General features: G+C 40.6%; 3 protein-coding genes and 1 pseudogene across 8 annotated transcripts in view; 1 reads left to right on the top strand and 3 right to left on the bottom strand.

Moving 5' to 3' along the window:
• The window catches only part of LOC139459795 (uncharacterized), a 24,751-nt gene extending 3,508 nt beyond the window's left edge, over positions 1 to 21,243 (bottom strand). The window contains exons 1-10 of one of the 3 annotated variants that reach the window (XM_071241469.1): positions 21,141 to 21,243; positions 15,310 to 15,415; positions 11,776 to 11,877; positions 9,980 to 10,034; positions 8,622 to 8,784; positions 8,040 to 8,183; positions 7,556 to 7,706; positions 5,629 to 5,784; positions 4,035 to 4,246; positions 2,630 to 2,759 (exon numbers count right to left, since the gene is read on the bottom strand). In XM_071241469.1, the coding sequence (XP_071097570.1) occupies positions 2,630 to 2,759; positions 4,035 to 4,246; positions 5,629 to 5,784; positions 7,556 to 7,706; positions 8,040 to 8,183; positions 8,622 to 8,784; positions 9,980 to 10,034; positions 11,776 to 11,877; positions 15,310 to 15,412 (1,216 nt within the window). In that variant the 5' untranslated portion in view covers positions 15,413 to 15,415; positions 21,141 to 21,243. The remainder of the gene's footprint in view (positions 1 to 2,629; positions 2,760 to 4,034; positions 4,247 to 5,628; positions 5,785 to 7,555; positions 7,707 to 8,039; positions 8,184 to 8,621; positions 8,785 to 9,979; positions 10,035 to 11,775; positions 11,878 to 15,309; positions 15,416 to 21,140) is intronic. The other 2 variants (XM_071241479.1, XM_071241487.1) reach the window with 2 other exon arrangements.
• A 10,251-nt stretch (positions 21,244 to 31,494) lies between these two features.
• Positions 31,495 to 39,076, top strand: LOC139454211 (uncharacterized; annotated as a pseudogene).
• Positions 38,335 to 114,716, bottom strand: LOC139472744 (titin homolog). Of its 4 annotated transcripts, none has more exons than XM_071255215.1 (33): positions 114,517 to 114,716; positions 98,013 to 98,118; positions 94,461 to 94,562; positions 92,392 to 92,446; positions 91,127 to 91,289; positions 90,545 to 90,688; positions 90,061 to 90,211; positions 88,407 to 88,562; positions 86,548 to 86,759; positions 85,278 to 85,407; positions 84,454 to 84,539; positions 81,304 to 81,412; positions 80,024 to 80,112; positions 77,339 to 77,468; positions 75,924 to 76,012; positions 73,459 to 73,588; positions 72,635 to 72,720; positions 66,301 to 66,375; positions 65,431 to 65,505; positions 64,563 to 64,637; positions 63,695 to 63,769; positions 62,825 to 62,899; positions 61,957 to 62,031; positions 61,087 to 61,161; positions 60,217 to 60,291; positions 59,351 to 59,425; positions 58,487 to 58,561; positions 45,891 to 45,961; positions 45,151 to 45,372; positions 44,640 to 44,883; positions 42,185 to 42,348; positions 41,766 to 42,001; positions 38,335 to 40,317 (listed from the first exon to the last, which is right to left on the bottom strand). In XM_071255215.1, exons 2-33 carry the CDS (start codon positions 98,113 to 98,115, stop codon positions 40,073 to 40,075), a joined length of 3,867 nt encoding a protein of 1,288 aa, XP_071111316.1. In that variant the 5' UTR covers positions 98,116 to 98,118; positions 114,517 to 114,716; the 3' UTR covers positions 38,335 to 40,072. The 4 variants fall into 4 exon arrangements, with proteins under 4 accessions (XP_071111316.1, XP_071111323.1, XP_071111334.1 ...); XM_071255222.1 differs by having other exon boundaries at positions 98,013 to 98,106; XM_071255228.1 differs by lacking the exon at positions 38,335 to 40,317 and having other exon boundaries at positions 41,845 to 41,961.
• On the bottom strand, positions 98,939 to 99,418 carry LOC139454201 (uncharacterized). Its single transcript, XM_071235776.1, has one exon. It carries the CDS (start codon positions 99,416 to 99,418, stop codon positions 98,939 to 98,941), a length of 480 nt encoding a protein of 159 aa, XP_071091877.1.
• Positions 114,717 to 144,179: the final 29,463 nt, after the last annotated feature.

Below are 144,179 nucleotides of genomic sequence, written 5' to 3'. Positions count from 1 at the left end.
GCAAATGATGATTTGAGTGCAGAAACTTGGGGAGTTGCTGATGGTCTCATGTATTGTTTTCAGATGAACAGTATTCACTCAGGACTTTCTGGATATGATTGGCATTTTGGGGTGAGTCTGTAATGAGTGAGTGAGTGAGTTGGATTTAATGCCGTTTTTAATAGTATTCCAGATATATCCGACATGTCAGCTTAATGTGGGAGGAAAACCTGAAGTGATGCAGTCTCAGACGTTTACCACTTTGGTGAAACCCACGAACATGGGTATGGTGCTGACAAACCTAGAAACATACCAGGATTCAAACCCGCGATCATAGGTTACTGGCGTGCCCAAGAGAATCGCAGCGCCTTAGACGACAAGGCCACCCATGCCCCCGAGTCTGTAATGATGCATGGATCACTAGGACTGCTAGAACGCCACTGCATACTGTCCGTGGAAGGGTCACTGGACAGTACTACTGAGACAACACACTGGCGCCAATAGTTGTGCCGTACAACAGCTATGTAGTTCCCTACTTTCTCACCTACAACAGCTATGTAGTTCTCTACTTTCTCACAACAGCTATGTAGTTCTCTACTTTCTCACCTACAACAGCTATGTAGTTCCCTACTTTCTCACCCACAACAGCTATGAAGTTCCCTACTTTCTCGTCTACAACAGCTATGTAGTTCCCTACTTTCTCGTCTACAACAGCTATGTAGTTCCCTACTTTCTCGTCTACAACAGCTATGTAGTTCTCTACTTTCTCACCCACAACAGCTATGTAGTTCCCTACTTTCTCACCCACAACAGCTATGAAGTTCCCTACTTTCTCACCCACAACAGCTATGAAGTTCCCTACTTTCTCACCCACAACAGCTATGTAATTCCCTACTTTCTCACCTACAACAGCTATGTAGTTCCCTACTTTCTCACCTACAACAGCTATGTAGTTCCCTACTTTCTCACCTACAACAGCTATGTAGTTCCCTACTTTCTCACCTACAACAGTTGGGTCGTTCCCTACTTTCTCACCTACAACAGATATGTAGTTCCCTACTTTCTCACCTACAACAGCTATGTAGTTCCCTACTTTCTCACCTACAACAGCTATGTAGTTCCCTACTTTCTCACAACAGCTATGTAGTTCCCTACTTTCTCACCTACAACAGCTATGAAGTTCTCTACTTTCTCACCTACAACAGCTAAGTAGTTCCCTACTTTTTAACCTACAACAGTTGGGTCGTCCCCTACTTTCTCACCTACAACAGATATGTAGTTCCCTACTTTCTCGCCTACAACAGCTATGTAGTTCCCTACTTTTTAACCTACAACAGCTATGTAGTTCCCTACTTTCTCACCCACAACAGCTATGTAGTTCCCTACTTTCTCACAACAGCTATGTAGTGCCCTACTTTCTCACCTACAACAGTTGGGTCGTTCCCTACTTTCTCACCTACAACAGCTATGTAGTTCCCTACTTTCTCACCCACAACAGCTATGTAGTTCCCTACTTTCTCACCTACAACAGCTATGTAGTTCCCTACTTTTTAACCTACAACAGTTGGGTCGTTCCCTACTTTCTCACCCACAACAGCTATGTAGTTCCCTACTTTCTCGTCTACAACAGCTATGTAGTTCCCTACTTTCTCACCTACAACAACTATGTAGTTCCCTACTTTATCACCTACAACAGCTATGTAGTTCCCTACTTTCTCACCTACAACAGCTATGTAGTTCTCTACTTTCTCACCTACAACAACTATGTAGTTCCCTACTTTCTCACCTACAACAGCTATGTAGTTCCCTACTTTCTCACCTACAACAGCTATGTAGTTCCCTACTTTATCACCTACAACAACTATGTAGTTCCCTACTTTCTCACCTACAACAGCTATGTAGTTCCCTACTTTCTCACCTACAACAACTATGTAGTTCCCTACTTTATCACCTACAACAGCTATGTAGTTCCCTACTTTCTCACCTACAACAGCTATGTAGTTCCCTACTTTCTCACCTACAACAGATATGTAGTTCCCTACTTTCTCACCTACAACAGCTATGTAGTTCCCTACTTTCTCACCTACAACAGCTATGTAGTTCCCTACTTTCTCACCTACAACAGCTATGTAGTTCCCTACTTTCTCACCTACAACAGCTATGAAGTTCCCTACTTTCTCACCTACAACAGCTAAGTAGTTCCCTACTTTTTAACCTACAACAGTTGGGTCGTTCCCTACTTTCTCACCTACAACAGATATGTAGTTCCCTACTTTCTCACCTACAACAGTTGGGTCGTTCCCTACTTTCTCGCCTACAACAGCTATGAAGTTCCCTACTTTCTCACCTACAACAGCTATGTAGTTCCCTACTTTTTAACCTACAACAGTTGGGTCGTTCCCTACTTTCTCACCTACAATAGATATGTAGTTCCCTACTTTCTCACCTACAACAGCTATGTAGTTCCCTACTTTCTCACCCACAACAGCTATGAAGTTCCCTACTTTATCACCTACAACAACTATGTAGTTCCCTACTTTCTCGTCTACAACAGCTATGTAGTTCCCTACTTTCTCACAACAGCTATGTAGTTCCCTACTTTCTCACCTACAACAGGTGTGTCGTTCCCTACTGGTCCCTCCCATCTTACCTGTGCTCTTCATCTTTGTCTCTATGTCCTTTATGGCATCATCCATGTTTTTCTTACTCTCAGCGACACTCAATAATGCATCTATCAGCTGAAACATCTCTTCTTTATCATCTGCAGCTAATGTTGCAATCTGAAAAAAATAATAATAATGTAACAGGACACACAACAAGCTATGGTAGTAAATAGATATGTTACCATTTAAAATCACATGGCAATACAATCATATTGCTAATAATAAAACAATCTTCCAGAGCTTTAGTTCCCATTTATTTTCACACAACTGTTTGGGTGGCCATTCGGGTTAAAAAATACGAAGTGGAAAGAAAAGACAAAAGTATACATTAATGGTCAAATGTTACAAATAAAGAATGAATGTTACAAATAAAGGTCATTGTTCACTAACAAATAATGAATACAAAATACAAAACAATACCAAAGAACAACTCGCAAACAAAAGACGTCATATGTAAAGAAAGAACAATGTGCACGAAAGAACGTCAGTGCACAAAAAGTACACTAAACTGCTAAAGGACATAGTTGACAATAAAGAATGCCAGATGGCACTGCAATTTGTAAAATATTCCGAGTATAATCGGCTTGTTCCGCCGTGTATATGATGAATGCATGAAGAAGTGCTCAATGTATTACGTCATTCCTCATTTTACAAATTGCAGCACCATCTGACATTCTTTATTGTAATACGCTCCTTGCCATTTAAAAAAATTTAAATGAATGCGCTAATTAAAACCATGGTGAGGTGGTGCGTGTGTGTGTTGCAGGGAGTGCGCACCTAAGTCGACAAGGATGGCAATAACAGTTACAACCTAGAACTACATTGTAATAGGCTTTTAGAAATGTCAGCACTAGATTTCTATGGATTAGGTGTCTCCAACCCGAAGTTGTTTTCTCTTCCAATTCCGAGGAGAAGCCTGTGTTGTCGTTGGAGGCGTCCATCCAAACTGTAGGACCTAGTTGCGGCAGCTGGCGCCTTCCTTTCCTCTTTCTCGACAGTGATGTAGGTGTCATGGTTATTACTTCCCTTGGTGTATGTATGTGTGTATATATATATATATATATATATATGTGGCCACTGCTCAGCCATTTCTGTTTAAAATACACAGTTACGCTCTTCAGTTCCTGCACTATTTAATTTTGGCTCTAAAAATCTTCTGTGAAATTACCAGACTGAAGAAGCTGTACTGTGAGTTTCTCCTGTGACTCCATCATACATGGATGCCATGGCGGCCATATTGCAACTGGATTCAAACCTCTTGAAATTCAGGGGTCATCAAAGGCGGTAACAAGTGTGTGAAGTTTCGGCAGCATTGTTGCTGTGGTTTCTGAAGGAATTATGTATTTTATAAACCAATGTTAAATACTGTAGGCAACCAGATACAATACTTACAAGCTCACTTTGCCCATAACTGTCTTTCATGTCCTTGGCACTTTCAAACTCGTCTCCGACATAGATGGCGCTGAAGAGACGGATGATCTGGTAGATGTCGTCTTGTTCCCCTCGCAGGTCATAAGATTCCCCACGCAGGGGATTAGCCTTCCCAAAGTCCAGCACCTTCAGGGACAGCTTTTGGTCAGTCTCCTGCACCATAACGTTTCCTCCTGTCACAACACAGCCAGCTAACTGTTAGCACCAGTGGTCCCCTTACTGTCTTTTACCTATACATCATAAGCTGTTAGCACCAGTGGTACCTGCAAGTGGTGTCTACATTTGACGGATTTGGTACAAGGAAACCCTTTGAGGATTCGAACATGGACGCAGTGTTACTTGGAGCCCATCATTCCTGCTTTGCATCTATATTTTATATATTTTTATTATATTAATATACTAATACAGTATCAGGGATGTGGCAGGTTTTCTGAAAAAGAGAGGAAAGGTCTAGGGGGGGTCAGAAATCTTTTAAACATTTAATTGTATTTGAAGCATTTTCGTGCAGTTTGGACAACATTCACACCAAGAAATGTAGTAAGTCAATGGCAAAAGTCAATGTCAAGTAAACAAAGATGGTGGATGCAGTAAAATTTCGAAGCTGAGTCAGTACTTTAAATAAATGAGTATACTTGACATTTTGATACAACATACTGCAAATTTCCTCTCTCTTTGATCCCCTAAGACAGAACCCAAAACGTGCCTCTCTGCCAGGGAGCGCAATCCACCACGTTCGCTGCTCAAGAGTCACCTGCTGGAGAGTTATCCCAGAAATAATTATGGATTTGATATGGGAGTAAATAACTTTGACACTTTACAAAATATCTCTTGGTATTACAGATATGCCAGAGAAGTTGGTTTAACCCCAGGGTAAAGGTATATAAAAGGTACAGCGTGTCAGCTTGTTTTGGGAGAATAGCTTAAAATCACACATGTTGTAGACGTTTACCACTTTAGCAACACCTACAAGAGCCTGGAATTCAAAACCCCGGATCCTTTCATGACTAAGGGACGCAACCCTGAATATCAATTTGCTATTGACTAAAGCATGTTATTCTGTTATTCTATTTGGAAAATTCTCGATTCTGATTGGTCAATCAATGGTATCAAATCACAATAAAACCCCTCTGATTGAAAGAGATGATTTGACGGTCCTATCAATATTTTCAGAATAGTACTGCTTTTACAGTCATTGTCAGAATGCTTATTCCAATAATTATATATAAAGGCTACAAAATGCAAAGTTGCAGTTACTACAATATTTAGAGGATGTAATGCATTTCGTGCAGATAAACACAAAGATAATGTACCGGTACTTCAAGTTTTTAGGATAATAGAGTGCATGCTTTACTACATACGACTGAGACACAATATTTTTCAGTTCCAAATCCAGTGTACGCAGTTAGATCTACAGGTAACCCAGCTCTACACTGGCAACACAGTATGTTTATCTCCTCATTAATAGAAGAACTTTACTGTGTAATCAGGGACCCTCATTCAATAACATTCCACGTCCAGATGTCCCCACGGACTGTATGTCACATGATGCTCCTACCATGCAGATCTCGATGTGTCCAGTTCTTGCCGTGGATGAGACTGACAGCAGACAGAAGTCCATGACAGATGTAGAGCGAGAAGGGACGGACTAGACTTGGCTCTTTCTCTCGTATCTTCTGCATATGACTGTCAATAACATCTCGAAGGGTTATAGCTGAAGGAACAGATGAACACTGTAAACATTGGTCGTAACTGGAATTGTGTTAATTTGTATTGCAGAAACACTTAAAAAAAGGCTTATGTGAAGGCTTAAGGTCATTGCTTGATCAAAAATCAAAATATGGGAGAAAACGTACTTTGCTTACCACATTCTTACTGTACATCAAATGTCATAATGATACATGCAGAAATGGCTGAGTGATTAAAATCAGAATCCTGTGAGCAGTTTTTAGAGACATTGTAGATGGGATCCTTCACAAAGCTTCATTAGCCTTGTAGTTTAAGAGCAGATGTCAAAAAATGGATGGACAGACAGATGACAGACACGTCACGTTCAGTCAGATGAGCTAATAATTCAATTACAGCAAGACTAAGAACATGCAATGATGAGTATGTAACTTCAACCCTGCTACTGACACTGCACGAGGGAAAATTGAAAAGTTTGAGTCCTCCCATAGACTCAAAATAATCTACTTTAGTCCAGCTTTGTTATCCATGCCCTAAGGAAGTCTTCATCTTGGTCCCCTAAAAAGGCCTTAGTACCAGCAATCACTTCATCATCACTGGTAAAATTAAACAATATTCAAAGAATAACTTCCTCTATAAATTCAGTGTCAGATATCTTGTATTTTGGCCATCATCAAAGTTTCATAAAAATTTCAGATTATCAACAGAAGTCCTCTCCACTGTCACATAGCCATAGTCAGTTCTGATATTAATAGTATCTCCCTTCCTGAACCTCTCAACATGCACAGACTGGAAGTCTTCACATTTTGCCTGTGTCACTGTGTGTGCGACTGTCAACATCAAGACAAATTCTGAGTTGTCATAGCACATAACTTGGTATGTTTTACATTGTAATCAATTTAGATCTTCAATGTTTATAAGAGGTCTAGATGAAACTCCAGGGTATGGACTCCACAACTAGTAACATACATTGTGCAAGGGATGCGCAGGAGACACTCCACGGGGGCACAGATGGCAAAGTTGTCTGAGACGCTGCAATTCAATGTTCAGAGTTACGTCCCTTGGGCATGCCAGAAACCAATGATCAGGGGTTTCGAATCCCTGTTCACCCCGGCTATGTTGCTAGGTTTGTCAGCACCATACCTGTGCTCGTGGGTTTCACAAAAGTGGAAAATGTCCAAGACCTGCATCACATTGGGCTTTCCTCCCACATTAAGCTGACACACTGTGACTTGACTGGAATACTGTTCAAAGTGGCATTGAACCCAACTCACTAATACACTCCATTATAACATTTAAGGTATTTTGCCCCTGTGCGTAAACCATACAGCCAGGATGTATACCGGAAATCTAGCGTAAAAAAACAGAATGAAATTTTGGGTTGAAAATGTAAAACCTCGAGCAAGGCTTAGCACAAACACATGTTGAAACATTACAGAAAGCAATATCAATGTGGCCACCAACTTTCTGATGAGTGAGTGAGTGAGTGAGTTGGGTTTAACGCCGCTTTTAACAGTATTCCAGTTATATCACGGCGTGTCAGCTTAATGTAGGAGGAAAGCCCGAAGTGATGCAGGTCTCAGACGTTTACCACTTCGGTGAAACCCACGAGCACGGGTATGGTGCTGACAAACCTAGAAACATAATCGGGGCGAACCGGGATTCGAACCCACAATCATAGGTTTCTGGCGTGCCCAAGGGACGCAACTCTGCACAGCGAATCGCGGCGCCTTAGACGACTGGGCCACCCGTGCCCCCAACTTTCTGATGTACCCTTGGCTGATGAGCTTTAGTCCTACCTCTATCCAGCTTTTCCATGTGGAAGAAGATCTCATTATCTTGCAGGTAGAAACAGTACAGAGCTGGACATAGGGCTTCTCCGTCCATTGTCAGCTCCCCTAGATCCACCCATGCCCGAACCTCTTCAGTGCGGAAGTCGGAAATCATCACCTGCGGAAGATGGATGTATTGTAACACTTGAAAAAATGTTTCAACCAGTGTGTTATATCCGCCAGTTCGTTATGAGCGTGTTCGTTGTGAACGTAGTTTACTGTATATCAGTTCTGCTGTCTCACATCTCTTTGTGTCTTTTTCGTTTAATTTCTGTTGTGTATTTGTGAGACAGTATTGTCAAATGTTGGAGACCTTTGCTTCCATGTACATCCGCATAGGCAGAACATATGACACTACTTATTGCTGGTTTTATTTCAACATTCAGAACGAAATAATACTGATGCTCAGTTTCCTGAACTTGCTCTTTACAAAAGGAAGATGTTAACTTACCGTTTTCTGAGCATGCTCGGTGCCGGTCTTGTTGTCCTTGACAACCACTATATCTCCAGCAGTGGCTCCCTTACCAAGGATGTCCTTCAGTTGTTTGGTGAACTCATGACCTTCACGGTATTTACCAGTTGAGCTGAGTTTGGTCTGAAGTACAATGAATACTGAATCACATCCATTGCTCCCAGTGAATTGTGTCACACATCATCGTCAGCAATACCACAGATATCACAGGCAGGCCAACTCTTGATGTGTGGTCACTTGGTCTCAAAATTACCAGCCCGCATTAATGTTGGCACTCTCTGGGGGTCACCACCTCAGCAGCCAGCCATTGTGGCCACCTGATCACCATAACAACCAGTAAACTCATAAACAGAGACAAGTAACGGGATCGGGTGGTTAGGCTCGCTGACTTGGTTGATGCATGTCATCGTATACCAATTGCATGGATTGATGCTCAGGCTATTCATCACTCGATTGTCTGGTCCAGACTTGATTATTTACAGACCGCCACCATATAGCTGGAATATTGCTGAGTGCGTTAAGCAACAAACAACCAAATCATGCTGTAAACAATGCTCATACCTTTGTCTGATCAAAGTCCACACCTTTCGGGGCCCTGTTGGTCTTGATGAAGTCTATCAGTTGTAAGCACACTGTCACCTGATTCTGGCGATCTTTGTCAGTCTTGGCTACATGTATCACATTGCTTCTTGACTTGTCCACATAGCTCAGAAGGGGAACATTTCTGTAAGGTAAAACAATCAGGACACTACTCCTGCATATTTTTCACAGACTCAGAAGTTGATATTTCATAACTGTTTTTCTCATTAATCCACACACTACAAACTCAATGTATATCAGCCTGACTTGTTTGATGTTTAATGCCACAGTCTGTCACATACAGAGGTCCAGATAATAGTCATAATTAATCGGGTTATTATGCCAACAGTCAAAATTAATTGGGTTATGATGACAATAGGCCAAGTCACAGAGGTCAGGACCATGCTCTCTCTTAGTCGCCTCTTATGACACGTAATTGAATGAGTCAGTTGGGTTTAAGGCCGCTTTAAAAGTTTTCCAGTGACATCACTGCGTGTCAGCTTAATGTAGGAAAACAACCTGAAGTGTTGCAGGTCTAAGATGTTTACCACTATTGTGAAATGCAAAAGCACGGCTATGGTGCTGACAAACCTAGAAACATTATTAGGCCAAACCATGGATTCAAACCCACAATAATAGGTTTGCAGCGCCTTAGACCACTGGACCCCAGACAAGTTCTTGAGGGCGTGGGACCATAATGAATAACATGAACAGTTCACGGAGTAGCTGAGAAACATTATTCATATGTTATTTGGTTTCCATTCAAAGAAAATCCAAGTAGTTATACAATGAAATATTGAACTGAAAGAACATTGATAACCCAGCATTGTAACCATGGTAGACCTGGTCATAGCCATGATTTACACAAGTAGTCAGTAGCGGAATAATCACTTCAAGTGTTACATGGCTAAGAATATAGGTCCCCACAACCTAACCTTGTCATTAGAGGTGAGTAAATCAATCATATGGTCCGACTTGGTTGATTGCATGTATTCGTATCTCAGTTCGATGCTCTGGATGTCAATCACTAGATTGTCTAGTCCAGACTCGATTATTTACAGATGGACATTATATAGCCAGATAGCTGGAATATTTCTGAGTGTGTCATTAAACAACAAGCAAAGCACTTAAAGTTGACATCTTCTGAACAAAGGGAGAAAACTGATGACAGATTATTACAACAAAAACTATAAACCTGAATCTGGATTATCTCCCTTTGACCATAACCTTTTTTTTCAAAACCAACACAACCAAGATAGAAAAGATTCAAGGAATTATATTTTAACTCCACAAGTCATATTTTCATGAACATTGATGACGATTTAACCATAATATCCTACCGTGTGTCTTTGTAGACCACTTGCACCTGTCCAATTTCATCTTTAATAAGACGGGCTGAAACAGAGATGTTGACAGTGGGTTGATATCAGGGTCACCATACAACTTGTGCACACTAATTACAAGACTTGTTCATGTATACAGCCATTATTTACATGATTAATGTCACCCTGTGCATTCTGAGTGGGCGAGTTTGGTTTAACGCAACATTGAACAGTATTCAGATGTATATCAGAGTGTGTCAGCTTGTTGTGGGAGGAAAGCCCGAAGTGATGCAGGTCTTAAACGTTTACCACATTCAACAACTCTGCAGTGGGGAAATAATGATTTCTTGCATTTTTATCAAAATCATTTGGCTGGAAAAAAATCACCAGTTCGCAATAATAGTCAAATGTTACGCATAAAGTATTAAGTGTTACTAATTAAGATCAAAATACAACCCTCAGTTAAAAGACGCCATATGAAGAAAAGAACAATGTTTACAAAAGAACATATATACATGTAAAATACTTGATAAATTGCTTGATCAACTTGTGGAAACAAACCAACAACACTTGAGGCGGAACTTGGCAAGGAACACTGCCTAAATCTAGCGCCCAAATTCCTGATTTACAGTTCATAAATGTCTGAAGGGTAAAGATGGTAAAAAAATCATTTAAAAAGCTGACATCTGATGTCCAAGCATCCTTCATTAAGACTTGATGGTCAAATGCTCAGGGTTCGCCTGATGTAACCTTCGCCTGATGTAGCCAAAGGTCTTCAGGTCTCAGGTTGTTACACAGGGTGGTGCCATATGGGAGTAGAACATTTGTTAATGTGATTGGGCTTTCCTCCCACATCAAGCTGACAGGCAGTGACATACACAGATACTGTTTAAAGTTGAGTGACACCAAACTTACACACACACAAAATGCTCTGTCATCACTGCACAGTAACCCTGTCGTGTGATATCAGGTTACCTCCCTTCTTTTACAGTGCAGGGGACCTATTGTACTACCTTGGGGCAACCAGTCAACAGGCTGAGGTGAAACTAAATGCAATTTTCAATCCTGTTCTGACACTGAAATAAACGCTCTGACACTGGGCAGAGTTGAAGAAGCATATGGAATATTTTTAGGGTTGATGAAGGTTTGTGTGAATATGTGTGAATATGTGTGCCTATTTCTGTTACTTCTGTCAGCTGCAAGCATCTTCCTGAGGCAAGTGAATCAACTGATTATATACAGTCCAGTTCCCACCCTTGCCAAACTAGGCTGGAATTATGGAGTTAGATTTTGGCTTGACTAACAAGTCTTATGCATGGTCCAATCAAAATCGTGCATAGAAATTGCAATCAAGTTCGTAAACTGTCGTGCAGATTTCGGTCAATTGCAGGATTTGCAAAGCATGTGCACCACCAACTTGGTGTCAACAGATATTTTCCAAATCTTCTCATGTTTTTAATCAAGGTGCTCACGTGATTTGATGCACTTCGCGATGAAAGATCCGTTTTATCACAATATAGATCTTGATTATTGATCAGATCATCTTGACTGGGCGGTGTGATACGAAGGGTGGAATCTGATCAGGAAAGGCATAGAAGGGACATAACTCTGGTGGCGGTAGAATGGAGCCCAGGAATTCCAGCCTAGTTTGGCACTTTTAAAGTCAGTTAACTCTCTTGCCTTGGGAAGATGAGCTGCAACATGTAAACACGAGGCATAGAAAACATCTACAAATGTCTTCACACCTGAAAGGTGTACAAGCTGGAAGGTGTCCCACCTGCAACTGTTTTGAGATGGTCTAAGATCACACCCACCTTCTCCAGACGCTAGTACTTCGAGCATCGAGTCCAGGTTATGTTGGGTCTGAGGGGACAGCTTATCTATGGGGGATGGTCCTGTCTTGGCGTCAGCCTCATCTGAAGCAACAGCACGGAGACATGCAACATCCAAATGTGACAATCTGGGTGGGTGCGCGTGCATGTATAACTGTGTGGTCTAAGGCATCAGAAAATCCCTGTGCAGAGTTGTTTCCCTTTGTTGTGCAGGATCCCATGACCATGTGTTCAAATCCCATATTAACTACGGTTATGGCACTTGGTTTGTCAGAATAACACTGAGTTAATGGTAGAAATCTAACACCTGCATCAAGTTAAGCTCTAGATCTCCATTAAATTGACACAATATGTTAAAATCGAAATTCTGTTCAGAGCAGCATTAAACACATCTCACTCTTCATTTATTTTCAAACCATGCCAAAGTAGATAACTTCTGTCATAGTCGCTGCATCAGCTGAAACACACTACCTGACACACTACCCGACACACTACTGACTAGATTCGGCATTTCTAGGTTCAATCAGTCAAGTGTTACCACACTTTATTCCTATCCTGCATGTGATTTCAAAACTTTACACACTAATTTTAAACGAGACAAATGGTGCATCATGAGTCACGTATCTATGACGACATATGTGATGCGTTCATGAGCGTTGGTTCGCACCACATACTGGTATGTTCATTTGTGCATCGAGCTAAATCTAATATCTGTTAAATATGAGTAATTCTTCATTTATTAACCAACATGTATGGTATTCGTGTTTCTTTTAGTGGTATACATTCATTCAAGTTGTACAAAGTTGACATATTGTGCAAATCGCAGTAGCTAGCTTCCCACTCATCAAAAACTATGGGTGACTTCTGGGGCCACAATAGCTAAAACACTACTGTGATACTAACCACAGCTAACTGTAATACAGTTTTGTTTGTGTGTTGTTTAACGCCACCCTCAGCAATATTTTAGCTTTATGACAGCGGTCTGCAAATAATCGAGGCTGGACCAGACAATCCAGTGATCAATGCCATGAGCATCGAACCACCCAATTGGTATACGATGACATGCATCAACCAAATCAGCGAGTCTGACCACACGATCCTGTTAGTCACCTCTTTCCACAAGCATAGTCGCCTTTTACGGCAAAAATGGGTTGTTGAAGACCTATTCTATCCCAGATCTTCACGGAGCTGGAATACAGGTATTGGTGCAGTTGTAAAACAATAGTAAGAAGACAGTCTTCCCCCAATGCAGACTTCCTGACCAAAAATTTATATATTAATAAAATAATAACAAAGCCTCACATTTCCTGGAGTGCCATGGAACATTGTCAAGCTCCTTCCCAGCGCGTGACAACTTTGTTACACACTCGGTAACATCGCTGCCACCAGTGTGGGCATGGCCATTACACGAATCTTGAAATTTGCCCTCTAACCCCAAATGTAGTAACGTTTATACTTTTGTTTATGTCTTTGGGAATGCCATCACAGTTAAAATGTTTACGACTGACCATATTTCCCAGATCAATTTACCCTTTTGTTTGTTGAATCAGATTTGTTCTAGATTGCACACAAACAAAAAATCAACAAACATCTCCCTTACATTCTTACTATACTATACCAGTTACATAATAGTTGTAATGAAACAGAAATTCAAACTGACAAACAAAGAAAATAATTTAGCAGGGGTAAGAGTATTCTGTGTCATGGCAGTCACCCCTGTTTGTAAACATAACGGTCAGTTGGTTGCAAGTTCAACTCTAAGCATGGTTGTAGCCACCTATCACAGTGGGGAGATTTGACTGGTGGTAGTGAATAATATGGAGAGCTCTGTGAATGGGATGTCGCTGTGAAGAGCTTGGGAACATAGTGAATAAAGGGAGGTAACTCTGATAATAGTTTGATATTACCAAAGCTCCATATAATCTGCATATTTCCATTAAACATGGAGAATAAATCACTATTATCCACTTAATCTTGTGTTACAAATATGCAGGAAAAATGTAAAACACTAATTGTATGACAATACTGTGCATACTCAGCTTATGAGCTGTAGGATCCCTACAGATATTCATTTACTGATTAAATGGACGCATCACATACACTTGAACTCTATAGCAGTGAATAAAGCACAAAATGTCAAAAGCATTAAGCAGAATTATTTATTATTATGATCATGGGTTTAAAAATACTAAATAATCTGGACCCATGGACGTAAACTAATTCTGAATACCCAATGAAAATTATCACTACCTGTTGCGCAGTGGAACTAAATATTTTTGAGCGTGGTTTAACTTAAATGAAAACTAATCTAAATTACTTACCTTTTATAAATGAAGAAGGAACTAAGCGTAATAACCTATTAATAAACTATTGAAGATCTATAAGGAACTAAACGTGATTAGCTGTTAACGAATGAAAACTTCAAATGAAAGAAACTGAATATCTAAGACTATTGCTAATTCTAACTGTCTGCTTATGTGTTGGTTACCTCTGCGGGAGTCTAACACTGTCTAACACTAACTAACACTCTCTAACCAACTCTTTAACCAACTAAATGACTACCGCCTTATATTTGTTCACAACCCTCACATTTCACGTGCAGTCCCAGCCATAAGTTGGTGTGTTCATGCGATGCGATCTTTATGCATCGGGTGCGTTTATTTAAAACTAACATGTCTTCAGAACCATTTATGACTGCACGTGAAGCATGATCTATAGGCTCCGGGTGCGTTTTGGAGCACACTTCTGATGAACAAACATGTCTTTAGAACACTACCCAATGTGAATGATAACATGTGAATAAATACTCAATGGCTGAACTGTCATCTGGTGCCCTGTATTACAATAAGATTGAGTGAGTTGGACCTTTACACCAGCATGATCAGGGCACTGGACACAAAGAACCACCTTCACACACCGCTGGGTTTCAAACTGGTTCAACTTATTTATCCCTTAATGATATATCCAAATTTCATCCTTGTATCCATAGTGGGTTCCTCAAAGACTTTTCCACCTTGAAATTGGCCAGACGGACGGAGCCCAAACCTATACTGAAAACGCATGATCAACTTTTCAAGCATCTGGCAAGATGTGTTTTGTGCTCAAGCGCATCTCAAAACACATCAATGAAATTTGAACCGGGTTATACGCCTCAATACAAAGAACAACCTAATTTGATTTTTGTTGCCATTTTGCCAAATCTTACAAAAAAATTACTATGATTTGAAAGTGTCTCAGTATATGTTCCCTGTCCCACTTCGTGATGGGGGACAATCTACTACAACGCACTAGCTAGTGTTTTATTCACTAGGCTACCCCATACCCTCAGTCCGTGATCCTTGACTACATACACATGACACAGTGCAATGTCACTCAGTGAGATCAATACACACAACCTAACCACAGAGGTGTGCAGTTGTGTCTCTACTGCTTCCCTGCATATAGATCTGTACACCTTGTTTTTAATACACTGTTTTTTATCTAGAAGTGGTTTAGCATCGTTTGATCTCAATTTACCTTCTGGTTGCGCAATCAATGGAATATCTTTAGGTCTGCTTCCGTTGTCCTTTGCCATGTTGTTGGGGGGGCTGCTATCTGTCACCACCGAGCACTGAAACATCCGCTGTTAGTCATTAGATAAGTGACTTAGTTCTGGGAGAGCGGCTGAGCCACTTATGTAACACAACTTTAGCCCTTCTGGTTAACTGGCTTAAAGACACAACTCTCTCACCATATAGAGGTTAAGTATTCAAAGCTGCTGGTCAAGGGTGTGTTTGGTATGATTACCATGGCTCATGAAGAGGAGAGATCTTAAAATATAAGAAAAGCCCATTGACTTGCTTATGTTCATATTTTGAAAACAACACTTTAGACGTAGGTACCACAACTTATCACTTACCAGTGAGTGAGTGAGTGAGTGAGTGAGTGAGTGAGTGAGTGAGTATTGTATTTATGCCACTTTGAGCAATATTCCAGCAATATCGCGGCGGGGGACACCAGAAATGGGCTTCACACATTGTACCCATCTTCGGCGTGACGAGCAAACGCTTTAGCCAGTAGGCTACCCGACCACCCCTGGTGCATAAGTGGGTGGGTGTTTTTTCCTTTTGATCTGCATAGGTGGTGTCTTGCGCCACTGTTTGCAATTTGATAGGTATCAGGGCTGAGATGGGACAGGTAACTACTGAGTAGGACCCAGGTACCCACAGGACTACCCAGACCCTTGGTTGGTCACGTGATGTATTGTTTGATGGTAAAATTTATCTTGAATTTCATGGCTATACTACAAGTCACTGTGTTCGCATTTCTTTCGGACTATGCACACATTCCTTCTGACTTTCATACGTTTCATATTGTTAAAGCTTCAGTCCAATTCAGCGCATGCTTGACCAGATGTTTCTATATGTGTATCTAATTGCATTTTGCTAGGGCTATGGTCAAACTAGTCCCAATTGGACATTTTGTACCCATGTCTTAGCCCCAGAGCGGGTACCCGGGTAGTAGATTTGGACTTGTTCCAGCCCTATTAGGTACATCAGGGTCGTTGCACAAGCTCTGTGCCTGGAACAGATAAGCCAGAGATGAGTGATGCATGCAATGATCTGCTGCCAGGGACGATGACACGCAGTCAGGATATACTGTATTTCCTTGAGACCTGTGTCCTTCTCATCCCTCTTGTCCAACTCATATCTCTCTTGTCCTATTCACATATATCCTGTTCTATTCACACCTCCCCTATCCTATTCACATCTCCCCTGTCCTATTCACATGTCTCTTGTCCTATTCACATATATCCTGTCCTATTCACATCTCCCCTATCCAATTCACATATATCCTGTCCTTTTCACACCTCTCCTGTCCTATTCACACCTCTCTTGTCCTATTCACATCTCTCTTGTCCTTTTCACACCTCTCCTGTCCTATTCACATCTCTCTTGTCCTATTCACACCTCTCTTGTCCTTTTCACACCTCTCCTGTCCTATTCACATCTCTCTTGTCCTATTCACATCTCTCTTGTCCTTTTCACACCTCTCTTGTCCTATTCACACCTCTCTTGTCCTATTCACACCTCTCTTGTCCTATTCACACCTCTCTTGTCCTATTCACATCTCTCTTGTCCTTTTCACACCTCTCTTGTCCTATTCACATCTCTCTTGTCCTTTTCACACCTCTCTTGTCCTATTCACACCTCTCTTGTCCTATTCACATCTCTCTTGTCCTATTCACACCTCTCTTGTCCTATTCACACCTCTCTTGTCCTATTCACACCTCTCTTGTCCTTTTCACATCTCTCTTGTCCTATTCACACCTCTCTTGTCCTATTCATATCTCTATTGTCCCATGCTCCTCTCCTGTCCTATTCACACAACTCCTATCCTATTCACACATATCCAGTCATGTTCACATCAAATCCAGTCATGTTCACATCATATCCTGTCATGTTCACATCACATCCAGTCATGTTCACATCAAATCCAGTCATGTTCACATCATATCCAGTCATGTTCACATCATATCCAGTCATGTTCACATCACATCCAGTCATGTTCACATCTTATCCAGTCATGTTCACATCTTATCCAGTCATGTTCACATCAAATCCAGTCATGTTCACATCATATCCAGTCATGTTCACATCATATCCAGTCATGTTCACATCTTATCCAGTCATGTTCACGTCATATCCAGTCATGTTCACATCTTATCCAGTCATGTTCACCTCATATCCAGTAGAGTCTGGGTTGGAGATAATGATAACTAGGATGTCTTTGACATTGTGAAATCATTTAGAAAATACACAACCATTCAAATAATTGTTCATTACCTTGTAAAATGTAACAAAGGATGATAAGGCTTTACTATATCAGTAACTAAAGAAATTCCCATGTGAAGTACACAGTGACTACAGCCGTGGTACAACTGCTCTCACCAGGACACTGACCGTGAGCACTGATAGTCCAACTGATAGTACACATCACAAGGTCAACGTTTGATTTGATTTGTTTCTTGTTAAACGCCTCACTCAGCTATATTCCAGCTATATGACAGTGGTCTGTAAATAATCAAATCTGGACCAGACAATCCAGTGATTGACATCATGAGCATCGATCCACGCAATTGGTTGGTCGGTTGGTTTGTTTTTTAACGCCGCACTCAGCAATATTCCAGCTATATGGCGGCGGTCTATAAATAATCGAGTCTGGACCAGACAATCCAGTGATTATTATCATGAGCATTGATCCACGCAATTGGGATCAATGACATGCATCAACCAAGTCAGCGAGCCTGACTACCCGATCCCGTTAGTAGCCTTTTACGACAAGCATAGTCAGCTTTTACGGCAAGCATGGGTTGCTGAAGACCTATTCTACCCCGGAATCTTCACGTAACACGAAAAGAAAGAACAATGTGTACGAAAGAACGTCAGTGCGCACGAAAGGACATCAAACTGCTAAAGCATGTTGACAATAAAGAACGCCAGTTGGCGCTACAATTTGTAAAACATTCGGTGTTTAATCGACTTGTTCCGCTGTGTACCGGGTATATGAATTGTGAAGATCCCGGTTAGAATCTTGGTCTGTAAAACAATTCGAGTCTGGACCAGACAATCCAGTGATTGATATCATGAGTATCGATCCACGCAATTGGGATCGATGACATGCCTCAAGCAAGTCAGCGAGCCTGACAACCCGATCCCCTTAGTTGCCTCTTACGACAATCCACGCAATTGGGGTACAATGACATGAATGAACCAAGTCAGTGAGCCTGACCACCCAATCCTGTTAGTCGCCTCTTACAACAAGCATAGTCTTTCACGGCAAGCATGGGTTGCTGAAGACCCCAGATCTTCACGGGTCTATAAGGCCAACAGCAGCAAGTTTAAGGATATTGTTTACTTTGTGGTTCGATCTGAGACTTAAGTCACTAAATGATCATTATTGATTCTAACTCCCCAACAACAATATGTTTAGTCTGTTTGCATGCCTTAAAAGGAGCATCTACATATTTTATATTTGAAACAATTCAATCTCAAATCGGCAAATGATTTCTTACAATATCCATAGAAACAGACATAAAATGTCTGGCAAATGTCGCATCTCAGACCAATCCTGCATTGCAAAACAAACTTGCAGATAATAAAATGTTTTCACACTCTGATCACATGACTCTGTTGGTGCTCATAGTCACAGTTAGGATAGGTCATTATACAGCTGCTCCCTATAATAACACTGAAATCTACTGAAAAGTATGGTACTTACTTAAATAAGGAATTTAACATGCCCTTTCCGACATATGCGTACTTCGCACACCGGCCCGTCAGGCTATTTGGTGTTTGGTCGAAAAGGGTATGTCCGAAAAGGTGAGGCAACCTTTGTGGGGCTTTTTAGGGTTGCTTACTTAATTTGGAGAACAAATTTAGAATTTTGAAATATGCCATGCAAAAGGTGGAGTGGGGAACTTAAAGGAGTTTGTGTGTTTTTATAGGTTTAGAATTTTAGGGTTTATTTGCAGTTTGTTTGTTGTACTTTTATTTTCAACTGCAGCCAAGTAGGCCTGTTTTGATAGATATATGCCTAGTGCTTTAAAGGTTTGTAAGTCAATTAGGGGGTTTAGTACCGCTGCTAGTGTCATTTGATTGTTGCAATTTAGTGTGGATTGGACTGTTGTTCTGTGTTGCTGGTAATATAGTATTACGTGTTAGGCGTTACTTTTAAGTTGCAGTGTGGGCATTTACCGGTTTGGTGTTTTTTAATTTGGTGTAGGTGGGAGTTTAACTTAGTGTGGCCTGTTTGTAGTTTAGTTATTACTCTGTCAATTTTTTTTTGTAGAAAATTATGTTAAGAGCTAGTAGTTCTTAAAACTTTTAGGCTCATACTGGTATATGCTATCACAACTGGGTTTTCATTAGTTAAGAAACTATTTCCCAAAGGTTATCCATTCCAAACATGAACAACAACCTTCAACTCTGTTCAAGGCAAAGAGCAGACAAGTCTGATAGGGAAGTCCAGTCAGCCTTGTCAAGTGACATTATCTTATCTAACCACATGACGATTTGTAGCAGTGACATGACTGCCATCATACAGCTGGAATACTGCTGAGTGCGGTGTTAAACAACAAACAACAACATCTGGGCAATGGTCCACCAAGCACTAAGATGATTACAACTCCCCATTCATTGGCAACACTGCCCTTACTATATATTATTACAATTATAAGCACTGCCACTTACAAATATATTGGGACTTGACTCTACCCCATTCTCACTCACTCGAGGCAATACACGAGTGAAGAGTCTATACATAGCCACGAATATGCAAAGATTACTAGCAACTTATGGGTGAAAAGGTTCGATTGAAAGATAAGCATGATAAGAAAGGTCAAAATATCAGCATAATATCACATGACATAATTTTGTAAGTAAGGTGAGTTGAAAAGGGGTTTATGGTCGCATTGACGATTATTGCACCAGTAAGGTGATATGCATACACATGTGTGTGTGTGTGTGCATGTGTGCGTGTGTCTCTGCTTGTACTAGTCAAAATTATTGTTGGTTTTAAAGTGCTAGCCCACTGAGATACCATACCACAATTTAGAACATGGATACCTTACTCAGACAGAGAATAACATTCCCAATTCATGTTATTATACATGTGGTAGTTACAACCACCATGTCTCTCTGATAACACAACCACTATTTATAAAGAAGAGGCTGTAATGCCTTGTTATTATTACTGCATTGAATGCATGCACAGTTTAAATATCTAGATGCTTGACAAAATGTGACTTATCAAAACTTCGTCACCATTACCGATGCTACCCACAAAGATACCTACATTTCCTTATTATCTCGAAAACTGTATTTCATTTTGTTGATCAATGTGACCATACGCCCTTATTACTACCCATAAAAGTGACTAATGCGCTTACGAATGGCGCAGCAGAGGTCGCGAACTAGTCTAGATTTCTGCTATTCATCCCGGTACTCACTGGGAAAAAACAATAACAAAGGCAACAACCAGTCCCGGGGAATTCAGTTAGATCAGTGCCCCTTTAAGTGTCAAACGCCAAGGATGTTTTTGTTCCATATTAGATCTATGGAGAACGTAAATACGTGACATAGGCCCTATGTTATTGATGTGGCGTATGATATAAAAAGTTTCTTTGGACTATTGACAATTAGCCGAACATGGACCTAAATTTCTGTCATGTCTCTTCATCGACTGACATTATCTGTCTCGACACTCACTGGAACATCGGTCTTTCTTTGTTTACTTTTCGTTCCTCGTGCGACTTTTGACATAGAACACCTAATGACAGTAATATAACATCATATTTCTAAACATACATCACCATACCTTATAGCTGCTGCGGTGAGATCTTGCTTGCTTCGTTGCGTAACAATTAAAGTGCGAAGCGCCTTTCAGCGTTAGGTTCCCAAGAAATCATCATCAACCGCCATTTTGTCTATCACGTGACACCTCCTTCCGCAGCGCACATGTTAGCATAGGGTATTAGATTCAAAACGTTACCAGCCTTGTTCGCTTTATGGGGTTTTCAAGAAAGTTGTAATACCCCATTAAAACAGCAAAATTAGTCAGTCGCTAAAGCATTGAAATATGACTCATAGCTTCTTATAATATGCGATATCCCTAAATAAGATTATTTATTTTTGAGATAGCCCCCCTTTCAATGAAACGACTGTTTCCTCAGGAAAAGTATTCGCCCGGTTGAATCAGATGTACACAGCTTTGCAAATGCTTTCTTTGCATGTGCTACATGATTTCATAAGTAGTTAACACACAGGGGCTGATCCAGGATTTTTTTTTAAAGGGGTAGGGTCCACTTGAGCTATTTGTAAATTTGGGGGCCGAAAACCCTACCCTAAAAATCATAAACACGACAAATAAATCATTATTTAATTTGGCTTAGAAACCAAATCAACATGTTATCGTGGCAGGCAATGTATTATGTGTCTTATGTCCAGTGTGTTTTAGGTGCAAGTATAATGTCCAGTATGCATAGAAAGGGGCTGCGCACCCATACCCCCAGCCAGTGTTTGTGAGCTGTGTACAGACTAACACAAACACTGTCAGACTAGACCACGCTGGTGTTTGTGAGCTGTATACAGACTAACACAAACACTGTCAGACAAGACCACGCTGGTGTTTGTGAGCTGTGTACAGACTAACACAAACACTGTCAGACAAGACCACGCTGGTGTTTGTGAGCTGTGTACAGACTAACACTAACACGGTCAGACAAGACCACGCTGGTGTTTGTGAGCTGTGTACAGACTAACACAAACACTGTCAGACAAGACCACGCTGGTGTTTGTGAGCTGTGTACAGACTAACACAAACACTGTCAGACTAGACCACGCTTGTGTTTGTAAGCTGTGTAAAGACTAACACAAATACGGTCAGACAAGACCACGGTTGGTGTTTGTGAGCTGTGTACGAACTGACACAAACACTATCAGACAAGACCACGCTGGTGTTTGTGAGCTGTGTACAGACTAACACAAACACTGTCAGACAAGACCACGCTGGTGTTTGTGAGCTGTGTACAGACTAACACAAACACTGTCAGACAAGACCACGCTGGTGTTTGTAAGCTGTGTAAAGACTAACACAAACACTGTCAGACAAGACCACGCTGGTGTTTGTAAGCTGTGTAAAGACTAACACAAATACGGTCAGACAAGACCACGGTTGGTGTTTGTGAGCTGTGTAGGAACTAACACAAACACTGTCAGACAAGACCACGCTGGTGTTTGTGAGCTGTGTACAGACTAACACAAACACTGTCAGACAAGACCATGCTGGTGTTTGTGAGCTGTGTACAGACTAACACAAACACTGTCAGACTAGACCACGCTGGTGTTTGTAAGCTGTGTACAGACTAACACAAAAACTGTCAGACAAGACCACGCTGGTGTTTGTGAGCTGTGTACAGACTAACACAAACACTGTCAGACAAGACCACGCTGGTGTTTGTAAGCTGTGTAAAGACTAACACAAATACGGTCAGACAAGACCACGATGGTGTTTGTGAGCTGTGTACGAACTAACACAAACACTGTCAGACTAGACCACGCTGGTGTTTGTAAGCTGTGTAAAGACTAACACAAATACGGTCAGACAAGACCACGGTTGGTGTTTGTGAGCTGTGTACGAACTAACACAAACAGTGTCAGACTAGACCACGGTGGGTGTTTGTTAGACTAACATTTAGTCTCTGAAATCTTATATTACACAATATCCATCTTGACTCTAAAAAACCCAACAAATTCCCTATGCTGATTTCAGATTTTTTTTGTGGAATAGAGCTAGCTTGAACTGGCTAGACTTGCTTTTGTATGCATTTCTAGAGTTCTTTTTTTCATAAAATAAATATATTCCACGGTCATGGTGCAGGACTAGGTGTTTGTGAGCTGTGTACAGACTAACACAAACACTGTCAGACAAGACCATGCTGGTGTGTGTGAAGCTTGTACGAAATAACACTAACACTGTCAGACAAGAACATTCACGTATTTGTTTGTGAAGCTGTATAGAAGACAATGGGGTGGGGTGTGTGAAAATATCTCAATAGAACGGAATCCAGTCGTGTCTTTGTTCATGTTTACTGTTACAAGGAATTTAGCATATCTTTTGTCTGCAAAAGAAACATTTTAATCACGCAGCGGCAACAAAAGAGCAAGGTGCCAAGTGACAGATTGTACATGTGAGATGTACGTAATTAGTCTATAGGAAAGATGTATTACAGTATTGCACGGGCTTTTATAGTGTTTGGTCTAATGAGATAGCTCTTATAACAATGTGCAGTTCCTGTTCTTTATTAAACAAGTGACATTTAAACAGATAACGAACTACATATCTGATAGCAGCATTACTCGCGGGGGCGCAGCGACCTGATTGGAAACGAGCGCACACAGACTTCGCAACATGATAATATGGGCGGCCATTCGGTTAAAAAAACCCACAAAGTTGAAATTAAGAACAAAAGTACGCAATAATAGTCAAATGTTACGAATAAAGTATTAAATGTTACTAATAGAGTTCAAAATACAAAACAAACAGACGCCGGTTAACAATACAAATTTGAAATAAAGGTCAAATGTATGCAATATAACAGTCAGATGTTACGAAAAGACGTCATACGATTGGTTGGTTGGTTTGTTGTTTAACGCCGCACTCAGCAATATTCCAGCTATATGACGGCTGTCTGTAAATAATCGAGCCTTGACCAGACAATCCTGTGATTAATATCATGAGCATCAACCAAGTCAGCGAGCCTGACCACCCGATCCCGTTAGTCGCCCTTTACGACAAGCATAGTCACCTTTTACGGCAAGCATGGGTTGCTGAAGACCTATTCTACCCCGGAATCTTCACGTCATACGAAAAGAAAGAACAATGTGTACGAAAGAACGTCAGTGCGCACGAAAGGACATTAAACTGCTAAAGCACGTTGACAATAAAGAACTCCAGTTGGCGCTACAATTTGTAAAACATTCCGTGTTTAATCGACTTGTTCCGCTATGAATATAACCTGTGAAGATCCGGGGTAGAATAGGTCATCAGCAACCCATACTTGCCGTAAAAAGCGACTAACGGCTGACTTGGTTGATGCTTGTCATCGATCCCAATTGCGTGGACCGATGCTTATGATGTCAATCACTGGATTCTTTGATCCAGACTCGATTATTTACAGACCGCCGCCATATAGCTGGAATATTGCTGAGTGCGGCGTAAAACAACAACCCAACCAACTATTATGTGTCAGGGTCGCGTGGCTTAGACCTAGCGCTATCCAGCACTGTAAGCGAAAGTCAGCAACTCTTGGGGGTGTGCTTAGCAGTGCTGGGAGGCAAAATACAAATGGCGGCCCAAAACACAGTTTCGCACGGTAGAACAATGTCTTATCGTGCAATAAACCACACTTAGTTCTTCATTGTTCTTTGTCATTTATCGGGTAGCTATCTTATATTTCACGATAACACTTTGTTCTATCATGACGCTCGCAACTCGATGACGTCATATATTGGACGACGTTGTTTTTGAGAGGGAATTAAGCGTCCAGTAAGCTGTTCCCAAACAAAGTAGCTGGACTTCGCAGATTAAAACGCGGTGGCCAATCGATCGCATCCAAAAGTGGGACGGATATGACAATACGTATTAGGAGAAAGGCTACAGATAATCGACGCGAGGATTGGGAGAATATGCGGGAAATACCACCTGTTCGTAAAATGGACTTGTCCAACATTTCCGCGGTCTCTTTCTATTGAGGGAGTCATTATTAAAATTTGGGTAACTATTTGTATTTTGTTTGTTTGTTTGTTTGTTGTTTAACGCCGCACTCAGCAATATTCCAGGTATATGACGGCGGTCTGTAAATAATCGAGTCTGAACCAGACAATCAACATTGTGTCAATTGTCTTTTGTAGATTATGAATGGTCTGTAAGTTTGACGACCTTTCATTGATTGGCATAACGCGTTTTTCAATAACGTGTTTGCATGATTAAGAAATAAATGACGAGTGGGAGTTGTTTATCGTACAATAAAACACTGCAGGGAGAATAAACCATGAGGGGCGCAGAGAGTTTTATTCTCCCTGCAGTGTTTTATTTAGGAGATAAATATTTCGTTTTGTAAGATTTGCGTGATGTTATGCTGAATGGATGTACGGAAATTTCATTTGAACACGACGCCGTAAGGCGGAGTGTTCAAATCAAAAATTTCCGTACATCCATTCAGCATAACATCACGCAAATCTTACAAAACGAAATATTTATCGACATTGTAACATGAACGTTAATTAAATCGATATTTAGGAGGAACTAATTTACTGAGCGCATGACACAACAAAACTGTCGTTAGCAATACGTCTCCTCGTGTTCACCTTCGAAAAGATGCATGATATGGGGTGCCGCGAAACCGATCAATGGTTTCGAGGTACTCCAATAATGAGGGTCCATTTTACGAAAGGGGTGGTCACATGTTCAAGGTCATTTCTCAGAAAATAAACAAACAACAGGAAATATCACAAATTCAATTCTTTATCACAGTTCCTCATCTTACTTGTAATTTGTAGTTATGCGTATCTATGAAATACAAATAATCAAAATTAGAAAAGACGTACATACTGTTTGGCCCCTGTACAAGATAGTGTCAACTCACCTGAAACTGAGGTGGTGACAAGAGACGTGAAACATGTGCGAAATTTCAGACATGCAGCTTAGCTGGGATTGAAAAAGTTGTTTACTGTTACAGTGGAATAACATATGTGAGAGAGGCCGTGGAAATTAGCAGAAGAATTAACCTGGAAATTATTCACGGGAGCAGTGGACAGTGGCAGGATATTTGTATCTTTGACAGGTACCAAATTACGTTCGTTAGCGAGCTGCTGCTGTCCCTGAAAAATGTTCGAATAATGTCGTTTTTGAGACGAGCTCGAGTCAATGGAATACGACTTCAACGATTCATCGGTTTTGTGGCCGGTAATTCTGCAAATCTCGCGATTTTCAATACCTGCGTTTGACAGCAAAGTGGCGGCAGTTTGCAGTGTGAAATTCCCGGTCTTTGATAATGTTTATGCTGCGCTCAAATGGCGGTCCCCTGATGTGCCTGTGTATGGCAGCACGCAACCCAACAAAACTCGATTTTGAGTAAAGGTCTCCTTCAGCATTTCTGACTTCGGCATAAAAGAACCCCAGTCTCTCATTCAGTTGAAAAACAGGAAGCTCTTCGAACGTGGGTTCAAAACCTCGGAAACCAAGCCATTCTGGAAGTGAAAAGATTGCCTTGTTCAGGGTACAAATGTGACGGTAAGTGGGAGTAATTCGTTATTATTACGGTGTCGTGTTTAAATGAAATTTCCGTATATCCATTTAGTATAACATATCTCAAATCTTACAAAACGAAATATTTAATTTATGTTAAGATTTTGGTCAATCTCGTTATATTATTGCCAATTTTTGCGATGACACATTGGTCACGCTTTACATTGCTATTATGGCAATGGTGTAAGGGAGGTAACTCTCGCTGATGTTGATCGAATCTGTGTAGGACATTTTGGTATGTGTTTATGTATTCTTTTATGTTTCAATGGCTTACGTCGAAATATTTTAACTCCCAGTAGATTTGGAGAGGTTCCCATCCACGATGTCCTGTACTGCTTTAAAATCAAGGGACGCGAAGCGGTGACTGGACGCTTGAACTTTGGGCTCTACGGAAACGCTGGCTGTATTTCCTAGTTCAGGGGCCATCTCAGAACGGTTTTCAGCTTCAACAGCTTTTTGTGGGTTATAATAAGAACAAAATTAGGTGGGTGTATGAAAGTCATTATAGAGTTGCAATAAATGTTTTTTACTCTGTTAAAAATTGATTTTGTTTTGTTTTTTCCTTTGGCCAAACCCAAGAAAATTACATTATTTATGATTATGATTTTGTAATTAATGGAAAAAGGTAAATTTCATTTACCTTCAAATTCTTGTATTATCTCAGAAAATGTCTCGTCGCCCCATTCACTCAATATTTCATCGAAATCTCCGATGTGGAAGTCAGGGTAAATTTCCATCTGTTCCTCCATGTTGATGATTTCAAAAATAGTTCCATTAATTAATGTATACATACACGGTGATGAGACCCCAAAAATTCAGCGATGTTATGCTCATTCGACAACACTTTTTAACCAATCAGATCAGAGAACATACCTACATTTATGTTACAATGTACGATAAACAACGACCACGAGTCGTTTATATCTTATATGCAATATCAGCATTATATACAGCCTCTTTAAGGAAGTTGATAAAATGTATACAAGCTTAAGAGGCGACAAACGGGATCGGGTGGTCAGGCTCGCTGACATGGTTAATGTATGTCATCGATCCCAATTGCGTGCATCAATGCTCCTATCAAATATATCAACACGAGTTGATAAAAGTGGAAAAATTCCGAGGCTTGCCGAGGATTTTTGCCACTTTTATTAACGAGTGTTGATATATTTGATATCAAAAGACACTCGGGTGAGATTTTATTTATCATCCAACATAATTCTTTCAACTTTTTCAATTTGTAGACAGTAATTAGCAGTGTCTTCAGTGTAAAAAGTACTGCAAACTGCTTCAGTAGCAGAGCAGTTAGTGATGTCATTTGATTGTGACGTCATTGTAACCAGTGACGTCACAATGGTCTGCAAAGCATTGTGATGTAATTTCATTGCAGCGATATCTCCTGTGGGAGCCAGTTTTGGATGATAAAACCTGGTCCAGTTATGTATAGTGTGTGGATAATTATCAAGTACGGATAAGATCTATGGATGAACAACTTATTTATTACAATTAAGAGCGACGTTTATTCTAACACCGTGATCACTTGCTTGATAACGGTGTAAGAACCTACACCGAAACGTCGCTCTTAGTTGTAATAAAGAAGTTGTTCATCCATAAATCTTATCCTTACTTAGTACTCCAACTTCTAAATGCCTATCAAAGAAATGGATAACTATCGTTTGTAGCTACCGTTTTGGATATGTTTCGCAATCACTACATATCTTTATACAGCTGATTCCTATGCATGTAGGGTATACACAATATATAATTGTTTTACCTTTAATCTTATAGTTGGCTAACAACTGACAAAGAGGCCAGTTTATTAATGGCGATCCAACAGCGACAGTACTCACTTACAATATATGTACGTTAATTGAACCCTGCATTGCACCAAGGATCTCGTGTGTGACCTCTCTCAGGACACGACACCATTGTATGCGACATCCTGGTGTGGAGTTTCAAATGTACTGTTGGGTCATTTAGAAAGAAGAATGGAATGAAGTTCCACGTCACTGGTGTTAAATCTATATCTATTCTATCATGTTTATAGGCGGATCCAGAAGAGGGGCCAGAAACCGAGTGTTTTTTATATGTCTGGTATTCGAATGACTGCGCAAGACACTTAATTTGCAGTTGAATTATATGTATATCACTGTGATCTGTATAGTCTTGGGTGGCGTCGTTTCTATATAATTCAACTTTCTGTCGAATGCCACAAGACTCTACTAACGCCCACAGGCTTAAACTCAACCATTGTACATTATCAATAATATGGGACATTCTTTTCTAATTGTTTTTAAATCAAGATGTCTTTAAGAAATTACAGCATAAATAAACCTGATAAGCACATAAATCGTAAAGAATGAACATGATATACGCCTTGAGATTTTGAAATTTAAGAATTGATTCCAGAAAATCCTCCTCCATCGAAAGCATCAACATTTCTCTTTTAATTCAAATTCACCTCTATATCTGTCAGAGTGAGTGAGTGGGTGAGTGAGTGAGTGAGCTGAGAATTTCAGCTAAATCACTGTGTGTCAGCTTGGAATGGCGCAGGGTGTATACAGGCGTTTACTTCTTTTCTGAAACCCACGAGCATTGGTACCGTGTTGATGGAAGAGCCATACTCGGGGGGGGGGGGGGGGGGGACTCGGGACCCGAATACAGTGATACAGACAATAAATTTCTTTTATAAGGCCATAGCCTAAATATATGGACATGCCATTGATACAGTTACACTGACGTCACATTTCTATAACTGTAGCCCATGAAGCCCGATTTTATACTTCTTGATTATATACAGTTCAATATTTGCATAAATGTCTGAAGAATGAGGGTAACGGTAGTGTGCTAATTTTACACGACACGTCCGTCCATTTGAACCGATGAATTGTCTGTTCAATGATACCTATAAACAAAGACTTAGCACAATCCATAGGGACATTGGGTGAGTGAAATGTCACGGAAACTTACGGCCCCCGGGCGATTTCCCATTTACATTTTGTCAAAATGGTCACGGCTGAAATATTACGGATGTAGTTTTTATTTTTGTCAAAGAGAGGATATAGGATACACATATATTGTACCCCGGTGTTACTGGTTTTCGGACGCTTTAGAAACACTCGTAGTTTTCTCGCTAATCACATGAACAACTGTTAAACATCTCATTCACTTATAAAAGACAACTTTGTCTTAAAAACAAGCCATCATCTGAGTATTTACAGTGCCTGTGTGACGCGACACTACTCGTTCAGCGCGAGTAATCGCGATAAACATGTCCGTCCGAAAACGTATGATGTCCGAAAACCTATGATCCGACAATATGTCCTAAAAGAGCGAATAAAAAGTAACATATTTCTTTAAAATAAACCCAACCTATCCACCAGTTCCAATGAATCAGCTGGCCCCTATAGGACTGTTTCGTCTTCAAGATGTTTGACAAACAGAAACATTATGGAAGCTCAACATGCAGTGATCTGATATGACGACTGCTGTTGTCATTCTACATGCTCGTTTCCCTATGTCTTGATTTGGTGGTGAGTGAGTGAGTGAGGTTTTAGGCCGCTTTTAGCACTATTCCAGCAAAATCACGGCGGGGGACACACCAGAAATGGGCTTCACACATTGTACCCATGTCGGGAATCGAACCCGGGTCTTCGGCGTGACGAGCGAACGCTTTAATCACTGGGCTATCCGACCGCCCCTGATGGAAAATGAAGAATCTTCTTACGAGGATAACAGGAAATTTCTGTGTTTTCAGTATTGACACTTTTGGATTTAGATCGAATTATATTGTTTACATACAGTAAACCAATATAAAAATACAAACAACGTAAAATGTTGCTGTGGTCCTAAAGAGCTGTAAAAATTGTGTAGACTTATCCGCTGAAGAATAATGTTAAATCGGTTCATATGGAAGTAGAGGCATAATGTTATGATAACTTCGGTATGATAAAATCCTTTAATGGATAACACCGAAAGAACTTCCCAATATCCTTTGTTTAAATCTACCTGAACAAACATCAAAATAATTTAAAATGGGGAAATAAAAAAACAAGTATGATACCATTCAACTTAAAGCTAAACGCCAGCATTTACCAGAGAAACACATGCATGCGCGGACAACTAAGTTGATTCAGCCCATGAAACCCTGACTGAACGGCAGTTGTCTGGAGGTACTGTCTGCGCTATCGATCACGTGTGTCGGCCGAATGATTAATTGTCGCGGGTGACACCGACACATAACTCCATCTTGGCCGCCAGGTACTCTGTGGCCATTTGTTGAAATCAATAATTAGAAAACATTTCAAGTTCATGTTACACAAGGATATTATGGGCGCTTCGCTGAATAGGACACTGCATAAAGCTCACCTGATCTGGTCAAATCTCTCTAACTGTCTGTCTGTCTGTCTCTTTTTGTTAACAACATATTATTTATTTAACAGAAGTATATTTACTCTTGTAGATCAAGGTACGAATGATGTATGGTTATCAATATGCACGGTCGAGATTGGAATTTACTATATATAAGTGTTTGACGTGACGTTGCTTTAATAATCTTACTTTGTCAATTCAATCATTAACGCTTTCATGGTGTACGAATGGTAGCTTTATGTGATGATTCAATAATACGATACCTGCATGAAGTTGCAGGAACTGCAGGAACTTATTGTTCTTCTTGAAATTACTGATGCTCTAAAACATTGTGTCAAGGTATACACCCCAAAGTCTTACATTTCATGAGCGCTTCATTCAATAATAACGAATAGTCTCGTGTCTCGATACATGGGCGGGGTCGTATAATATGCATTTGAATGTTCTTAAATGGGAAAGAGGAATCAGTGTTTATATATAATAGGTATGGGCGTTGGAGTGCGCTGTGTCAGTACAGGTTCGTAATACCGATTCAACACACAGATCAGTGAACGTTGTTGACAAAGATACGAAATATTGCTTTTACGTCGACCAAATTTTTTTTTACAAAATTATATATATATATAACGTGAGATCCTATCCTAAAACCTCCAGGTCCGCCTTTACAAACACCTGCTTGTGACCGATTATCGTAAAAACAGTTTCATAAGTTTATGGTGTATTGTTTCCTTTTCAGAGTCTTCAGATAGAATCGTATATTTCTGATCAAAGGTCGGGGACTGCGTATCAGATGTTATCGTTGAACAGGTAGACTATTCCATATAAGATATAAGTTTCACATTTTACCTCCAGCATAACCATTTTCAAATAATGTCGTCCACATCTGTATCCAATTTAATATTTCGTTATCAATAAAAATCGTTATTTGGAATCCAAATATATAATATCAAACTCTCTATAAATAGAGACTGTTTGTTTCTGACTTTCAAGTATATATGTGGCACTGGTGAACACACTGGTGACGTCGATCTAAATATTTGTGATTTTGTTTTCAGACAAAACGTGTATGTATTTATATTTGTATTGGTGTCTATGAACGTAAAAATGCAATAACATTAATGTGCTAAGTCTTCTATTCAGAATTTATGAATAACCAAAAGAAATTTAATGAACAACATACAACATAAGAGGAATAATATGGCCGCCAACCGCATTGTTAACTTATTGTTTTGTTTCATCACGTACAGAGACAATTTACATTTCCCATATATTTCTCTACGACTGAAGGGACAGGTGTTTTGGAAGTGCGCGGACCAGGGTTGTCTCTCTCATCCCACACCAGTGCAGTGATGGCTCAGAATTGCACCACTGCTACAATCTGCATAACGAATGGCCGGCCCTTTCTTTTCTTTATAAACAAAAGCACTTATGTCCGCGGCCAGGGTATGAACGCACCCACTTACCTTCCACGATACCCACTACACCACGGAGGCGGTTAATATGTTTTGGTCGGTGATACACGAGGTGCAAACAGTTCTTTCATAAAACATCACTTTTTAACCCTGCTCAAAGTGGTAAAATAAACTTTCCGAGATACAGTCCTCCAGCTTCAGCGTGAGTTAGATCCAGGTGTGGACACCAGATCTTGCCATCGGCTATAAAGGCGTGTCTACATTAACAAAGGGCCAAATTATCTCGTCCATATCGACGGTTATGATAAATTCACGGAGCCATATGCGGGTAAATAAGCTAAGTTACCGCAAAAGAAACGCAAGTTGGTCATTACTTGCATTAACGCTAAGACTATAAAAGATATGTTGATAATGTCAATAAATGATAACAGAGAAAACACTTGATACCAAATAAGCGTCGATTGGTTGATGAAAACCATCCGTGTTTTTTTAAATATCACCAAACCCACCCGAGAAAAGAGTAATGCTCAACTGGCGCCAATGGCAAAGACAGCCAAAGCCTCCACAGGAATGTTATTCAGTCTGAGGAAGTCCACAGAGACTTGTACTGTATGGGGACGAGCGTTGTCCTGCTGAAAGACCTGGAGTTGAAGTTGACCCAGGAAAAGGGGTTTGACGTGATTACGAAAAATATCATCCCTGTACATGACAGCTTCGTTCGTTCGTTGTTTAACGTCGCGCTCTGCAATGTTCCGGCTATATGACGGCGGTCTGTAAATAATCAAGTCTGGACCAGACAGTGACTGACGATCCACGTAACGCAAATGGGATACGATAGCATGTATCAACCACATCAGTGAGTCTGACCACCCGATCCCGTTAGTCGCCTCTTACGACAAGCATTGTTGCTTTTACGGCATGCATGGGTTGCTGAAGACATATTCGTACACGACAGAAGTCACACCTTGACATTACACGTGCAGAGGGGTCCTGTGATCGTAACTGCAGCCTCCCCACCCCATAATGCTTCCTCATCCCCATCGGTTGGCCTGTACGACACAGAAGCTAGCACAACTCCCAATACGTCGTTTCAACACTCTGAAGTGAGTGGGAGAGGTTGAACCTTGAGGTTGTGAGGAGACAATTTATAGCGACCGTTGACGCCGCCAACTCAGATGCTGTGCGGCCCAGTGCAGTTGTTGGCCGTCCCGTTGAGTCAGTATGGGTCCGACGTAAGGACGATGACACCTGATACCCGCCGCTTAACGAAGTGTGTCACCGGAATGGTGACCTTGAATGGTTGCAGTTGTCTGTGTTGCTCGTTGCTGTCGGCCCCCCAGATGTGTCACCCGGATGTAACGGTCGTGCGCTGAAGTAGTGACCCTCGGCCGTCCTTTGTCTTTGTTTACATTTTCAATGTTTATTGTTCCCATTTCGTAATAGATGTAATACTTTCCCTTTAATAATTTTCTTAAACTGTATTAAATAACATTTGGCCACATCATTAGCAAAGTTTGACACTTTATTATGTACTTCTTATGAAGTAGAACATTTGGTACACTCTGTGTCGGGCATCACAATGCCGTTTTCATGTGTTTGTATCATAGCACATGTATGTGTGTGTGTGTCAAGGTGTGATTAATTATCAGGCTTGTTCTCATTTCAACTATCACATTGAGGAATTCTCATTTGTTTTAGTATAGTTGATTACTTCATCGTATCGTGAGTTTTGATATGTCATGAAAATATCGTGAAACAATTCCGTTTTATGTAACGTTGTAACACAATATCTGAGCTGCCATGCAGGTGTCCTCAGATGCATCAGAATGGACGCAGGGACCGAGAACGGTGTCATTGAAGACAGACAGAAATCATTCAGGTGGCACCACACTGATGAAATGGCAGGGGAGAATTCTGTCATAATTGGAAGTTCTAATTCAAACCAAGTAAGAAAAAAATGGCAAAGAAAGAGCGCATTATTGACCATGTGTGAAAAATGAATCAATTATGCTCAAAACTCTTTTCTTGTCGTAAAAGGCGAATGACAGGATTGTGTTGTCACGCTTGCTGCATTGATTTATGCATATCATTGCGTGGATAGATGCTCATAGTGTCAATCACTGGATTGTCTAGTCCAGACTCAATTATTTACAGACCGCCATCATAGAGCTGGAATATTGCTGAGTGCGGCGTTAAACAACAAACAAACAAAACACTTTTCGATCATATGTTCAACAAAACATGAATGATTAAAACCTTCAGTGTAACAGTCCACAAAGCGTACAAGGCTATATAGTGCTGAGACTTATAATATAACTTTCACTGAAGATCAGTGCAAAAGGTACTCATATCCTGCTCTACCAAATGCTCTCTCCATTCCCACAACTTGTATTAAGGAGTAATTGCCTGTTAGTTAAGAGATGTCAAAACTTCGTGTCAAGGTCCAAGAATTAGAAATCATTGCGTACCATGTTGCCAAACGACGAGTGATATTTATTGAATTTCATCTAGGTGTCTTCCTTAAAGTTTCTGGAATGACATAAACAAACCGTTTAAGTACTCGGCGTAAGTACTCATAACTACCTTTATTCATTACAGAGGATAGAAAGATGGTGGAGATCCATGAAGGAAGGTGGCATTGCTTTCTGGATAGATCTTTTCAAAGATTTACAGAACACAAATGCCATCAATTTGAAAGGTAGGTACAAACTATGCTACAGTTATGAAGACAATGACTCCGTCATGAGATCCTTTTGATTAACTAAGATCCGTGCGTAGGATGCAGTCATTCACTGAATTCGTTATGATTTTCAAATGCTTTTGAAGTAAGTTTGAATATGGTGGAAACACTAACACGGTGATCTTCCATGTCTCAACTTTGTGCATCACTGTCCCACATGACAATAAGGACGAAAATCATTCCGTGATCCATGTGACTTTTGTTACATAACTTGGTGAGCACTGATCCAGTTACGTAACTCTATTGAGAGGTTCAGGCCCGACATGGGTACAATGTGTGAAGCCCATTACTGGTGTCCCCCGCCGTGATATTGCTGGAATATTGCTAAAAGCGACGTAAAACTATACTCACTCACTCAGAGGTTCAGGACAATTTGTGAAAGATGAAAGCAAATGCCATCTGAAGTTTACTGAGAAAACAAAATGTGAAATGCTGGACTTCCTCATCGATAACATCAACGTATAATTTGGTGGCAAGACATTTAGGCAAAAAGAAGTCATCCCCATGGGCACCAATTGTGCTCCGCTTCTTACGGATCTGTTTCCTTAAGCATATGAATTGGAAATTCTGCTAGGATTGGCAAAGTAAAAAAAGGTAATTTGGCCAAGAAAGGTTTAAGTTAAGCTTCAGGTATACCGATCATCTGACATCGTTCAATAACAATCAAGTAGCCAATTCCCTTCCATTGATTTATCCAACTTAACTAGAAATAAAGGAGACGAGTGAGATCTCCTCATCTCCTTCATGTCCAGCAAAATTCCAGCAGCTCCATCCTTTGGCGTTCATATTTCGCTTTTGAGATACAGTCTAGCATGCTCTTTCTACCAAGATTTGAAAGAGCACCATACGATCAAATTACAACATTCGAGGCATCAGTAAAGCTATCAAAATGTTTATGGTAGACATGTGGATGATATTTCCACGTTTGATTCACCAGTGACAAATATGATGTCTGATGCAATTCCTTATTTTGACTTGTATCATATGTTCCCATGTTTGTTCAGGTGAACAATTGACTTGCCTTTGCATGTGTTTATGACGGGTGCCACCGGTGGGACAGGAAGTGCTACCCTATTCGCGAACACCTGGTATTATTACTATTTGACAGTGATTGATAAACAGGTGCTCATGATATAGTCGGAACTGTACAATCGTCTCTGCTTTATGCAGACATTTCTATTGGATATAGAAAGGGTTTTGTCTCTTTGTTTACCTGTCAAAACAAGATAAAAGTATAGAGGGTGTTTGAGGTCTATCACAGCTTCTCCAAAACGTTAGGGTCCCCTGTGTCTTCGTATCTCTCGTTCTGTGTAGTCAGGTGAAATCGTATTATATAGTTTTAAAGAGCCACAGACAGCTTAATATATCCCTTCTCAATAGCCAAGTATGACGCTAGATTTTCTGATTTTCTGCGTCAAAATTAGCTGTATGACATTATAACAGTGATGTGTGAACAATGAAAACATGGCGGGCTTGTTTAGTTTTTTTTATAGCGGACAAGTACCTTTGATATACACTTTTGATGTCTGTCATATTTGCGAGTGACGTATTTCGATGTGAAAAAAATATGTTTGTGCAAACAAGCGCCATGTTTGGTTTGGGGGATATTATTGGGATATATTATCTCTTTAATTCAGATCGACAACCCACTCAAAACATTGAACTCAATCCATTCCGCTATTCTCAGTGTTTTCACTGATACTGGAGTTCGCAAGTAATTTTGTCATGGTAGAATGGGGTTCATGTTTTTGAGGATTAAACTCTGTTGATAACCATGCCCTGTCCCTTAGTTTTAATATAAACGTTTCCATGTACTGATTTTGTCTTGTAAGGGACTGTCTCCGATACAGCTGTATGCACGTGATTCAGGCGGATCTAAACAGAATAAGAAACGACTGGAATACACATCTGCCGAGGCGGGTAAACGGTCAGCTTTATGGGAGACCAGATTTGATGTACAGCATGCCAGAAATGTATGGTACGTTTGTGGAACACATGGAGGCGATACTGAAATACACAACATGAGTGAATCAGTATGTTTTTATGACGCTTTTAGCAATATTTCAGCAATATCACGATAGGGTTCACCAGAAATGGGCTTCACACATTGTACCCATGTCGAAATCGAACCCTGGTCTTCGGCTTTACGAGCTTACGCTTTAACCACTAGCCTACCCCACCACCCCAACTCAGCACGACTGCAGTGTAGTTAACCCGACACGACAGAAGTATTGGTACATAATTTATCCATACAGCTGTATTTAAATTTCGCTCGAGCAAAGAGCCCACTTTGTTGTTTGTTATTTGGTAATAATGATTAAACGCTAAAGAATGTATTACAAGAAAAGCAAATAGTGTCGCGATACCTGTGCATGTAATCAACAACGAAAATATCAATTAGGACATACACTTACGGAAAGTTGCTGCAGCTTTGATATTCAAATATTTTCCACACAAATACTGACAAAAGTATGGAATCTTATATCATCCCCAGTATAAATAGTTATCAACGTAGAGGCTTCTTACATCTACATAGATTTTACTTCATTTCCGTTCATGATACCTTCATCTATGTAGTTGAAACTACTGATATCTACATAGAAGATACTTTCATCTATGTATATGATGCTATAGCATAAGTATTATCTACTATAGAATGAACAGTAATTAAGTAATCACCTTTTCTCCATGAATTTAACTAGGGCCACTAATTCAAAAGACAATATCACAATATCACTGTGAGTAATGCTACGTTAGATTATAACATCACACATAGTATTTCTATGTACAAAATGATGCTTTTTTTAGACTGTTTCACGAATACGCTTCCATACAAAATATTTTCAGAGGAGTAAACATTTGCATAATTTAATATGCAATATGATAAGTTATGATCATTGTCAAAATATAAAATATTGCAAAACATATGAGTTGCGTCCTACTACAAAAAAAATGTATCGATCCTCTTGATCAAATCGAGTTGTGACCATTTGTGGGAATAGCATGTGGTCGACTGTTCATGAGGCACAACAGGGAAACAGGCCACGATATAAGCTGACTTGACATCAGAGTCCTTATGGCCATACACATACACAAAGTTATAAACTGTGATGATATACATCGCTACAATAACAATATTCATTCATTCACTGAAAAGTTTTTTATTTGGTTTGTTGTTGCATAACCTACATCAATTTAAGTTTCAAGAAATCCCATACAAGCTTCACTGACTAAAATGCATACTATACATTTATCCTTCACATATGAAATGATTGTCTTAATCCCCCTTGAAAGAAAAAAGAGCAAAAAACTAAATCAGTGGTTTGAAAAATGACCTCATCTTGAATATAATTTGAATAAACAGTTGAAAAGTTTGCAAATAATAGAATATCCATCTCAATAACCTACAAACAAAATAAACTGAACAGCATTGAAAACGCACCACAATGAAAATGGATGTATTTTTATCCTGGCTTAAGTCTTATGAAAATATATAAGTGAATGAGAAATATACGACGTTCTGGACGAAGCATGAAGAAGAACAGCCCTGTCAAAACTCATTCCTAATTTTTTTGTGAGCAAAATCGCCAAAACCCAACAAATTGCCTGCACATCATGGAAAACGTGTTTTGTTTCACGGGAAGCATGCAGAATAGGGCTATAAAAGACATACTTTTAAAAGCCACTTGTTGCTGCAGACGAAAAGGGTACTGACACAAGAAATGCCAAGATTAACAGCAGAGGAACGTGAAAGTTGAGTCGTTGCACAACAGTTTCAATGCCATCATTCAACAGTCCTCAGGCTACTGAACAGATACCAGCAGACAAGAACCACCAGAGATCGACCACGTTCGGGTCAACGTCGTGTAACTACACCACGTCAGGATCGCCATATTGTTCCTCGGCATCTTTGTGATCGTACACTTCCGGCCACCAGGACTGCAGCAACCGTACAAGGCCGACGGATTTGATCAGTGCTGACACCGTACGTCGACGTCTCCGCTCAGCAGGGCTACGTACTCGATGTTCACGTGTTTGACCCATACTCACTGATCGACATTGAAATGAACGTCTGCGTTGGGCCAAAAGCCATCTTCATTTGAGATTGCGGCAGTGGCATGCTGTGCTGTTCTCTGATGAGTCCCGTTTTCATTTACGGAATACTGATGGTCGACTGCGAGTGTGGCATCGACGTGGAGAACGTTACCACAATGATTGCGTTGTACAGTCAGATCGATGGGGGGGGAAAGGAGTGTCATGGTGTGGGGCGGTATCAGTCATAACCATCGAACAGAGCTCTATGTTTGTCGTGGAAGATTTAATGCCCTTTACTACAGGAATAACATTGACAAATCACGTCATCCCATTCTTTCATCAGCACCAGGATATGCACACCTTCCAGCAAGATAATGCAAGAGCGCACACAGCACGTGTTTCAACACAGTACCTAGCGAACAATAATGTGCATCTGCTTCCATGGCCAGCCCTGTCACCTGATCTATCGCCAATTGAACATCTATGTGATTACCTGGGTCAACGCCTCTCACGTCGTGCGCAAGTACAGAACTTGAGAGTACTTGAAGATACACTACGTCAACAGTGGAATGCCCCAGAATACTATTCGCAGACTTATTCGATCAATGAAAAGACGTTGCATGGCCTGTGTTGCTGTCAATGGCGGACATATCAGATATTGACTTGTCATTTGAACCCTATGTCTTCCTTACACTGATGACGTGATTGTAATTACTGTGTGGTATTCCCGTTTCCTTTGTCGTCTTTCTTAATAATCTGTCTATGTCTTTTCTAATCAAAATCAGTCATTGCTCAAATTATTTTTGTTATATTTCAAGATTTATTGCTGGTGCGTTTTCAATGCTGTTCAGTATATTTGGGGAGTTGAAATTCATATTTAAATTATGAAAAATCCACCGCTGTGATTGATAGCATAGGTCATTTTTTCTGCAAACTTGTCTGCCTCAAATCCTCGCATGAGCTCGAGAACCAAACCACAAGTACGGGCAACTGGAAGTGGCGCTGGTCTTCTATCCGGGACAAAAGTAATAGACAACTTGTTGTCAAAGCCTATAGGTGGGACTCGCTCGGATCCTGTCCAAAACCTGAGTACGTCAGGTACTGTTACTGTGCTGTCTTCGTCTGAAACATGATGTAAGCACTATATTTGATGTCTAAAAAGTATATTGACATGAGAAGCATTCGTACGTGTTGGGGTCGTCAGATTTATGTAAAATCACATGGATACATATGACATTAGTTTATTCTACTTAAAACTTTATTCACAGCCTACATTTGAATTTGTTCCTCTCATTTATAAGTCCCCTCAAAGAACATACACTATATTTACTATTCAAGTACATAGAGCATTAAACTCTGGTTTCATCTTACCCTTATGCGAACATATGACATCTGCGTCACTTACGTCATAGACCTAGTATTATATGAAGCGCGCAGGGCGAGTGTCTATATTCCGATATTTCCCTAGCGAGAGTGAGGCAAATACCGGAATGTCGGCACTTGTGTCATAAACATAGTATCACATGAACACGAATATAATGTTCTATATATTACTGAAAATTATGTGTACACACAGAGACGAATTTTAGTTGTATACCTATAAGAACAGCAGGACGCAACAGTGGAACCACAATTTGTCGAATGACGTCAACAATCTTCAGCTATGACGTCGTTTCTAGTGTGGCGTCAATCCGACCTCACATCACAATAAGATTCGAATGACATCAACAATGCCGTCCGGATGACGGAAACAATACGCTGTTGTGTCGTGACGTAATATTGTATAATGAATAAAATCCAACCCGAGTGCCTTTTAGGATGAATATCAACTAGCACTCGTCACTAAACGTAGACCACGTCACAGACCTGCCTCGGGGCCTTGTTACTTTTATTGACATTAGCTGATATATTTGATATATATATAAAGACACTCGGTTGGGGTTATTCGGCAAAAGATGCAACAGATACGTTGACAGTTCTTTAATCTTTTCAAGACACAAGGGTACAAAAAGATAAATGGATGGTGAAGAATTGTGATCGTATGCCATGGTAAAGAACACATGAAAAGTCGTAATATTAAAATATTTCTAACTCATTATCTCTTGTGCGACATTTTAAGTTGATACGTTACAACATTCCTACAATTTGCGTCGTCATATCGTATTGATTGATATTCACCCATAAAACATGGATATTCATTTTGGAAAGGACAGTATCTTTTACTTCATATATAAACAAGTTGTACAAACATTGACATGTACAGCGAAATTGTCGATGGGACAAAGCTGTTCTCTCAAAGTTGCTGTCCGACATCAGTTGAAAGTATAACAATTCAAGAAATGTGTGTTCTATTGTCTGTTGGCATGATGATGTATGCTCACAGGCTAGCTTGTAATATGTGAAGTAAATGCCAAAGCATCAAGTCTATGGTTTTATGCATATCTTTATTTCTTCAAACAAACTTTTCACAGAACCTCCATTTTACCTCTGATTTTGTTTTAACCTCCCGTCTGTCATTTGTACCATTTAGTTGAGAATGTTCACTATTGATATCTTAATCAATTACTTACTCTCACAATCCCTCAGATAATCTTCAAAGGCAAACAATGTGTCATCTTCTTTGGATCTGTTGTTAGAGCCAGAGGGGGATAGATCTGCGGAGTACATTGACTTTAGTTGACGATACGTTACAGGCCCATCATTGTCGACAAACATGCTTTCTGTAGTTTCGGGTGATCCTGTCACATACTGTAGAAACGCCATGTCCTGAAGTCCCAAACAGAACTGTTGAATCTCAGCATGAACCCTGTTAATGGAACAGTTAGCATTAGATATACTTTAATATTCCACCTTCTGAAATTGTTGGTGGACTAATAAGATACTTACTACGAGAACCGGGTAAATCACTGGAAATCAGTAAAGTGGCTTTCTGGCTAGGAGAGTTAAACTGTATGAAAATATATGTGAACATGTCCTCATGAAAACTCACCTGTAAAACATGTGTGACTTGAAAAGCTGACGCACCAAGTCTTCCTTGTCATCTACCTCAAGGTGGCATATGGGTTTCGTGACGCCTGAATCTAGAATCCAGGCTGTCATCTCCTTGTTTTGGCACACAATCCGGAGTGCATCGGTTGTGTCACAGGCCAGTATCTGTTTTTGAAAACATTTCAAAGTAGGTATATTATAAATCAGAATGTAGAATATTTGTGAAAGGTATAATCAAAGTAATAACGTATTTATCAATGGGGCGACAATATCTAGTAACATTCTGTTTATGCTAATATCTAACTTATACATGGACCCATTGAATAAGTGGAAATATATGAGGACATGTTCAAAACGAGTTGCAGCAATGGAGCCAATAAACTGAACTCAACTTATGCCTTGGACATGGGCTCTGCACATGAGGCTTCCCAAAGTTTCACTGCTAAAAGGGTCACATTTGTTTGCACACAAGATACCAACCGAATTACACGTATATAGACATAAGACTAGTGTCCCTCAGCAATCATTGTGAGGGCCGAGAGCTAATACATGTTTAGAACCAACATTCATCACACATTTCAGCTTCATCCCCACAGAGATTTAAGAGATGCTCAAATCTCACGACAGATACGTGGTGCAATAAACAAAAATAAATTGTCAGTTAGGTACATTTCGAGATAATTTAATAATATGGAGTCCTTAAATTTAACATATAATTGGCAGATACTTGTTCTTTTATCAACATCCGACCTATCATTTTAATCAATTAATTCTTCTTTGATATGCATTTAGAAGTTGGAGTACTAAATAAGGATAAGATATGAAAATGAACAACTTCTTTATTACAATAAGGAGCGACGTATCAGTGTAGGTTCTAACACTGTTATCAAGTAAGAGATGTACAGAGCCTCTATGTACACAAAAGGGATGATATAAGGTAAACATCTTAATAGGCAAGCCTGGAGGATAAACAAAAGGATAATGACATAGTTTAGAGTCCATTGTGGAGACTTAGCTTTGGTGGTCTTGAAAGATGCCAATCAGTCAGAAACCTTTTGTACATACTACTGGTGTCACCTAAATCTACCAATATCTCGTGAAGAGGTTGTAAATGCACTCGCCCGTGTTAAATGTGGCAAAGCGGCGGGATTCTATGTTATACCTGCAGAAGCGCTCAAAAATAGTTCCTGTATGGAAATTTTGCTAAGGCTTTTTACTTTTTGTTTTGAATATAATACCTGTCCTGATGTTTGGCGCCATAGTATTATTTCACCAATCCTGAAACCAGATGCCGATCCCCGCGACCCACTAGGATACAACTGTAAAGTTTATTCTGATACTTTAAACACACGGTTTACAAAGTGGCTTGAACGTGATACTATTTTGGTCGAGGAGCAGAATAGATTCCTTAGTGAGCGCAACACTGTAGAACATATATACTCCTTATATTTTGTTATTAATAACAGGAAATTTTAAATTCTTATCATCTATCATGTTGTTTTGCTTTGTTGTATGGTTGATGTATGGAGCTGGTGTGAGTTGTGATAAGTGACTGGCTCGTAAGATTGTGCTGTATGCTTGTTTCGTATTGTCGGGATAATCTGTATGTGTGTTGTTTAGTTGGGAGTGTATATATGTGACAGTGGATTGTTACTTTGTTTGTGTATTTGTACGTGGATGATGCTTCTTTTTTGTGGAAGTGGGAAAGGATGTGGATGTGAGTGAGGACGTGGTTGATAATGCATATAAGGTAGTTAGTATGGATGCGGGAATGGATACAGGTAGGTTATGTTTTAGAAATAGGGTGTGTGTTAGGGTGAGGGTTCGGATGTCATTGAACGGATGTCAATGAGGGTTTGGATGTGTCCGAGTGAGCGGGTGTGTTTGAGAGGTTTGCGTAAGCTGCTGTGAGTGAAGGCCTGGATGTGGAAATGGATGTGGTTGTGTGTATATAGGATGTTTGTACAGGGGATAATATTATGAATGTTATTTTCATAATTACTATTTAATGTGGTGTGTATATATATAAAATATTGTTTTTATGAGTCTTTTATTGTATCGTAGGCCATTTCGACCGGCCGCTGAGTTTTTACATTCTTGCCTTGTCATTTTATCTGTACAGCGAGTGACACTATGATAAAATATTCTTCATCTTCTTCTTCTCTTCTTCTTCTTGTCATCCCTTAATACTACTGGCTTCACCTGTTACAATGTTTACGTTATATCATCCCACGTTTGTGTTAATAACAGTGTAACTACAGCCTAATCTACTCAACTGTATTAACACTTCCTCATTCCTGTACACATATACTTGTCAACCTTACTCAGTACATCACTTGCTTGATAAGCCTAAACCGAAACATTGTACTAAAGAAGTTGTTCATCCATACATCTTATTCTTACTTAAACTATACCATTATTTTATCCTCTGATGAAAATACCATATGTTTTCTTGCCTTATGCAGCTTGTCATGGACATACAAATCAGGTACATCATCCCGCCGGATGTCTCCAACCTCACGCCCAACTAGGAAAGCATAAGCTGATCTGCTGAAGAATGGAAAGCCGGGTCCGCCATTGAGCACACTCCACGCGACCATTTTTCCAGCTTCCCTGTAGCGGCCAGCTTCAAGTGCTCCCACATCGTGTCGGAATGATGATCCTTCCAAGATATTGGCCTTTAATTCTTTCATCAGTTCGCTAGAATATTGTAAAGAATGAAGACATGTCAGTAAACAAATGAATCCGGACTGCGAAAAAGACCATAGAGAAACTTGCAGTTCAAATTTTAAAAATCAATGTACATACCTTTCAAAGACAATGGCTATGTGACACTGTTGGTGTTTTCTGTTTGCTTTGTCTCATAGTTACATACAATATCTATTCCCACATCTGTGCCTCTCACTTAAGTACTGTCGTAGTGAGTAATAGTAAACATTCGGACCCATTCCTGTATCAAACACTTACGTAAAAAATTCCCGCCTTAGTCCACCATCATCTGCACCGTCTTCTAAGCCCACGCCTTCGTTAAAAAATGTGACATAGACCCTGCGCCAGAAGTCAAAGTCTGAACTAAGGACTGCCCTCCGTGCTGTCTGCAGCACCCTTTTTCGCTGGATAAGCACGGGCTGGGTTCCTTCCATCACCACCTCACTCCTCCATACCTTAATTATCTCGCTGGGAGTAAGACTTAAAAGACAAAGAAAGTAGCAAATAAAGCAAACATATTCAACAGGATATAATGGTCAAATTACAGTGAACATATTTAGTGAGTAGTATGAATCTACGCCGATCCAATTCATTCATGTTGGCAACACATTACATGAAACGGACTCATCTCATACATATGATCATATACAGCCATACAATAAATACGTTTTGACCACATTTTTAGGAAAATCCATTTTGACCACATTTTTAGGAAAACATGCCATATGAGTGCCATTTGATCCATAACCTGTTAATATAGTATGTGAGTTAATACTAAATCACATTGGTCATATTTTAGCCATATCATGAGGAGTGTTCATCCAGGTCATTTGTGTCTGCACAAGCAAGTAGTTTGCAAACAAGAAGACATACGTCAAGGGAGGACTTTAGGTTTATATCGTGTTTTATCCCATTAGATTTGGTCATTGTGGTTTTGTATTTAAGTTCTAACATACGTAATTAATGTTTGATTACACACAAGGCACTGGGTAGTTTACCTGTCCTTTGTGGAGGTAAGTTGTGGATCTGTAAGTTGTGGATCTGGCAGCTTGTCGTCATCATCTGATTCCTAAACAAATTTAGTATAATCTAAATATTTTTTACATTTGTATACTTATCCTGCATTACTCCTTAATGCATTCACTGCTTACTTACGACAACCAGAAGGACAGGGCTGCGAAGGTCCTGGGTGAAGAAATAAAGTTGTTGTTCTAAAGTCCCAATCAGTGGCCTTCTGTCGCTGTCCTGTGACCTTGATGACACCTAAGGTCATCTTCACATCACTGCCTGTCGCCCAAGCTCTTAGAAAAACATACTTTTGAGGTTTCTGAAGCCAAAGTGGGGAGGCAAACGTAGTAATGCAGGATAAGTATATAAATGTAAAAAATATATAGATTTTTATAAATGTTTTACTTATCCTGCATTACTCCTTAATGCATCTGTATCGGACGGTTTGGAGGTGGGTAAACCTTCGGAATACAGAAACCTCAATAATTCACACCCTGCAATACGACACCAGTTGGTCGATAAACCGTGAAGCGGAAAAGTTAAAAAAACAACGCCATTACGGTAGGGTTGTTCAAAAATAAAAAAGATTGAACATAGGAATTAAAGAGAAATTCCCTATACATGCTTAGTAATAAAGAAAATAATAGCTATTCAGCTAATTCTTTACTTACTACGTCATAGAGCCGTCGCTGACAAACAAGATTGTCTAATATTCTTCCACTGGCGGCGACTGAGTGACTGCACATGGAAGTTGACTGGCTCTGTATAGGGCGAGTTCATTATTTGCATCAGGGGTTGGCAACCTGCAGGATAACAACAACTTCGCACGTCTTCGACATCCTCGAGAGCCCCAACGCGAAGGTTATGACTAACAAAAATCTGTGTAGAATCTCCAGAAATATCCTTCTGTGATTGTTCCAAAACCAAAATTGCCTTGTTGAGCCCTGGTAAGGCTGACACCCTGAGATCTTTAGGGTAATTCGCTCTCGGCGAGTACTGTTTGGTGATCTCGTAGGCCTGAAGGATCACTGTGCGTAACCATAGAGATATGGTGTTTGCGACTATGAGACTAACTTCAGTTATTGACGAAGTAAATACGGGTATCAATGACCGCTTCCTCGAACCACGCCTAATGAAAACTCGAACTTCTCGCACCAAGCTTAGGAGAACTTCACCATGTACGATTCCCACAATAGTCGATATCGGTGGGATGGTGAAGGAATGGTCAGGTTGGCCCAGCATAACCCTAGATGTCTTGTTCCGTGCGTCCCATGCTCAAAACGGATCCGGGTTGAGTTGACAAAATGTAGTTCGCTCACCTGTACCGCCTTTGCTTATGCCAAGAGAAACCATTGTTTCCTTGGTGAGGTCATGAAATGAGGCAAGCTCCTCACAGCGATAGCCTGTTCGCGGAGCTCTCTATACTATACCGAGAGTGTAACGTGACCTTAATCACATTGTGTTTTTCTGGAACGGCCAACACTAAGATAATTGCAGCCAATTACGTAGTAATGGTGCTACCTTCCAAGTGTTTTGGGGTACGCAAAGTAGGAGGTATTCCTCTAGGAATTGTGACGCAATCGTAGGGTTTGATTATTTTTTTTTTCCCTGTAAAAAGTCTCAAGTGATCCCCACTTGTTATCATATAGTCTCTGGGAGAGTAACCCATGAACTAAAGCTATAGCTTTGCTGACCGTGTTGAAATAACCCTTGGCACTTAAACGCCTTTTAAAGACGAACCATGCGTGCAGACGTTGGGTGAGGCAATTTGCTGTGAGGGTGGATGAGTAGGTTGGACCACTGTGAGAGGGGTAGTGAGTCGTCTTCGGCTAGATTTTTCCGAGCTTGACGAACTACCCTCTACCGGTTACCAGGGTGCGACCAAAGGAGAGATCGAGAGACCTTGTCTCCTTGATCCCCTGTATCACCTTGGGAAGTAAAAGTGGTGGCAGAAAGTTGTAAGGTTTTTTGCCCTTCCCAAGTGATACTTAACTTGTCTACTGCCAAAGTCTGCGGATCTGGCAATGGGGAGATATACGTCATGAGTTGGTGGCCTAGGCAAGTAATAAACAAGTCAATGTGTGGGTGCCTGAATTCCTGAAGTAGTAACTGGAATGCTTCTGTGAGAAATTTCCACTCGGTGGGAGCCACCCTGTCTGGACATGATAAAGTATCGGCCAGTATGTTTCTACATCCGGGGATGTGCTGAACTATGAACTTTAGTCACAGCCGATCCACTAGATGGAACAAGTCTGAATGTCTGTAGAAGTAGAGAGTGGGAGTGTGTTGTTCCCCTTTTGCACAGGCACCACACCGCAGTGATGTTGTCTGTGGATATTGCGAGTCGGGCTAACTGTAGTTGATTCTGCCAGTGTGATATAGCCCGAATTAAAGCTTCCAACCCCAAGTTGTTTATGTGCCACTTCCATTGAGAGCCAGGCCATAGCCCTGAGCTTATCTGGTCTTGTAAGTGAAGACCCCACCCCTGAAAGGGGACGTCAACAAACAGGTGTGTAATCGGGGAAAACCCGAATAAAGAGACTCCGAAGACATTCAACGCCACAAATTGAGGTAAGGCCCTAGCTTAGTGGCGAGAGTGATGGCCTTGAGTGGATCCTGACTCCTGATGTAAGGTTTCAGGAAAAAATTGAATTGGTCGCAGTTGTAAGCGGCCCATGCTAGTTAACTCCTGTGCCGAGGTGATTAACCCTAGCAACACTTGCCACTGGCGAAGTGTGTGTGGTTGGTGTAGAGTAGATGACAACAGAAGTAGAAACTTGTGGCATCTGTCCCTCAGTACAGATAGGATATCCTGGTCTGTCTTGAACAGGTCTCCTATGAACTGAAGTCAATAGGAAGGAGAATACTCCTGACTTCGCCTCGTTGATTGCCCAGTTATTGACATTTGTTGATGATACAGTAGATCGCCCTCCATCTACGACTCGAACCAAGTGTTCGTTACGTGTAGATACAGTTATTGGCTTCATTACTCCTGTAAATAGCCATAAGTGTCACTGACATGTCAAATGGGAAATACTACAATTGGCAGTGAACCCTAATGAACTGGACCTGAAAAGTCTACGGTTTGGATGGATAGTCAAGACTGATCAAGAATAAAACGTTTGTTTAACACAGAGAGATTGTGGAACATTCTCATCTTGTCTGGGTTCTTCATGAGTACCAGGTAGATGTGAGGATAAAACCCCGGTGTAAAGACTGGGTTGTGAATCAACTCTACAGCTCTTCTTACCAACAGTATGTCTATGGTGGATTTTTCCAATCAAACTGTGGTCAACGGTGGGGTTATCTCTACCTGTATACGGAAACCATGATATAGTGCGATAAGTATGAAATCGTCCTTGAGACTGGTCTCTGCAACGCCCTTTCCCAGTAAGGGAATGCTGGTCTTCCCTGAGAAACGTGCGTCTAGGTTTATAATTTCCTGACTTGCCAGCCCGCTTAGACTTTCTAAGCTTTTTGGGAACTTGACGTGCGTGTCTGCGATCTGTTCGTTGAACAGAGGAGTAGATGACCAAGATTGACGTAATAGACTGCCCTTGAAACTAGAATCTTAGTTGGAAACACTATAAAGTCTTGGGTGTAACGGTAATCTCCGTCAGAACGGTCTCAAGATGAATTTTCCTGTGGTCAAACTGATGCTGTAGGAAAAACACCATAGTTTGGAAGTGATCTAATCAGATAGGGTTATCCTCAAATAGATTCTGATCCACTGCAAACATTGACAATATTGGTCGCTTAAATGACGGAGCAAATCAGAGTTTTGGAGAAGTCTTCCTCCAATGACCTTGTGGTGTCCCTCTTATTTACCCCGTTATCAAGGGAGGGCGTTACTGACACGAGATGGTCTGCTACCCAATCAGGTACATGTGCTAAGCTGATCATGTGCCGGTTACGTAACCGAGTACACTGTAAGCCTTTGGGCTAACGTCACTGTAGAGACCTTGATTGGTCACAGACGCTGCGCTCAGTGCAGGTCTGGATATGTTGGAACAGCGCTAAGCTGATCGTGCGACGCTTGCGTAATAGGAGCGCTTGGGTAGCAGTCAGACGCTGCACTGGGCGCAGGTCTATGCTGGATATGTTGGAACAGCGCTAAGCTGATCATGCGTCGCTTGCGTAATAGGAGTGCTTGGGTAGTAGTCAAGTGCTGTGCTCGGCGCAGATAACTGAGAGACAAAGCTCAAAGGTATTGACTGGATCAAGGCTTGCGTCTAATCTACCCCCATCATAGCATCTTGATACGCTGGTGCTGTTGCCGACGTCACAGATTAACATGTCTGGAAGTGTCCGGCGGCTGAAAAAATAAGAGCAGTTACGATACTCACAAAATCCTCCGGTATTGTTGATTTCGGTGGATGGTGTACTTCTGCAGTCACAGGCGTCATAATACCTGGTTGGGTGGTAATGACCGAACCATGTCAGTCGCTATTCTGCGATAGTGACATTCCTCTCGTCTCACGATGGAATAACTGCAATTTATTTCCTCAGATTCGGACAAGACAACATAAGGCAAATTGATAAAATAAAATATTTATTGTTTTGGGGTTGATTGGGGATTGGGGTTGAAGGGTTGAAGGTGTATGCCCTACCAAAGGAACTGTGAATTGTTGAAGATAATTTGGGGTAATACATGCCCCATGCCCGTTATGATGCCGCCGGCTCCACTAGAATCCCATGATGTACATGGCATGGTGGTACAAAACAAAGGACATGCAAAGTATGAGCTAGACCAGAACATGATATAAACATATTTGAGCAAGTTGAAATAAATGTGTTAATAAGTGTCGGAGAACATCACCTAAACGGATGAGAAGAAGATCAACATGCTGGGGGCAATCGATGACCTGAAAATAAAGGTGGTGATGTGGGTGGAGGTGGGATAACGTTTGCACTTAAAATTACACGAGACACGATTAATGCCTGACTGGGTAGAACAAAGGGAAAAGTTGCGCATGCGCGCGACCTATGTTTACCTGGCTAATACCAAAATATGGATTGATAAACGAACTGTAGTTGAACTGCATACGCATATAACATGGTTAAAAACTACCAATTACGGACTGATACACGGACTTTGATTATAATGGGGCATTAGGATAGTTAAGTTCTGTGATACAAATAGGACTAATATTTTATAAACAGAGATTGCAGCCGCTGTGTATTCCCATAGTTTTAACAAATAGGAATATATGAAACGGAAAGTGATCGTACCGTTGTGATGCAATGTAAGGTTATTAAGACCGGGTTGGAGATACGCGTATGAGGTATAAATTGTGTGCTATGTACATGAAGGGACCTTGTCCGACCAGAGGATGCCATAAACTATACTAAAATATTTAAGTACTAATTTATTTCCTCAGATTCGGACAAGACAACATAAGGCAAATTGATAAAATAAAATATTTATTGTTTTGGGGTTGATTGGGGATTCTCGTAGAGAATAGAACGGTACTGCTTTACCTCGATGGGTAAGCTAACTAAGGGTGTGCTACGTGACAGAATTGAGATACGCCTTCAGTCGGCTGTAGTCTGACGCCAGACAACCGATACCCCGACATAACAAACAAAAGGGGTGATAACATATAAACATAGTTGACTGGAATTGACATGTGGCACATAGGGGGTGTACGGTCTGCACACCCTACTGACCAGTACAGGTCTTGCCAACACTAGAAAAGGTGTGTGAACATATCCATGAAAGTGTCTGCGGTCATTGTTCAATAACATAACACCTGTCTCTGGCACACAATGCATCAGGAAACTAATTACCATGTGAGGTTACAACCGAGCCATGGCCAGCTGGGCTTGATGGATGCTTCGTTGTTCTGTGCGTATGTAGCGGTTGTAGCAGTCCGACGACCAACGTCCCAAGGTTTTGATCATATGATCTGGAATGCCTGCCGTTGCTGCAGTGGTGGCTGCACCAATTCTAAATGAATGTCCATTGTAATTTGTGTGGTCATACCCAGATCTGTGCAACACAAGTTTTAGATGGTCAATGAAAAACGTCCTGTCCATGGCTACACCATTAGGCATGAGGAACAGCGGATCTAAAGGATTTGACGTCCTCTGGTTGCGAAGAACAAGGTATTGCAGGAGGGTCCTAACTGGGCAGCATAATGGGGCCTCGTACAGCCTGTGTAAGGTGATGATGACGCCTTTCCGGAATGGATCTGTCTTTGAAGCCTTAAGACACACAGACGCTGTAGAAAGCTCATTGTTAAATGAAACGGAGTTGATAGACAAGTGTATTGTTGGGTTATAAGCATCACAGGTGAATTCGCCACATCTCAAGAAAGTGAAGAAAGCCATACAACAGGCCGTCTTCATGAGTAGATCAATATATGGGTTGAATACACCTTGGTTTAGCTTGATGCACATATCTGAAAGTACTGTAATTGAGATTGGCAGTCTGGTCCTGGAGGAACTGCCCTGCAGCTTTTTGATAGCCTTGATGATTGTCTCGAGGCGAGTTGTTGAGCCATTGATCCAGGGGTTGGTCATATCGTACTTGAGGTACACGAACCTAATACCACACAAATATGTCTTGATGGTGGCATAACGCAGCTTCAGGGTGTAATGGCAGTAGGTCACAAAATACAGTAGGACATCTTCTGTGAGGTTGGGTAGATTCGCGAACGAACACACTATGCCGCATGTCATCAAGAACCCCAGGAATACGTTGCATCCAGCCTGATAGACGGTGTGGGTCGATGAAGCTAGTGCGCTGTTCCATAGTTCGTCCAGATTCCTGTTTAGGGGTACAGTAGCTGCGACAAAGGAGGGCACTGAGTGGGGGTCTTGTCGGCGAAAGGGGCTAGATCCCAGAATCTCTCCATCTGCAACCGAGACAAGGCGTCAGCTATAGTGTTATCGACACCGGTACATGAAGAGCAGAGAACACAAAGTTACGATTGATAGCTACAAAGGTGAGTCTACGCATAAATTGCATAATGGTGACACATTTTGATCGTCCCCTATTAATGATTTCAACCGTTGCTGTATTGTCACAATAAAATCTGATGGATTTCTTTCCCCACAGGTGACCCCAGAGCACTGCTGCATTGATGATAGGAAATAGTTCAAGCAATGCCATGGATTTGTCCTTTCGTAACAATGTAGATAATTCCTCTGACCAAGCTGCAGCGAACCACCAGCCTTGAAAATAACCTCCGTAACCTACAGTACTGGAGGCATCTGTGAATAGGCTAAAGTCTGGGGCACTGATAAGATGGTCCATAAACATTGTGACTCCATTCCAATGTTGGAGAAAGAATCTCCACATTTTAAGGTCCTGTGAACACTGTTTGTTGAGAGATACCATATGATGTAGTTCTTTGACTGAATGCGCTTTTCGCAACAGGTAACTCATGAAGGACCTGCCCAGGCGAATAACTCGCATGGCATATTGCATGTGTCCAAGGAGTACTAGGAGTTGTCTCTTGCACACTTTCGTCTTCCCTTCAATGGAATCCATGACTTGAATCAGTCTATCAACTTTCTCGTAGGGAAGATGGGATTCCATTCTGATAGTGTCCAGGGTAATACCTAGATAATCCACGCACTTGGAAGGACCTACGGTTTTCTTTGCCGACAGAGGAATGTTTAGGTCTTTGAAGAGTTGCATCAAAGCTGCCATAGTCTTTACACCTTTGTGTAGGCAGTTCTCGAAGCATATAAAATCATCCAGGAGATGTAGAATGTTTTGAATGCCATAGTGATAAGTTGCTACCCAGCAAACAGCCTGTGATGGAGGTCGAATATCTTGGGACTAGATCGAGAGCCAAAAACTAACCTGGTGAAGAAGTAGTACTTGTCCTGCCAATAAATGCCATGGAGATGCCACAAATTTGGATGTATAGGGATTCACTTGAATGCATCAGTAATATCCGTTTTACACATGTAAGTGCCCTGGCCTAGGGCTTTGATGATGTTGATAGCATCGTCCACGCGCACATATCATAATGAATAGTCCTCCTTGTCAATGAGAGAGTTCAAACTGGGATTGTCTTGATCATTGTGCGGGGCTGATAAGTCAACTATTAGTCTGTTTTTCTTTGAGTACTTCCCTTGAACGACACCAACTGGGTTGATTCTGTAGCTTGGAAAGGGTGGGGCGTTGAAGGGTCCTATGACGTAGCCTTTCTGCACTTCACTGAGGATGAGATTGGTCGTGATTTCAGTGTCGTGTAGAGCTGAGCGCAGATTCTTGCATTTAATAGAATTAGACGGACAATACTGCACACCTGTGTGAAAACCTGATTCGAGGCCTGATATCAGTTGGTTAACAAACTGTTGGTCTGGATGTTGTTGGAGCAGTTGTTGCAAGGTAGGCACATTAAACGGTGAAGTAGTCGAATACAGTCACTGTTTCTTGCTTTTCCTAGCAGAAGACTGCGACGGCTTGTCCAAGACCTCCTCGCACTTATGACCCGGATGTGGCTTCCTGCAGTGTGTAGATACCTGCATGATGGATAGATGCACTTGCCCTCATTGAAGTTGTTACATAGTGCGCGTCCATTGTGGAATCTGATTGTTCTACCCATTGAATCAGCTTGAGGGCCGGTCCTTGTTGCCGTTGCTTGTGGACTGGTTCGTGCCAGATTGGGAGTCTTGTGCGAAGATGACGGTCTGCGCTGCTGACTAGTGGACAGAAGTCTGTGCTGTGGTCAGACAAGAAGCACAGTTCACAGGCATTGACACGGTGCCCAGCTACCATAGTAAAATACAAGTGTTCATCATGTCGATCCCATGGTGGTAAATGATTGGTAAGTGCTAGAGCTGCTGCTGCTTTAGATGAGAATGTTTTGTGGTATTGGTAGAAAAGGGTACCTCCAAACCTGGCATGCATTTCTACAATCAACCGTTGATACCGGTCCAAAGAGTCTTTTCGGCCTGGCCATTCCTGCACCATTATGTTTCTGTACCTGGTGAAAGCTACAATAAACTCTTGAATGGTCAAGACGTTTTGTAGCCTGTTGTCCGTAGGGGACTTTAGGTGGAGTTCATGGTTGCCCACCTCAATTACTCTCGGATGTGAAGAAATATCGTCTGGCATCAAGAGACATGCCAGATTCACATCTTTCCCTTCAATTATTTGTTTACGAAGGGAAGCCGACACAACCTCGACATCCATCAAAGACGAATATGAAGTGGTATTAGGTGAGTTACCTTGGTATTGGGAAACATGTTCCGATGCTGGCAAAGCTGTATATAACGTGAAATTGCCAGTGGCTGGACGACTGCCTCGCCCTGTTGTAGATGGCTGCGGTACGTTGGCCTGTAACTGTTGGAGTGTACTGGGGGGTGTATCAGATTGTCCAAGTGGTATGCTATTGCTTGCACTAGGCTGATTGTGCATGGGTAGGAGGGAGTTCGTGATGAGTTTCACAGAATCCTGCAGTTTCCGAACTGTCTGTGCCAGTGAATGGAAGTCCCTGTCAGGTTCGGATTCTGGCATTAGGGCAGCTATGTTTGAAACGGATGACTGTCCTCCGGTGATGATAGGTGAGTTGACTGTTGAAGCGGGTCCACTTGTGTCCCTTCAGTGATCGACAACGGAATTATCCAATTCCCTTGTCCCTGGGGAGGTCGCCTGTTTAGCTTCCATGTTCTCCATATAGAAACGAATGAGGTGCAGCAGTTGACAATTCCCGGGCATTTTGGAAATGCCAAGATCCTGTTTTATACGCTTTTGCACTGTCGCTATCACCCAATTGAGAGGATTCTCATCCGGCGCACTGGCTGGAACGACTCCCGCATATCAATGGCGAGCGGCGCCATTTCTGTTGACAAAGTCGCCATCGTCTGCGCCATTGTTTGGATCGGCACCTGCGGTCTGCGATCTTGATCTGGTGGATCGTCGTCGACTGCCTCGGCTTGCCATGCTGAGCCACATGCCTGTGATCGATGCAAGGTTACTTCCGAAGGCACGACTGTCTGTATGTCGCACAAAAGCAGCGTGGTTGAAACATTGGACTTCGATGTCGGATAACGTGTGCACTTAAAATTACACGAGACACGATTAATGGCTGACTGGGTAGAAAAAAGGGAAAAGTTGCGCATGCGCGCGACCTATGTTTACCTGGCTAATACCAAAATATGGATTGATAAACGAACTGTGGTTGAACTGCATACGCATATAACATGGTTAAAAACTACCAATTACGGACTGATACACAGACTTTGATTATAATGGGGCATATTTTATAAACAGTGATTGCAGCCGCTGTGTATTCCCATAGTTTTAACAAATAGGAATATATGAAACGGAAAGTGATCGTACCGTTGTGATGCAATGTAAGGTTATTAAGACCAGGTTGGAGATACGCGTATGAGGTATAAATTGTGTGCTATGTACATGAAGGGACCTTGTCCGACCAGAGGATGCCATAAACTATACTAAAATATTTAAGTACTAAAATATAATTGTGAGTAACCTGCTTTTATATAGTAAACTCGTTGGATTAGAGATTTACACAAAAATTACATTTTGAATTCTACATCTACGTGCATGCCTAGGACGGTGGATAAAGATCTTTGGGTGATTATTCCACAATATGTACACCACGCAAACATAAGTTACGCAATGAAACCATTGAAAAATGGTACTGGAAGAATGCCGTAGAATTGAACAATAATCTATCGGCAAAAATACAAATTGCAAGGGTATACAATATTTATATATACACAATTCAATGTAAACCAAGCACATCTGCATGCAAACCAACCAACGTGGATGATAATCTTTGTAAGTTTTTGCCACGACAATTAGTACAACGCTCAAAGGTATGTTACGCAATTAAACCCTTGTTGATGAGACGATACTGGAAGAGTGCCGAAGAATTGAACAATAATCTAACGGCAAAATTATGTGTTGCAAGGGTATACAATATTTTTGTATGCGCAACTCAGTGTAAACCAAGGGCATTTATATTTTCATTAAGGGTTTGAAGAACACATCTGCGAACAGACCAAAGAACGTGGATGATAATCTTTGTAAGATTTTTTGCACGACAATTAGTACCACGCTCAATCATAAGTTACACAATTACGCCATTATTGATGATGCAATACAGGAAGAATGCCATAGAATTTAACAATTATCTATCGGCAAAACTATTTGCAAGAGTATACAATAGTACATATACGCAACTCAATGTAAACCAAAAAGACCAACAAAAAAATATTTAATCGCATAAACATAGGTACGCAATAAAAGAATTGTTGATGAAGCGGGACTGGAATAAAGCCGTAGATTTGATCTATCTATTGGCAAACATATTTTTAACGAGTTGAAAAAGTATACAATAATTTGAGTATACGCAACTCACTGTTATGCCAAAACCAGTAGTATTTAAGAACATAAGAATATGTTATACATACGTAGCTGAGAATTGTAAACAATATGACTACCTTGGCAGGCAAATGATTGTAACACAATTCAAAATGGCGGCGAACAACAATATTCTGGCGGGAAAAAAGACAAGAGTCTTTTCACGCCTAATTAATTCACATAAAACTACACAACATGGTGAAAGTAATATGAAAAGAATACATCACCCATCGCAGATCAATTTGAGGATTGTAGACGAAAACTAAAGGTCTAAAATTAATCCAAAAGGAGAGCTCCGCTGGGACACGTCCTAGCTGTGCTGCAACAAGCAGTGATGTGAAGATGACCTTAGGCCAGCGACAGAAGGCCACTGATTGGGACTTTGGAACAACAACTTAATTTCTTCACCCAGGACCTTCACAGCACTGTCCTTCTGGTTGTCGTAAGTAAGCAGTGAATGCATTAAGGAGTAATGCAGGATAAGTAAAAATTTGAAATATTTCAATGAAACAGCTGAAACGTTTTCCCATGACTATATGACAAAGGTTTAGAATCAACACATTTGTTTGAAAACGTGTCAACATGTTGCGACAGCTATATTGTCATGATATTTTTTACTACCTTGTTTATAACAGATCCAAAAGAGACCTAAAGAGCAAATATAACAATATGATATTAAAAAAAGTAACCCTGTTTGTCATTTCATGAGAAAAACATATAGAGAATTGTTGCTTGTACATTTCTGTACATGGAAGAAGCACGGACATAATGTTACACGACTGCAACAGCTTTGAAATGTTTTGCAAATTGTACACTTGACTGTCACCATAACAATAGCATCCGTGCAAGTCAAAATCAAAATACGGAATTGCATCGGAAATCATTTTGGTCTTTGATGCATACAATTTTCAAATGTCCTGCCCACACCTACCGCACTCACTCACTCACTTGAAAGCTTTATTAGGACCTTGAATACTGTTCAAACAACTTTTGAGCATGTGTGGCATGACGTTATTTGAAATATTCGCAGAAAGAGTAAGCTCCATTGCACCTCTTCAGAAATGTAGACAAAAGGGCTGGAGCTGCCGGCTTATTGCTCGACATAAAGGGTGACATTTGGTAAGTTTATGTAATCCCTCTTGTTCTAAAGTCTCTATAATTTCCAGCTCAGGTGGGTAAACGGCAAAACAAGATCCAATACCCACAACATGGCTACTCAGAGATACTTACAGGACTGTTGTTTGCTGTACTGAGGTCATCTGATTCTTCTTGGGCAATAATAGTTGTACGTTCCTCTACTGCACCCTGTACCGAAAAACAAATGTATATAATTTTGTTTCAGTGTGTCAATGTTGAAACAAATGTTGTGTGTGTTTCCATCGTTTCCAAAATATTTCCAGAGTTAATCCAGAGAATAACCAGTAAAAAAGCAGAGTCCATTGTATGATTCCCACTATATCATAAGCATGTGTTTATGGACCACTGTCAAATGGTCATGATACCAGGTGTTCAGTTTCAGTGGTAGCACCCGTCAGAAACACGTTCAAAGCCAAGTCATAATCTTCAAGTGAACAAATCCGGTAACCAAAGGTGCAAGTCAACAATAAGGAATTGCATTGGAAACAATTTTGGTCTTTGATGCATACAATTTGGAATGTCCTGCCCATTTCTTCCAGAAAACTTTTCAAAAGCTTAAATTCCATTCCCGCCATGAGTAAAATATGTGAAACCCATTTCTAGTGTCACCGCCGTGATATTGCTGGAACATTGCTAAAAGCGGCATAAACCATACTCACTCACTCACTTGAAAGCTTTAATAGGTCCTTGAATACTGTGACCCTGTTCAAACAACTTTTGAGCATGTGTGGCATGAGGTTATTTGAAATATTCGCAGAAAGAGTAAGCTCCATTGCACCTCTTCAGAAATGTAGACAAAAGGGCTGGAGCTGCCGGCTTATTGCTCGACATAAAGGGTGACATTTGGTAAGTTTATGTAATCCCTCTTGTTCTAAAGTCTCTATAATTTCCAGCTCAGGTGGGTAAACGGCAAAACAAGATCCAATACCCACAACATGGCTACTCAGAGATACTTACAGGACTGTTGTTTGCTGTACTGAGGTCATCTGATTCTTCTTGGGCAATAATAGTTGTACGTTCCTCTACTGCACCCTGTACCGAAAAACAAATGTATATAATTTTGTTTCAGTGTGTCAATGTTGAAACACAAATGTTGTGTGTGTTTCCATCGTTTCCAAAATATTTCCAGAGTTAATCCAGAGAATAACCAGTAAAAAAGCAGAGTCCATTGTATGATTCCCACTATATCATAAGCATGTGTTTATGGACCACTGTCAAATGGTCATGATACCAGGTGTTCAGTTTCAGTGGTAGCACCCGTCAGAAACACGTTCAAAGCCAAGTCATAATCTTCAAGTGAACAAATCCGGTAACCAAAGGTGCAAGTCAACAATAAGGAATTGCATTGGAAACAATTTTGGTCTTTGATGCATACAATTTGGAATGTCCTGCCCATTTCTTCCAGAAAACTTTTCAAAAGCTTAAATTCCATTCCCGCCATGAGTAAAATATGTGAAACCCATTTCTAGTCTCACCACCGTGATATTGCTGGAACATTGCTAAAAGCGGCATAGACCATACTCACTCACTCACTTGAAAGCTTTAATAGGTCCTTGAATACTGTGACCCTGTTCAAACAACTTTTGAGCATGTGTGGCATGACGTTATTTGAAATATTCGCAGAAAGAGTAAGCTCCATTGCACCTCTTCAGAAATGTAGACAAAAGGGCTGGAGCTGCCGGCTTATTGCTCGACATAAAGGGTGACATTTGGTAAGTTTATGTAATCCCTCTTGTTCTAAAGTCTCTATAATTTCCAGCTCAGGTGGGTAAACGGCAAAACAAGATCCAATACCCACAACATGGCTACTCAGAGATACTTACAGGACTGTTGTTTGCTGTACTGAGGTCATCTGATTCTTCTTGGGCAATAATAGTTGTACGTTCCTCTACTGCACCCTGTACCGAAAAACAAATGTATATAATTTTGTTTCAGTGTGTCAATGTTGAAACACAAATGTTGTGTGTGTTTCCATCGTTTCCAAAATATTTCCAGAGTTAATCCAGAGAATAACCAGTAAAAAAGCAGAGTCCATTGTATGATTCCCACTATATCATAAGCATGTGTTTATGGACCACTGTCAAATGGTCATGATACCAGGTGTTCAGTTTCAGTGGTAGCACCCGTCAGAAACACGTTCAAAGCCAAGTCATAATCTTCAAGTGAACAAATCCGGTAACCAAAGGTGCAAGTCAACAATAAGGAATTGCATTGGAAACAATTTTGGTCTTTGATGCATACAATTTGGAATGTCCTGCCCATTTCTTCCAGAAAACTTTTCAAAAGCTTAAATTCCACTCCTGCCATGAGTAAAATATGTGAAACCCATTTCTAGTGTCACCGCCGTGATATTGCTGGAACATTGCTAAAAGCGGCATAAACCATACTCAATCACTCACTCACTTGAAAGCTTTAATAGGTCCTTGAATACTGTAACCCTGTTCAAACAACTTTTGAGCATGTGTGGCATGGCGTTATTTGAAATATTCGCAGAAAGAGTAAGCTCCATTGCACCTCTTCAGAAATGTAGACAAAAGGGCTGGAGCTGCCGGCTTATTGCTCGACATAAAGGGTGACATTTGGTAAGTTTATGTAATCCCTCTTGTTCTAAAGTCTCTATAATTTCCAGCTCAGGTGGGTAAACGGCAAAACAAGATCCTATACCCACAACATGGCTACTCAGAGATACTTACAGGACTGTTGTTTGCTGTACTGAGGTCATCTGATTCTTCTTGGGCAATAATAGTTGTACGTTCCTCTACTGCACCCTGTACCGAAAAACAAATGTATATAATTTTGTTTCAGTGTGTCAATGTTGAAACACAAATGTTGTGTGTGTTTCCATCGTTTCCAAAATATTTCCAGAGTTAATCCAGAGAATAACCAGTAAAAAAGCAGAGTCCATTGTATGATTCCCACTATATCATAAGCATGTGTTTATGGACCACTGTCAAATGGTCATGATACCAGGTGTTCAGTTTCAGTGGTAGCACCCGTCAGAAACACGTCCAAAGCCAAGTCATAATCTTCAAGTGAACAAATCCGGTAACCAAAGGTGCAAGTCAACAATAAGGAATTGCATTGGAAACAATTTTGGTCTTTGATGCATACAATTTGGAATGTCCTGCCCATTTCTTCCAGAAAACTTTTCAAAAGCTTAAATTCCATTCCCGCCATGAGTAAAATATGTGAAACCTATTTCTAGTCTCACCGCCGTGATATTGCTGGAACATTGCTAAAAGCGGCATAAACCATACTCACTCACTCACTCACTTGAAAGCTTTAATAAGTCCTTGAATACTGTAACCCTGTTCAAACAACTTTTGAGCATGTGTGGCATGACGTTATTTGAAATCTTCGCAGAAAGAGCAAGCTCCATTGCACCTCTTCAGAAATGTAGACAAAAGGGCTGGAGCTGCCGGCTTATTGCTCGACATAAAGGGTGACATTTGGTAAGTTTATGTAATCCCTCTTGTTCTAAAGTCTCTATAATTTCCAGCTCAGGTGGGTAAACGGCAAAACAAGATCCAATACCCACAACATGGCTACTCAGAGATACTTACAGGACTGTTGTTTGCTGTACTGAGGTCATCTGATTCTTCTTGGGCAATAATAGTTGTACGTTCCTCTACTGCACCCTGTACCGAAAAACAAATGTATATAATTTTGTTTCAGTGTGTCAATGTTGAAACAAACGTTGTGTGTGTTTCCATCGTTTCCAAAATATTTCCAGAGTTAATCCAGAGAATAACCAGTAAAAAAGCAGAGTCCATTGTATGATTCCCACTATATCATAAGCATGTGTTTATGGACCACTGTCAAATGGTCATGATACCAGGTGTTCAGTTTCAGTGGTAGCACCCGTCAGAAACACGTTCAAAGCCAAGTCATAATCTTCAAGTGAACAAATCCGGTAACCAAAGGTGCAAGTCAACAATAAGGAATTGCATTGGAAACAATTTTGGTCTTTGATGCATACAATTTGGAATGTCCTGCCCATTTCTTCCAGAAAACTTTTCAAAAGCTTAAATTCCATTCCCGCCATGAGTAAAATATGTGAAACCCATTTCTAGTGTCCCTGCCGTGATATTGCTAGAACATTGCTAAAAGCGGCATAAACCATACTCACTCACTCACTCACTTGAAAGCTTTAATAGGTCCTTGAATACTGTAACCCTGTTCAAACAACTTTTGAGCATGTGTGGCATGAGGTTATTTGAAATATTCGCAGAAAGAGTAAGCTCCATTGCACCTCTTCAGAAATGTAGACAAAAGGGCTGGAGCTGCCGGCTTAATGCTCGACATAAAGGGTGACATTTGGTAAGTTTATGTAATCCCTCTTGTTCTAAAGTCTCTATAATTTCCAGCTCAGTTGGTCAAACGGCAAAACAAGATCCAATACCCACAACATGGCTACTCAGAGATACTTACAGGACTGTTGTTTGCTGTACTGAGGTCATCTGATTCTTCTTGGGCAATAATAGTTGTACGTTCCTCTACTGCACCCTGTACCGAAAAACAAATGTATATAATTTTGTTTCAGTGTGTCAATGTTGAAACACAAATGTTGTGTGTGTTTCCATCGTTTCCAAAATATTTCCAGAGTTAATCCAGAGAATAACCAGTAAAAAAGCAGAGTCCATTGTATGATTCCCACTATATCATAAGCATGTGTTTATGGACCACTGTCAAATGGTCATGATACCAGGTGTTCAGTTTCAGTGGTAGCACCCGTCAGAAACACGTTCAAAGCCAAGTCATAATCTTCAAGTGAACAAATCCAGTAACCAAAGGTGCAAGTCAACAATAAGGAATTGCATTGGAAACAATTTTGGTCTTTGATGCATACAATTTGGAATGTCCTGCCCATTTCTTCCAGAAAACTTTTCAAAAGCTTAAATTCCACTCCTGCCATGAGTAAAATATGTGAAACCCATTTCTAGTGTCACCGCCGTGATATTGCTGGAACATTGCTTAAAGCGGCATAAACCATACTCACTCACTCACTCACTTGAAAGCTTTAATAAGTCCTTGAATACTGTAACCCTGTTCAAACAACTTTTGAGCATGTGTGGCATGACGTTATTTGAAATATTCGCAGAAAGAGCAAGCTCCATTGCACCTCTTCAGAAATGTAGACAAAAGGGCTGGAGCTGCCGGCTTATTGCTCGACATAAAGGGTGACATTTGGTAAGTTTATGTAATCCCTCTTGTTCTAAAGTCTCTATAATTTCCAGCTCAGGTGGGTAAACGGCAAAACAAGATCCAATACCCACAACATGGCTACTCAGAGATACTTACAGGACTGTTGTTTGCTGTACTGAGGTCATCTGATTCTTCTTGGGCAATAATAGTTGTACGTTCCTCTACTGCACCCTGTACCGAAAAACAAATGTATATAATTTTGTTTCAGTGTGTCAATGTTGAAACAAACGTTGTGTGTGTTTCCATCGTTTCCAAAATATTTCCAGAGTTAATCCAGAGAATAACCAGTAAAAAAGCAGAGTCCATTGTATGATTCCCACTATATCATAAGCATGTGTTTATGGACCACTGTCAAATGGTCATGATACCAGGTGTTCAGTTTCAGTGGTAGCACCCGTCAGAAACACGTTCAAAGCCAAGTCATAATCTTCAAGTGAACAAATCCGGTAACCAAAGGTGCAAGTCAACAATAAGGAATTGCATTGGAAACAATTTTGGTCTTTGATGCATACAATTTGGAATGTCCTGCCCATTTCTTCCAGAAAACTTTTCAAAAGCTTAAATTCCATTCCCGCCATGAGTAAAATATGTGAAACCCATTTCTAGTGTCCCTGCCGTGATATTGCTGGAACATTGCTAAAAGCGGCATAAACCATACTCACTCACTCACTCACTTGAAAGCTTTAATAGGTCCTTGAATACTGTAACCCTGTTCAAACAACTTTTGAGCATGTGTGGCATGACGTTATTTGAAATCTTCGCAGAAAGAGCAAGCTCCATTGCACCTCTTCAGAAATGTAGACAAAAGGGCTGGAGCTGCCGGCTTATTGCTCGACATAAAGGGTGACATTTGGTAAGTTTATGTAATCCCTCTTGTTCTAAAGTCTCTATAATTTCCAGCTCAGGTGGGTAAACGGCAAAACAAGATCCAATACCCACAACATGGCTACTCAGAGATACTTACAGGACTGTTGTTTGCTGTACTGAGGTCATCTGATTCTTCTTGGGCAATAATAGTTGTACGTTCCTCTACTGCACCCTGTACCGAAAAACAAATGTATATAATTTTGTTTCAGTGTGTCAATGTTGAAACAAACGTTGTGTGTGTTTCCATCGTTTCCAAAATATTTCCAGAGTTAATCCAGAGAATAACCAGTAAAAAAGCAGAGTCCATTGTATGATTCCCACTATATCATAAGCATGTGTTTATGGACCACTGTCAAATGGTCATGATACCAGGTGTTCAGTTTCAGTGGTAGCACCCGTCAGAAACACGTTCAAAGCCAAGTCATAATCTTCAAGTGAACAAATCCGGTAACCAAAGGTGCAAGTCAACAATAAGGAATTGCATTGGAAACAATTTTGGTCTTTGATGCATACAATTTGGAATGTCCTGCCCATTTCTTCCAGAAAACTTTTCAAAAGCTTAAATTCCATTCCCGCCATGAGTAAAATATGTGAAACCCATTTCTAGTGTCCCTGCCGTGATATTGCTGGAACATTGCTAAAAGCGGCATAAACCATACTCACTCACTCACTCACTTGAAAGCTTTAATAGGTCCTTGAATACTGTAACCCTGTTCAAACAACTTTTGAGCATGTGTGGCATGACGTTATTTGAAATATTCGCAGAAAGAGTAAGCTCCATTGCACCTCTTCAGAAATGTAGACAAAAGGGCTGGAGCTGCCAGCTTATTGCTCGACATAAAGGGTGACATTTGGTAAGTTTATGTAATCCCTCTTGTTCTAAAGTCTCTATAATTTCCAGCTCAGTTGGTCAAACGGCAAAACAAGATCCAATACCCACAACATGGCTACTCAGAGATACTTACAGGACTGTTGTTTGCTGTAGGGAGGTCATCTGATTCTTCTTGGGCAATAATAGTTGTACGTTCCTCTACTGCACCCTGTACCGAAAAACAAATGTATATAATTTTGTTTCAGTGTGTCAATGTTGAAACACAAATGTTGTGTGTGTTTCCATCGTTTCCAAAATATTTCCAGAGTTAATCCAGAGAATAACCAGTAAAAAAGCAGAGTCCATTGTATGATTCCCACTATATCATAAGCATGTGTTTATGGACCACTGTCAAATGGTCATGATACCAGGTGTTCAGTTTCAGTGGTAGCACCCGTCAGAAACACGTCCAAAGCCAAGTCATAATCTTCAAGTGAACAAATCCGGTAACCAAAGGTGCAAGTCAACAATAAGGAATTGCATTGGAAACAATTTTGGTCTTTGATGCATACAATTTGGAATGTCCTGCCCATTTCTTCCAGAAAACTTTTCAAAAGCTTAAATTCCATTCCCGCCATGAGTAAAATATGTGAAACCCATTTCTAGTCTCACCGCCGTGATATTGCTGGAACATTGCTAAAAGCGGCATAAACCATACTCAATCACTCACTCACTTGAAAGCTTTAATAGGTCCTTGAATACTGTGACCCTGTTCAAACAACTTTTGAGCATGTGTGGCATGAGGTTATTTGAAATATTCGCAGAAAGAGTAAGCTCCATTGCACCTCTTCAGAAATGTAGACAAAAGGGCTGGAGCTGCCGGCTTAATGCTCGACATAAAGGGTGTAATTTGGTAAGTTTATGTAATCCCTCTTGTTCTAAAGTCTCTATAATTTCCAGCTCAGGTGGGTAAACGGCAAAACAAGATCCAATACCCACAACATGGCTACTCAGAGATACTTACAGGACTGTTGTTTGCTGTAGGGAGGTCATCTGATTCTTCTTGGGCAATAATAGTTGTACGTTCCTCTACTGCACCCTGTACCGAAAAACAAATGTATATAATTTTGTTTCAGTGTGTCAATGTTGAAACAAACGTTGTGTGTGTTTCCATCGTTTCCAAAATATTTCCAGAGTTAATCCAGAGAATAACCAGTAAAAAAGCAGAGTCCATTGTATGATTCCCACTATATCATAAGCATGTGTTTATGGACCACTGTCAAATGGTCATGATACCAGGTGTTCAGTTTCAGTGGTAGCACCCGTCAGAAACACGTTCAAAGCCAAGTCATAATCTTCAAGTGAACAAATCCGGTAACCAAAGGTGCAAGTCAACAATAAGGAATTGCATTGGAAACAATTTTGGTCTTTGATGCATACAATTTGGAATGTCCTGCCCATTTCTTCCAGAAAACTTTTCAAAAGCTTAAATTCCATTCCCGCCATGAGTAAAATATGTGAAACCCATTTCTAGTGTCACCGCCATGATATTGCTGGAACATTGCTAAAAGCGGCATAAACCATACTCACTCACTTGAAAGCTTTAATAAGTCCTTGAATACTGTAACCGTGTTCAAACAACTTTTGAGCATGTGTGGCATGATGTAATTTGAAATCTTCGCAGAAAGTGCAAGCTCGATTGCACCTCAATCTCATTAAAATCAGATTTTAGTTCTCACTACCGCTAAACAAAGATCTGAGGACATCTCATTACGGGTCACATCAGACCCACCTTTCGCGAACTTTTACCGACCAATGGAATGACTAACAAGAAGTCGACAACAGCCAATCAGAGGGCTGCTTAATCGAGCTTTACGGCACGAGTTTCAAACTGGTGACTATGCTTTGAAACATATGTGGACATGTACTAGACTAATTTTTTTCTTAAAAACTGAACAAAACAACACTCTGGAATGGCTAATAGATGGTCTAGATTGTTTGAATACAGACATAAAGCCCATAACCGTCGTTCGAAATACCATGTGTGTGTTGTTTCGCGGTTGTAAGATCAAATATCACATTCCAACTGTAACTTTCATATCTGATAAGCGATGTTCTGATTGGTCAGATGAAAGGTTGTTCTGACATGACCCGCAATGGGATGTCCTCGGATCTTCGTTTAGCGGTAGCAAGAACTAAGATATGATTTTAAAGAGATTGGATTGCATCTCTCCAGAAATGTAGACAAAAGGGCTGGAGCTGCCGGCTTATTGCTCGACATGATGGGTGACTTTTGGAAAGTTTATGTCATCCCTCTTGTCATAGTCTTCTTGTTAGTTTTAATTCGCTCTAAATCTTTAATGCATAAACATGAAAAGGACATAGACGAGTCCGTTTCACTTGTCTCTTTTATTTACAGCTCAGGTGGGTAAATCAGTGGAAGGGAATTGGCTATTGTGCCATTATTGAACAATATTTGATCGTCAGTGTATCTGAAGCTTAAGTTAACTTCTTGACCAAATACTCGTGTTTTGAATGTCAACATCCGATTCAAATGGTAAAGGAAACAGATCAGCAAGGCGAAGATCACAATAAAGCACAGGGAAAGTTAGTTTTGTGCTCTTGTATACTTATAACCAGTTAGGCTTGATATATCATGCTTCAGTTACGTAATCAGCAATTAAATTACACGAATAGTCAAGCCGTGATATAACTAAAGATCTAGCCAAAGTGTGTGCAGCTTCTTTTGAGAGTAGATGTCCACACATCCAATGTTGCGGAGATGAAAGAAGCAGGACTTTGAGACATGGCTTACATTTTGTTCCATAGTTAGTCCACTGTCCAGATAAACGCCAAGATTTTTCACTGATTTTTAGAATTCGATATTGGAATCACCAACAAGAATCTTGTTAACTCTCATTTTCTCAAGATTTGTTCAGGTACCAATCAATAAAGCCTCTGTCTTGTTGTCGTTTAATTTTAGTTTGTTCTCAGTCATCCACGACTTGATGGCTCTGGTGCAATCTTCGACTTTTTGAAGCTCTGTTTTAGTTTCAGATGGCATGAAAGTCTTCATCAGGTGTTTATCATTGGCGTAGCAATGATAGCTCAGTAGTTGCCTAGAGATGATATGACCCCAAGTTTTTGTGTACAGTGTGAAAAGAATGGGGCCCAGAACTGACCCTTGGGGAACCCCACAAGAGAGAACAAAACTATCTGATGTTACCTCATTGACAGTGACCGACTGACGCTGTCCATCTAAGTACGATGTAAACCATTTGAGAGCATTTCCTTCTCGACCTATCTGATGGTGTAAACAGTACAAAAGTTTGATGTGGTCTATGGTATCAAATGCAGACAGATCAAGTAGAACAAGCAAGCTTACGTAACTCTGCAGATGTAAGGAGTTCATTTAAGTCTCTATGTAATGCAGTCTCTGTGCTGTGATTAGTTCTATATGCGGATTGGAATTTGTCCACTAGTTTATGGGCAATGAGGTGTTCGGAAAGTCAAATTTTTACCGCCTTCTCAAGCACTTTCGAGATGAAAGGTAGGTTTGATACCGGACAGTAGTTTTCAAGCAAATTGGGATTCAGACCAGGCTTCTTGAGGAGAGGTTTAAAGGGGCACTGATCTAACGCATTTCCCCGGACTGGTTGTTGCCTTTGTTATTGTTTTTTTCCCCGTGAGTACCCGGATGATACGCAACGCAACTGAGCATGACCAGAGACTGGGCTACCGTCTGCAAGGACAGCTAAATAAACTTGGAGGCTGGAGGCAATATTTGTTTTACGCATTTTTGCATAAACACTGATTGGTTAACTGTGATCTATAAAGATTTCGACAAAGGGCGCATGTTAATTAATTTCTTCAGCCTAAACAAACAGACAAAAAGAACGGCGGAGCTCATCGGATGTCGTCATTTGGAAATACCCCAGATGATTATAGTTTAATACTAAAATAAGTATCTATGCAGTGAAAGCACTTTCGGATTTCGGATTTCGTTGATAATACGATTACTACTCCCTTGTTGTCATCCACGTTTTCTCGTATAACCCTACACTTGTGTATTTGTCGTCATTCACTTGATGCTCAGTTAATGAATTTATTACAGGTACAATTAGTGGTAGCACCACTTAGATTACCTGACAAAGGCTCCCATTTGACATTTATTGTGTCTGGGGTAATTATTCAATCTAAATCCAGGTTTGAAGCGAGGTGAAATGTGTGTTATGTAATATGCACGTGGCAGCCCAGCAAGAGGTGAATGATCAGTTGATTTACTTTTTTTGGTAAATCAACGGATCGTTCCTAGTCATCAAAGGATTAACAGAAAATACGTTGATTGATCAATCACTGTTATCTTGCACAGTGGATATGTCAAAAGTGAGTGTTTACATGTCTAGGTTTACTAAAACGAAGGGAATACACTCATAGCATGGCGTGAAGTGCCGATGTAAAAACAACATACTTTGTTCAAAGGGTTAACTGATAATACGTTGATTGATTGATCATTGTTATGTATCTATCACTCAATGGATTTTTTAGGAACAGTGAACGTTATGAAAATAGTTGTCATGTGGGCTTTCTCAGCCGACCCTTGAGACTTGACACATATGTGAAACACCTGAAACAATCCAAGTGATCAGTTGAGAAACGAACACGGGTTATAATATCCTGAACTGATATATATCTTTTAAAATATTTGATTGTTACGGAGACATGTGACATCGAATAAGTTTCTTTGTACAGCTGCAGACGAGTAGGATATTGTTCCTTTGTGTGGATATTCAATGATACATTCCTCGACCAAGGAAGCTGCCTAAAATTTATATACATAAATTTGGTATGTTGCAATAATGGTATTTGAAATTTGGTTTTCCTTCATTTGAACCGATTCGTTCTTGTTTCTCTATGTCTTGGTTGGGAAATTCTTCAATGTGCGATAAACGTTACTTTCACAGGTCTTTTCCTTTGTAAGCGTGTATATATTACCGTCAATTTGTAAAATGTGATTCTCTCAGGCAATTTATAAAATGTGTTAATATTTCAGTCATTTTGACTAAAAAATCTGTCCATATTGATTAAGATGATCAAAAGGGCCTACAAACATCACAACAGATTATTATGTAGGATTAGAAGCCAAACAACATAGAAATGTACTTTTCAACGTAACATTTTCAGTCTCTTGGTGATGACATTAAACATCAAAATGTTTGGAATTCGTTATCATAATAATACAGATGGAAATGTTTTTCAATCACTTAGTAAAATAACTGAATATTTAGACGTTTAATATATTTGAAAATGTTACACATTTTGACAGTAAAAAAATATACACACTATAAAAAAGCAATGCTCAGGTGAAATATTTACTTTGTGTTGCAAGTCAAAATAGTGTAAACGAAAATCACAAAATTACTAAGAAAGTGACTTATCAAAACCTCGTCACCATTACCGACGCTACCCACAAATATACCTACATTTCCTTATTATCTCGAAAACTGTGTTTCATTTTGTTGATCAATGTGACCATACGCCCTTATTACTACCCATAAAAGTGACTGATGCGCTTACGAATTGCGCAGCAGAGGTCGCGAACTAGTCTAGATTTCTGCTATACATCCGGGTACTCACTAGGAAAAAACAATAACAAAGGCAACAACCAGTCCCGGGGAATTGCGTTAGATCAGTGCCCCTTTAACTATAGCTTCCTTGAAACTCTGAGGAACTTCACCTGATGAAAGACTAAGGTTGATAATCTTTGGTATGGCAGGAAGTAGAGTGTCAAGGTGATCAATGACGATCTTTGTTGGAATTGGACCTAGTTGACAGAACATAGGTTTTGAGTCAGTGATCATTTTCCGGATTTCTAGTTCTGAGAACGGTTTCAAATCCTTCAGAGGTTCACCATTGAAACTGTTTTGCATGTCATGTAGCAGCAGGGGACTGTCACGTAAACAATCTGGAATGACGTTTGTGTAACTGTCATGGATGGACTTCTCATCTAGGCTTTGTCGAATCTTTTGTATCTTGTTGACAAAGTAGTTGCTAAAATCACTGGCTATTTTTTTGCTGCTTGCTGATTTTGGCAGAGTCTTTTCCGTCTTCTTGCCCATCAAAGAGAAAGTAAACTTATAGAGATCGCCTGGATGACCCACACTGTCCTTGACTTTCTGTAGGCAGTAGGCTGTTTTAGAGGTTCTTATCTGCTGAGTAACGGCATTTCGTGCCACTTTACAGATCTGTCTATGAACTTCCAATTTTGATTTACGCCGCTGACGTTCAGCAATGTGTCTATGTGCCTTTGCACGTGAAACAATACCAAGGAGCTGCAGGCCTACTGGGACTTGGCTTGTCTACACCTGGTGCATGTAGATCAAGGAGCTGCAGGCCTACTGGGACTTGGCTTGTCTACACCTGGAGCACGTAGATCAAGGAGCTGCAGGCCTACTACACCTGGAGCACGTAGATCAAGGAGCTCCAGGCCTACTGGGACTTGGCTTGTCTACACCTGGTGAACGTAGATCAAGGAGCTACAGGTCTACTGCTACTTGGCTTGTCTACACCTAGTGCACGTAGATCAAGGAGCTACAGGTCTACTGCTACTTGGCTTGTCTACACCTAGTGCACGTAGATCAAGGAGCTCCAGGCCTACTGGGACTTGGCTTGTCTACACCTGGAGCACGTAGATCAAGGAGCTACAGGTCTACTGCTACTTGGCTTGTGTACACCTAGTGCACGTAGATCAAGGAGCTACAGGTCTACTGCTACTTGGCTTGTCTACACCTAGTGCACGTAGATCAAGGAGCTCCAGGCCTACTGGGACTTGGCTTGTCTACACCTGGAGCACGTAGATCAAGGAGCTCCAGGTCTACTGGGACTTGGCTTGTCTACACCTGGAGCACGTAGATCAAGGAGCTACAGGTCTACTGCTACTTGGCTTGTCTACACCTGGTGCATGTAGATCAAGGAGATTGGAGAGAGTGGAGTGGTAAGTCTGTCAAATCTCGTCTAGATCACTGGGTGGATCTATCAGTAGACTAGATTCTTTCAAGTCACATGAAAATGCTGATGCATCCATATTCTTGGTGTTGCGACACCGAACGCTGACTTTGATTCGTGAAGGAGCTTTAAGGGACAGCTCAATGAATACTATATAGGTACCATGTAATAAGGAAGTTGACATCCATAAATTCTCGATCTTACGTTAATTTCCTTTATAAATAACGTCACGTGTTTTTGAGCATGAAGGTAATTAAACACAATTAACAATGTGATGAAGCTGGACGGTGATACAGAGATGAGGAGCTGGACAAATGAAACGGAAACAACCTGACGGATGAGTGTACCATTACCTTCACTCGCAGGTCGTCGTCATGTTTGGACTTGTTATCGTCAGGGAACAGAAGAGTTGCCACTTTCTTCAGCATGCCATCGGTAACTGAGGGTTTCAACCAGGTCGGTATATACAATCGACATTTTCACAATTGCAGGGATGCTAATGACTCATGTTTGTATCATGCAAGTTATCATGGAATATACCATCCAAAGAAAGTAGGGCAAAAAGAAATATAAATGCTATGATCAAGCCAGACACATTCAAGCCAGACGTTTTGAGTGCAGAAACTTGGGAAGTCGCTCATGGTCTCATGCAATGTTTTCAGATGAACAGGATTCACTCAGGACTTTCTGGATATGAGTGGCATTTTGGGGTGAGTCAGTAATGAGTGAGTGAGTTGGATATAACGCCGTTTTTAATAGTATTCCAGATATATCACGGCATGTCAGCTTAATGTGTGAGGAAAGCCTGAAGGGATGCAGTCTCAGACGTTTACCACTTCGGTGAAACCCATGAATATGGGTATGGTGCTGACAAACCTAGAAACATACCTGGATTCAAACCCGCAATCATAGGTTTCTGGTGTGCCCAAGAGATGCAACTCTGCACAGCAAATCGCACCTTAGACGACAAGGCCACCCATGCCCCCGAGTCTGTAATGAGGCATGGATCACGAGGACTGCTAGAATGCCACTGCATACTGTCCATGGAAGGGTCACTGGACAGTACTACTGAGACAACACACTGGCGCCAATAGTTGTGCCGTACAACAGCTATGTAGTTCCCTACTTTCTCACCTACAACAGGTGTGTCGTTCCCTACTGGTCCCTCCCATCTTACCTGTGCTCTTCATCTTTGTCTCTAAATCCTTTCTGACATCACCCTTGTTTTTCTCATTCTCAACGACACTCAATAATGCATCTATCAGCTGAATCATCTCTGTTTTATCATCTGCAGATAATGTTCCAATCTGCAAAAAAATAAAATAATGTAACAGGACACACAACAAGCTATGGTAGTACATAGATATGTTACCATTTAAAATCAATGGCAATACAATCATATTGCTAATAATAAAACTATCTTCCAGTGCTTTAGTTCCCATTTATTTTCACACAACTGTTTGGGTGGCCATTCGTGTTAAAAAATACAAAGTGGAAAGAAAAGACAAAAGTATACATTAATGGTCAAATGTTACAAATAAAGAATGAATGTTACAAATAAAGGTCATTGTTCACTTTCAAATGATGAATACAAAATACCAATGAACAACTCGCAAACAAAAGACGTCATATGTAAAGAAAGAACAATGTGTACAAAAGAACGTCAGTGCACAAAAAGTACACTAAACTGCTAAAGGACATCGTTGACAATAAAGAATGCCAGATGGCACTGCAATTTGTAAAATATTCTGAGTATTATCGGCTTGTTCCGCCGTGTATATGATGAATGCATGCTGAAGTGGTCAATGTATTACGTCATTCCTCATTTTACAAATTGCAACACCATCTGACGTTCTTTATTTAAAAAATTTACAATGTGTGCGCTTATTAAAACCAGGGTGGGGTGGTGCGTGTGTGTGTGTTGCAGGGAGTGCACACCTAACAGTTGGGATCCCACACCAAAAGGTGGTGGGACACCCCAGAACTACATTGTAATAGGCTTTTAGAAATGTCAGCACTAGATTTCTATGGATTAGCCTGTGTTGTCATGGAGGCGTCCATCCAAACTCATCTAGGCTTTGTCGAATCTTTTGTATCTTGTTGACAAAGTAGTTGCTAAAATCACTGGCTATTTTTTTGCTGCTTGCTGATTTTGGCAGAGTCTTTTCCGTCTTCTTGCCCATCAAAGAGAAAGTAAACTTATAGAGATCGCCTGGACGACCCACACTGTCCTTGATTTTCTGTAGGCAGTAGGCTGTTTTAGAGGTTCTTATCTGCTGAGTAACGGCATTTCGTGCCACTTTACAGATCTGTCTATGAACTTCCAATTTTGATTTACGCTGCTGACGTTCAGCAATGTGTCTATGTGCCTTTGCACGTGAAACAATACCAAGGAGCTGCAGGCCTACTGGGACTTGGCTTGTCTACACCTGGTGCATGAAGATCAAGGAGCTACAGGCCTACTGGGACTTGGCTTGTCTACACCTGGTGCATGTAGATCAAGGAGCTACAGGCCTACTGGGACTTGGCTTGTCTACACCTGGTGCATGAAGATCAAGGAGCTACAGGCCTACTGGGACTTGGCTTGTCTACACCTGGTGCATGTAGATCAAGGAGCTGCAGGCCTACTGGGACTTGGCTTGTCTACACCTGGTGCATGTAGATCAAGGAGCTGCAGGCCTACTGGGACTTGGCTTGTCTACACCTGGTGCATGTAGATCAAGGAGCTGCAGGCCTACTACACCTGGAGCACGTAGATCAAGGAGCTACAGGCCTACTGGGACTTGGCTTGTCTACACCTGGTGCATGTAGATCAAGGAGCTGCAGGCCTACTGGGACTTGGCTTGTCTACACCTGGTGCATGTAGATCAAGGAGCTGCAGGCCTACTGGGACTTGGCTTGTCTACACCTGGTGCACGTAGATCAAGGAGCTCCAGGCCTACTGGGACTTGGCTTGTCTACACCTGGTGCATGTAGATCAAGGAGCTCCAGGCCTACTGGGACTTGGCTTGTCTACACCTGGTGCATGTAGATCAAGGAGCTGCAGGCCTACTGGGACTTGGCTTGTCTACACCTGGTGCATGTAGATCAAGGAGCTCCAGGCCTACTGGGACTTGGCTTGTCTACACCTGGTGCATGAAGATCAAGGAGCTACAGGCCTACTGGGACTTGGCTTGTCTACACCTGGTGCATGAAGATCAAGGAGCTGCAGGCCTACTGGGACTTGGCTTGTCTACACCTGGTGCATGTAGATCATGGAGATTGGAGAGAGTGGAGTGGTAAGTCTGACAAATCTCGTCTAGATCACTGGGTGGATCTATCAGTAGACTAGATTCTTTCAAGTCACATGAAAATGCTGATGCATCCATATTCTTGGTGTTGCGACACCGAACGCTGACTTTGATTCGTGAAGGAGCTTTAAGGGACAGCTCAATGAATACTATATAGGTACCATGTAATAAGGAAGTTGACATCCATAAATTCTCGATCTTACGTTAATTTCCTTTATAAATAACATCACATGTTCTTGAGCATGAAGGTAATTAAACACAATTAACAATGTGATGAAGCTGGACGGTGATACAGAGATGAGGAGCTGGACAAATGAAACGGAAACAACCTGACGGATGAGTGTACCATTACCTTCACTCGCAGGTCGTCGTCATGTTTGGACTTGTTATCATCGTCAGGGAACAGAAGAGCTGCCACTTTCTTCAGCATGCCATCGGTAACTGAGGGTTACAACCAGGTCGGTATATACAATCGACATTTTCACAATTGCAGGGATGCTAATGTAATGACTCATGTTTGTATCATGCAAGTTATCATGGAATATACCATCCAAAGAAAGTAGGGCAAAAAGAAATATAAATGCTATGATCGGTCATCAGAAGAAAGATCAGCTTTTGAAAATGACTGCCAGAGATAGACAAGTTCAGATCCAAAACTTACTGCTCCAAACACTCGAGAAATGGCACGTGGACAATGCATTTTCTCATCACATGTTGGTAGGGGGTCATTCTAGTTTTTGACACTTCAGTGAAAGGTCGTCAAATTGCTCTGTATTGATTTTCAATATCCACAGTGAGCTCTCAACTCTTGCTTCAATGAAGTATGTGTGATCAGGTTGGCAATACATCGCAACAACATGATGAATGTCTAAAGACTATTTGGCGTGCCTTAAATTGGTAGAACTCAGCAAGAGGTAGCCGAAATGTTCAATGTGTCTCAGTCTGCGATTTGCATACTTTGGAACAGGTTTCTGCAGACACAAAATGTTAATGATTAGGTCAACAACAAGATCAATTATTAGGAAACCCTGCCTTAGACAAGCCCAAACAAACAATAAAATTGCTGTTCACTTGCACCAGGCCACTGGAGTTCATGTTACTGATGAGATGATTAGAAATCATCTGCTTTTACGTAACCTGCATACTCGGCTACCACACGTTGTACCACTGTTCACAAATCAACACATTCAAGCCAGACGTTTTGAGTGCAGAAACTTGGGAAGTCGCTCATGGTCTCATGCAATGTTTTCAGATGAACAGGATTCACTCAGGACTTTCTGGATATGAGTGGCATTTTGGGGTGAGTCAGTAATGAGTGAGTGAGTTGGATATAACACCGTTTTTAATAGTATTCCAGATATATCACGGCATGTCAGCTTAATGTGTGAGGAAAGCCTGAAGGGATGCAGTCTCAGACGTTTACCACTTCGGTGAAACCCATGAATATGGGTATGGTGCTGACAAACCTAGAAACATACCTGGATTCAAACCCGCAATCATAGGTTTCTGGTGTGCCCAAGAGATGCAACTCTGCACAGCAAATCGCACCTTAGACGACAAGGCCACCCATGCCCCCGAGTCTGTAATGAGGCATGGATCACGAGGACTGCTAGAATGCCACTGCATACTGTCCATGGAAGGGTCACTGGACAGTACTACTGAGACAACACACTGGCGCCAATAGTTGTGCCGTACAACAGCTATGTAGTTCCCTACTTTCTCACCTACAACAGGTGTGTCGTTCCCTACTGGTCCCTCCCATCTTACCTGTGCTCTTCATCTTTGTCTCTAAATCCTTTCTGACATCACCCTTGTTTTTCTCATTCTCAACGACACTCAATAATGCATCTATCAGCTGAATCATCTCTGTTTTATCATCTGCAGATAATGTTCCAATCTGCAAAAAAATAAAATAATGTAACAGGACACACAACAAGCTATGGTAGTACATAGATATGTTACCATTTAAAATCAATGGCAATACAATCATATTGCTAATAATAAAACTATCTTCCAGTGCTTTAGTTCCCATTTATTTTCACACAACTGTTTGGGTGGCCATTCGTGTTAAAAAATACAAAGTGGAAAGAAAAGACAAAAGTATACATTAATGGTCAAATGTTACAAATAAAGAATGAATGTTACAAATAAAGGTCATTGTTCACTTTCAAATGATGAATACAAAATACCAATGAACAACTCGCAAACAAAAGACGTCATATGTAAAGAAAGAACAATGTGTACAAAAGAACGTCAGTGCACAAAAAGTACACTAAACTGCTAAAGGACATCGTTGACAATAAAGAATGCCAGATGGCACTGCAATTTGTAAAATATTCTGAGTATTATCGGCTTGTTCCGCCGTGTATATGATGAATGCATGCTGAAGTGGTCAATGTATTACGTCATTCCTCATTTTACAAATTGCAACACCATCTGACGTTCTTTATTTAAAAAATTTACAATGTGTGCGCTTATTAAAACCAGGGTGGGGTGGTGCGTGTGTGTGTGTTGCAGGGAGTGCACACCTAACAGTTGGGATCCCACACCAAAAGGTGGTGGGACACCCCAGAACTACATTGTAATAGGCTTTTAGAAATGTCAGCACTAGATTTCTATGGATTAGCCTGTGTTGTCATGGAGGCGTCCATCCAAACTCATCTAGGCTTTGTCGAATCTTTTGTATCTTGTTGACAAAGTAGTTGCTAAAATCACTGGCTATTTTTTTGCTGCTTGCTGATTTTGGCAGAGTCTTTTCCGTCTTCTTGCCCATCAAAGAGAAAGTAAACTTATAGAGATCGCCTGGACGACCCACACTGTCCTTGATTTTCTGTAGGCAGTAGGCTGTTTTAGAGGTTCTTATCTGCTGAGTAACGGCATTTCGTGCCACTTTACAGATCTGTCTATGAACTTCCAATTTTGATTTACGCTGCTGACGTTCAGCAATGTGTCTATGTGCCTTTGCACGTGAAACAATACCAAGGAGCTGCAGGCCTACTGGGACTTGGCTTGTCTACACCTGGTGCATGAAGATCAAGGAGCTACAGGCCTACTGGGACTTGGCTTGTCTACACCTGGTGCATGTAGATCAAGGAGCTACAGGCCTACTGGGACTTGGCTTGTCTACACCTGGTGCATGAAGATCAAGGAGCTACAGGCCTACTGGGACTTGGCTTGTCTACACCTGGTGCATGTAGATCAAGGAGCTGCAGGCCTACTGGGACTTGGCTTGTCTACACCTGGTGCATGTAGATCAAGGAGCTGCAGGCCTACTGGGACTTGGCTTGTCTACACCTGGTGCATGTAGATCAAGGAGCTGCAGGCCTACTACACCTGGAGCACGTAGATCAAGGAGCTACAGGCCTACTGGGACTTGGCTTGTCTACACCTGGTGCATGTAGATCAAGGAGCTGCAGGCCTACTGGGACTTGGCTTGTCTACACCTGGTGCATGTAGATCAAGGAGCTGCAGGCCTACTGGGACTTGGCTTGTCTACACCTGGTGCACGTAGATCAAGGAGCTCCAGGCCTACTGGGACTTGGCTTGTCTACACCTGGTGCATGTAGATCAAGGAGCTCCAGGCCTACTGGGACTTGGCTTGTCTACACCTGGTGCATGTAGATCAAGGAGCTGCAGGCCTACTGGGACTTGGCTTGTCTACACCTGGTGCATGTAGATCAAGGAGCTGCAGGCCTACTGGGACTTGGCTTGTCTACACCTGGTGCATGAAGATCAAGGAGCTACAGGCCTACTGGGACTTGGCTTGTCTACACCTGGTGCATGAAGATCAAGGAGCTGCAGGCCTACTGGGACTTGGCTTGTCTACACCTGGTGCATGTAGATCAAGGAGCTGCAGGCCTACTGGGACTTGGCTTGTCTACACCTGGTGCATGTAGATCAAGGAGCTGCAGGCCTACTGGGACTTGGCTTGTCTACACCTGGTGCATGAAGATCAAGGAGCTACAGGCCTACTGGGACTTGGCTTGTCTACACCTGGTGCATGTAGATCAAGTAGCTGCAGGCCTACTGGGACTTGGCTTGTCTACACCTGGTGCATGTAGATCATGGAGATTGGAGAGAGTGGAGTGGTAAGTCTGACAAATCTCGTCTAGATCACTGGGTGGATCTATCAGTAGACTAGATTCTTTCAAGTCACATGAAAATGCTGATGCATCCATATTCTTGGTGTTGCGACACCGAACGCTGACTTTGATTCGTGAAGGAGCTTTAAGGGACAGCTCAATGAATACTATATAGGTACCATGTAATAAGGAAGTTGACATCCATAAATTCTCGATCTTACGTTAATTTCCTTTATAAATAACATCACATGTTCTTGAGCATGAAGGTAATTAAACACAATTAACAATGTGATGAAGCTGGACGGTGATACAGAGATGAGGAGCTGGACAAATGAAACGGAAACAACCTGACGGATGAGTGTACCATTACCTTCACTCGCAGGTCGTCGTCATGTTTGGACTTGTTATCATCGTCAGGGAACAGAAGAGCTGCCACTTTCTTCAGCATGCCATCGGTAACTGAGGGTTACAACCAGGTCGGTATATACAATCGACATTTTCACAATTGCAGGGATGCTAATGTAATGACTCATGTTTGTATCATGCAAGTTATCATGGAATATACCATCCAAAGAAAGTAGGGCAAAAAGAAATATAAATGCTATGATCGGTCATCAGAAGAAAGATCAGCTTTTGAAAATGACTGCCAGAGATAGACAAGTTCAGATCCAAAACTTACTGCTCTCAACTCTTGCTTCAATGAAGTATGTGTGATCAGGTTGGCAATACATCGCAACAACATGATGAATGTCTAAAGACTAGTTGGCGTGCCTTAAATTGGTAGAACTCAGCAAGAGGTAGCCGAAATGTTCAATGTGTCTCAGTCTGCGATTTGCATACTTTGGAACAGGTTTCTGCAGACACAAAATGTTAATGATTAGGTCAACAACAAGATCAATTATTAGGAAACCCTGCCTTAGACAAGCCCAAACAAACAATAAAATTGCTGTTCACTTGCACCAGGCCACTGGAGTTCATGTTACTGATGAGATGATTAGAAATCATCTGCTTTTACGTAACCTGCATACTCGGCTACCACACGTTGTACCACTGTTCACAAATCAACACATTCAAGCCAGACGTTTTGAGTGCAGAAACTTGGGAAGTCGCTCATGGTCTCATGCAATGTTTTCAGATGAACAGGATTCACTCAGGACTTTCTGGATATGAGTGGCATTTTGGGGTGAGTCAGTAATGAGTGAGTGAGTTGGATATAACACCGTTTTTAATAGTATTCCAGATATATCACGGCATGTCAGCTTAATGTGTGAGGAAAGCCTGAAGGGATGCAGTCTCAGACGTTTACCACTTCGGTGAAACCCATGAATATGGGTATGGTGCTGACAAACCTAGAAACATACCTGGATTCAAACCCGCAATCATAGGTTTCTGGTGTGCCCAAGAGATGCAACTCTGCACAGCAAATCGCACCTTAGACGACAAGGCCACCCATGCCCCCGAGTCTGTAATGAGGCATGGATCACGAGGACTGCTAGAATGCCACTGCATACTGTCCATGGAAGGGTCACTGGACAGTACTACTGAGACAACACACTGGCGCCAATAGTTGTGCCGTACAACAGCTATGTAGTTCCCTACTTTCTCACCTACAACAGGTGTGTCGTTCCCTACTGGTCCCTCCCATCTTACCTGTGCTCTTCATCTTTGTCTCTAAATCCTTTCTGATATCAGCGACACTCAATAATGTATCTATCAGCTGAATCATCTCTGTTTTATCATCTGCAGATAATATTCCAATCTGCAAAAAAATAAAATAATGTAACAGGACACACAACAAGCTATGGTAGTACATAGATATGTTACCATTTAAAATCAATGGCAATACAATCATATTGCTAATAATAAAACAATCTTCCAGTGCTTTAGTTCCCATTTATTTTCACACAACTGTTTGGGTGGCCATTCGGGTTAAAAAATACAAAGTGGAAAGAAAAGACAAAAGTATACATTAATGGTCAAATGTTACAAATAAAGAATGAATGTTACAAATAAAGGTCATTGTTCACTTACAAATGATGAATACAAAATACCAATGAACAACTCGCAAACAAAAGACGTCATATGTAAAGAAAGAACAATGTGTTCAAAAGAACGTCAGTGCACAAAAAGTACACTAAACTGCTAAAGGACATCGTTGACAATAAAGAATGCCAGATGGCACTGCAATTTGTAAAATATTCTGAGTATTATCGGCTTGTTCCGCCGTGTATATGTTGAATGCATGCTGAAGTGGTCAATGTATTACGTCATTCCTCATTTTACAAATTGCAACACCATCTGACGTTCTTTATTTAAAAAATTTACAATGTGTGCGCTTATTAAAACCAGGGTGGGGTGGTGCGTGTGTGTGTGTTGCAGGGAGTGCACACCTAACAGTTGGGATCCCACACCAAAAGGTGGTGGGACACCCCAGAACTACATTGTAATAGGCTTTTAGAAATGTCAGCACTAGATTTCTATGGATTAGCCTGTGTTGTCATGGAGGCGTCCATCCAAACTCATCTAGGCTTTGTCGAATCTTTTGTATCTTGTTGACAAAGTAGTTGCTAAAATCACTGGCTATTTTTTTGCTGCTTGCTGATTTTGGCAGAGTCTTTTCCGTCTTCTTGCCCATCAAAGAGAAAGTAAACTTATAGAGATCACCTGGACGACCCACACTGTCCTTGATTTTCTGTAGGCAGTAGGCTGTTTTAGAGGTTCTTATCTGCTGAGTAACAGCATTTCGTGCCACTTTACAGATCTGTCTATGAACTTCCAACTTTGATTTACGCCGCTGACGTTCAGCAATGTGTCTATGTGCCTTTGCACGTGAAACAATACCAAGGAGCTGCAGGCCTACTGGGACTTGGCTTGTCTATACCTGGTGCATGAAGATCAAGGAGCTGCAGGCCTACTGGGACTTGGCTTGTCTACACCTGGTGCATGTAGATCAAGGAGCTGCAGGCCTACTGGGACTTGGCTTGTCTACACCTGGTGCATGAAGATCAAGGAGCTGCAGGCCTACTGGGACTTGGCTTGTCTACACCTGGTGCATGAAGATCAAGGAGCTGCAGGCCTACTGGGACTTGGCTTGTCTACACCTGGTGCATGTAGATCAAGGAGCTACAGGCCTACTGGGACTTGGCTTGTCTACACCTGGTGCATGTAGATCAAGGAGCTCCAGGCCTACTGGGACTTGGCTTGTCTACACCTGGTGCATGTAGATCAAGGAGCTACAGGCCTACTGGGACTTGGCTTGTCTACACCTGGTGCATGTAGATCAAGGAGCTCCAGGCCTACTGGGACTTGGCTTGTCTACACCTGGTGCATGTAGATCAAGGAGCTGCAGGCCTACTACACCTGGAGCACGTAGATCAAGGAGCTACAGGCCTACTGGGACTTGGCTTGTCTACACCTGGTGCATGAAGATCAAGGAGCTGCAGGCCTACTGGGACTTGGCTTGTCTACACCTGGTGCATGTAGATCAAGGAGCTGCAGGCCTACTACACCTGGAGCACGTAGATCAAGGAGCTACAGGCCTACTGGGACTTGGCTTGTCTACACCTGGTGCATGAAGATCAAGGAGCTGCAGGCCTACTGGGACTTGGCTTGTCTACACCTGGTGCATGTAGATCAAGGAGCTGCAGGCCTACTACACCTGGTACATGAAGATCAAGGAGCTACAGGCCTACTGGGTCTTGGCTTGTCTACACCTGGTGCATGAAGATCAAGGAGCTCCAGGCCTACTGGGACTTGGCTTGTCTACACCTGGTGCATGTAGATCAAGGAGCTGCAGGCCTACTACACCTGGAGCACGTAGATCAAGGAGCTACAGGCCTACTGGGTCTTGGCTTGTCTACACCTGGTGCATGAAGATCAAGGAGCTCCAGGCCTACTGGGACTTGGCTTGTCTACACCTGGTGCATGTAGATCAAGGAGCTGCAGGCCTACTACACCTGGAGCACGTAGATCAAGGAGCTACAGGCCTACTGGGACTTGGCTTGTCTACACCTGGTGCATGTAGATCAAGGAGCTGCAGGCCTACTGGGACTTGGCTTGTCTACACCTGGTGCACGTAGATCAAGGAGCTGCAGGCCTACTGGGACTTGGCTTGTCTACACCTGGAGCACGTAGATCAAGGAGCTACAGGTCTACTGCTACTTGGCTTGTGTACACCTAGTGCACGTAGATCAAGGAGCTACAGGTCTACTGCTACTTGGCTTGTCTACACCTAGTGCACGTAGATCAAGGAGCTCCAGGCCTACTGGGACTTGGCTTGTCTACACCTGGAGCACGTAGATCAAGGAGCTCCAGGTCTACTGGGACTTGGCTTGTCTACACCTGGAGCACGTAGATCAAGGAGCTACAGGTCTACTGCTACTTGGCTTGTCTACACCTGGTGCATGTAGATCAAGGAGATTGGAGAGAGTGGAGTGGTAAGTCTGTCAAATCTCGTCTAGATCACTGGGTGGATCTATCAGTAGACTAGATTCTTTCAAGTCACATGAAAATGCTGATGCATCCATATTCTTGGTGTTGCGACACCGAACGCTGACTTTGATTCGTGAAGGAGCTTTAAGGGACAGCTCAATGAATACTATATAGGTACCATGTAATAAGGAAGTTGACATCCATAAATTCTCGATCTTACGTTAATTTCCTTTATAAATAACGTCACGTGTTTTTGAGCATGAAGGTAATTAAACACAATTAACAATGTGATGAAGCTGGACGGTGATACAGAGATGAGGAGCTGGACAAATGAAACGGAAACAACCTGACGGATGAGTGTACCATTACCTTCACTCGCAGGTCGTCGTCATGTTTGGACTTGTTATCGTCAGGGAACAGAAGAGTTGCCACTTTCTTCAGCATGCCATCGGTAACTGAGGGTTTCAACCAGGTCGGTATATACAATCGACATTTTCACAATTGCAGGGATGCTAATGACTCATGTTTGTATCATGCAAGTTATCATGGAATATACCATCCAAAGAAAGTAGGGCAAAAAGAAATATAAATGCTATGATCAAGCCAGACACATTCAAGCCAGACGTTTTGAGTGCAGAAACTTGGGAAGTCGCTCATGGTCTCATGCAATGTTTTCAGATGAACAGGATTCACTCAGGACTTTCTGGATATGAGTGGCATTTTGGGGTGAGTCAGTAATGAGTGAGTGAGTTGGATATAACGCCGTTTTTAATAGTATTCCAGATATATCACGGCATGTCAGCTTAATGTGTGAGGAAAGCCTGAAGGGATGCAGTCTCAGACGTTTACCACTTCGGTGAAACCCATGAATATGGGTATGGTGCTGACAAACCTAGAAACATACCTGGATTCAAACCCGCAATCATAGGTTTCTGGTGTGCCCAAGAGATGCAACTCTGCACAGCAAATCGCACCTTAGACGACAAGGCCACCCATGCCCCCGAGTCTGTAATGAGGCATGGATCACGAGGACTGCTAGAATGCCACTGCATACTGTCCATGGAAGGGTCACTGGACAGTACTACTGAGACAACACACTGGCGCCAATAGTTGTGCCGTACAACAGCTATGTAGTTCCCTACTTTCTCACCTACAACAGGTGTGTCGTTCCCTACTGGTCCCTCCCATCTTACCTGTGCTCTTCATCTTTGTCTCTAAATCCTTTCTGACATCATCCATGTTTTTCTCATTCTCAGCGACACTCAATAATGCATCTATCAGCTGAATCATCTCTGTTTTATCATCTGCAGATAATGTTCCAATCTGCAAAAAAATAAAATAATGTAACAGGACACACAACAAGCTATGGTAGTACATAGATATGTTACCATTTAAAATCAATGGCAATACAATCATATTGCTAATAATAAAACAATCTTCCAGTGCTTTAGTTCCCATTTATTTTCACACAACTGTTTGGGTGGCCATTCGGGTTAAAAAATACAAAGTGGAAAGAAAAGACAAAAGTATACATTAATGGTCAAATGTTACAAATAAAGAATGAATGTTACAAATAAAGGTCATTGTTCACTTTCAAATGATGAATACAAAATACAAATGAACAACTCGCAAACAAAAGACGTCATATGTAAAGAAAGAACAATGTGTACGAAAGAAGTGCACAAAAAGTACACTAAACTGCTAAAAGACATCGTTGACAATAAAGAATGCTAGATGGCACTGCAATTTGTGAAATATTCCGAGTATAATCGGCTTGCTCCGCTGTGTATATGATGAATGCATGCTGAAGTGCTCAATGTATTACATCATTCCTCATTTTACAAATTGCAGCACCATCTGACGTTCTTTATTGTAATACGCTCCTTGCCATTTAAAAAAAATTCGAATGAATGCGCTTATTAAAACCAGGGTGGGGTGGTGCGTGTGTGTGTTGCAGGGAGTGCACACCTAAGTCGACAAGGATGGCAATAACAGTTACAACCCAGAACTACATTGTAACAGTGTTGTTGTTGTGCGTCCATCCAAACTGTAGAATCTAGTTGCAGCAGCTGGCGCCTTCCTTTCCTCTTTCTCGACAGTGATGTAGGTGTCATGGTTATTACCTCCCTTGACAGGTATATATATATATATATATACATATTCTGTTTAAAATAAACAGTTACGCTCTTCAGTTCCCTCACAATTTAATTTTGGCTCTAAAAATCTTCTGTGAAATTACCAGACTGAGGAAGCTGTACTGTGTGTTTCTCCTGTGACTCCATCATACATGGATGCCATGACGGCCATATTGCAACTGGATTCAAACCTCTTGAAATTCAGGGGTCATCAAAGGCGGTAACAAGTGTGTGAAGTTTCAGCAGCATTGTTGCTGTGGTTTCTGAAGGAATTATATGTTTTATTAACCAATGTTAAATACCGTAGGCAACCAGATACAATACTTACAAGCTCACTTTGCCCATAACTGTCTTTCATGTGCTTGACACTTTCAAACTCATCTCCGACATAGATGGCGCTGAAGAGACGGATGATCTGGTAGATGTCGTCTTGTTCCCCTCGCAGGTCATAAGATTCCCCACGCAGGGGATTAGCCTTCCCAAAGTCCAGCACCTTCAGGGACAGCTTGTGGTCAGTCTCCTGCACCATAACGTTTCCTCCTGTCACAACACAGCCAGCTAACTGTTAGCACCAGTGGTCCCCTTACTGTCTTACGTACATCAAAAGCTGTTAGTACCAGTGATTCCCTTACTGTCTTTTACCTATACAATGTCCGGACAAATTTAAGAATGTCCGGACAGAAAAATTTAAATGTCCGGTAAGCAATATTTTAACCGGACATTTGAGATTCCCAATTGGACATGTCCGGCGCATATGACGGTTTCCGGACCCCTGCTATACATCATAAGCTGTTAGCACCAGAGGTCCCCTTATTGTCTTTTACCTATACATCACAAGCTGTTAGCACAAGTGGTACCTGCAAGTAGTGCCTACATTTGACGGATTTGGTACAAGGAAACCCTTTGAGGATTCGAACATGGACGTTTGTGCGCAGTGTTACTTAGAGCCTGCCATTGCTGCTTTGCAGCTATATTTTATATATTTTTATTACATTAATATACTAATACAGTATCAGGGATGTGGCTGTTTTTTTAAAAAATAGAGGAAAAGTCTAGGGGGGTCAGAAATCTTTTAAACATTTGATTGTATTTGAAACAATTTCGTGCAGTTTGGACAACATTCACACCAAGAAATGTAGTAAGTCAATGGCAAAAGTCAATAAGTCAAATAAACAAAGATGGTGGATGGAGTAAAATTTCGAAGCTAAATCAGTACTTCAAATAAAAGAGTATACTTGACATTTTGATACAACATACTGCAAATTCCCTCTCTCTTTGATCCCCTAAGATAGAACCCAAAATGTGCCTCTCCGCCAGGGAGAGCAATCCACCAGGGGGCACAATCCACCAGGTCTCTGCTCAAGAGTCACCTGCTGGAGAGTGAGCCCAGAAATAATTATGGATTTGATATGGGAGTAAATAACTTTGACACTTTACAAAATATCTCTTGGTATTAAAGATATGCCAGAGAAGTTGGTTTAACCCCAGCGTAAAGGTATTTAAAAGGTACAGTGTGTCAGCTTGTTTTGGGAGAATAGCTTTAAATCACACATGTTGTAGACATTTACCACTTTAGCAACACCTACAAGAGCCTGGAATTCAAACCCCGGATCCTGTCATGACTAAGGGACGCAACCCTGAATATAAATTTGCTCTTGGCCAAAGCATGTTATTCTGTTATTCCATTTGGAAAATTCTCGATTCTGATTGGTCAATCAGAGGTATCAAATCACAATAAACCCCCTCTGATTGAAAGAGAAGATTTGACGGTCGTATCAATATTTTTAGAATAGTACTTCTTTTACAGTCATTGTCAGAACGCATATTCCAATAATTATATATAAAGGCTACAAAACGCAAAGTTGCAGTTACTACAATATTTAAAGGATGTAATACATTTCGTGCAGATAAACACAATAGAAATCTACAAAGAGAATGTACTTCAAGTTTTTAGGACAATAGAGAGCATGCTTTTCTACATACGACTGAGACGCCATATCTTTCAGTTCCAAATTCAGTTTACATGGTTAGATCTACAGGTAACCCAGCTCTACATTGGAAACACAGTATGTTTATCTCCCCATTAGAAGAACTTTACTGTGTAATCAGGGACCCTCATTCAATAACATTCCATGTCCAGATGTCCCCAGGTGTCCCCACTGACTGTATGTCACATGATGCTCCTACCGTGCAGATCTCGATGTGTCCAGTTCTTGCCGTGGATGAGACTGACAGCAGACAGAAGTCCATGACAGATGTACAGTGAAAAGGGACGGACTAGACTTGGCTCTTTCTCTCGTATCGTCTTCATATGACTGTCAATAACATCTCGAAGGGTTATAGCTGAAGGAACAGATCAACACTGTAAACATCGGTCATAACTGGAGTTGTGTATTGCAGTAACACTTAAAACTGCTTATGTGAAGGCTTAAGGTCATTGCTTGATCAAAAATCAAACTATGGGAGAAAACGTACTTTGCTTACCACATTCTTACTGTTTATCAAATGTCATAATGATACATGCAGAAATGGCTGAGTGATTAAAATCAGAATCCTGTGAGCACTTTTTAGAGACATTGTAGATGGGATCATTCACAAAGCTTCATTAGCCTTGTAGTTTAAGAGCAGATGTCAAAAAATGGATGGACAGACAGATGACAGACACGTCACGTTCAGTCAGATGAGCTAATAATTCAATTACAGCAAGATTAAGAACATGCAATGATGAGTATGTAACTTCAACCCTGCTACTGACACTGTACGAGGGAAAATTGAAAAGTTTGAGTCCTCCCATAGACAGTGCATAAAGAATCAAAATTGTTTACAAGCTTTCTCAAAATAATCTACTTTAGTCCAGCTTTGTTATCCATGCCCTATGGAAGTCTTCATCTTGGTTCCCTAAAAAGGCCTCAATACCAGCAATCACTTCATCATCACTGGTAAAATTAAACAATATTCAAAGAATAACTTCCTCTATAAATTCAGTGTCAGATATCTTGTATTTCGGCCATCATCAAAGTTTCATAAAAATTTCAGATTATCAACAGAAGTCCTCTCCACTGTCACATAGCCATAATCAGTTGTGATATTAATAGTATCTCCCTTCCTGAACCTCTCCACATGCACAGACTGGAAGTCTTCACATTTTGCCTGTGTCACTGTGTGTGCGACTGTCAACATCAAAACAAATTCTGAGTTGTCATAGCACATAACTTGGTATGTTTTACATTGTAATCAATTTAGATCTTCAATGTTTATAAGAGGTCTTGATGAAACTCCAGGAAATGGACTCCACAACTAGTAACATGCATTGTGCAAGGGATGCGCAGGAGACACTCTACGGGGGCACAGATGGCAAAGTTGTCTGAGACCCTGCAATTCAATGTTCAGAGTTACGTCCCTTGGGCATGCCAGAAACCAATGATCAGGGGTTTCGAATCCCTGTTCACCCCGGCTATGTTGCTAGGTTTGTCAGCACCATACCTGTGCTCGTGGATTTCACAAAAGTGGAAAATGTCCAAGACCTGCATCACATTGGGCTTTCCTCCCACATTAAGCTGACACACTGTGACATGACTGGAATACTGTTCAAAGTGGCATTGAACCCAACTCACTAATACACTCCATTATAACATTTAAGGTATTTTGCCCCTGTGCGTAAACCATACAGCCAGGATGTATACCGGAAATCTAGCGTAAAAAACAGAATGAAATTTTGGGTTGAAAATGTAAAACCTCGAGCAAGGCTTAACACAAACACATGTTGAAACATTACAGAAAGCAATATCTATGTGGCCACCAACTTTCCGATGTACCCTCGACTGATGAGCTTTAGTCCTACCTCTATCCAGCTTTTCCATGTGGAAGAAGATCTCATTATCTTGCAGGTAGAAACAGTACAGAGCTGGACATAGGGCTTCTCCGTCCATTGTCAGCTCCCCTATATCCACCCATGCCCGAACCTCTTCAGTGCGGAAGTCGGAAATCATCACCTGCGGAAGATGGATGTTTTGTAACACTTGAAAAAATGTTTCAACCAGTGTGTTATATCCGCCAGTTCGTTATGAGCGTGTTCGTTGTGAACGTAGTTTACTGTATATCAGTTCTGCTGTCTCACATCTCTTTGTGTCTTTTTCGTTTAATTTCTGTTGTGTATTTGTGAGAGAGTATTGTCAAATGTTGGAGACCTTTGCTTCCATGTATATCCACATAGACACAACATTAGACACTACTTATAGCTGGCTTTATTTCAACATTCAGAACGAAATAATACTGTTGCTCAGTTTCCTGAACTTGCTCTGTACAAAAGGAAGATGTTAACTTACTGTTTTCTGAGCATGCTTGGTGCCGGTCTTGTTGTCCTTGACAACCACTATATCTCCAGCAGTGGCTCCCTTACCAAGGATGTCATTCAGCTGTTTGGTGAACTCATGACCTTCACGGTATTTACCAGTTGAGCTGAGTTTGGTCTGAAGTACAATGAATATTGAATCACATCCATTGCTCCCAGTGAATGGTGTCATACATCATCGTCAGCAATACCACAGATATCACAGGCAGGCCAACTCTTGATGTGTGGTCACTTGGTCTCAAAATTACCAGCCTGCATTAATGTTGGCACTCTCTGGGGGTCACCGCCTCAGCAGCCAGCCATTGTGGCCACCTGATCACCATAACAACCAGTAAACTCGTAAACAGAGACAAGTAACGGGATCGGGTGGTCAGGCTCGCTGACTTGGTTGATGCATGTCATCGTATACCAATTGCGTGGATTGATGTTCAGGCTATTCATCACTCGATTGTCTGGTCCAGACTTGATTATTTACAGACCGCCACCATATAGCTGGAATATTGCTGAGTGCGTTAAGCAACAAACAACCAAATCATGCTGTAAACAATGCTCATACCTTTGTCTGACCAAAGTCCACACCTTTCGGGGCCCTGTTGGTCTTGATGAATTCTATCAGTTGTAAGCACACTGTCACCTGATTCTGGTGATCTTTTTCAGTCTTGGCTACATGTATCACATTGCTTCGTGACTTGTCCACATAGCTCAGAAGGGGAACATTTCTGTAAGGTAAAACAATCAGGACACTACTCCTGCATATTTTTTCACAAAATCAGAAACATAAGTTGATATTTCATAACTGTTTTTCTCATTAAACCATGCACTACAAACTCAATGTATATCAGCCTGACTTGTTTGATGTTTAATGCCACAGTCTGTCACATACAGAAGTCCAGATAATAGTCATAATTAATCGGGTTATTATGCCAACAGTCAAAATTAATTGGGTTATGATGACAAGTCACAGAGGTCAGGACCATGCTCTCTCTTAGTCGCCTCTTATGACACGTAATTGAATGAGTCAGTTGGGTTTAAGGCCGCTTTAAAAGTTTTCCAGTGACATCACTGCGTGTCAGCTTAATGTAGGAAAACAACCTGAAGTGTAGCAGGTCTAAGATGTTTACCACTATTGTGAAACCCCAGAGCACGGCTATGGTGCTGACAAACCTAGAAACATTATTAGGCCAAACCAAACAGGTTTGCAGCACCTTAGACCACTGCATCCCAAACAAGTTCTTGAGGGCCAGGGACAATAATGAAAAACATGACCAGTTCACGGAGTTCACATTGATAACCCAGCATTGTAACCATGGTAGACCTGGTCATAGCCATAATTTACACAAGCATGTCAGTAGAGGAATAATCACTTCAAGTGTTACATATCTAAGAATATAGGTCCCACAACCTAACCTTGTCATTAGAGGTGAGTAAATCAATCAGATGGTCCGACTTGGTTGATTGCATGTATTCGTATCTCAACTGCATGAATCGATGCTCTCAGGATGTCAATCACTAGATTGTCTGGTTCAGACTCGACTATTTACAGACGGACATCCTATAGCCAGATAGCTAGAATATTTCTGAGTGTGTCATTAAAAAACAAGCAAAGCACTTAATGTTGACATCGTCTGAATAAAGGGAGATAACTAATGACAGATTAATACAACAAAAACTATAAACCTGAATCTGGATTATCTCCCTTTGACCATAACCTTTTTTTCAAAACCAACACAATCACGATAGAAAAGATTCAAGGAATTATATTTTCGCGCCACAAGTCATATTTTCATGAACATTGATGACCATTTAATCATTATAACCTACCTTGTGTCTTTGTAGACCACTTGCACCTGTCCAATTTCATCTTTAACAAGACGGGCTGAAACAGAGGTGTTGACAGTGGGTTGATATCAGGGTCACCATACAACTTGTGCACACTAATTACAAGACTTGTTCATGTATACAGCCATTATTTAAATGATTAATGTCACCCTGTGCATTCTGAGCGAGCCAGTTTGGTTTAACGCAACAATGAACAGTATTCAGATGCATATCAGAGTGTGTCAGCTTGATGTGGGAGTAAAGCCTGAAGTGTTGCAGGTCTTCGACGTTTACCACATTCAACAACTCTGCAGTGGGGAAATAATGATTTCTTGCATTTTTATCAAAACCATTTGGCTGGAAAAAAATCACCAGTACTCAATAATAGTCAAACGTTACCCATAAAGTATTAAGTGTTACTAATTAAGGTCAAAATACAACCCTCAAAGAAAAGACGCCATATGAAAAAAAGAACAATGTTTACAAAAACATATATAAATGTAAAATACTTGGTAAATTGCTTGATCAACTTGTGGAAACAAACCGACAACACTTGAGGCGGAACTTGGCAAGCAACACTGTCTAAATCTAGCGCCCAATTTCATGATTTTCAGTATATAAAAGTCTGAATCAAGATGGTAAAAAAATTATTTAAAAAGCTGACATCTGATGTCCAGGCATCCTTTATTAAGACTTGACGGTCATATGCTCAGGGTTCACCTGATGTAACCTTCTATGGAGGTGTCCATAGGTCTTCAGGTCTCAGGTTGTTACACAGGGAGGTTGGTTGGTTGGTTCGTTGTTTAACGCCGCACTCAGCAATATTCCAGCTATATGACGGCGGTCTGTAAATAATCGAGTCTGGACCAGACAATCCAGTGATTAATATCATGAGCATCGATCCACGCAATTGGGATCGATGACATGCATCAACCAAGTCAGCGAGCCTGACTACCCGATCCCGTTAGTCGCCTCTTATGACAAGCGTGAATCTTCATGGGTAAACACAGGGAGGTGCCATATGGGAGTAGAACATTTGTGTTAATGTGACTGGGCTTTCCTCCCACATCAAGCTGACAGGCAGTGATTTACTGCTATGCTGTTTGTTCAAAGTTGAGTTAAACCAAACTTACACACACACAGCATGCCTTGCTATGACATCATCGCACTGTAACCTTGTCCTGTGACATCAGGTTGCCTCCCTTTTCGTGTTAATGTGATTGGGCTTTCCTCCTACATCAAGCTGATAGGCAGTGATTTACTGCGATGCTGTTTGCTAAAGTTTGCTAAAAATACTTTGTCATCACTGCACAGTCGTGTGACATCAGGTTACCTCCCTTCTTTTACAGTGCAGGGGACCTATTGTACTACCTTGGGGCAACCACAGTCAACAGGCTAAGGTGAAACTAAATGCAATTTTCAATATTGTTCTGACACTGAAATAAACGCTCTGCCACTTCTGCTCAGTTACTTCTGTCATCTGCAAGCATCTTCCTGAGGCAAGGGAATTAACTGACTATATATGTCCAGTTTCCACCCTTGCCAAACTAGGCTGGAATTATGGAGTTAGATTTTGGCTAAACTAACAAGTTTATGCATGATCCAATCAAAATCGTGCAAAGAAATTGCAATCCAGTTCGTAAACAGTCATGTAGATTTCTGTCAATTGCAGGATTTGCAAAGCACCAACTTGGTGTCAACAGATATTTTCCAAATCTTCTCATGTTTTTAATCAAGGTGCTCACGTGATTTGATGCACTTCGCGATGAAAGATCCGTTTTATCACAATATAGATCTTGATTATCGATCAGATCATCTTGACTGGGCGGTGTGATACGAAGGGTGGAATCTGATCAGGAAAGGCATAGAAGGGACATAATTCTGGTGGCGGTAGGATGGAGCCCAGGAATTCCAGCCTAGTTTGGCACTTTTAAAGTCAGTTAACTCTCTTGCCTCGGGAAGATGAGCTGCAACATGTAAACACGAGGCATAGAAAACATCTACAAATGTCTTCACAAGCTGGAAGGTGTCCCACCTGCAACTGTTTTGAGATGGTCTGTGATCACACTCACCTTCTCCAGACGCTAGTACTTCGAACATCGAGTTCAGGTTGAGTTGAGTCTGAGGGGACAGCTTATCTATGGGGGATGGTCCTGTCGTGGCGTCAGCCTCATCTGAAGCAACAGCACGGAGACATGCAACATCCAAATGTGACAATCTGGGTGGGTGCGCGTGCATGTATAACTGTGTGGTCTAAGGCATCAGAAAATCCCTGTGCAGAGTTGTTTCCCTTTGTTGTGCAGGATCCCATGACCATGTGTTCAAATCCCATATTAACTACGGTTATGGCACTTGGTTTGTCAGAATAACACTGAGTTAATGGTAGAAATCTAACACCTGCATCAAGTTAAGCTCTAGATCTCCATTAAATTGACACAATATGTTAAAATCGAAATTCTGTTCAGAGCAGCATTAAACACATCTCACTCTTCATTTATTTTCAAACCATGCCAAAGTAGATAACTTCTGTCATAGTCGCTGCATCAGCTGAAACACACTACCTGACACACTACCCGACACACTACTGACTAGATTCGGCATTTCTAGGTTCAATCAGTCAAGTGTTACCACACTTTATTCCTATCCTGCATGTGATTTCAAAACTTTACACACTAATTTTAAACGAGACAAATGGTGCATCATGAGTCACGTATCTATGACAACATATGTGATGCGTTCATGAGCGTTGGTTCGCACCACATACTGGTATGTTCATTTGTGCATCGAGCTAAATCTAATATCTGTTAAATATGAGTAATTCTTCATTTATTAACCAACATGTATGGTATTCGTGTTTCTTTTAGTGGTATACATTCATTCAAGTTGTACAAAGTTGACATATTGTGCAAATCGCAGTAGCTAGCTTCCCACTCATCAAACACTATGGGTGACTTCTGGGGCCACTATAGCTAAAACACTACTGTGATACTAACCACAGCTAACTGTAATACAGTTTTGTTTGTGTGTTGTTTAACGCCACCCTCAGCAATATTTTAGCTTTATGACAGCGGTCTGCAAATAATCGAGGCTGGACCAGACAATCCAGTGATCAATGCCATGAGCATCGAACCACCCAATTGGTATACGATGACATGCATCAACCAAATCAGCGAGTCTGACCACACGATCCTGTTAGTCACCTCTTTCCACAAGCATAGTCGCCTTTTACGGCAAAAATGGGTTGTTGAAGACCTATTCGATCCCAGATCTTCACGGAGCTGGAATACAGGTATTGGTGCAGTTGTAAAACAATAGTAAGAAGACAGTCTTCCCCCAATGCAGACTTCCTGACCAAAAATTTATATATTAATAAAATAATAACAAAGCCTCACATTTCCTGGAGTGCCATGGAACATTGTCAAGCTCCTTCCCAGCGCGTGACAACTTTGTTACACACTCGGTAACATCGCTGCCACCAGTGTGGGCATGGCCATTACACGAATCTTGAAATTTGCCCTCTAACCCCAAATGTAGTAACGTTTATACTTTTGTTTATGTCTTTGGGAATGCCATCACAGTTAAAATGTTTACGACTGACCATATTTCCCAGATCAATTTACCCTTTTGTTTGTTGAATCAGATTTGTTCTAGATTGCACACAAACAAAAAATCAACAAACATCTCCCTTACATTCTTACTATACTATACCAGCTACATAAAAGTTGTAATGAAACAGAAATTCAAACTGACAAACAAAGAAAATAATTTAGCAGGGGTAAGAGTATTCTGTGTCATGGCAGTCACCCCTGTTTGTAAACATAACGGTCAGTCGGTTGCAAGTTCAACTCTAAGCATGGTTGTAGCCACCTATCACAGTGGGGAGATTTGACTGGTGGTAGCAATAATATGCAGAGCTGCGTGAATGGAATGTCGCTGTGAAGAGCTTGGGAACATAGTGAGTAAAGGGAGGTAACTCTGATAATAGTTTGATATTACCAAAGCTCCATATAATCTGCATATTTCCATTAAACATGGAGAATAAATCACTATTATCCACTTAATCTTGTGTCACAAATATGCAGGAAAAATGTAAAACACTAATTGTATGACAATACTGTGCATAATTAGCCTTCTCAGCTTATGAGCTGTAGGATCTCTACAGATATTTATTTACTGATTAAATGGACGCATCACATACACTTGAACTCTACAGCAGTGAATAAAGCACAAAATGTCAAAAGCATTAAGCAGAATTATTTATTATTATGATCATTGGTTTAAAAATACTAAATAATCTGGACCCATGGACGTAAACTAATTCTGAATACCCAATGAAAATTATCACTACCTGTTGCGCAGTGGAACTAAATATTTTTGAGCATGGTTTAACTTAAATGAAAACTAATCTAAATTACTTACCTTTTATAAATGAAGAAGGAACTAAGCGTAATAACCTATTAATAAACTATGGAAGATCTATAAGGAACTAAACGTGATTACCTGTTAACGAATGAAAACTTCAAATGAAAGAAACTGAATATCTAAGACTATTGCTAATTCTAACTGTCTGCTTATGTGTTGGTTACCTCTGCGGGAGTCTAACACTGTCTAAAACTAACTAACACTCTCTAACCAACTCTTTAACCAACTAAATCACTACCGCCTTATATTTGTTCACAACTCTCACATTTCACGTGCAGTCCCAGCCATAAGTTGGTGTGTTCATGCGATGCGATCTTTATGCATCGGGTGCGTTTTGGAGAACAGATTCTTTATTTAAAACTAACATGTCTTCAGAACATTTATGACTGCACGTGAAGCATGATATATAGGCTCCGGGTGCAATTTGGAGCTCACTTCTAATGAACAAACATGGCTTTAGAACACTACCCAATGTGAATGATAACATGTGAATAAATACTCAATGGCTGAACTGTCATCTAGTGCCCTGTATTACAATGAGAGTGAGTGAGTTGGACCTTTACACCAGCATGATCAGGGCACTGGACACAAAGAACCACCTTCACACACCGCTGGGTTTCAAACTGGTTTAACCTATTTATCCCTTAATGATGTATCCAAATTTCATCCTTGTATCCATAGTGGGTTCCTCAAAGACTTTTCCCCCTTGAAATTGGCCAGACGGACGGAGCCCAAACCTATACTGAAAACGCATGATCAACTTTTCAAGCATCTGGCAAGAAGTGTTTTGTGCTACTCAAAACACATCAATGAAATTTGAACCCGGTTATATGCCTCAATACAAAGACCAACCTAACTTGATTTTGTTGCCATTTTGCCAAATCTTACAACAATAATTTTACTATGATTTGAAAGTGTTTCAGTATATATTCCCTGTCCCACTTCGTGGTGGGGGACAATCTACTACCACGCACTAGCTAGTGTTTTATTCACTAGGCTACCCCATACCCTCAGTCCGTGATCCTTGACTACATACACATGACACAGTGCAATGTCACTCAGTGAGATCAATACACACAACCTAACCACAGAGGTGTGCAGTTGTGTCTCTACTGCTTCCCTGCATATAGATCTGTACACCTTGTTTTTAATACACTGTTTTTTATCTAGAAGTGGTTTAGCATCGTTTGATCTCAATTTACCTTCTGGTTGCGCAATCAATGGAATATCTTTAGGTCTGCTTCCGTTGTCCTTTGCCTTGTTGTTGGGGGGGCTGCTATCTGTCACCACCGAGCACTGAAACATCCGCTGTTAGTCATTAGATAAGTGACTTAGTTCGGGGAGAGCGGTTGAGCCACTGGTGTAACACAACTTTAGCCCTTCTGGTTAACTGGCTTAAAGACACAACTCTCTCACCATATAGAGGTTAAGTATTCAAAGCTGCTGGTCAAGGGTGTGTTTGGTATGATTACCATGGCTCATGAAGAGGAGAGATCTTAAAATATAAGAAAAGTCCATTGACTTGCTTATGTTCATGTTTTGAAAACAACACTTTAGACGTAGGTAACACCAGTGAGTGAGTGAGTGAGTGAGTGAGTAAGTGAGTGAGTGAGTGAGTGAGTGAGTGAGTGAGTGAGTGAGTGAGTGAGTGAGTGAGCGAGCGACCGAGTATGGTTTTATGCCGCTTTAGCAATATTCCAGCAATATCACGGCAGGGAACACCAGAAATGGGCTTCACACATTGTACCCATGTCGGAAATCGAACCTAGCGTGATGAGCGAACAATTTAGATTTGGACTTGTTCCAGCCCTATTAGGTACATCAAGGTGCCTGTACAAGCTCTGGGCCTGGACCAGATAGGCCAGAGATGAGTGATGCATGTAATGATCTACTGCCAGGGATGATGACACGCAGTCAGGATATACTGTATTTCCTTGAGACCTGTGTCCTTCTCATCCCTCTTGTCCAACTCATATCTCTCTTGTCCTATTCACATCTCCTGTCCTATTCACACACATCCTGTCCTTTTCACACCTGTCCTGTCCTATTCACACACATCCTGTCCTATTCACACACATCCTGTCCTATTCACATCTCCCCTGTCCTATTCACATCTCCCCTGTCCTATTCACACAACTCCTATCCTATTCACACATATCCAGTCATGTTCACATCTAATCCAGGTCATGTTCACATCATATCCTGTCATGTTCACATCACATCCAGTCATGTTCACATCAAATCCAGTCATGTTCACATCATATCCAGTCATGTTCACATCACATCCAGTCATGTTCACGTCACATCCTGTCATGTTCACATCACATCCAGTCATGTTCACATCACATCCAGTCAGGTTCACATCACATCCAGTCAGGTTCACATCAAATCCAGTCATGTTCACATCACATCCAGTCATGTTCACATCACATCCAGTCATGTTCACGTCACATCCTGTCATGTTCACATCATATCCAGTCATGTTCACATCACATCCAGTCATGTTCACGCCATATCCAGTCATGTTCACATCATATCCTGTCATGTTCACATCACATCCAGTCATGTTCACATCATATCCAGTCATGTTCACATCATATCCAGTCATGTTCACATCTTATCCAGTCATGTTCACCTTATATCCAGTAGAGTCTGGGTTGGAGATAATGATAACCAGGATGTCTTTGACATTGTGAAATCATTTAGAAAACACACAACCATTCAAATAAGTGTTCATTACCTTGTAAACTATAACAATTCCAAACAGAAAAAGCCAGGTCATGTAAGGATGATAAGGCTTTACTATATCAGTAACTACAGAAATTCCCATGTGAAGTACACAGTGACTACAGCGGTGGTACAACTGCTCTCACCAGGACACTGACCGTGAGTACAACTGATAGTTTACATCACAAGGTCAACATTTGATTTGATTCATTTCTTGTTAAACGCCTCACTCAGTTATATTCCAGCTATATGACAGTGGTCTGTAAACAATTGAATCTGGACCAGACAATCCAGTGATTGACATCATGAGCATCGATCCACGCAATGGGTTGGTTGGTTGGTTGGTTTTTAACACCGCACTCAGCAATATTCCAGCTTTATGACGGCGGTCTATAAATAATCGAGTCTGGACCAGACAATCCAGTGATTAATATCATGAGCATTGATCCACGCAATTGGGATCAATGACATGCATCAACCAAGTCAGCGAGCCTGACCACCCGATCCCGTTAGTAGCCTTTTACGACAAGCATATTCACCTTTTACGGCAAGCATGGGTTGAAGACCTATTCTACCCCGGAATCTTCACGTCACACGAAAAGAAAGAATAATGTGAACGAAAGAACGTCAGTGCGCATGAAAGGACATCAAACTGCTAAAGCACGTTGACAATAAAGAACGCCAGTGGGCGCTACAATTTGTAAAACATTCGGTGTTTAATCGACTTGTTCCGCTGTGTATATGAATTGTGAAGATCCCGGTTAGAATCTTGGTCTGTAAAACAATTCGAGTCTGGACCAGACAATCCAGTGATTGATATCATGAGTATCGATCCACGCAATTGGGATCGATGACATGCATCAAGCAAGCCAGCGAGCCTGACAACCCGATCCCGTTAGTCGCCTCTTACGACAATCCACGCAATTGGGGTACAATGACATGAATGAACCAAGTCAGTGAGCCTGACCACCCAATCCTGTTAGTCGCCTCTTACAACAAGTATAGTCTTTCAAGGCAAGCATGGGTTGCTGAAGACCCAGATCTTCACGGGTCTATAAGGCCAACAGCAGCAAGTTTAAATATATTGTTTACTTTGTGGTTTCGATCTGAGACTTCAGTCAATAAATGATCATTATTGATTCTAACTCTCCCACAACAATATGTTTAGTCTGTTTACATGCCCTAAAATGAGCATCTACACATTTTTTTACATTTGAAACAATTCAATCTCAAATCCGCAAATGATTTCGTACAATATCCATAGAAACTTCCATAATATGGCTGGCAAATGTCGCATTTCTGACCAATCCTGCATTGCAAAACAAACTTGCAGATAATAAAATGTTTTCACACTCTGATCACATGACTCTGTTGGTGCTCATAGTCATAGTTAGGATAGGTCATTATACAGCTGCTCCCTGAAATCTACTGAAAATCTACTGAAAAGTATGGCACTTACTTAAATTAGGAATTTAACATGCCCTTTCCAACATATGCGTACTTCGCACACCGGCCCGTCAGGCTATTTGGTGTTTGGTCGAAAAGGGTATGTCCAAAAAGGCGAGGCAACCTTGGTGGGGCTTTTTAGGGTTGCTTACTTAATTTGGAGAACAAATTTAGCATTTTGAAATATGCCATGCAAAAGGTGGAGGGGGGAACTAAAAGGAGTTTGTGTGTTTTTATAGGTTTAGAATTTTAGGGTTTATTTGCAGCTTGTTTGTTGTACTTTTATTTTCAACTGCAGCCAAGTAGGCCTGTTTTGATTAGATTTTCATTAGTTAAGAAACTATTTTCCCAAAGGTTATCCATTCCAAACACGAACAACAACCTTCAAAACTGTTCAAAGCAAAGAGCAGACCAGTCTGATAGGGAAGTCCAATCAGCCTTGTCATGTGACATTATCTTATCTAACCACATGACGATTTGTAGCAGTGACATGACTGCCATCATACAGCTGGAATACTGCAGAGTGCGGTGTTAAACAACAAACAACAACATCTGCGCAATGGTCCACCAAGCACTAAGATGATTACAACTCCCCATTCATTGGCAACACTGCCCTTACTATATATTATTACAATTATAAGCACTGCCACTTACAAATATATTGGGACTTGACTCTACCCCATTCTCACTCACTCGAAGCAATACACGAGTGAAGAGTCTATACATGGCAACGAATATGCAAAGATTACTTGCAACTTATGGGTGAAAAGGTTCGATTGAAAGATAAGCATGATAAGAAAGGTCAAAATGTCAGCAAAATATCACATGACATAATTTTGTAAGTAAGGTGAGTTGAAAAGGGGTTTAAGGTCGCATTGACGATTATTGCACCTGTAAGGTGATATGCATACACGTGTGTGTGTGTGTGTGTCTCTCTGCTTGTACTAGTCAAAATTATTGTTGGTTTTAAAGTGCTAGCCCACTGAGATACCATACCACAATTTAGAACATGGATACCTTACTCAGACAGAGAATAACATTCCCAATTCATGTTATTATACATGTGGTAGTTACAACCACCATGTCTCTCTGATAACACAACCACTATTTATAAAGAAGAGGCTGTAATGCCTTGTTATCATTACTGCATTGAATGCATGCACAGTTTAAATATCTCAATCTGAATTAAGAAAATAATAACTGTTTGTCGAACAACCCTGATCTGTTCCCAGTTTGCCAGCCCTGGAATTCTAGATGCGTGACAAAATGCCTGACAAGTGATTGTCAGTTTAGCAGACCTGTATATGTTAAGTGTCAAACGCCAAGGATGTTTTTGTTCTATATTAGATCTATGGAGAACGTAAATACGTGACATAGGCCCTATGTTATTGATGTGGCGTGTCATATAAAAAGTTTCTTTGCACAATTGACAATTAGCCGAACATGAACCTAAATTTCTGTCATGTCTCTTCATCGACTGACACATGAAATTATCTGTCTCGACACTCACTGGAACACACAGGAACTCATTATTGGTCAGTAAATAAAAATATATACCCCCTATATGTAAGTAGAGAAAAGGAGTGTCACTCGCCATCTTGCATGTTTGTTTACGTTATACACGGCGATTTTTTTTATTATAAGCTTATTGACAAGCGCATTTCTGGCCGTAGATTGATTGATAATACATTTCTACACATGTACAAGTCATCTACATTCGAACAATGTCCCTTACTTACCGAAATATCGACAGTTTATTTCGCGACCTGGGAAAATGTTACCAACCCCGAGCGGAAGAAGTAAATTTCAGACGCGGGCAGAATCGAGCGAGCCACCTGATTGGCTGAATATACGCAGCCCTGTAATTAAAGAAATTGGTGCGAAATTTGAAGACAGTTATCTGGAGCGACAGCAGAATCTAAAAAATGACATCAGATAATTTCTTCAAATGGTAAATATTTATTATGAATATGTTTTTCATTTTATAATATACTTGTCATCTAAAGCTAATCTATAATTAGCTGGTGAATTTTAAACTATACATCACTATATTAATATAATAGGCACATTTTCATGTACATTGCCTGTGCCTGATGACATAATGAATACTGGTCATGCAGATTGAAAATGAATAAAGTGAACATTTCAAGTTAATATTTATCATGAATGCAAAGTAATAAATCTATTTGAGAATAATAAGTAAATTACAACATTACATGATAATATGAATATCACAAACACACCCAAATCTCATGATGTGCCATTATAATATATGAAATTCTGAATTTTTACCAATGGCAGCTATATTGCGATGTTACAATAATTCAATTTTCAGTTATGTAAAGTTCTTGAAACATTCTTATACATGAAAAGTATGTTGAAGATAACAAAAGTACTATACCAGTTGAAGAGATTTTCCAGAAATTTTGTGACAACTTTTGTCACAGATCAAAAGTGTTTGTCGGAAAATATATAAAAAATGCTTTTCCAAATATCACCACAACCAGGCACCGAAAACCTGGTGATTGGACAAAAAACATCACGGTTTACCGTGGCATCAATGTGAGATCTGAACAGACACAAAACATTGAATTTGCTGCAATATCTGATAACATTCCAAAAGACTATTTCGTACTGCATACTCTATAACTGTTTGAAGGCAGACAGGATTATCCTGTTATGGGAACATGATATATTTAAAGTGAGATTTTCTACTGATGGGCATTTACATCTTTCCGTCAGTGGTACAGTAATAAATGACACTTTTGGTATTCAGTCTATACAATACGACTCAAAAAACCGTAAGTCATTCTTTTCGACACTGAATATGACAAGATACTGTCAGGGCATATCTCCTAACAGAATATCAGATGAGAAAGAAAATATTGTTCTTCAGCAAAATTTTGAGAAGGAACCCATTGCATACTCTGCTAACTGTTTGAAAGTATTATCTTTGAATTGTTTAAAGTCAACAGTAACATGTCAGAACTGTAGATTCCATTTCTCCTCAGTCTCTCCGTAATTTCCTTGATAAGAACCATTTTTCCTGTGCCAGCCTCGCCACATTAGAGTGTTGTGTCCATCTTTGATCAAATTCCATGTTCCATGCAAACACTTGTTCTTCAGTCAAAGCTGGTTGCACATGTGTTGTTACTTACTTACTTACTTTGGAGATTTAACGTGCGCTTTCCGATTGATGCGTATTTCGCACACAGGCCCGGCCAGGCCATTTAATGTGTTTCCAAAAGGGGCGAAAGGGGTCTGTGCAACCCAAGAGGGGGCTTTAGGGGTTGCTTATATAGAATTTGGTAATTTTGAGATTTGGAATAGATGCCGATGGGGTAGGGGAGGAGAAGTAAGGGAGCTGGGAATGGTGGATGTTTGTGTGTTTATGTAATTTTGATTTGGTGGATTATAGTGTTTTTAGATGCGTTTTATTAGTTCCGTTTTTATTAAGAATACGCCTAAGGCCTTGAAGTTTTCTAGTTTATTTTGTGGGTTTAGTATTGCTTCAAGAGTGAGAGCCTTGTTTAGATTGAGGGTGGTTTGTAATGCGGTTCGATGTGTTAGGTAGTGTGTGCAGTAGATGAGTGCGTGTTCTGGGGTTTCTAGTTGTTTGCAGTGTGGGCAGTTACCTGTAGTATGATTTTTTATTTTTTTTAGGTGGTTATTTAGGTTGGTGTGTCCTGTTTGGAGTTTAGTGATTACTCTGTCGATTTGTTTTGATGGATGGAGAATTTTTGGTTTGGTTAGTGGTTTGCTGAGTCTTTGGAGCTTTTAAGTATTAGATTTATTAATTTAGGTCGGTTTTAGGTATTTTTGTTTTGGAGGGCTTGCAGTCCACTTAGGGAGTCGGTAAGTATTAGGATTTTATTGTGGTTTTTGGATTCTTGACTATGGAGGGCTGAGGCCATGCCCATTAGTTCTGCCGTGAACATTGATTGGTTGTTTGGGAGTCGGAAGGATTGTGTGGATTTAGTTGGTTGTGTGGTATGGACTCCAAAACCTTTGTGTTTGGAGGTCGGATCTGAAGATCCGTCCGTGTAAATGTGACACCAATTTGGCCAATTTTCGTGTATGTATGCTAGTGTGGTGGTTTTAGCTATGCTTGGGTTTGTTTGTTTATTTATTTGGCTAGCTAGTGTTGTGTCTATTTTGGGTATTTTAAGTTTAGGGGTGAAGATATTTGATTGTTTGCAGTTTTGTTTAAGATTTTTAATTTGGTGTTCATTTAGGTAGTTTGTTATTCTTTGGGATATTGGGGTAAGTAAGGGGTGTTTACGAGCTAGAGCTTGGTTTTTGGGGCTGATATTTTGGTTTATTAAGTTTTGGATTAGAGGGTTTGATTGGGATGCGGTCCAGAAATTTAAGCTTAGCTGTTCCCTGCGTAGACTTAGTGGCATTTCTCTTGTTAAGGCCTGAAGTGACGTGTAGGAGGTGCCATGTTGGGTGTGTGTAATTAGTTTGAGAGCCTGATATTGTATTGAGTCAAGTTTTTTAGATAGAGAGTTGTTTAGGGTGTTGTATATGGCGCAGCCGTAGTCTAGTTTTGATCTAATTAGTGATATGTAGAGTGAGAGGAGGGTATCTTTGGAGGCTCCCCAGTTTGAGCCAGTTAGGCATCTTAGGGTGTTTAGGTCTTTACTGCATTTAGTTGTTAGGTTTTGGATGTGAGCATCCCAGGTGAGATGTTCATCGAAAATAAGTCCTAAGAATTTGGTTTGTTTTTTAAATTTGATTGTTTGGTTGTTTGGTTGTTTAGCCTGAGGATTGGGGAGGCAGGTTTCATGTTTTTATATTTGAATACTATTCCTGTTGTTTTTTCTGAGTTAAGGGAGAAGCCCCATTTGTCAGCCCATAGTTGTATTTTATTAAGAGATTTTTGGAGTAAATTTTGGGCCATTTTAATGCTTTTAGTGCGGATCCAGAGGGCTCCATCATCAGCGAATTTGGATGTGTTTATTGTAGGGGATAGGCCCTCGAAGAGATCGTTTATCATTATATTAAAGAGTGCGGGGCTGAGGATACTGCCCTGGGGAGTGCCATTTTCTAGGGGACACTGGTCCGATAGAGTATGGTCTATCCCCACTGTTATTTTACGTTCGTTTAGAAAGTCCTGAATGTAGTTTATTATTTGTCCTTTTAGTCCTATTTTTTAAAGTTTTTGTATTAGCCCGTTGTGCCAGACCATGTCAAATGCTTTGGAGAAATCCAGAAAGATGCCTGTTGTGTATTGTTTGTTGAGTTGTCCTGTCTTGATGTCCTGTTCTAGTCAGGCAAGATTATCTAAGATTGAGCGGCCAGGAGTGAAACCACTTTGATCTGTGTTTATGATGTTATTTTGAGTTAAGTAGTGTTGTAGTCTATTTTTGGCCATAGATTCCATTACTTTACATAGGTTTGAGGTTAGGGATATTGGTCTATAAGAATTTGCCTGGTTAGTTGGTTTATCGGGTTTAGGGATAGGGATGACTAGTGTCTGTTTCCAGGGAGTTGGTACCTGTCCGTTTTGATAGATTAGGTTATATAGTTTAATTAGTGCCTGGAGTAGGTTGGGGGGGAGTTTTTTTATTATTTGGTAGGATGTTAGGTCTAGTCCTGGGGCAGTTCCCTTTTTCCTATTTTGGAGTACGTACTGGAGTTCTTCCATTGAGTAAGGTTGGTTTATTTCGAGGTTATCATTTTTGGTTCTTTAGTAGGTTTGGCTTCTGCTTTAAGTTTTTGCTGGAATTTTTCGCTGAAGTTATTGTTGCTGCTTATGGCCGAGAAGTGGTTTACTAGGTTATTTGCCTTTTCTTAAGGGTTGGTTGAATTGTTTATGATGGGTGTTTTTTTTGTGACGTTTTAAGCCTCTAATGGCGTGGATTTTCCGCCAGACTGTTCTGGCATCTGTGCGATTATTTACTCCTTCACAAAATAATTTCCAATCTTTAGTTTTAGCTATTTTGTGAGCTACCGTTATATGGTAATGGTCGCGTTTGGCTCTATTGAAGGCTGTTTTACGTTTGCGTCTAGTTTGTTCTATTTCCTCGTTCCACCATGGTACCGAGGGTTTGCCTACGTTATTTGTTTTATAAGGTATTGATGCTTTGGCTGCGTTGATTATGTAGTATGTTAGGTTTTTTCAGTAGATTTCTGGGTCCTTATTTTCTAGTTTGGTTAGGTTGGCTTGGTTGCAGATATCCTGAAATTTGTCCCAGTTAGCTTGGTTATAGTTGAATTTTGGTTCTAGGTTTTCTGTTTGGGTAGGAACGTTTGTATTGCCTATGGTAATGTTTATAGGGAAGTGGTCACTACCTAGTGGGGCATCGTGAACTTCCCATTAAGTACTTTGGGCCAGATCTGGGGTGCATATGGTTAGGTCGATAGCCGACATTTTATGTTTTTTCTTATCGTATCTAGTTGGTTGGTTATTGTTTAGGAGTACAAGGTTATTTGTTTCTATCCATTCAGAGATTAGTTTGCCATGATTATCTATTTTTTCATCTATGCTCCAGGTGGGGTGGTGAGCGTTAAAGCCTCCTAGGAATATAGTTGATTTATTGCTTATTTGGAGTAATTTGTTTAGGTCCTCAGCTTGAATTTTTGGTTCTGCCCAGTGGTATATGTTAATGATGTTTATTTTTTGGTTTTTGAGAGTTATTTGGATGCCGTTTGCTTCTAGGTTTGGTGTGTTTATTTTGATTTCTTCACAGTTAATGTCTTCTCTGATTAGTATTATTAATCCTCCTGTGGCTCTAGCGGTTTTAGGTTTGACTCGGTCTGTTCTGAGTTGTAGTTTGGTAGAGTAAATTTAGATTTTTTTGGGAATTTGGTTTCTTGGATGCAGGCAATGTGCGGACCCTTAACTTGTTTAAATTTTGCTTTTAGTTCGTGGCCGTGGGAATTAAGTCCGTTGGCATTCCACTGAAATATGTTTAGGCCTTCCATTATTTGGGCTTTTAGTGTTTGGAGGTTAGGTTTGATTTAGGCTAGGGGTTTTTACTTGGTTGAGGTAGGGCTAACTAATTCGAGGCCTATGCTGAAGAATTCATAGGTAAGGGTTGTCAGTTGAAGCTTATTTGCTACGGTATAGAAAGCTTAAGTGCTAGCGTTTGGGTTTATTTCCTTTAGCATGTATGCGAGAAGGATGGTTAAGTTGTTTAGTTTGTTGTTTGACATTTGCTGAGGCCTGCGTTTAAAGATTTGTTTTTTGGGGGGGTTGAGAGAGTTATTTCGTTTATGTCTTCCTCGGTTGTGCATTCGTATTCTTCTGTGTTGTTAAGTTTAGTTTCCTCACATTCCATGGGGGTGGTTTGCGTGCGTGCTTGTGTTTGTGGTAGTGGTCTGGATGTGGTTTCCTTACTGCCTGTGTTTTCGGGTTGTGATTGCTTGGGATCGGTTGTTGTTGCCATAGCAGCTGTGGTTTGGGTTGGGTTGCCGGTGCCGGGTTGGGTTATGGCAGGCGTATAGTTGCTTGTTTTGCGTGCAGGTGTGGATGTTGTGAATGTGCTAGTGGAGGTGGAGGGTTGTGGGATGGACGTGTGGTGGATGTGTGTTTTGGGTGCTGGGTGTACTCTTTGCAGGATGCCAACCCATGCCGAGTTTAAGTGTGGGGTGTTGTTTGGTTGTGGTGTAGGTAGCAGAGGTTGTTTTGTATGCTGTGGTTGTCTTTTTGTTTGGAGTTTGGCCGTGTCGATATTGATGTGTTTGTTGGCCTGTTGTGTGAGGGTGTTGTACTGTTATCATACTGCATTATGCCACTAGCGGCTGTGATGGTGTATAACATTTTAGAGTAATGTCCCTTGGCGACCTAGCCGTCGGGACCCCCTGTTTTACCGGATGTACCACCCGTGTATGTATGGCAATAAATACAAGATGGAACACAGAATGTCGTTCTCCATTATTTATTCGTCGGAGGCAGCAACAGCCTAGGGCTAGTTCAAGTGCTACAAATCATTCCCAAAGCGTGAGAATATTACATGGTGTCAGAGTCATGGATCTTTCCGGAATCCCCACCCCATCTATGGACTGGGAAGCATCTAACCTGCCTGATGCGTGGCGGCGTTTTAAACAGCACGTGCAACTGATATTCGACGGACCGTTGACGGAAAAGTCGGAAGAATCGAAGTGCTCATACCTCCTACTTTGGGTGGGAGAAAAAGGTAGAGATGTTTACAATACATGGACAGGCATTTCTGATGATGACAAAAAGTTACTTCAAACTTACTACACTCGCTACGCAGCATACGTCCAGCCAAAGTTGAATCCTGTTTTCGCAAGGTACAAATTCAATAACGAAGTTCAGGGGTCATCTCACTTTGATCAGTTTGTGACTAGATTAAAGCTGCTAGCTACAGATTGTGCATTTAATACATCTGATGAAATGGTGAGGGACCGCATAGTGTCATCATCTACTAAACTTCGTGCAAAATTGATAAATGAAGGGGAGAAACTAACACTCGAGAAAGCAATTCAAATGGGACAAAGTTTGGAATACTCTCAGGAACAGTTGAAAACAATGGCCAACCCTGAGGTACATACAGTTTCAGCCAGTGATAATTCCCATCGACACAAAAAGTATCATTACTCCCAACAGAAATCACAACCTGTAAAACCCCACAACACACCAAATAGAAGATCATCAAACAGTGATGACAAAACACATAGTCAGTGTAGAAACTGTGGTAGATCACATTCTAAGCGTGAACCGTGTCCTGCCAAAGGTAGAAAATGTGACAATTGTGGAAAGTGGAATCATTTCAAGATTGTGTGTCGCTCAGTGAAAGTCAATGAGGTTGTGACAGATGAACACTTTGATTCAGGGGACTCAGACTTTCTCATAGACTTAATTGATAGCGTGGATACATCTAGTGATGTTGACAGTGTCCACTCCAAAACTGAGAATACTAACCAGGCTTTTGTTACTGTGAAGGTAGGAATTAAGGGCATACCAGTGGAATTCAAATTAGATACAGGGTCTCAGGTAAATATCATACCAGCTGGATTATTCCCCAAAATTGGCACTACAACTGTACTCAGTAAACCGCCCAAACAGTTGATGGCGTATGGCGGTACACATCTTCAAACTCACGGTACATGTAGCTTACCTTGTCAGATTGATGATCGTGAATTCACAGCTGAGTATTACGTTGTAAAGACGGAATCAAACCCTGTACTCAGTCTCAAAACATGCCTTGAATTGGAGCTTATCCAACTTACCTGTGCGGTTGATACTTGTGGGTCGAGTGAGAAATCTGGAAAACCTCTTGAGAAGAGCACCATTCTTGCAGAATGTGCCGATGTGTTTGAGGGCATTGGGCTCTTTCCAGGTGAATGTACGATACACATCGATCCGAGTGCTATCCCTGTAGTTCACCCACCACGAAAAGTTCCAGTCGCACTTCGTGAGAGACTCAAAGACGAACTTGATCGAATGGAAAAGTCAAACATTATCACAAAGGTTGATGAACCAACTGAATGGGTCAACTCTTTAGTAATCGTTGAAAAGCCACACTCAAAGAAACTGCGCATATGCTTGGATCCATTGGACCTGAATCGTGCTATACAGCGTCCACACTACCCAATGAAAACACTTGAAGACATCCTTCCAAGCCTCTCTAAGGCTTGTTATTTCACTAAACTCGATGCTCGATCTGGATATTGGGCCATCAGACTGGCTGAGGAATCTTCATTTCTTACAACGTTCAACACCCCGAATGGACATTACAGATTTCTTAGACTACCATTTGGGATACGTTCAGCACAAGATGAATTTCAGCGAAGGATTGATGAGTGCTATGAGGGACTAGATGGCGTTGCAGCCATAGTTGATGACGTTCTGGTGTATGGAAGTACTCCCGAGGAGCATGTTCACAACCTGCGGAACATGCTTTCCCGCTCCCGTGACAAAGGTATTAAGCTTAACGAAGAGAAGCTTGAAGTTGGTGTCACAGAGATCCAATACTTTGGACACATCTTGAGTGCTGAAGGCCTCAGACCGGACCCAGCTAAGGTCTCTGCTATATGCTCAATGAATCCACCATGTGACCGCTCTGAATTGGAAACAATTCTTGGAATGGTGAATTATTTAGCCAAATTTGCTCCTAATCTGTCCGAGATCACCAGCCCTCTGCGACAGCTCCTTCCCAAAGACATTGAGTTTGTGTGGGATCATCCTCAGTCCACAGCGTTTCAGAGAATCAAGGATATCATCACACAGACACCTGGGCAAGTTCTTGCCTACTATGACCCAGACAAGGATCTAACACTCCAAGTCGCCCCTGCTCGGTTACAGCGTATGATGTTGCAGCTACAAAAGTATGACCTCACAGTTGAACACAGACCTGGGAAGGAAATAGTAGTAGCTGATACACTTTCACGCAAGTCAGTGCCTGATACCTACCCGCACCTTTCAGAAGGTATGGACGCGCATGTCCATATGATAGTATCAAATGTTCCTGTCAGTGATAAGAGGATGGAGGATATTAGACGAGCCACAGAAGCTGACCCTCAGTTCTCCTTGCTCCAACAAACTATCATAGATGGTTGGCCTGAACATAGGAAGCTATGCCCAGGGACAATACTTGAATTCTGGAACTTCAGGGACCAACTTGCCTTCATGGATGGCATCATATTCAAGGGCCAGAAAATTGTAATACCCAAGTCACTGAGGACAAGTATGCTTGACAAAATTCACACTGGACACATGGGAGTTGAAAAGTGTCTCCGACGTGCTTGTGACATTTTATTTTGGCCCAAAATGTCGAATGATATCACAAGTCTTGTACTCAACTGTTCTGTGTGCCTAGAGAGAAGAAACTCTAACCCCAAGGAACCCCTCATATCACATGACATTCCCAGTCGTCCTTGGCAGACCGTGGCCACAGACCTCTTTTTATGGGACACCCATGATTTTGTGGTCGTTGTCGACTATTATAGCAGGTACTTTGAAGTTTGCAAATTACCCAGCACCAAAAGCACCACTGTTATCAATGCTCTCAAAGATGTATTTGTGAGACATGGGATACCGAATGAGGTGATATCTGACAATGGCCCCCAGTACTCCTCACAAGACTTTGCTCAGTTTGCAGAAAAATGGGACTTTGTGCATGAGACATCAAGCCCTCGTTACCCACAGTCAAATGGTCTTGCCAAGAAAACTGTCCAAACAATCAAGCGCATTTTTTCCAAGGCAAAGACAGATGGCAGAGATCCACACATTGGTATACTAGAGTACCGTACTACCCCAATGGAGGCAAATCTATCACCCTCTCAGCTACTCATGGGTCGACGATTACGATCCACATTACCTTGTACCCAACATCAACTTTTGCCTGGATCTGTTGATCATCCTCAGTACCAGAAAGTACTACAAGCAAGTCGGAGGAAACAAAAGCACTACTACGATACTGCTGCCAAGCCCCTGTTGCCCCTTAAAACAGGAGAAGCAATTCGTGTACGACAACACAATAACTTGTGGACACCTGCAGTAGTCACAAAGCAGCACAATTCCAGGTCTTACACTGTTCGCACTGGCGATGGAGCGGAATATCGTCGCAACCGACGTCACCTACTAAAGACACGTGAAAAGCATGACATACCTGAAATGAACATTGATGTCACAAGTAGTGAATTACCACGTGTTCCACAGACTGACAGAGCCGTTACCTGTACTCTTGATACAGCTGAGGTCAAACCCTCTGATGACCCTGTAACATCACCGATCCCATCACGAACACACAGTCCCCAGAAAGTTATTGACAATGCCAACAATCATTATATCACTCGTTCGGGTCGGGTTGTCAAACCCAAGGTTATTGCCTCAGTGTAGTTTTTACCAGTTTTAGCTCAAGATGTTTGTAAGACTATACAACAGTCAAACACAGTTAGTTTGTATCAGTGTCATTCTGATAGGCTATGCAGGCCACTTCACAATATTAGTTACAATTTACAGTCAAGAATTGACAAGTTATTAGTTGTAATTCAAGTTTGCAGTGTTAAGCATCATTGAAGTAATTGAATATCATCAATATCATGTGTCTACTCTTTGTAGTCGTTTTCTGTGCTCTGTAGTTCAGTTACTGTTACTGTGTCCAATTTTTTTTTATAAGAAAAGGGATGTACTGTTATCATACTGCATTATGCCACTAGCGGCTGTGATGGTGTATAACATATTAGAGTAATCTCCCTTGGCGACCTAGCTGTCGGGACCCCCTGTTTTACCGGATGTACCACCCGTGTATGTATGGCAATAAATACAAGATGGAACACAGAATGTCGTTCTCCATTATTTATTCGTCGGAGGCAGCAACAGCCTAGGGCTAGTTCAAGTGCTACAAATCATTCCCAAAGCGTGAGAATATTACAGGTGTGTCTATGAGGGCAGTGGTTGGATAGTGAGGAATGTTGTATGCCCTTACAGTGTATGCACCAGGGTGTGCATGTCCCTGGGCAGTCAGTTTGGGCGCATTTCCTGCATTTAGTTTTTTTTAATTTACATTGATTGGCTGTGTGGTTGTATTGGAGACAGTTAGAGCATTGTTTAACTTGTTTTATGTATGGTTTGACTTCTAATTTAGAGGTTGCTCCAAAGGAGATAAATTTAGGTGCTTCTGGATATTTAGCTGATTTTTGGAAATTGATTATGACTATTTGTGTCTGAGATTTTACCGTTTCTATTTGAAGTTATTCTTTGGGTGCTAGTTATTTTAGGTTGGGGGTACATATCTTGGTTATCGTTAGCATCTTGTGCGTACATGTCTAAGCCTTCGTTGTTTTCTTTAGGATTTACTCTGATTATGCCCCTAGTGATTAGCTGCCAGTTTGGGGTTTGATGAGTTACTGTGTATTGGAAGATTTGGGTGATTTTTTGGGCTGCGTTTAGGGAGTCCTGGTCTGGGAAAATTATTTGGAAATCTTTGTTAGCCTCTTTAATTTTGTCGAAGCGAATTTTGTGCTGTTTGAACCAGATTCCTACTTTATTGGCTGTGAGACATTTAGAAAGGACGTTTATGGGGCCTGTAGCACAAAAGTAAAGGGCGAATGTGGTGATGATGGATGCGGGCGACATGTTTGGTGGTGGTTGTGTGTTGGAACTGTCCAGCTTCCTTTTTTTGGTGTTTGTTGTGGGGATCGGCGATACGGCTGTTTTGGTGGGTGAAGCTACTGGTGATTTGGAGCCGAAACCGTCAGGTATGAGTGGGATGGATGTCATCCCGGAAGTGTTGTGGGCTTCCGAAGGTGTGAGTGATTCTGTTTGGTGGATGTCTGCCTGTGTAGTGTTGCTGGAGTCGGACATGTTTTGCGGCTAGTGGGGTGAGGTGAGTGTTTGTGTGGAGTGAGTTGGTAGTGAGAGGTGTGTTTTTAGGGAGTAGGTGGTGGGTACTGGTTGAGCAGGTTTGTTGAGATGTGTTTAGGTTTTTGAGATTGTTATTTAGGGGTTGTGGATTATCCTATTGTTTACCTATGAGGATTTTTAGTGTTTTTGTGGATTTGCGGGCTTGGGTGTGAGTAGATTTAAGAGAGAATGTGGGTGTGTGTTTTGATAATTACCTCCTTTGCTGGCTATCAGTGAAACTGTGCTGGCTTGGGAGGCTTTGCTGGGTGAGGTTGGCCTGGTGGCTGGTTGGCTTGGGTGGCTTGGTAGGCTGGAGAGGTGTTGCTAGCTTTGAGTACAAACTGCGACGACACGTGTTGTGAGAGTCAGTATACGTCCCTTTCCCAGACCAGGCCTCAGCGCTACGTTTATCGAGAGGTATGCCTGTTGTACACGCGCGTGTAGTTCAACTATACTGTATTCAAGTTTCCGCACGCCAAAACGAAATGCGCGGCTAATAATAGACAAATCCCAGTCAAATTATAACAATTCCATACATTTTTGTCTGAATAAATATTACTCAAAAGCGAACGCCGTATTCTGGGACAATTTTCATAACAAATAACGTTAAAGGAGAGTATTGTATGCTCTAAGCCTTACAATTCGTACTGTAACGTGTTTTATAAATGTACATAAATTTATAACATTTAAAGCCATTAATTTTCTTATCTGTACTGTTAGTGAGGTGACGATTGAGATCATCTGTGGTTTGAGTTAGTCTTTTTAGACATCGTGGTAATGGATCACAATACCCTAAACCAATAAATAGATGCACTTTTGTAAAATCCGTTTGACTTTATACTAGAACGGACATATACATACATTTTCTTCATACGCATTCTCGCAGTCACAAATATAACTGACAAACGATAGCCGAACTTTCCTTTCAGAACACAGGCCACTTTATGTTACTCTGATCCCTATTTTTCCTTTTCTAGAGACAAACGTTGCTATCAGAAGTGGTGCGTCATCTGGGAGGAAAACAGATATACTGGTTGGCTCACTTCTTTACACAATATTTTCTGTTAACTATCGTATTTAAGATAATTTCTATCAAAGGGCAATCTTCACTTAATATAAGCTTTTCCATTACATCATATATCGTCGAATTCTCATATAAATTATTAAATATATGGAAAAATACATTTTTACAGCTATGGGATATTCGAAGCCAGTGTCATTGATGCTGACTCACTTTAATCTATTCAACGTTTTTCAGAATGTATTCTTTGTACCCACCCTACACATTATCAAAAAAAGAGCTTTGCATATTTTGCCACATTTTATACGGGGCGCGAACGGGCGTCTGGGAAAGGGACAACAACAGAATCTTCATATTGCCTTGTATATAGCGTGTGCGTAAATCATCGCCGCAACCCCGTACAACTAGTTTAATACAATTATCATTTGTATATTCAAGCCTCTGATTGGTCATTATATATGTATGACTCCTACTGGTCACTCTACACATTATTATATAATAGAAACATTCTTGTGTATTTCACACATCAATGAAATGGGAGGCTTACGTTGGTCTGGGAAAGTGACAACTACAGACTCTTCATATTGCCTTTCTTGGTGTGTGCAAAAGTCCTCATAGGCTACCCCTACAATGGGTATAATACAATGCCTCTTCTATTCGGTCAACTGACATGTCACTCTTACACGATATTATGGGAAAAAAGAGCATTGAGTGTGTTTCATGTTATTTTAAACCGGACGCAAACATTGGTCTGGGAAAGGGAAAACTACACACTGTATATATTGGCAGGCATAGGTTGTGGTAAAATCATCGCCACTATAACACATAACTAGTATGATACAATTACTATTGTGTACGGGGGACGGGCATTGGTCTGGTAAAGGGACAACTACAGACTGTTCAGATTGCTTGTCTATTGAGTGTAGGAAGTAATCGTCGCAACCTCCACAGCTGTTGAAATATAACGATTATTTGTACGATGTATGACTCCTACTGGTGACTACACATTATTATATAAAAGAAACATCCCTGTGTATTTTCCTTTGTCAATAAAACGGGAGACGGACACTGATCGCGGAAAGGGACAAATACAGACATTAAATATTACTTGTATATATCATGTGGGTAAATAATCATCGCTACCTCCACAACTGTTGAAATATATTTATTATTTTTACTATATATGACTCCTACTGGTCACTCTTCACATTGTTACATAGAAGAAACATCCCTGTGTGTTTTCCAATATAATATAACCAGGAGACGAACACTGGTCGCGGAAAGGGACAGCTACAGACTTTTCATATTGCTTGGATATAGCGTGTGGGTAAATAGTGGTCACTACCTCCACAGCTGTCGTAATATATTTATTATTTTTACTATGTATGACTCCTACTGGACCATCTACACATTATTATATAAAAGAAACATCGCTATGTGTTTTCCAATATCAATTAAAAGGGAGACGAACACTGGTCGCGGAAAGGGACAACTACAAACATTTCATATTGCTTGCATATAGCGTGTGGGTAAATAGTGGTCACTACTTCCACAGCTGTTGAAATATATTTATTATTTTTACTATGTATAACTCCTACTGGACCATCTATACATTATTTTATAAAAGAAACATACCCGTGTGATTTCCAATATCATTTTAATGGGAGGCGAACACTGGTCGCGGAAAGGGACAACTACAGACTTTTCATATTACTTGTATATAGCATGTTGGTAAATAATCGTTGCTAACCCCACAGCTGTTGTAATATATTGATTATTTTTATTATGCATGACTCTTACTGGACCATCTATACATTATTATATAAAAGAAACCTCCCTATGTGTTTTCCAATATAATTTAAACAGGAGACGAACACTGGTCGCGGAAAGGGACAACTACAGACTTTTCATATTGCTTGGATATAGCGTTTGGGTAAATAGTGGTCACTACCTCCACAGCTGTCGTAATATATTTATTATTTTTACTATATATGACTCCTACTGGACCGTCTACACATTATTATATAAAAGAAACATCCCTGTGTTTTTTCCAATATCAATTAAATGGGAGACGAACACTGGTCGCGGAAAGGGACAACTACAGACTTTTCATATTACTTGGATATAGCGTGTGGGTAAATAGTGGTCACTACCTCCACAGCTGTCGTAATATATTTATTATTTTTACGATGTATTCCTCCTAATGGACCATCTATACATTATTATATAAAAGAAACCTCCCTATGTGTTTTCCAATATAATTTAAACAGGAGACGAACACTGGTCGCGGAAAGGGACAACTACAGACTTTTCATATTGCTTGGATATAGCGTTTGGGTAATACTGGTCACTACCTCTACAGCTCTTGTAATATATCTATTATTTTTACTATGTATGACTCCTACTGGACCATCTATACATTATTATATGAAAGAAACATCCCTGTGTGATTTCTAATATCAATTAAATGGGAGACGAACACTGGTCGCGGAAAGGGACAACTACAGACTTTTCATATTACTTGTATATAGCATTTGGGTAAATAATCGTTGCTAACCCCACAGCTGTTGTAATATATTTATCATTTTTACTATGTATGACTCCTACTGGACCATCTATACATTATTATATGAAAGAAACATCCCTGTGTGATTTCCAGTATCAATTAAAAGGGAGACGAACACTGGTCGCGGAAAGGGACAACTACAGACTTTTCATATTACTTGTATATAGCATGTGGGTAAATAATCGTTGCTAACCCCACAGCTGTTGTAATATATTGATTATTTTTACGATGTATGACTCTTACTGGACCATCTATACATTATTATATAAAAGAAACCTCCCTATGTGTTTTCCTATATAACTTAAACAGGAGACGAACACTGGTCGCGGAAAGGGCCAACTACAGACTTTTCATATTGCTTGGATATAGCGTTTGGGTAATAGTGGTCACTACCTCTACAGCTGTTGTAATATATCTATTATTTTTACTATGTATGACTCCTACTGGACCGTCTACACATTATTGTATAAAATAAACATCCCTGTGTGTTTTCCAATATCAATGAAATGGGAGACGAACACTGGTCGCGGAAAGGGCCAACTACAGACTTTTCATATTACTTGTATATAGCATGTGGGTAAATAATCGTTGCTAACCCCACAGCTGTTGTAATATATTGATTATTTTTACTATGTTTGACTCCTACTGGACCATCTATACATTATTATATAAAAGAAACATACCCGTGTGATTTCCAATATCAATTAAACGGGAGACGAACACTGGTCGCGGAAAGGGCCAACTGCAGACTTTTCATATTACTTGTATATAGCATGTGGGTAAATAATCGTTGCTAACCCCACAGCTGTTGTAATATATTTATCATTTTTACTATGTATGATTCCTACTGGACCATCTATACATTATTATATGAAAGAAACATCCCTGTGTGATTTCCAATATCAATTAAATGGGGGACGAACACTGGTGGCGGAAAGGGACATCTACAGACTTTTCATATTGCTTGCATATAGCGCGTGGGTAAATAGTGGTCACTACCTCCACAACTGTTGAAATATAATGATTAGTTTTACTGTTTATGACTCCTACTGGTCAGTATACACATTATTATATCAAAGAAACATCCCTGTGCGTTTTCCATTATCAATTAAACGGGAAGCGAACACTGGTCGCGGAAAGGGACATCTACAGACTCTTCATATTGCTTGGATATAGCGCGTGGGTAAATAGTGGTCACTACTTGCACAACTGTTGAAATATAATGATTATTTTTACTGTTTATGACTCCTACTGGTCAGTATACACATCATTATATCAAAGAAACATCCCTGTGCGTTTTCCATTATCAATTAAACGGGAAGCGAACACTGGTCGCGGAAAGGGACAACTACAGACTTTTCATATTACTTGTATTTAGCATGTGGGTAAATAATCGTTGCTAACCCCACAGCTGTTGTAATATATTGATTATTTTTACGATGTATGACTCCTACTGGACCATCTATATATTATTATTTAAAAGAACCATCCCTGTGTATTTTCCTTTGTCAATTAAATGGGGGACGAAGACTGGTCGCGGAAAGGGACAACTACAGACTTTTCATATTGCTTGGATATAGCGTTTGGGTAATACTGGTCACTACCTCTACAGCTGTTGTAATATATCTATTATTTTTACTATGTATGACTCCTACTGGACCATCTATACATTATTATATGAAAGAAACATCCCTGTGTGATTTCTAATATCAATTAAATGGGAGACGAACACTGGTCGCGGAAAGGGACAACTACAGACTTTTCATATTACTTGTATATAGCATGTGGGTAAATAATCGTTGCTAACCCCACAGCTGTTGTAATATATTGATTATTTTTACGATGTATGACTCCTACTGGACCATCTATATATTATTATTTCAAAGAACCATCCCTGTGTATTTTCCATTGTCAATTAAATGGGGGACGAACACTGGTCGCAGAAAGGGACAACTACAGGCTTTTCATATTACTTGTATATAGCATGTGGGTAAATAATCGTTGCTAACCCCACAGCTGTTGTAATATATTGATTATTTTTACGATGTATGACTCCTACTGGACCATCTATATATTATTATTTCAAAGAACCATCCCTGTGTATTTTCCATTGTCAATTAAATGGGGGACGAACACTGGTCGCGGAAAGGGACAACTACAGACTTTTCATATTGCTTGGATATAGCGTTTGGGTAATACTGGTCACTACCTCTACAGCTGTTGTAATATATCTATTATTTTTACTATGTATGACTCCTACTGGACCATCTATACATTATTATATGAAAGAAACATCCCTGTGTGATTTCTAATATCAATTAAATGGGAGACGAACACTGGCCGCGGAAAGGGACAACTACAGACTTTTCATATTACTTGTATATAGCATGTTGGTAAATAATCGATACCCCACAACTAGAATAATACAATTATTATTTTTATATTTACGACACTGAATGGTCTCTCTACATATTATTATATAAAAGTAGCCTCCTTGTGTGTTTTCCATATTAACTAAACGAGAGGCGAACACTGGTCTGGGAAAGGGACAACTGCAGACTGCACACGGTCCTGTGTCTAAATATAGACACGGACGCAGTGATTAAGGCTGGCTGGGTCTGAGAAAGGGACAAGTACAGACTGATCGTGTAGCGACCCCCACAAGTTGTATAATAAATTATTTGTACATCTTTAAGCCACGGACAGGCCATTTTACACAGTATAATACACAAGAATAGCCTGGCTTATTTCTACACAATTAAATAGGAGGCGAACATTGGTCTGGGAAAGGGACAATTACAGACTGATAGTGTAGCGACCCCCACAAGTGGTAAAATAAATTATTTGTACATCTTTAAGCCACGGACAGGCCATTCTACACAGTATCATATGCAAGAATAGCCTGGCTTATTTCTACACAATTAAATGGGAGGCGAACACTGGTCTGGGAAAGGGACAATTGCAGATTGCACACGGTCCTGTGTCTAAATACTAGTGTAGACACGGACGTTGTAAAGACGGCTCGCTGGCTCTTGGAAAGGGACAAGTACGGACTGATTGTCTAGTCTACTATAAGGTGTAGGAAAATTATCTCCGCTACTCCCACACATGGCATAATATATTTTTATACATAGTTAAGCCACGGACAGATCATTCTCCACAGCATAATAGACAAGAATAACCAAGCTAGAAGTGTGAAAATCCTCATCGCTACCCACACAATCATAATAATAAAATGATCTTTCATATATATTTAGTCCACTGGCATGTCACAATAACACATAATACTGTGTAGATTCCCATCAGATATACATATCAAAAATAATAAATAGATTACAACAGTTGCATGTGGAGGTAGCGACGTTTATTTACCGTATCGCAATATGCAAGCAATATGAAAAATGTTCATCTCACATGTTACTGAAATTGGAAAACACACAGGGATGTTTCTGTTATATAATAATGTGTAGAGTGACCAGTAGGGGTCATGCATAGTAAAAAATAATATATATATATTACAACAGCTGTTGAGGTAGTGACCACTATTTACCCACGCGTTATATCCAAGCAATATGAAAAGTCTGTAGATGTCCCTTTCCGCGACCAGTGTTCGTCTCCCGTTTAATTGATATTGGAAAACGCACAGGGATGTTTCTTTGATATAATAATGTGTATACTGACCAGTAGGAGTCATAAATAGTAAAACTAATCATTATATTTCAATAGCTGTAGAGGTAGTGACCACTATTTACCCACGCGCTATATGCAAGCAATATGAAGAGTCTGTAGATGTCCCTTTCCGCGACCAGTGTTCGCTTCCCGTTTAATTGATATTGGAAAACGCACAGGGATGTTTCTTTGATATAATAATGTGTATACTGACCAGTAGGAGTCATAAACAGTAAAACTAATCATTATATTTCAACAGTTGTGCAGGTAGTGACCACTATTTACCCACGCGCTATATCCAAGCAATATGAAAAGTCTGTAGATGTCCCTTTCCGCGACCAGTGTTCGTCTCCCGTTTAATTGATATTGGAAAACAGACAGTGATGTTTTTGTTATATAATAATGTGTATACTGACCAGTAGGAGTCATAAACAGTAAAACTAATCATTATATTTCAACAGCTGTGGAGGTAGTGACCACTATTTACCCACGCGCTATATCCAAGCAATATGAAAAGTCTGTAGATGTCCCTTTCCGAGACCAGTGTTCGTCTCCCGTTTAATTGATATTGGAAAACACACAGGGATGTTTCTTTTAAATAATAATGTGTAGAGTGACCAGTAGGGGTCATGCATAGTAAAACTAAGATATATATTACAACATCTGTGGAGGTAGTGACCACTATTTACCCAAGCGCTATATCCAAGCAATATGAAAAGTCTGTAGATGTCCCTTTCCGAGACCAGTGTTCGTCTCCCGTTTAATTGATATTGGAAAACACACTGGGATGTTTTTGTTATATAATAATGTGTATACTGACCAGTAGGAGTCATAAACAGTAAAATTAATCATTATATTTCAACAGCTGTGGAGGTAGTGACCACTCTTTACCCACGCGCTATATGCAAGCAATATGAAAAGTATGTAGATGTCCCTTTCCGCGACCAGTGTTCGTCTCCCATTTAATTGATATTGGAAAACGCACAGGGATGTTTCTTTTATATAATAATGTGTATACTGACCAGTAGGGGTCATGCATAGTAAAACTAATATATATATTACAACATCTGTGGAGGTAGTGACCACTATTTACCCAAGCGCTATATCCAAGCAATATGAAAAGTCTGTAGATGTCCCTTTCCGCGACCAGTGTTCGTCTCCCGTTTAATTGATATTGGAAAACACACAGGGATGTTTCTTTGATATAATAATGTGTATACTGACCAGTAGGAGTCATGCATAGTAAAAATAATCATTATATTTCAACAGTTGTGCAGGTAGTGACCACTATTTACCCAAGCGGTATATGCAAGCAATATGAAGAGTCTGTAGATGTCCCTTTCCGCGACCAGTGTTCGCTTCCCGTTTAATTGATAATGGAAAACGCACAGGGATGTTTCTTTGATATAATAATGTGTATACTGACCAGTAGGAGTCATAAACAGTAAAAATAATCATTATATTTCAACAGTTGTGCAGGTAGTGACCACTATTTACCCAAGCGCTATATGCAAGCAATATGAAAAGTCTGTAGATGTCCCTTTCCGCGACCAGTGCTCGTCTCCCATTTAATTGATATTGGAAAACGCACAGGGATGTTTCTTTGATATAATAATGTGTAGAGTGACCAGTAGGGGTCATGCATAGTAAAACTAATATATATATTACAACAGCTGTGGAGGTAGTGACCCACTATTTACCCACGCGTTATATCCAAGCAATATGAAAAGTCTGTAGTTGTCCCTTTCCCCGACCAGTGTTCGTCTCCCATTTAATTGTTATTGGAAAACGCACAGGGATGTTTCTTTTATATAATAATGTGTAGAAGGTCCAGTAGGAGTCATACATAGTAAAAATAATAAATATCTTACGACAGAGAGCTTGCTATTTTGGAACTTTTGTACGACCTTTCATATGTTTTGCATCACAGTGAGCAATATGACATGATAACAGTTGACCCGTGAGTATCCAGGGTAGAATAGGTCTTGGGCAACCCATTCTTGCCCTAAAAGACGACTATGCTTGTCATAAGAGGCGACCAATGGGATCGGGTGGTCAGATCGCTGACTTGGTTGAAGCATGTCATCGATCCCAATTGTGTGGATTGATGCTCATGATATCAATGACAAGAATAGGTTGCTGAAGACCTAATCTACCCCAGGTCTTCACGGGTATGATAAGTTTGTGTGAAGTATTACAGTGTAAAGGAACTGCTGGACATATAGAGCACCATATTGTGTTTACAGGCTGTTGTCAGGGATTCCGTAAATTCAGATCAACAACCCACTCAAAATACTGGACTCAACCCATGCCACTTCACTCAATATATTTTTGTAATACAAAAGAGTTGGCATTTCATTTAGTCGTGGTAGAATGGAGATTTAATATCTGAAACCTCATGCTGCGCTTTTGGTTCCAAATTCAATTTAGCATGGTTAAATCTACAGGTAACCTAGCTCTACATTGAAAACACAGTATGTTTATGTCCTAAATATGATGCGCTGCCCTTTTGAAGCTTTTAGGTCAGGGGTATAAAAATATTTCTAAGTTCAAAACATGAAACAAGATACCGGTATATTTTCTGAGATATTCCACTTATCAAACTTTGCACTGCACCTCCTCTATTTTAGTATGGTAACTGTTCCCTAAAATTCAAAAGAATGCATGCAGTGCTTAAAATGTTTAAGTAGAAAAAATATAAGTAACCCAATGAAAAACAGTTGTATTTTTTCAGAAAATCCAAAAATTGAAATCGAACCTCACACAGCACCTGTCCTATTGATACACAAAGTTTGAGAAGAATCTATGCTGTAGTTTTCAAGTTATAAGTCACACTAGAAAATGTCCTCGGAAAGATTAAATCCTCGACCTTTTATGGTTAAGAAACCATTAATTTCAAGTAGGGCTCATGAAAATAACATTAAGGTTGCCTGACTGGCTAACTTAATTTTCTTGTGAACTATAACATATTATTCAGTTGACAAATATGAAACGAGAATATCATGTTAAAATTGTCACAAGCTAGATATGATAAATACCCGAGTTCTGATATTAAGGATGTTCTGTAATATTTGTCATGCTTGTTATGATCCATTGTTGAAGTTCTGCAAGTGACAGAAACCCAATTGAGTTTGACTGTATTTCAAACAAAAGTAACATTCACTGAAACTTGAATACCAGATTTTATTCCTTGTATTTGGAAGTGTAAAAGTGCATTAACACTGTCACACACGCTTTATTTATAAATTTATGTTTAAAGCACAGATGAAATGAAATTAAGCCTTAAAACTAAGTACCATACCACAATAAAACTTTTCACAGTTTGCTCTTATTGAGGCATTTATTTTGTGATATATTTGCAGTAGGGCTGGGACGACTTCAAATTTACTACCCGGTTAGCCGATCCCCTATTACCCGGGTACCCACTGCAAGTATCAAGAGTAGGTAACAAAATGTCAGATTGGATTTAATTGCAGTGATAAATGGTAGTGTTTTCTATTTTGGAAACAGAACACAAACTCAACATATCAGTGTTAGAACATAGAGACTTTCAACACATCCTTTTGTCTAACATTGTGCATGATACACAAAAAATAATAACGGGTGGTATAAAATGATTTCACAAGGTTTGGTTGAAAAGTTCAGTGCCGCTTATTGTTAATGGCTAAAATGACAGTACATGAGCAAACTCGATTATTTACAGACCGCCGTCATTTAGTTGAAATATTGGTGAGTGCTTCGTTAAACAACAAATAAACAAATCTGACACAACTAACCCAAAGGATCTAAGAGGCACGCGTGGATAGCATAATATGCTAAAAGATATGTCTTGAGCCATATCGATTTTAATCATACTTGGTGGCAAACAAATTTTTGCATTCGCACTGTTGACACAACCACGACCATAACCCACCTAAGAGACTTCCTGGCAGTTATAGTAAGCGATCTGTACGTTAATATAACAACAGGCCGACCTTCGACAGAAAACAAATGCGTAAACAGATCTGCCATGACAGTAGCACTGAGCGCAAGTAATTAATGGGAAGAGTCGCGTCCCTTGCAAGATGTATACCACTCGATAAACGTAGCGCTGTGGCCTGGTCTGGGAAAGGGACGTTTACTGACTCGACCTGTTTTCACGCTGTTGCGACATAAGTAGGGCAGCCAATCCGGTGGCTCGCTCGATTCTGCCCGCGTCTGAAATTTACTTCTTCCGCTCGGGGTTGGTAACATTTTCCCAGGTCGTGAAATAAACTGTCGATATTTCGGTAAGTAAGGGACATTGTTCGAATGTAGATGACTTGTACATGTGTAGAAATGTATTATCAATCAATCTACGGCCAGAAATGCGCTTGTCAATAAGCTTATAATAAAAAAATCGCCGTGGATATCGAATGTAAACAAACATGCAAGATGGCGAGTGACGCTCCTTTTCTCTACTTACATATTAGGGGGTATATATTTTTATTTACTGACCAATAACGAGTTCCTGTGTTCGTTGCGTAACAATTAAAGTGCGCAGCGCCTTTCAGCGTTAGGTTACAAGAAATCACCATCAACCGCCATTTTTTCTATCACGTGACATCTCCTTCCGAAGCGCACCTGTTGCATAGGGTATTAGCTTCAAAACGTTTCCAGCCTTGTTCGCTTTATGGGGTTTTCAAGAAAGTTGTAATACCCCATTAAAACAGTAAATTTATTCAGTCGCTAAAGCAATGAAATATGACTCATAGCTTCTTATTAATATGCGATATCCCCAAATAAGATTATTTATTTTTGAGATAGCCCCCCTTTCAATGAAACGACTGTTTCCTCAGGAAAAGTATTCGCCCGGTTGAATCAGATGAACACAGCTTTGCAAATGCTTTCTTTGCATGTGCTACATAATTTCATAAGTAGATAACATCCAGGATTTTTTTAAAAAGGGGTGGGGTCCACTTGAGCTATTTGTAAATTTGGGGGCCGAAAACCCTACCCTAAAAATTATAAACACATCAAATAAATCATTATTTAATTTGGCTTAGAAACCAAATCAACATGTTATCGTGGCAAGCAATGTATTATGTGTCTTATGTCCAGTGTGTTTTAGGTGCAAGTATAATGTTGTGAAGCTGTGTACAGACTAACACAAACACTGTCAGACAAGACCACGCTGGTGTTTGTGAGCTGTGTAAAGACTAACACAAACACGGTCAGACAAGACCACGGCTGGTGTTTGTGAGCTGTGTACACATTGACACAAACACGGTCAGACAAGACCACGCTGGTGTTTGTGAGCTGTGTACAGACTAACACAAACACTGTCCGACAAGACCACGGCTGGTGTTTGTGAGCTGTGTACAGACTGACACAAACACTGTCAGACAAGACCACGCTGGTGTTTGTGAGCTGTGTACAGACTGACACAAACACTGTCAGACAAGACCACACTGGTGTTTGTGAAGCTGTGTACAGACTAACACAAACACTGTCAGACATGACCACGCTGGTGTTTGTGAGCTGCTACTCCTTGACACAAACACTGTCAGACAAGACCACGCTGGTGTTTGTGAGCTGTGTACAGACTAACACAAACACTGTCAGACAAGACCACGGCTGGTGTTTGTGAGCTGTGTACAGACTGACACAAACACTGTCAGACAAGACCACGCTGGTGTTTGTGAGCTGTGTACAGACTGACACAAACACTGTCAGACAAGACCACGCTGGTGTTTGTGAGCTGTGTACACACTGACACAAACACTGTCAGGCAAGACCACGCTGGTGTTTGTGAGCTGTGTACATACTAACATAAACACTGTCAGACAAGACCACGCTGGTGTTTGTGAGCTGTGTACATACTAACATAAACACTGTCAGACAAGACCACGCTGGTGTTTGTGAGCTGTGTACAGACTAACACAAACACGGTCAGACAAGATCACGCTGGTGTTTGTGAGCTGTGTACAGACTAACACAAACACTGTCAGACTAGACCACGGTGTGTGTTTGTGAGCTGTGTACAGACTAACACAAACACTGTCAGACAAGACCATGCTGGTGTTTGTGAAGCTGTGTACTGACTTACACAAACACTGTCAGACAAGACCACGCTTGTGTTTGTGAGCTGTGTACAGACTAACACAAACACTGTCAGACAAGATCACGCTGGTGTTTGTGAGCTGTGTACAGACTAACACAAACACTGTCAGACAAGACCAAGGTTGGTGTTTGTGAGCTGTGTACAGACTAACACAAACACTGTCAGACAAGACCACGCTGGTGTTTGTGAAGCTGTGTACAGACTGACACAAACACTGTCAGACAAGACCACGCTGGTGTTTGTGAAGCTGTGTACAGACTAACACAAACACTGTCAGACATGACCACGCTGGTGTTTGTGAGCTGTGTACACATTGACACAAACACTGTCAGACAAGACCACGCTGGTGTTTGTGAGCTGTGTACAGACTAACACAAACACTGTCAGACAAGACCACGGCTGGTGTTTGTGAGCTGTGTACAGACTGACACAAACACTGTCAGACAAGACCACGCTGGTGTTTGTGAGCTGTGTACAGACTGACACAAACACTGTCAGACAAGACCACGCTGGTGTTTGTGAGCTGTGTACACACTGACACAAACACTGTCAGGCAAGACCACGCTGGTGTTTGTGAGCTGTGTACATACTAACATAAACACTGTCAGACAAGACCTCGCTTGTGTTTGTGAGCTGTGTACAGACTAACACAAACACGGTCAGACAAGATCACGCTGGTGTTTGTGAGCTGTGTACAGACTAACACAAACACTGTCAGACAAGACCAAGGTTGGTGTTTGTGAGCTGTGTACAGACTAACACAAACACTGTCAGACTAGACCACGCTGGTGTTTGTGAAGCTGTGTACAGACTAACACAAACACTGTCAGACATGACCACGCTGGTGTTTGTGAGCTGTGTACACATTGACACAAACACGGTCAGACAAGACCACGCTGGTGTTTGTGAGCTGTGTACAGACTAACACAAACACTGTCAGACAAGACCACGGCTGGTGTTTGTGAGCTGTGTACATACTAACACAAACACTGTCAGACAAGACCACGCTGGTGTTTGTGAGCTGTGTACAGACTGACACAAACACTGTCAGACAAGACCACGCTGGTGTTTGTGAGCTGTGTACACACTGACACAAACACTGTCAGGCAAGACCACGGTGGTGTTTGTGAGCTGTGTACATACTAACATAAACACTGTCAGACAAGACCACGCTGGTGTTTGTGAGCTGTGTACAGACTAACACAAACACGGTCAGACAAGATCACGCTGGTGTTTGTGAGCTGTGTACAGACTAACACAAACACTGTCAGACAAGACCAAGGTTGGTGTTTGTGAGCTGTGTACAGACTAACACAAACACTGTCAGACAAGACCACGCTGGTGTTTGTGAGCTGTGTACACATTGACACAAACACGGTCAGACAAGACCACGCTGGTGTTTGTGAGCTGTGTACAGACTAACACAAACACTGTCAGACAAGACCACGGCTGGTGTTTGTGAGCTGTGTACAGACTGACACAAACACTGTCAGACAAGACCACGCTGGTGTTTGTGAGCTGTGTACAGACTGACACAAACACTGTCAGACAAGACCACGCTGGTGTTTGTGAGCTGTGTACACACTGACACAAACACTGTCAGGCAAGACCACGCTGGTGTTTGTGAGCTGTGTACATACTAACATAAACACTGTCAGACAAGACCACGCTTGTGTTTGTGAGCTGTGTACAGACTAACACAAACACGGCCAGACAAGATCACGCTGGTGTTTGTGAGCTGTGTACAGACTAACACAAACACTGTCAGACAAGACCAAGGTTGGTGTTTGTGAGCTGTGTACAGACTAACACAAACACTGTCAGACAAGACCACGCTAGTGTTTGTGAAGCTGTGTACAGACTGACACAAACACTGTCAGACAAGACCACGCTGGTGTTTGTGAGCTGTGTACACACTGACACAAACACTGTCAGACAAGACCACGCTGGTGTTTGTGAGCTGTGTGCAGACTAACACAAACACTGTCAGACAAGACCACGCTAATGTTTGTGAAGCTGTGTACAGACTAACACAAACACTGTCAGACAAGAACACGCTGGTGTTTGTGAGCTGTGTACAGACTAACACAAACACTGTCAGACAAGACCACGCTTGTGTTTGTGAGCTGTGTACAGACTAACACAAACACGGTCAGACAAGATCACGCTGGTGTTTGTGAGCTGTGTACAGACTAACACAAACACTGTCAGACAAGACCAAGGTTGGTGTTTGTGAGCTGTGTGCAGACTAACACAAACACTGTCAGACAAGACCACGCTAGTGTTTGTGAAGCTGTGTACAGACTAACACAAACACTGTCAGACAAGACCACGCTGGTGTTTGTGAGCTTTGTACAGATTAACACCAACACTGTCAGACAAGATCACGCTGGTGTTTGTGAGCTGTGTACAGACTGACACAAACACTGTCAGACAAGACCACGCTGGTGTTTGTTAGCTGTGTACAGACTAACACAAACACTGTCAGACAAGACCACGCTGGTGTTTGTGAGCTGTGTACAGACTAACACAAACACTGTCAGACAAGACCACGCTGGTGTTCGTGAGCTGTGTACAGACTAACACTAATACTGTCAGACAAGAACATTCACGTATTTGTTTGAGAAGCTTTATAGAAGACAATGGGGTGGGGGGTATGAAAATATCTCAATAGAACGGAATTCAGTCGTGGTTTTTTTTCATGTTTACTGTTACAAGGAATTTAGCATATCTTTTGTCTGCAAAAGAAACATTTTAATCACGCAGCGGCAACAAAAGAGCAAGGTGCCCAGTGACAGATTGTACATGTGAGATGTACGTAATTAGTCTATAGGAAAGATGTATTACAGTATCGCACGGGCTTTTATAGTGTTTGGTCTAATGAGATAGCTCTTATAACAATGTGCAGTTCCTGTTCTTTATTAAACATGTGACATTTAAACAGATAACGAACTACATATCTGATAGCAGCATTACTCGCGGGGGCGCAGCGACCTGATTGGAAACGAGCGCACACAGACTTCGCAACATGATAATATGGGCGGCCATTCGGTCAAAAAACACAAAGTTGAAATTAAGAACAAAAGTACGCAACAACAGTCAAATGTTACAAATAAAGTATTAAATGTTACTAATAGAGTTCAAAATACAAAACAAACAGACGCCGGTTAAAAATACAAATTTGAAATAAAGGTCAAATGTATGCAATATAACAGTCAGATGTTACGAAAAGACGTCATACGATTGGTTGGTTGGTTTGTTGTTTAACGCCGCACTCAGCAATATTCCAGCTATATGACGGCGGTCTGTAAATAATCGAGCTTGGACCAGACAATACAGTGATTAATATCATGAGCATCAACCAAGTCAGCGAGCCTGACCACCCGATCCCGTTAGTCGCCCTTTACGACAAGCATAGTCACCTTTTACGGTAAGCATGGGTTGCTGAAGACCTATTCTACCCCGGAATCTTCACGTCATACGAAAAGAAAGAACAATGTGTACGAAAGAACGTCAGTGCGCACGAAAGGACATTAAACTGCTAAAGCACGTTGACAATAAAGAACTCCAGTTGGCGCTACAATTTGTAAAACATTCCGTGTTTAATCGACTTGTTCCGCTATGTATATAACCTATGAAGATCCGGGGTAGAATAGGTCATCAGCAACCCCTACTTGCCGTAAAAGGCGACTAACGGCTGACTTGGTTGATGCTTGTCATTGATCCCAATTGCGTGGACCGATGCTTATGATATCAATCACTGGATTGTCTGGTCCAGACTCGATTATTTACAGACCGCCGCCATATAGCTGGAATATTGCTGAGTGCGGCGTAAAACAACAACCAAACCAACTATCATGTGTCAGGGTCGCGTGGCTTAGACCTAGCGCTATCCAGCACTGTAAGCGAAAGTCAGCAACTCTTGGGGGTGTGCTTAGCAGTGCTGGGAGGCAAAATACAAATGGCGGCCCAAAACACAGTTTCGCACGGTAGAACAATGTCTTATCGTGCAATAAACCACACTTAGTTCTTCAATGTTCTTTGTCATTTATCGGGTAGCTATCTTATATTTCACGATAACACTTTGTTCTATCATGACGCTCGCAACTCGATGACGTCATATATTGGACGACGTTGTTTTTGAGAGGGAATTAAGCGTCCAGTAAGCTGTTCCCAAACAAAGTAGCTGGACTTCGCAGATTAAAACGCGGTGGCCAATCGATCGCATCCAAAAGTGGGACGGATATGACAATACGTATTAGGAGAAAGGCTACAGATAATCGACGCGAGGATTGGGAGAATATGCGGGAAATACCACCTGTTCGTAAAATGGACTTGTCCAACATTTCCGCGGTCTCTTTCTATTGAGGGAGTCATTATTAAAATTTGGGTAACTATTTGTATTTTGTTTGTTTGTTTGTTTGTTGTTTAAAAGCCGCACTCAGCAATATTCCAGGTACATGACGGCGGTCTGTAAATAATCGAGTCTGAACCAGACAATCAACATTGTGTCAATTGTCTTTTGTAGATTATGAATGGTCTGTAAGTTTGACGACCTTTCATTGATTGGCATAACGCGTTTTTCAATAACGTGTTTGCATGATTAAGAAATATATGACGAGTGGGAGTTGTTTATCGTACAATAAAACACTGCAGGGAGAATAAACCATGAGGGGCGCAGAGAGTTTTATTCTCCCTGCAGTGTTTTATTGTACGATAAACAACGACCACGAGTCGTTTATATCTTATATGCAATATCAGCATTATATACAGCCTCTTTAAGGAAGTTGATAAAATGTATACAAGCTTAAGAGGCGACAAACGGGATCGGGTGGTCAGGCTCGCTGACATGGTTAATGTATGTCATCGATCCCAATTGCGTGCATCAATGCTCCTATCAAATATATCAACACGAGTTGATAAAAGTGGAAAAATTCCGAGGCTTGCCGAGGATTTTTGCCACTTTTATTAACGAGTGTTGATATATTTGATATCAAAAGACACTCGGGTGAGATTTTATTTATCATCCAACATAATTCTTTCAACTTTTTCAATTTGTAGACAGTAATTAGCAGTGTCTTCAGTGTAAAAAGTACTGCAAACTGCTTCAGTAGCAGAGCAGTTAGTGATGTCATTTGATTGTGACGTCATTGTAACCAGTGACGTCACAATGGTCTGCAAAGCATTGTGATGTAATTTCATTGCAGCGATATCTCCTGTGGGAGCCAGTTTTGGATGATAAAACCTGGTCCAGTTATGTATAGTGTGTGGATAATTATCAAGTACGGATAAGATCTATGGATGAACAACTTATTTATTACAATTAAGAGCGACGTTTATTCTAACACCGTGATCACTTGCTTGATAACGGTGTAAGAACCTACACCGAAACGTCGCTCTTAGTTGTAATACAGAAGTTGTTCATCCATAAATCTTATCCTTACTTAGTACTCCAACTTCTAAATGCCTATCAAAGAAATGGATAACTATCGTTTGTAGCTACCGTTTTGGATATGTTTCGCAATCACTACATATCTTTATACAGCTGATTCCTATGCATGTAGGGTATACACAATATATAATTGTTTTACCTTTAATCTTATAGTTGGCTAACAACTGACAAAGAGGCCAGTTTATTAATGGCGATCCAACAGCGACAGTACTCACTTACAATATATGTACGTTAATTGAACCCTGCATTGCACCAAGGATCTCGTGTGTGACCTCTCTCAGGACACGACACCATTGTACGCGACATCCTGGTGTGGAGTTTCAAATGTACTGTTGGGTCATTTAGAAAGAAGAATGGAATGAAGTTCCACGTCACTGGTGTTAAATCTATATCTATTCTATCATGTTTATAGGCGGATCCAGAAGAGGGGCCAGAAACCGAGTGTTTTTTATATGTCTGGTATTCGAATGACTGCGCAAGACACTTAATTTGCAGTTGAATTATATGTATATCACTGTGATCTGTATAGTCTTGGGTGGCGTCGTTTCTATATAATTCAACTTTCTGTCGAATGCCACAAGACTCTACTAACGCCCACAGGCTTAAACTCAACCATTGTACATTATCAATAATATGGGACATTCTTTTCTAATTGTTTTTAAATCAAGATGTCTTTAAGAAATTACAGCATAAATAAACCTGATAAGCACATAAATCGTAAAGAATGAACATGATATACGCCTTGAGATTTTGAAATTTAAGAATTGATTCCAGAAAATCCTCCTCCATCGAAAGCATCAACATTTCTCTTTTAATTCAAATTCACCTCTATATCTGTCAGAGTGAGTGAGTGGGTGAGTGAGTGAGTGAGCTGAGAATTTCAGCTAAATCACGGTGTGTCAGCTTGGAATGGCGCAGGGTGTATACAGGCGTTTACTTCTTTTCTGAAACCCACGAGCATTGGTACCGTGTTGATGGAAGAGCCATACTCGGGGGGGGGGGGGGGGGGGCTCGGGACCCAAATACAGTGATACAGACAATAAATTTCTTTTATAAGGCCATAGCCTAAATATATGGACATGCCATTGATACAGTTACACTGACGTCACATTTCTATAACTGTAGCCCATGAAGCCCGATTTTATACTTCTTGATTATATACAGTTCAATATTTGCATAAATGTCTGAAGAATGAGGGTAACGGTAGTGTGCTAATTTTACACGACACGTCCGTCCATTTGAACCGATGAATTGTCTGTTCAATGATACCTATAAACAAAGACTTAGCACAATCCATAGGGACATTGGGTGAGTGAAATGTCACGGAAACTTACGGCCCCCGGGCGATTTCCCATTTACATTTTGTCAAAATGGTCACGGCTGAAATATTACGGAAGTAGTTTTTATTTTTGTCAAAGAGAGGATATAGGATACACATATATTGTACCCCGGTGTTACTGGTTTTCGGACGCTTTAGAAACACTCGTAGTTTTCTCGCTAATCACATGAACAACTGTTAAACATCTCATTCACTTATAAAAGACAACTTTGTCTTAAAAACAAGCCATCATCTGAGTATTTACAGTGCCTGTTTGACGCGACACTACTCGTTCAGCGCGAGTAATCGCGATAATCATGTCCGTCCGAAAACGTATGATGTCCGAAAACCTATGATCCGACGATATGTCCTAAAAGAGCGAAGAAAAAGTAACATATTTCTTTTAAAAAAACCCAACCTATCCACCAGTTCCAATGAATCAGCTGGCACCTATATGACTGTTTCGTCTACAAGATGTTTTACAAACAGAAACATTATGGAAGCTCAACATGCAGTGATCTGATCTGACGACTGCTGTTGTCATTCTACATTCTCGTTTCCCTATGTCTTGATTTAGTGGTGAGTGAGTGAGTGAGGTTTTAGGCCGCTTTTAGCACTATTCCAGCAAAATCACGGCGGGGGACAAACCAGAAATGGGCTTCACACATTGTACCCATGTCGGGAATCGAACCCGGGTCTTCGGCGTGACGAGCGAACGCTTTAACCACTGGGCTATCCGACCGCCCCTGATGGAAAATGAAGAATCTTCTTACGAGGATAACAGGAAATTTCTGTGTTTTCAGTATTGACACTTTTGGATTTAGATCGAATTATAGTGTTTACATACAGTAAACCTATATAAAAATACAAACAACGTAAAATGTTGCTGTGGTCCTAAAGAGCTGTAAAAATTGTGTAGACTTATCCGCTGAAGAATAATGTTAAATCGGTTCATATGGAAGTAGAGGCATAATGTTATGATAACTTCGGTATGATAAAATCCTTTAATGGATAACACCGAAATAACTTCCCAATATCCTTTGTTTAAATCTACCTGAACAAACATCAAAATAATTTAAAATGGGGAAATAAAAAAACAAGTATGATACCATTCAACTTAAAGCTAAACGCCGGCATTTACCAGAGAAACACATGCATGCGCGGACAACTAAGTTGATTCAGCCCATGAAACCCTGACTGAACGGCAGTTGTCTGGAGGTACTGTCTGCGCTATCGATCACGTGTGTCGGCCGAATGATTAATTGTCGCGGGTGACACCGACACATAACTCCATCTTGGCCGCCAGGTACTCTGTGGCCATTTGTTGAAATCAATAATTAGAAAACATTTCAAGTTCATGTTACACAAGGATATTATGGGCGCTTCGCTGAATAGGACACTGCATAAAGCTCACCTGATCTGGTCAAATCTCTCTCACTGTCTGTCTGTCTGTCTCTTTTTGTTAACAACATATTATTTATTTAACAGAAGTATATTTACTCTTGTAGATGAACGTACAAATGATGTACGGTTATCAATATGCACGGTCAAGATTAGAATTTGCTTTATATAAGTGTTTGACGTGACGTCGCTTTAATAATCTTACTTTGTCAATTCAATCATTAACGCTTTCATGACGTATGAATGGTAGCTTTATGTGATGATTCAGTCATACGAGACCTGCATGAAGTTGCAGGAACTGCAGGAACTTATTGTTCTACTTGAAATTACTGATGCTCTAAAACATTGTGTCAAGGTATACACCCCAAAATCTTACATTTCATGAGCGCTTCATTCAATAATAACGAATGGTCTCGTGTCTCGATACATGGGCGGGATCGTATAATATGCATTTGAATGTTCTTAAATGGGAAAGAGTGAGTGAGTGAGTTGGGTTTAACGCCGCTTTTAACATTATTCCAGTTATATCACGGCGTGTCAGCTTAATGTGGGAGGAAAGCCCGAAATGGGAAAGAGGAATCAGTGTTTATATATAATAGGTATGGGCGTTGGAGTGCGCTGTGTCAATACAGGTTCGTAATACCGATTCAACACACAGATCAGTGAACGTTGTTGACAAAGATATGAAATATTGCTTTTACGTCGACCAAAAAAATTAAAAAACAATTATATATATATATATAACGTGAGATCCTATCCTAAAACCTCCAGGCCCGCCTTTACAAACACCTGCTTGTGACCGATTATCGTAAAAACAGTTTCATAAGTTTATGGTGTATTGTTTCCTTTTCAGAGTCTTCAGATAGAATCGTATATTTCTGCTCAAAGGTCGGGGACTGCGTATCAGATGTTATCGTTGAACAGGTAGACTATTCCATATAAAATATAAGTTTCACATTTTACCTCCAGCATAACCATTTTCAAATAATGTCGTCCACATCTGTATCCAATTTAATATTTCGTTATCAATAAAAAATCGTTATTTGGAATCCAAATATATAATATCAAACTCTCTATAAATAGAGACTGTTTGTTTCTGACTTTCAAGTATATATGTGGCACTGGTGAACACACTGGTGACGTCGATCTAAATATTTGTGATTTTGTTTTCAGACAAAACGTGTATGTATTTATATTTGTATTGGTGTCTTTGAACGTAAAAATGCAATAACATTGATAATATTATAGTGGTGATTGCATCACTCCTAGTTAATCGTATTCTTTTCTTCAAATGCTGTTCAGATCAAGATAACGGAATTTCAAATAATGATTAATGAAAACCGTGAATTATATTCGCCGCTATAAAAAAGTACACTTTTCGATTGGCGTCGATACTTTTTGTCATCCACGCTAATTAAGTAATTGGATACAACATGCTGATCTAATATTTCACGCCGTTTGCGTTGTCGTCTCGATTCTGTTTTAGACTGCAAGCTGTTAAGTAATGCCTTTTTGTCCTCGCAAAATATGGTAATATCAACAATGTAGGCTCCGCCCACTTGTGGTTGTTTACTTATATCTAATCACATGTTTCTTCCTCCTTTTTGCGCATGCTGATTGTCGGCTCCTTTGATCAATACTTCCCATAATCCCACTACGGGCAACGGTCGAGGAACGGCGGGTAAGTGAAAAAAATATTATTTCTTTCGATAGCGGTATATAGCGGAACAAAAACACGTGGTTCAACTTCCAAACAAATCGGTAAAATAACAACTTTGTATGATTTTGTTAACGGCTGTCGCGCGTGCATATTTGTTGCAATAACTACACAAGATGCCACACGCGTTTTTTGGTCGTATAAGGTTGTGTAAAAATCTATTTTTAGATTCATAATGGACGCTGGACACTCACTGACCACTGAGTGACCGCTAGGCAGGCTCAGACCTCTGCTGAGAGAACTCCTGCCGCGAGTACCAGTTGTCATTCCTGACAATATTATGTTCCGCTTAATTAGCGTGACGCTTCGTATTGATAAGTTAGCTTCAGCAGACGATTTCCGCTCAGCATACTTTTGTAGCAGACGACAGTTTTAATCCCCCTTTCCTTTTCTGATATGTTTTTGGAATCTTGACCCAAATCAACAATGGTCGCTGGACTAACATTCTCGGACATAGAAATATTGATTTGCCCCAGGGCATTTACACATAAAACCTCTTGGATGCGGGGTTTAGTAATCTCCCCAACTTGCAAAACTATATCCTCTTGGTCTCACCACTTTCATTTTCTCCCTTAAGATTTGAAAAGCTCTTTCACGAAGTTATAAAGAAAAAAATAACTACTGCTCTAAACATTTCACCAAGATCAGAGCCTATAAAGTTGCAAAATTATATATCATATAATTTTATGGTTTGCCAAGATACGATAAAAGATATGCTTCAGCAAAATGTTACTTTCATTAGCGATATATGAATACACTTAACAAAACAATAGACATTACAGGAAATATAGCATAAGTGTTTTAGTATAATGTATTTACATGATGTAAAGACCAACTTAAGGAACATTTTCAGGGAAACTGATTCATTTTCTGTATTCTGCACAGCAGACAAGTGTTTCCTTTAAGGAAGATTTTATGAGTTTAGCCTTGTGTGTATATATGTTGTTATATGCCCATATCATACTTAGGCTAAGTACATGTCACCGTTTTTTCTCTGTCCACTGGCAGTTTCTCGTCTTTCTCTCTCACTGATTTTCATGTGCACGCTCTTGCTCTCAATCTTTACGCATATATCTCAGTTCATCATAAAGTATTGTAGTTTGTCCCAAGGATTTGTTTCTTGACTTCAGGGAGTGAATGGAAACCTGTGGTTGAAGATTGCTGCTTATCTTCTAAACCACTTAAACTAAATTCAGTTTCAGTTGCACTTGTGCAGTGGAGTTTTGTTAACCGAAAAATATTTCCTTTTGTTGTACATTGAAAGCAAAGAAATGGAAAACCAGATTAAATAGTAGTCAGTTGTTCTGGTAGTCAATTCGACTTGTAGTCAGATGAACCAGTTGTCAGATGGACCAGTTCTGATGAACTAGTTGTCAGATGAACCAGTTGTCATATAGACTAGTTCTGATGAACCAGTTGTCAGATAAACCAGTTGTCAGATGAACCAGTTGGCATATAGACTAGTTCTGATGAACCAGTTGTCAGATGAACCAGTTGTCATATAGACTAGTTCTGATGAACCAGTTGTCAGATAAACCAGTTGTCAGATGAACCAGTTGTCAGATGAACCAGTTGTCAGATGAACCAGTAGTCAGATGAACCAGTAGTCAGATAAACCAGTTGTCAGATGGACCAGTTCTGATGAACCAGTAGTCAGATGAACCAGTTGTCAGATGAACCAGTAGTCAGATGGACCAGTAATCAGATGAACCAGTTGTCAGATGAACCAGTTGTCAGATGAACCAGTTGTCAGATGAACCAGTAGTTAGATGAACCAGTAGTCAGATGAACCAGTTGTCAGATAAACCAGTTGTCAGATGAACTTGTTGTCAGATGAACCATTTTCAAGATGAACCAGTAGTCAGATGAACCAGTTGTCAGATGAACCAGTTGTCAGATGAACCAGTAGTCAGATGAACCAGTTGTCAGATGAACCAGTAGTCAGATGAACCAGTACTCAGATGAACCAGTTCTGATGAGTTGTTAGTCTTATGAACCAGTTCTGATGAACTAGTAGTCAGATGGACTGGTAGTTGGATGAACCATTTATTAGTTAAAGTTTTGAGCCCTGAGTACATGGTGAAATAGACTATCTCTTAGATTTTTATGAGATTGAACTAGCAAGAAGCAGGTGCACATAGAAAATTATGTTGCCACAGCCCAGCAGAAGGAAACTTCCACATTTTTCTTCCTACAAGCAAAGATTATAGATTGTGGATAAAAAAATATTCATGTTGACAAATCCAGATTATGATTAAGAAACCACACTGTGCATCTGGACAAACTTGTAAGAGTGCAGTGGTGGACTGAAAGGCAAGTAAAATAATTCATCAACAGTAAGAATTGAGAACACTGCATTCATTTTGTCAAATAATTCATCAACAATAGGAAATGTGAACACTGGATTCTTTTTGTCAAAACAATTCATCAGTATTAAGAACTGATAACACTGAATACTTTTTGTCAAATAATTCAACAGCTAGAACTGTTAACATTGTATTCTATGCGAGAAAATGTGGAATTATATGGAGAAAATAAGTAAGTACTGCTAAATGTGGTGTCGGTAGTTCGAGCTATTCTCAACCAATGTCCCACGAGTAAATTAAATGCAATTAGAATGACAATGTTTTGGAGTAGAATTAAGAATTACTATTAGAAGGGAAAAAATCAGGATGATACTATGTGAAAGTGTGAGGATTGTTATAATAATACACCTGCCGCCATGGTTTCGTTGATAGAGCACCGATTGTGAGTTCTATCTCCGGCCGCACATCCCAAAAGACATTAAAAGATGGTATTAGTTGTTACCCTGCCTTGCACTCAGCATTAAGGGGCTAAAACAAGGACTGGTTGGCTCAGAGTCAGTATATTGTGTCCGAGTGGGCTATTTATGTTAAACTGCGGCATGGTATCTCGGTGGGCTAGGACTATAAAATCAGCATAAGTCCTGACTAGTACAAGCAGACAGACAGACAGACAGACAGACACATCACACTCACACTCATATGCATGCACATCGGTATATTGGTGCAATAATCTTGAGCGCAATGTTGAACCCTATTTCACCACCTAACCTTAGCATAATACTATTTGGATGTAACTTAATGGTTTTCTGGTAAATTTCATTTGTATGAGAAAGTGAGGCTGATAGATCAGCAATGTATCTCCGACATCAAGATTTTGAGTTTGATAATCAGAAGCCTAAATGTCCTCTAAAGACTATTTAAAGTGATCCTTGCCTATCTTATGTGCATGCACACAGACACACAACAGCAACCATAACCTTAGGTTTGTGGGAATGTGGGAGTGACATCACAGCTTCTTATGGAGGACTGAATGCCATAAAGATACTGGGAATGACAAAACGGCAGAAGATACTAATTTTTAAAATTAGGGGAAGGTAACATGGTATGGTTTATGCTCATATATATGATAAAGTTTCCATGGAAACAAAACTGCAAACTCTTGTTTAGCAATAAAGCATTTTTGAGCATTTACCACTAATTGAAACTGGTATTGATTGCTACATGAAATGGACATAATATATCACTGTGGCAGAGTGACCTTCCACAGTAATCGGACTAATGATGTTTTATTTTAGAGGTCACTACTCAAGCAGATCTGATGATTGTTTATGATTAGTTTAACAAAATACAGGTTTATATATCGGTACTCATTTTTTTCTAAGATGAGAAGTGTGTCAGGTAAAAGAAAGGACCCAAAGTTTTAATGTATTGAGAAAACATATTCAGTTATAGAATGGTAGTAAATAATTTGATATTGGTGTTCATATTGTCAGGAGTTTGTTTTATAATGATATGTTGAATGATTAGGTTGTGATTTTTTCACTCAAGTTCGAAAGAAATTTGTATGCCTGTTATATCAACTCAAGAAAATGCAATAATGATTTTCGTTTGAAAAGTGACTATGATTCATATACTGACTGACACTCTGTAGTCACGTTATCAATTTCCTACTGACATTTTTTCCCAGTCTATTCCTGTGAAATTGACATTGTATTTCATTTGCTTTGACAAGTTTGAGATTAGAAACAATGCGATCTCACATGTATTGAACATGTGATAGTTAGATGCCTTGGAGTAAATTTAAACTTGCAGATCAAATTTCAATTAATCCCAAACAGAAGCACTTACTTTTCAAAGGGAAATTTATGAGGTGAAACTCTGTGAATCATGAATCACTAAAATACTGACAGTTTTTCGCACAGTTATTTTCATAGCTGTAAAAGAAAAGCTTTAATATCAAAGAACTTCGGTGATCAATTTGTCAAAACACAGAACACCTTTTAAGAGCATGGTGGTTTTTCCAGTGTGTCCTGATTTATTTCTCATGAGTGGAGCATCATGGAACTAATCTTTTTGTAATCCAATATATTTGTTCTATGAGCTTTTATGTCTTTTCATACCTCCTGAAGGTATGTTTGTCTGGAATTACCAATTTGAACACTGCAGTAATGGTGATAATACACTCATGATGTCCATCTAAAAAATGAAATGCCATTGTGTTTGCTTGAGTTTTGCATCACAATTGAAGATCCATTGCTTGGGCTTCATGTATGATGTCATTATTACTTTCATTTAAAAGAATATGAGATAAAATGCAATCATAGTTTTGATGGCATATTGGAGAAATATTATTCTTAAGAAAACGCCAAAATGAAAGCCATATTGAAATTTGACTACATGTGTTGATATGCTGAAAAATATCAACGTCAAACTATTTTCAGGTACATTGTTGGCTTTGATGAGCACAAATGTATACTTTTTCTACATTTCTTTCAAGCCATAATTACTTTTTGCGACTGAAAATGAATTTTTAAGAAGATGATATTTGTCTTTAATCATTAAGGATGATAGAGATACATTTAAATGCAATTCTAAGTGTTGCTAATCACATGACAATGGACAAACTCACACTCTATCCTTGCAAAATGGCCCCATTTCTGTAGCAGATGTGGGAAGACCCGGCTGAGACCTGGCACCCTGTCTACACACCACTTGACTGCCAGTAACCAGCTGGTAATCAGGGGATGTAGACTATGTATACTCATAGAGATGTCACCACTGTACACTCCATGATGAATTTGCCAGTAACCATTTGGTCCTTCAGTGCGTCCCTGTATCAAGTGATCACCAAATGGAGTGGAAATCCAGTGTTGTCATAGCTAAAGGACAGCACTGCACAAAGAGAAACATGGTGCCTTCCTACAGAGAAACAGGGAGAGGTAATAGGCAATCAACAACAAATTGTGATTGTGACAAAAGGTTCATCAAGTTATCAGTAGTCAGAGGAAGTGATAGAATATTTAAATTTAATGTTTCAGTTAGCAAATTCAAGCTACATCACGTTACCTGTATCATGTGTATGAAATTCACATTACCTGTATATAATTCACATTACCTGTATGTAATTCACATTGCCTGTATGTTATTCACATTACCTGTATGTAATTCACATTACCTGTATGTAATTCACACTACCTGTATGTAATTCACATTACCTGTATCTAATTCACATTACCTGTATGTAATCCACATTACCTGTATCTAATTCACATTAGCTGTATGTAATTCACATTACCTGTATGTAATTCACATTACCTGTATCTAATTCACATTAGCTGTATCTAATTCACATTACCTGTATCTAATTCACATTACCTGTATGTAATTCACATTAGCTGTATGTAATTCACATTAGCTGTATGTAATTCACATTACCTGTATGTAATTCATATTACCTGTATCTTATTCACATTCGCTGTATGTAATCCACATTACCTGTATGTAATTCACATTACCTGTATGTAATTCACATTACCTGTATCTAATTCACATTCGCTGTATGTAATCCACATTACCTGTATGTAATTCACATTCGCTGTATCTAATTCACATTCGCTGTATCTAATTCACATTACCTGTATGTAATTCACATTACCTGTATGTAATTCACATTACCTGTATGTAATTCACATTACCTGTATTTAATTCACATTACCTGTATGTAATTCACACTACATGTATGTAATTCACATTACCTGTATATAATCATTTCTGGACCAAGCAAACCGCTGCCGTTGGGGAACATGACATGAACGGTTACAAAGCCTGACCTCTTAGTCACATTTGGTTGCCTCTTAAGACCAGCAATGGTGTGCCGCACCATGTGATTCAATCATTTCTTGTGTACGAGTTAACAATAGATTCTTTGTAATATTGTGACAGGGAAATATGCTCATTAGAAGTATTCGGACAAATATCCAGTCATGTTGAAAGGGAGTCAATATGTATGTTTTATTATAGTGTGTAGATGTTTGAAAGGTGATTGTTCTACTCTGAAATGTGTGTAAGAGATTGATCATTTGTCTAAGACGTCTGTCTTGGTCAAGTAAGGAAGGTGTTGGTGCAACTTGGGCAGAAACATTCCTTCTGTAGTGAGAATACACCACAAGCGCATATAGACACGGGGAAGCTTGGGTAGACACAAACAGGACAATACATTCCTTCTGTAGTGAGAATACACCACAAGCGCATATAGATACGGGGAAGCTTGGGTAGACACAAACAGGACAATACATTCCTTCTGTAGTGAGAATACACCACAAGAGCATATAGACACGGGGAAGCTT

This window comes from Haliotis cracherodii, unplaced genomic scaffold (assembly GCF_022045235.1).
Source record: "Haliotis cracherodii isolate W230 unplaced genomic scaffold, xgHalCrac1.p SCAF_1, whole genome shotgun sequence".
NCBI lineage: Eukaryota > Metazoa > Mollusca > Gastropoda > Lepetellida > Haliotidae > Haliotis > Haliotis cracherodii.
This window is presented reverse-complemented; position numbering and strand designations above follow the sequence as displayed.

Coding starts and splice junctions, on each gene's coding strand:
- LOC139472744 (XM_071255215.1), bottom strand. CDS start 98,115: ATGTTTCAGTGCTCGGTGGTGACAGATAGCAGCCCCCCCAACAACAAG. Junction 62,032..62,824: donor GTACAGCAAACAACAGTCCT/GTAAGTATCTCT, acceptor TTTTCGGTACAG/GGTGCAGTAGAGGAACGTAC. Junction 60,292..61,086: donor GTACAGCAAACAACAGTCCT/GTAAGTATCTCT, acceptor TTTTCGGTACAG/GGTGCAGTAGAGGAACGTAC.
- LOC139454201 (XM_071235776.1), bottom strand. CDS start 99,418: ATGACTGGATATGATGTGAACATGACTGGATATGATGTGAACATGACT.